This window comes from Balaenoptera physalus, assembly GCF_965194825.1.
Source record: "Balaenoptera physalus genome assembly, chromosome: X".
Taxonomy (NCBI): domain Eukaryota; kingdom Metazoa; phylum Chordata; class Mammalia; order Artiodactyla; family Balaenopteridae; genus Balaenoptera; species Balaenoptera physalus.
Window position 1 is genome coordinate 43,152,185 of NC_138903.1, and position 139,429 is coordinate 43,291,613.

General features: G+C 47.6%; 7 protein-coding genes and 2 long non-coding RNA genes across 44 annotated transcripts in view; 6 read left to right on the forward strand and 3 right to left on the reverse strand.

Annotated features, from left to right (window-relative positions):
* Positions 1–7,435, reverse strand: part of SLC38A5 (solute carrier family 38 member 5) — a 9,200-nt gene extending 1,765 nt beyond the window's left edge. Inside the window, exons 1-13 of one of the 5 annotated variants that reach the window (XM_082446569.1) lie at positions 7,302–7,435; positions 5,816–5,869; positions 5,661–5,736; positions 5,202–5,386; positions 5,038–5,111; positions 4,376–4,468; positions 4,171–4,249; positions 2,382–2,464; positions 2,010–2,068; positions 1,786–1,908; positions 1,495–1,574; positions 730–830; positions 360–475 (exon numbers count right to left, since the gene is read on the reverse strand). In XM_082446569.1, coding sequence (XP_082302695.1) covers positions 360–475; positions 730–830; positions 1,495–1,574; positions 1,786–1,908; positions 2,010–2,068; positions 2,382–2,464; positions 4,171–4,249; positions 4,376–4,468; positions 5,038–5,111; positions 5,202–5,386; positions 5,661–5,736; positions 5,816–5,868 — 1,122 coding nt within the window. In that variant the 5' untranslated portion in view covers position 5,869; positions 7,302–7,435. Of the gene's footprint in view, positions 1–359; positions 476–729; positions 831–1,494; positions 1,575–1,785; positions 1,909–2,009; positions 2,069–2,381; positions 2,465–4,170; positions 4,250–4,375; positions 4,469–5,037; positions 5,112–5,201; positions 5,387–5,660; positions 5,737–5,815; positions 5,870–6,221; positions 6,412–7,301 lie in introns of those variants that run through there. The other 4 variants (XM_082446572.1, XM_082446571.1, XM_082446570.1 and 1 more) reach the window with 4 other exon arrangements.
* A 5,992-nt stretch (positions 7,436–13,427) lies between these two features.
* FTSJ1 (FtsJ RNA 2'-O-methyltransferase 1) lies at positions 13,428–30,189 on the forward strand. Of its 18 annotated transcripts, none has more exons than XR_014258771.1 (16): positions 13,428–13,705; positions 15,250–15,419; positions 15,695–15,764; positions 15,863–15,953; positions 16,301–16,379; positions 17,799–17,851; positions 17,937–17,990; positions 18,077–18,179; positions 18,282–18,365; positions 19,067–19,170; positions 19,260–19,457; positions 19,674–19,715; positions 22,223–22,372; positions 24,615–24,668; positions 29,146–29,301; positions 29,744–30,189. XR_014258771.1 is itself a non-coding variant. In XM_082446587.1 (13 exons), exons 1-12 carry the CDS (start codon positions 13,566–13,568, stop codon positions 19,704–19,706), a joined length of 1,179 nt encoding a protein of 392 aa, XP_082302713.1. In that variant the 5' UTR covers positions 13,429–13,565; the 3' UTR covers positions 19,707–19,715; positions 21,145–22,174. The 18 variants fall into 18 exon arrangements, 10 of the variants coding, with proteins under 10 accessions (XP_082302713.1, XP_082302714.1, XP_082302718.1 ...); XR_014258772.1 differs by having other exon boundaries at positions 29,151–29,301; XR_014258773.1 differs by having other exon boundaries at positions 29,184–29,301; positions 29,744–30,187.
* An 8,367-nt stretch (positions 30,190–38,556) lies between these two features.
* On the reverse strand, positions 38,557–60,326 carry LOC309652645. 2 transcript variants are annotated; one of them, XR_014258843.1, is made up of 3 exons: positions 60,201–60,326; positions 58,384–58,450; positions 38,557–40,701 (listed from the first exon to the last, which is right to left on the reverse strand). It is a non-coding gene; the product is annotated as an uncharacterized lncRNA (long non-coding RNA). The 2 variants fall into 2 exon arrangements; XR_014258844.1 differs by lacking the exon at positions 60,201–60,326 and having other exon boundaries at positions 58,384–58,525.
* PORCN (porcupine O-acyltransferase) lies at positions 48,547–60,900 on the forward strand. 5 transcript variants are annotated; one of them, XR_014258765.1, is made up of 16 exons: positions 48,547–48,708; positions 49,374–49,546; positions 50,799–50,991; positions 51,316–51,359; positions 51,746–51,927; positions 52,009–52,139; positions 52,254–52,271; positions 53,493–53,507; positions 53,607–53,732; positions 53,893–53,993; positions 55,052–55,128; positions 55,222–55,285; positions 55,402–55,487; positions 56,512–56,622; positions 59,598–59,757; positions 60,441–60,900. XR_014258765.1 is itself a non-coding variant. In XM_082446500.1 (15 exons), exons 2-15 carry the CDS (start codon positions 49,411–49,413, stop codon positions 58,631–58,633), a joined length of 1,386 nt encoding a protein of 461 aa, XP_082302626.1. In that variant the 5' UTR covers positions 48,551–48,708; positions 49,374–49,410; the 3' UTR covers positions 58,634–59,586. The 5 variants fall into 5 exon arrangements, 4 of the variants coding, with proteins under 4 accessions (XP_082302626.1, XP_082302627.1, XP_082302628.1 ...); XM_082446500.1 differs by lacking the exons at positions 59,598–59,757; positions 60,441–60,900 and adding an exon at positions 58,532–59,586 and having other exon boundaries at positions 48,551–48,708; XM_082446501.1 differs by lacking the exons at positions 53,493–53,507; positions 59,598–59,757; positions 60,441–60,900 and adding an exon at positions 58,532–59,586 and having other exon boundaries at positions 48,552–48,708.
* Positions 59,918–63,996, forward strand: EBP (EBP cholestenol delta-isomerase). 2 transcript variants are annotated; one of them, XM_082446674.1, is made up of 5 exons: positions 59,918–60,052; positions 60,937–61,300; positions 62,618–62,654; positions 62,780–62,910; positions 63,538–63,996. In XM_082446674.1, exons 2-5 carry the CDS (start codon positions 61,000–61,002, stop codon positions 63,759–63,761), a joined length of 693 nt encoding a protein of 230 aa, XP_082302800.1. In that variant the 5' UTR covers positions 59,918–60,052; positions 60,937–60,999; the 3' UTR covers positions 63,762–63,996. The 2 variants fall into 2 exon arrangements, with proteins under 2 accessions (XP_082302800.1, XP_082302801.1); XM_082446675.1 differs by having other exon boundaries at positions 59,939–60,052; positions 60,989–61,300.
* Positions 63,997–66,907: 2,911 nt separating this feature from the next.
* Positions 66,908–79,637, forward strand: TBC1D25 (TBC1 domain family member 25). Of its 2 annotated transcripts, none has more exons than XM_082446475.1 (6): positions 66,908–67,154; positions 68,750–68,859; positions 69,834–69,988; positions 77,314–77,441; positions 77,582–77,770; positions 78,040–79,637. In XM_082446475.1, the coding sequence occupies exons 1-6, from the start codon at positions 67,038–67,040 to the stop codon at positions 79,399–79,401; spliced, it is 2,061 nt and encodes a 686-aa protein (XP_082302601.1). In that variant the 5' UTR covers positions 66,908–67,037; the 3' UTR covers positions 79,402–79,637. The 2 variants fall into 2 exon arrangements, with proteins under 2 accessions (XP_082302601.1, XP_082302602.1); XM_082446476.1 differs by lacking the exon at positions 66,908–67,154 and adding an exon at positions 67,346–67,622.
* A 6,678-nt stretch (positions 79,638–86,315) lies between these two features.
* Positions 86,316–87,813, reverse strand: LOC309652651. The gene is made up of 2 exons (XR_014258851.1): positions 87,691–87,813; positions 86,316–87,100 (listed from the first exon to the last, which is right to left on the reverse strand). It is a non-coding gene; the product is annotated as an uncharacterized lncRNA (long non-coding RNA).
* RBM3 (RNA binding motif protein 3) lies at positions 87,656–91,278 on the forward strand. Of its 2 annotated transcripts, none has more exons than XM_082446692.1 (7): positions 87,656–87,781; positions 88,387–88,506; positions 88,753–88,859; positions 89,507–89,612; positions 89,701–89,794; positions 90,276–90,361; positions 90,689–91,278. In XM_082446692.1, exons 2-6 carry the CDS (start codon positions 88,404–88,406, stop codon positions 90,334–90,336), a joined length of 471 nt encoding a protein of 156 aa, XP_082302818.1. In that variant the 5' UTR covers positions 87,656–87,781; positions 88,387–88,403; the 3' UTR covers positions 90,337–90,361; positions 90,689–91,278. The 2 variants fall into 2 exon arrangements, with proteins under 2 accessions (XP_082302818.1, XP_082302819.1); XM_082446693.1 differs by having other exon boundaries at positions 90,279–90,361.
* A 10,802-nt stretch (positions 91,279–102,080) lies between these two features.
* Positions 102,081–124,060, forward strand: WDR13 (WD repeat domain 13). 7 transcript variants are annotated; one of them, XM_082446546.1, is made up of 12 exons: positions 102,081–102,237; positions 102,577–102,656; positions 103,332–103,572; positions 104,454–104,563; positions 104,676–104,806; positions 105,416–105,723; positions 106,447–106,627; positions 106,728–106,869; positions 107,785–107,903; positions 108,328–108,508; positions 111,847–112,024; positions 113,258–113,422. In XM_082446546.1, exons 2-12 carry the CDS (start codon positions 102,616–102,618, stop codon positions 113,285–113,287), a joined length of 1,662 nt encoding a protein of 553 aa, XP_082302672.1. In that variant the 5' UTR covers positions 102,081–102,237; positions 102,577–102,615; the 3' UTR covers positions 113,288–113,422. The 7 variants fall into 7 exon arrangements, with proteins under 7 accessions (XP_082302672.1, XP_082302673.1, XP_082302670.1 ...); XM_082446547.1 differs by lacking the exons at positions 111,847–112,024; positions 113,258–113,422 and adding an exon at positions 124,036–124,060; XM_082446544.1 differs by having other exon boundaries at positions 111,847–113,422.
* The last annotated feature ends 15,369 nt before the right edge of the window (positions 124,061–139,429 follow it).

Below are 139,429 nucleotides of genomic sequence, written 5' to 3' on the forward strand. Positions count from 1 at the left end.
TTCTGGCCATCCCTATTTCTCCATCCTGAATGTCTATCTGTGCCTCTTCCCTGTCTGACCATTCCTGCCTCCCTCTTCTGTCTAGCCAGACATCTGCACCTCCTCCCTCCAACTGACTGCCCCTGTCCTCCTGATTCTTTCTGCTCTGCCATCTATGTCCACCTTGTGTCTGACCATCTATTTTTGCCCTCTCTGTCCATTTGACAACTCTGCCTTCCCTGTCTGTCCGTCCCAACCTCCTCTATCCATCCATCCATCCACTCCCATCTCTACTGTCCATCCAAACATTCCTGTCTATGCCCCCTACCCATCCATCCATGTCCCTCCGCTCCATGGGCCCACCCTCGCCCCCAACGCACAGGGAACAGCACAACTGGCACAGTGAGAGTCACCGCAAGCAGCACGGCTAGGCGCACACAGAGGATGAGCAGATCCTGCTGGCTGTACATGTGCAGCATCTCAGCCTCCACGCTGCCTGGGACATGGAACATGGGATACGGGATGTGACTGGAGCACCAGGACCAGTGTCCCAGAAACATATACGTGTGCGCACGCGCACACACACACACACACACAGACGGTGACAAAATCTCCATGTGTGATGCGTAAAGTCCCTTTTGAAACTGATAGGTCTGAGGGCATGGAGGGAAAGTGCTCAGGTTCCTGCCCAGCAGTCTGCCCAGTCCCCACCCCAGCTCCCTACCCAACCCTGGCCCCAGCCTCACTCACTGTAGAAGGTCAGGTAGCCAAAGGTCGCTGTGAGTGCATACATGCAGAACATGGCCCCAATGGACACGTTGGCCACGGCCTGCATTCTGCGCTTGGAGGGCCTGAGGTATAGAGGTCATAGAACTGTCATGCCCAGACCCCTGGACTTGGTCCAGGCCCCTCAAAACCAGCCCCCATCCTCCAGAGTCCCCTCCTCCCAGAGCTGATGTTCAGCTAGTACACACTGGCATGCCCATCTCTGCCTCCCTTGTACTAGCCACGCCTCCCTTCTCTGTCCATCCATCTTACCCCATATGACCATCTTGGCCTATCTCTCCGCCCATCTCTGCCTCTCTCTTCCATTAGACTGTCACAGCCTCTCCATTCTGATCATCCATGCTGTCCCTCTGACTGATCATCCATACATCCCCCTATCATATCATCCCTGCCCTCCCTTTGTCCATCCATATCCCTCTCCATCTGACCATCCCCATCTCCGCATCCCATCCACGTATGCCACCCCTCTATCTCATCTTCTCAGCCTCCCCACTTGTCCATTCATACTTGTACTGGATGTTAAAAGAGTAGAATACTTAAAAGTCCCAATTAGTAAACAGTCACTGCCCTGCGTTTCCCAAGGCCTCCTGGCCACCTCAAACCCCTCCCTTGGCACAATCTAGCCACAATCAAGCTACAGCACAAGGACTGTTGTAGGGCTTATCAGACATTATGACTATCACCCCACCTGCTGCCCCATCACGCATGCCCACTTGCCTGCCCACTCACCGGCAGAGTTCTGTGTAGATGGGCAGCACCTCAGGGTGGCAGACAAAAGCAAAAGCCATAATGGGCACTGTGTAGAACATCTGGGGGAGTGGCCCAAGTACAAGAGATTAGAGACTGCAGGGTTCAATCCTCTCCTCCCCATCCCCCCAGCCCCACCACTGCCCTCCATATCAGACACATGGAAGCCCCCAGTGTCTGATACCTGGCTCCACTCTGAGCAGAGTGCACTGTGTGACAGAACCAGAGGACCTGAGTGCGGTGCAAGGCATAGACATATGCCTGCACACCAACCTGTGAGTCAGCTGTGAACATCTGGGCCTCACAGCTTGTGTTGAGGCTTGGGGGGCTCTTCCTCTCCACTGCTGTCTCATTGTGGCCTATAGCACAGCCAAGCTGGAACTTCTTATAGATGACCTGGGGGAGGGAGGGTGTGGAAGTGAGGTCATGGGGAAGGCTATGTCCCAATGCCCCAAACTCCCTCCACACTTTTTCATGTCCTTCTCCCTCAGACTCACCGAAATGAGGAAAAATAGCATACAGGTCAGAGAGAGACCACTGGTATACCCCAGGTAGCCTGCAAGGGGCAATATATGGAGCCTCAGAAATCAAGGGACCCCCCCCAGAGCAAATATCAACCCCCCAGGCTGGCCTTCAAGGCCCCCTCATCCCAATTTTGCCACACTTTGCACAAACTTCTACTTCTACCTGGACCACCCCCCCCCCACACACACACACACACACTTAGCAAACTCCTATTCATCTGTTAAAACCCCACACCAAACAAGCTCTCCTCTGGTATTCCATAGCCCTTGAAAGTGGAGATTCTTTGAATCTGGCTCCCCTTCTCTAATTCCACCATCCAATGACCAATGCAGGAAGCCTCTTACCCAAGTGTCTCATGAGGGCCAGTGGCAGGATGATTAACACACTGACAATGATGATGAGGAGGTTTCCCTTCAAGAACCAGTCCCTAAGGAGACAGGTAAACATAGTGACTAGCTGCCTATCAAAGAAAACTGTCAGGCAGACGCTCATAGAAGACAGCCGGACAGAGAGGTTTCTGCATGCAGTCAGGAGAGATGGGCTGACCCTTCAGCTGTGAGAAGTCATCCAGGTGGTTACAGAGACAAATGGCACAAAATGATTGACGGAAACAGCCAGACGGATTATCGGACTGTCAGTCACACACAGTCAGAGGGATATAGCTGGAAACACACACACAGCTGGACAAAAGTGTGCCATCAGACCTCAGATGGACATACAAGCAGATGAGCAAACAATACCCCACATCAGCCAGACTCACATAGTCCAACACAAGGTACCAGACACAGAGAGAGTCATGACCCTGGTATGTCTGATAGGTAGAACACCAGTCTGATGATCTGGTAGGCAGGCAACAATGCAGAGTCAGACAAAAAGTCAGAAACACACATGTGTGGTTGTTTGAACAACTCAAGGTTTGTTGAGCACCTGAAAGTGGCTGGGCCGATTTGGCCACACAGTCAAAGATGGAAATAGAGACAGAATCAGCCAGCTGACCACTCAATTGGAACCAAGCTCAAAGAAAGAGCAGGATCTGTACAGAGATTGGAGGGAGGTGCCCAGGCAAGATAGTCTGTTAATACAGAATTGGCTGAACAACTGCTCATTTATTCAAAAGAATTTTATTAAGTGCTTACTATGCTCCAGGTATTCACACATTCTCTTTCTACCTTAGACACACAGTTACACAGACCTAAACTAACAAAGCACCATTGGTCATATATACAGTGGGAGCTAATTATAATAGTTAGACACACCTAGTCACGTAGACTGTCAGCTACCTGGATGGTTTCAGGATCAAACCAAAGATCTAACAGGATACACAGAATCAGCTATCATATACAAACAATTGAAAAGATTCAGCCAGCAGATGGATACAGAATTAAACACACAGTCAGCTGGATACATACTCAGAACAACAGGCAAACATACATGGCTAGAACCATAATACAGAAGGCATATACAGTTGTAGTTGAGGATCACACACAAACAGCCAGAAAGAATTTGCCAGAACGATGGTCACCAAGTTAAACACAGAAAGTTAAACACAAATCACATATACTTAGCTGGCACCACGGTACACTGCACACACACGTGCACATACTCTCTTGGAGTCAGTGACCATACACTTATAGCTAGACAGATTCAGTCAGCCTAATGGACCCAGAATCAAACAGAATCCACTGGACAGAGAAAGTCAGAGTAAGCAAATGTCAAACACACATGGTTGGAGCCACAGTATACAGGACACAGCTGTAGTCAGCTAGCATACAGATGGCCAGAGAACCTGTCAGTATAAGAGTCACAGAATCAAACCCACGGACAGAGTTTAGGTCAACTGGATAGGTACAGCCACACGGTCAACATCAGAGTACACTGCACACACAGAGTCAGCCAGAACAGTCACAAAAATCAACACATGGTCTTACTGGACTCCTACAGCCAGAGCAAGAGTCACACATACTACTGGCATCACAACACACAGGAATCGCAGTCTGAACAAACTGGCCTGCCCAAATGTCTCAAAATGGAAGACCTGGGGGTCAGCTGGACACACAGTTGAAGCTAGTAGCCAGACCTCACGGGCAGAATCAGTGGTCTGTGGGCCAGAGCCAAGGGGTGTTGCACACTCACCCCTCAGGGTCCATGTCCAGGAAAGTGCCGATAACCAGGGGGAGTTCGGATTTGATGATGAACAGGTAACTGGACATGGCTGGTGCAGGTGGGGGGAGGTGTAAGCAGAAGGATCCCTCTCATCTCCCTCCCACCCCAGCCTGGGGAAGCCCACCTCAGCCCACCCTCTTCCCACAAGCTGACCCCCACCTCCCAGAGTCCTCACCCCCAACATTGTGCAGACAGATGACCGCGGCCACCACTACCTTCCCCACAGGCCCCAGCGCCCTCTGTCCCAGCTGTTCATAGGCTCGGATGCCTGGAGGGGAGGGGACCAGAAAGGAACAGGTTGTGGGTCGAGGAGGCCAGGCCAGGGGTGAGTTGGAGGCCAGAGAGTCTGGGAGCTGGGGAGCTGGGGTTTGGGCTAATTGGGCCTCATTGCTGGGAGCTGGAGGTAAGGGCTAAGCAGTTGGGGTTGGAGTCTGGTAGGTGGATCTGTGACCAGGGAGAAGGTTGGGGGCCGGATGTGGGTAGTTGGGGTCTTGGGGCAGGATATGGACTGAGGCATGGCAGGAGTGAAGTCTGAGGGCTGGGGGCTGAGGACCGGCAGTCTCAGGGTTGCGGGGCTGGCTTCCATGGATACGTGTGCTGGAGACTGAGGGGTGGGGGCTAGAAGTGGAGTGGAGTGGTCTGGGGTAGGGGGTCTGGTTTGATGGCCAGACTGAGGGCTGAGGGTTGCGGATTGGGAGCTGGAAATCTGGGAGCCCAGATGAGGTCTGAGGGCCAGGGTGCCCTCTGAGGTCTGGAGCCCAGAGAGCTGAGCGTGGTGTCTGGGGTCCTGGATCCAGGATCTGGGGTCCAAGGTCTAGGTTGAGCTCTGGGTCTCACCTACAACACCAGCACAGGTCAGCAGGAGATGGATGGAGTACGAAGACAGAAGAGCGATGCAGAGCAGCAGGGCCCTGTGGCAGATGGCACTGCTTGGACTTGGCCCCCAGGCCTCCCGCCTGCCCACCACACCCCTCCCCCACCCCAGACTGCCTAGGACTCACAAGAAGAAGAGGACCCCTGTGTGGGCCATGGCATAGGCCAGCCCCAGGATGCCGCTGCCCATGATGGCGTTGCTGAGGTTGAACACTGACATTCCAAACGATGTCTTCCCCTCGAACTGCGGGTAAGGGGCAAGGCCCGGGCACACATGGGGAGGGGGACCAGGGAAGGAGACCAGTGCCGGGGCCTGGGAAAGACTAGGGAAGAAGTGACTGGGGCAGAGGAGAAGCCCAGGAAGGGCCATCAGAGGAAGGAAAAAGATTTGAAGATGAGGAGAGCTGGGAAGGGAAAGGCTAGGTGAGATTTTAGAGGGGAGCAGCTGGAAGTGGAGAGGAACAGGGAAGGGTGGGGCAGCGACCAGAGGCAAAACAGCTGAAGGGAATAACCGGGAAGAGGGAGCAGTAGGGGAGGGGCTGAGCTGGGCAAGGTGCAGCTGGGACAGATCCTGTGGGGTCACTCACATCCATGAACTGGGCTGGCTTCCTCCCAGGAGAAGGACTATGGCTGGGCAGGAAGCCCTCGTGCTCCTGCCTGTAGCTAGAATAGGCAGGGAAATTGAGGCTGATGAGAAGGTAATTCTGATCCCTGACCTCAACCCCTTGGGTCCCCGACTCACTCCACAGCACCCCCAGGGAGGGCTCCGTTCATCTTTGGATCCTGCAGTTCCATCCTGTGGGCAGAGAAATGGGGTGGGGGGCTCAGAGATGGAGCAGGGGGACTTACAAAGTGGGGAGAACTAGATGAAGGGGGTCGGGGGGGTCCGATAGCGACGGACAGATAGATATAGAAACAGAGACACAAAGATGAGGTGAGGGGAACAGGAACAGAGGGATTAGAGAGACAGGGAGATAAGTGGAGATAATTGGAGACAAGAGGGAGAGGCCGACAAAGAAAGAGATGAGAGAGAGAGAGAGAGGGACTCAGGGGAGAGATGCCAACAGTTACTCACTGAGACATGGAGAAAAAGAGGGCAGCAAGAGATAGAGGGGTAGAGACAGAGACAGAAAGAGAGAGATACCGACCCCTCAGCAGATGAGATGGCCATTTGGAGCTGGGATAGCCTCTCCTCCCAGACCCCAGACTCACTCTCTCTTGCTGTCTGTCTCTTCCCTTCCCCGGTCCCCCGCGCACCCCCCTCTTCCCTCCACCCTCACCGCGTGGTCATGCCTCTCACTCCTTACAGGGACACGTGTCCGCCTGACTGCCCCACCCCTCCTAACGCCCCCTACCCCCCTCCTCCCCGCCTGGGCCGCCAGCCTGAGCCCAGAGCTGATGCAACCTGTTGGAGGGGCTGAGGATGGGAGGCGGGCTCAGCGACCCCAGCCCCCCACCCCCTGGACGCGGCAAACTGCTCTCTGCCACAACTCTGAATATTCTCACTAGAGGCCAAAAGCAATTCTCCAAACTGAACCCCCCTCCAGGGATAGAAGTGACCCAGGGACCCTCATTTAATCCCCCTTCTAGGGACTAGAGAGGTATTTTCTGGCACCCTTGTCAAGTCTTAAACACTCCTATTCCAGTAGAAGTCACTTTAGAGACACTTCCAGACTTGAGATCCTTTCTGGGCTTGGGGTGTCTCAGGAACATGGCCAAGCCCTAATTTCCCCTCCTGAAGAGAAGCTGTCTCTGAGACAATCATCAAAAGCCCCCTCCCAGGGCCTGATGTGTTTCCTGGGGTGGGGTGTCTCTGCAATCCCCACGCAAGCCTGGAGCCTCCCTCTTCTGGATGGAGTGTCTCTGAAGAAGCCCCCAGCCCTGAACTCACTTCCTGGGAATGCCGTATCTCAGAAACCCCCATTCAAGGTCCCCATCATAACTAAAACTCCCTCCAGGAAACCCCCTACCCAAGCCCTGAATCCCCTTCCTGGGTCAGGGAAGGCTCTCAAGGAGCCCCACCGTCAGCCATGAGCACCCTCTGGAGCCTCCCACCCACTCCTGAATTCATTTCCTGGGATCAGGGCACCAAAAGGATTCCCCCTCCCATTCAATTCTGTACTAGTGCTAAAAATGCCTCCAGGGAACCCCTGAGCCCTCTCCCAGGACCCCCGTTCGTGCCTCGGGGACTCAGGAGCCCCCCTCGATGGCCAGCACCCCCTCCTCACCTCCCTGCTCCTCTCAGCTCTTGAAGCGGCAGCAACTCAGAACTAGGGCTCTGGGACCCCGCCGGGCGGCAGGGCTCCCGCTCAGCCAGACCCTGCCTTCGCCTGCCCTCTGACCAATCAACTCCGCCGGGCTTGCTCGGCGGCTAATCAGCACTGCCCGGGCCCCATCTGGCAGGCGGATTTTTTTTCCTGTAAAGTTTTAACTTTAATTCAGTTTCCCTCTTCTGGTTCTGGGCAGGGGGAAGTCGTGGGGGGGGTGTGCCTCCCTTCATCTGAACCCACATGGAGGGAAACAGAGGTTTCGGGGGAGGTGAGGGAGATGGGCTGAAAGATCAAGGGAGTAGATCCACTCCTAGAGAGAGGGACAGACAGACAGAACTGACTCAGGGGTCAGACATACAGTGGGATGGGATGGATGGCAGGAGGAGACAGAGATAGGAAGAGAAACAATCCCAAATAGAGACAGGCAGGCAGAAGAAACAGCACAAGGACAGACAACAGGAGGGGACAGAAAGACAGAGTGTGAGGGAGTGGTAGACAGGCAGAGGGGCAGTCAGCGAAGAAAGAGACTCAGAAACGGTGGGCAAGGAGAGGCTCTCGCAAGCTCCTGGATGAATGCAGATGGACAGGTTGACACCGCCAGACACACCCCCAAACAGAGGTTAGGGACAGACACACTGGCTCAAAGGGACAGAGCAAGTGGCTGAGGCAGAGAGACACATGGAGGGGCAGGTGGCAACAGGCAGAGAAAGTCAGATTCAGGCAGAGGAGCAGACAGACCTGGGGACAGCAGTGGGACAGGTGCAGGGAGAGGCACGGCCAGGCCACCAGAGGCTGACCTCAGACAGACAGCCCAGCCGAGAGAGGACCCTAGATCTTGGGGGGGTCCCCAGAGGGAGGCAGGGAGGGCACTTGTAGTTGGGCGGGGAGTGTGGATACACACTGTCTGCAAACTAGGCACACCCTGAAGTCCTGGACCCCAGCCTAGGCATTGGGTGGAGCCTGTCCACACCCTAACGGAGGAGCCCCACTGTCTGTCTGCCTGTCTCTCTTAAATAGGGGTCTGTCAGTTGACTCCATTCGGGCATGTGACAGGCATGTCTGCGTCTCCTGCAGGAAGTCAGGCGGGGTGGACATGGGGTCCAGGCCCAACTCGACTGGGCTGTTTGAGGCCCAGGTGGACAAGAGGCCTCTGTCCCAGCCCCTCCACCCACCTGCCCGCCCCCCACAGGGAGCACAGAATTCCCGGAAAGGCCAGGGGCTGGCTGGGACTTCAAAGCTAGCCTGGAGGCTCCCACCCCACTCGCAGTGGGAGGAGGGTGGGATGGGGCGTTCACTTCCGCACAGCAGGAGAAAGACTCCCGCACACTCAGAGATCGCAGCCCCATCCAGGGGCTTAGAGATGGAGGCAGGCTCGCCATCACCCACAGAGGTACAAACTCGCATGCAGACTCCCAGCCACACACAGAGAATACAGGGTGACCAATACAAACACGCGCAGACGGCACACAGAGATCCCAGGCCATGGGACAGCCACGTATAGCCACACAGAGTGACTTAGTCTTATAAGTATCATCACCCACTGAGCCGCACACAGAGATCACAGACGGATGCGGGGATAGGCTCACACTGCTTTACAGCCACTACAGACTCACAGACATCATCACCCACGGACTCACAGCCACACCAAAGAGAACCAACAGGCAAATCACACACAGACTCACAGCCACACACAGAGCCAGAGCACACAGACAAATATGATTCCACAGAGCCGACAACATCATACACAGGCCCAGCATCTCCCACACACACGATTCCAGGTTCAGATGGCCCTGGAGGCCAACGTCCAGGTTCAGCCTCTATCATGATACCTCTGCGCATGTGAATTTGTGTATGAACTTGTGACCACATACAGCTCTGGTCACAGAGAGAGAGGCACCCGCAGGCAGACACGATTGTACAGACAGAGAAGCCGCAGTTACAGACACATGCACAACTGCATTCAAGCGGACAGGTGCACACAGCCGTGTATACACAGCTATTCACACAAATCAAGTCAGGGAAGACATGCACAGGGAACGCATATATAGGCGCACAAACTGGAAAAACAGGGATGCAGAGCGTACACTTACTATCATTACAAAGAGGAAATGCAGAAAATACACCTAAAGCTGCATGAAGAGGAAACAAGGGAACATACACTGCCACCAAAAGAAATGCCCTTAGGGAGCACACACCTATAGCCACTCACCGAGGAGAGATGCAAACATGGTGCCAGAGAAGAAAGACACACAGACATCGGAGACACACACACAGAGGAGAGACAGATTAACACACTTCTCACCCACGAGCATTACAAAGGAGACACATAAGCACCCAGGGAACACACACACACAGCCCCATGTAGATGAATTGTGCAAGCAGATGGGACCAACACACAGTTGTCAAAAAGGAAACACACGAGTTGGATAGGCAGCGACAGACATAAGACACAACCAGGCAAGTAACATAGTAAGACACACGTGGAACTCACATACGTGTGTTTGTTGCTGGGAGCATGTACAGGTAGCTGAGATACCCTCAGGGTATTCATACACAGGTGCGCGGGCGCAAGCCGGCGGGAGCGCACACACACACACGCACACGCACACACACCACTCCCCCGTCTATCCCGGCCTACTCCGTGATCTCTCGTCTCTCTCCTCTTCCCCCCTGAGAGCCATTAAACATCTGTGCTCCAGGCCAGCCAGGGAAAGAGACACCTGTCAGCAGAGGCCTTGGCCCAAATGACTAAGGGGCGGGGGGACGGGGACTGGCTAGGCAGGTGTCTAGATTTCAAGAAAAGTTTGAAGCGTCCCATCCAAAGAACTAGTGAAACTTCAACAAAAAACAGATGCCCTCACCCACCACCTCCCAGCAGCAGCTTCCTCTGATCATTGTCTTCCCCTCCAAGGGCCAGCCCTGCCCTCCCATGTTGCCCAGCACAAGCCCACCTGGGCACACGGCTGGAGGTCAATGAATGCTACTTATCAAGTGTCATATTATCATCATTATTTTTATTTCTGCCGAGTGAACTCTTCTAGGGGAGGGGCAAACCTTCATCCAGCTCTGCACCCCATAGCTCAGCTAAGTTTCAGGGCATTGGAAATAGCAGGTGTTCCACATATGCTGGTAGGAGGAAAAACAAAGGGAAAGTGAAATCTGGCTGCAGAGGCAGCCTGCTTTAGAAGGAACAGATGTCTTTAAGCTTGACCGAGGCCTTGAGGCCGTGCCAGGGATAAGAACGCTTTGTTCGTTCATCAAAGTAGGGCCCTTTCTCAGGGTCATTTAAGGCTTTTGTTGGTTCATTAAAGCAGACCCTCGTGGGACATTTGGGATTCCTATCGAATCTATTAAAAGTCAGTTTAGGATCTTGTCAGTTCTTCTAAGCAGACCCCTGCTTTTCATTAAAACACTACTCAGCAGTCTTCAGGGGAGGGAGCCACGGAGCAAAGCAGTTAACAGCGCGAGCTTTCCCAGCTCTGCCACTTAGGAGCTGTGCGGCCAGGAGCAAGTTTCGAAACCTCACTGTTTCAGCTTCCCGCAGGGCTTACTACTGCCTAACTCAGGGCCATGGGGAAGATTGAATGAATGAATACAGGTAAAGCACTAAGAACAATGCTTGACATACAGTAATCGCTCAATAACATCTTTGTGAAAGGAATTAATGAACTCTTCTCTGCCAGTGAAGGCATCCCCCCACCGAGCTGGGTTTGGATTCTAATCTCTCCTTTCATGCAGGCTCCCCATGGATAACTCTTCCGTCCCTCAAAGCAGCCCCTGGACTGCAAGGCTTTTTGAGTCACTGTCTGGTCCCCTGCGCCTGGACCACCCCCGTCTTTCCCTCACGTGGTAAGATGCCCTCCGGCACAGGGCTGGCCTGGCAGCTCCCCTCTCCTTGACCTTTTCAGGAGGCTGAGGGGAGGACACCTTTACACTCAGTGGGGTGCTGGGTGGGAGCTGCAGGCGGACACCCCACTTCGGGAAGAGCCTGGGGAGTTCAGAGCCTGGCTCCTGTCCCCCAATCCCCCCAGCCCTGCTGGAGGAAGCAAGTTTCTTTGCAAAAAATTAAACATCCTCTTTGTGAGAGGCAAGAAAACAGGAAGCGTCCCACAGGGTGAACATGGGCCCCCAATGCCTGGCACCCCCTCCTCTCTGTGGAGCAGCGCCTGGTGGCTTGAACCCTTGCTTTCTCACACTTGCTCACCTCTGCAGGGGAGCCATGTTCCCACCGCCCCCCACAATGCCCTTGAACTCCGCTGACAAGCTCTGGCTTCCTCCCTGGCTCTCCAGGGTCTCTGCGAGGCTGTCTACACCTCCTCCCAGGGCCCCACATAAATGCAGAGCACACCACTACGGAAAGAGTGAAGGAACAAAGCAACAAAAGGGTGAATTCAGCAAACATCTATTGAACACCACCTGTGTGCCGGGCCCTACTCTAGGCGCCAGGGAGGCAGCAGTGAACAAAACAACAGAAACCCCTGCCTAGCGAAGCTCACATTTCTAAGGAATGATGAATCTATCGTTCAGTTGTTTGAATACTCGCCAAGCTCATTCCCACTTCAGGGTCTTTGCACTTGGTGTTCCCTCTGCCTGGAATGCTCTTCCTCCAAACATTCCTAGGGTGTGCCCCCCTTCAGGTCTCAGCTCAAATGTCACCTCGTCAGAAAGCCTTCCCTGACCACACTGTCTAAAATAGCAATTCAACGCCTGTTACTCTCCAATCCTTTCACCCTCCTTTATTATCCTTCATAGCTTTTATCACCACCTGACATAACATATTTATATACTTAATAGTATATTTACATTTAGTAGTTACTTTAGTAAGTAGATATATAAAGATACTAGCAGATTTATATATATATATCAGCATATACATTTATATCAGATATGTATATTTTATACATAAACTATACAAAAAAGCATAAATATATATTCTATATTTCCACATAATGACATATTTATATTTATTATATTTATTTGCTAATATATAATTTACATACTAGTAAATATTAGACATCACTATATATTTCTATATCATCACATATGCAGTAAATGGCATATGTTTACACATCTAATATATATATATATATTCTCCTTTGTCTCCTTTTCCTCATCTGTAAACTGGGGAAAACACAGCTATTATTAAAAATGAAATTATGTAAACTTATAATTAACTAAATTAGATTTTAAAAGGTGATAAATACTCAAAACTCATCACTTCTTAATTATTATTTTACTACATTTCATTATTTCTATGCTCCTGAGATCATTCATCCCTAGTTTAATTGTACTGTAGAAATAATACACAATGGTGCACTAGTGCATCTCTTCCAGACTCTGTGTTCCGTGACTACACCTTGGTAAGTTGAAATCTGACAAGATGATAGTATGTAAACCATGGAAACTGGCAAATGTTAGAAATCAGGGCTTCCTCTCCCTCTCCACCTAAAGAGCTGATTGTTAACCATTTACCAGCACACCACTGAGAGCACTCAGAAGAGTGCCTGGCACATGGTAAACGCTATAATAAATGTTTCCATTACTATATTTGCTTGTGCACTGGGTCGAGATGCAGTCTTTTTTTCTAGGTCCGAGTTAAAAGTGTTTGAAGAACACAGAATTACAGACAGTGTGCGGAACTACACCTATTTAATCCTGCCAATGACTCTCTGTGGAGTCTGTACTACTTGTTACCCCATTTTACAGAAGAAGAAACCGCAGTTCTGAGACGGTAACAGTCAGAAGGCGCTATCAATTAGCAGAAGTGGGATTTGAAACTGCAGCCGAGCAGCTTCTGCGCGCTCGCGCACTTAATTAACGCACTCTCCTTCCTCTCAAATTCGCTACGCCAGAGGTAATTGCACTTCGCGGCGCGCGAAAAATAAATACGTGCCGCCGTGCGCGTTGTATCTTGGGAAATGTAGTCCACAGGCTCAAGGAATACTATTGTACAAGAAGGGAGGGGCGGAGAGTACGTCGATTTTCGCCTTGTAACAAAAGAACAAAGTCAGTTCTCGTGCCTCGCGACGTTTCGGCCATGCCTTGCGCGACTTCGGCGGCTTTACTCGCGCCCGTTGCATGCTGGGAACGGCAGTTCGCCCGACCGGCTACGTCGGCGCGAGATGCCGGAACTCACGTGGTACGATCAGGTCGGGTCCCCGCTTCGCGCGAGTCACCGCGTTCCACGATGACAGGCTTTCCACGCTCCGGTCGCCCTTAGGCATGCGCGACAGACATTCGGATCAACTAAGAATACAAACTGAAGCCCTACGACTTCTCACCGGTTTGCGCTCTCGCCGAGGCTCGGGCTGCTTGAGGACCGGCCTCCTTCGTTCCGCTTCTCCCCACTCCGAAAGTTTAAGGTAGGCCCTGGGGCGCGGAGGACTTGGGTCCCGGCCAAGACGGTTGAGGCATGCCTGCGCTGTCCCGCCGGTGAGGGAAGGAGGCAAGTTCGCCCTCGGCGCTGCAGCTGCATAGTCCGGGCAGCTGGCACCAGGTAGGCTCCAGACCCAAGGTTTGTCTGGAGAAGGGGCCCACTCATGTGGGATGGTCTGGGGGTGGGCGGGGGGCGCAGAGGTCCAGATACCGGCGGAGCCGGTCTTGTGGTCCCAGTGGGGACTTGGGCTTTCAGGTAATGATGAGGAGGGACCGGCGGTGTAGCCAGAGGGCTGTTAATGGGTGGGTGTGGAGGTTTGGTGGGCTGCGTGGGTGTAATAGAGGTCTGGTGGGAGTGTTATTGGGGAATCAGTGAGGGCTAAAAGGCGTGTTTTAGTCGATGTGTTCAAGAGGGCCAGTGGGATGTGTTCGTTAATTAATGAGGGGATGGTAGAGTGGGCAACTAGAAGATAATGGGAGGCAGGTAGGAGTGTGATCCTTGAGGGACTGATGGAGGTATGATATTCAACGGGTTAATAAAGAGTGGTGGGGCATAGTGATTGAAAGGATAATGGTGCGGCTGTGGAGGGAATAATAGAGGCCGGTAAAAGTCATGATCAAGGAACTAATGGGAGTAGTGATCAAAGAAGAGAGAATGAGAGGCTGAAGGGGTGTTGTAATCAAAAGATTTTATTGGGTGATGATGGTATGATCATTGAAGAATTAATAGGAGCAGAGTGAGCAAAGAGGGGGTAATAGTAAGCTGTTGGGTGTGATCATCAAGTGATTGTTGGGTGGGGAGAAAGGTGGGCAGTGAGGGGAGAATGTGGAACTGATGTATGATTATCAGGGATTAACATGAATGTGTGGTAGGGAAGGGTTACAGGGGGGCTAGTGGTGTGATCTATGAAGGATCAGTTGGAGGGCCAGGTTAACGGGGACTGATAAATCATAGTAATTGAGAGCTCGATGGGGGACTAATAGGCCATGATTCTCCAGGCATTAATGGGGGGGTGGTGATAAAGATGTAGTAATAAAGGAGTTATTGGGGGCCTAATCTCTTCAGGGGAGAGAGATGAAGGAGGTGGGGAGTGCAGTGAGGTAGTATGAGGATAATGGGGTGAAAGCAAGGGATTAATGGGGGGCTACTAGGGCTGTATGACTCTAGGGGCAATGAGGAGAGCTGGGAAGACAGTGAGATGTTATTGGGGATAAGGTGGGCAGAGAAGGGTTGATAGTGGGGTTTAATATGTGGTGTGTGAGTGTGAGGTGGACAAGGTCAGTAATAGGTCATCTATGAGATAAGGGTTGGGTTTGTGGGCTCTTTGGGGGAGATCTGTGGGGTTAGTGATGGAGCCTGAGAGCTCAGTGGTGGGGTCCTTCAGGCTCAGTGAGGTCATTGGGGTTAGTGACTGGGCTCCAGCCTTCCCACCTGTTGAGTGAGCTGTCACACGGGTCAGATGAGCCCGGTTTAGTTTTTGTGGTTCTCGCTGCCCTGCAGAGGTAGGTGATGGCCCACTTACTGATATAGGGCGGCGTCAGCTTGCTGTTGGCAGGTCCCTGGGCAAACAGTGTGTGAGATGGGACGGACGTCAAAGGACAAGCGGGATGTCTACTACCGCCTAGCCAAGGAGAATGGCTGGCGTGCCCGCAGTGCCTTCAAGCTGCTACAACTTGACGAGGAATTCCAACTCTTCCAAGGTCCCCACTTGGCGGGCGAGTCACTGGGGGATGGGGTGGGCGAAGGGAATAGACAAGTGGGCTAGGTCTACAGAGCTCCCTGTGGTAGGTGGGCTGACTTGGAGGGTCTATGGGGCAGGGGCCAGGCAGGAAGATGGGCAGGTACGCGAAAGGAGCTGGGCATCTAGGCAGCAGATAGATACGAGTGCTGCCCAGGGGAAAGGGGTGAACTTTGCAGGGTCCCAGGTTGGAGAGGTGGGTGCAGCTGACCACTACACCTTCCTGTGTGTGCTCAGGTGTGACGCGGGCAGTTGACCTCTGTGCGGCCCCGGGCAGCTGGAGCCAGGTGCTGAGCCAGAAGATTGGGTGAGTGTGGAGTCCCAGATGGGAGGGTGGGAGGGCAGGTTAGATGGAGGGTGGACCAGGAGTGATAACTGGGCTGACATGGACCGTGTTGTCCACAGGGGCCAGGGGTCCGGCCACGTCGTGGCCGTGGATCTTCAGGCTATGGCTCCACTACCAGGTGTGTTACAGATCCAGGGGGATATCACCCAGGTGAGAGCATGGCTTGGGGTGTTGGGGTGTATCCTTGGCAAAGGCCCCCCCAACCTGGGGGCTACGGCAAGTGGAAGAGAGAAAGAGAAAGACAAACAGACTGAGAAAGACAGACAGAGATACAGTAACCAAGAGAACCCAAGAGAGCGTAACAGCAGAGAAACAGAGCCAGCCTGTCGTCATCACAGAGAGACAGCAAAAAATGATCCCAGAGATGGAGCCTGGTCTTAGGCAAAGCCTGAGAATTTGGCTGACCCAGGGGCTGCGGGCCAGGGCCAAGGGCAGGTGGGGTTAGAGGGCTGTGGAGGGGGTGCCTTGGGGCCACTCATCCTCCCTCTCTTCCATAGCTGTCCACTGCCAAGGAGATCATCCAGCACTTTGAGGGCTGCCCCGCCGACCTAGTGGTGTGCGACGGGGCTCCTGATGGTAAACAGCAGGGATTGGGGGGCCAGGCGGGGGCCCTATGTGTGTCCTTCTCTGTATGTCCCGCCTCTGTTGGCTTCTTTTACTGCCTCTCCTCTCCACTGTCAGCTGTTCCTACATCTAGCAACTTCTCCCTACTTCTGTTTCCTATTCTCTGCCTCTGTCTTCTCCCTCCCCATACTCTACCATTTGGGTTTTGTCCACCCTTTCATCTTCTTATTGCTCACCTCTCTGCAACTGTCCAATTCCATCTTAGTGTTCACTCTTTTTCTTTTTTTTTTTTTTTCAGTCAGTTAGGCATCCATCCATTCAGCACATTTACTGAGCACCTGTTTTGTGTCAGGCACTGTTGTACATGTTGGGAAAATATTTGTGAATAAAATTCTACTAATCTCTGACCTTATAGAGCTGGTGTTCTAGTGGGAGCAGACAGAAGAGAAACAAGTGATTGAGCTATGTAGCCTGTCAAAAGGTGATAGGTACCATGGGGATGTCAATGAAAAGGAGAGGGAAGAGGGGAGTACCTGTAGGAATTTTAAATAAAGCTTGGAAGGCCTCATTGGCTTTAGCACAAAACCCTAAAAGAGTCAAGGGAATGGGCCAGGGGCACGTCTGGAGGAAGAACAATCCAGGTAAAGGAATTGACCTATGCAAAGGCCCTGAGGTAGGAGGGTGCTTGGCATGTGTGAGGAATAGCGAGATCAGTGTGGCTGGATCGGAGTGAGTGAGCAGGAGAGTTGTAGGAGGTGAGAACAGATCCTTGTGTGGATCTTTCTGGGCCACAGTGGTGACTTTGGCTTCTTCACTGAGATGAGAGCGTAGGGAAAACCATGAGAGGGTTGTGAGCAGAGGAGCCGTGCCTGACTTGGGTTGTGACAGGATCCCTCTGGCTGCTGTGAGCAGTGTGAGGGGTGAGACCTGGGGAGGGGAGGCCGCTGCAGTCGTCCAGGTGGAGTTGAGAAGATTTGCTAATGGCTTAAATGTGGGTGTGAGGAGAGAGTGGTGGGTGGGTGTGTGTCAAAGGTAACTCGAAGGTTTTTGGCTTGAACAACTGGAAGGATCAGATGAGATGGGAAAGATGATGGGAGGAGCAGGTTTGGGCAGGAAGATCGGGAGTTTGTTTTTGGATGTATTGAGTCTGAGATGTTCGTTCTGATCTGAGTCTGGAGTTAAGAGGAACAGTCTGGACTGGAGGTAGAAATGATGATAACAGTATTCACGCCTGAGGTTGTTTTGAGAATGAAAATGAGTGCCTAAGGGTTAGGAGCTCAGAGTACGCATCTAGTTGGCAGATAGTATTTGCATGCAGAACCTTAGCAGTAAGAGAGCCTAGGAAATGTTTTTAGCGCTCTAACCTCTGGGAGGTTAGAATGGGAGCATAGCTAGACTGGATGGCCCCCTAACACTATTCTCTTGCTGCAGTAACCGGCCTCCATGATGTTGATGAGTATATGCAGGCCCAGCTCCTCCTAGCCGTGAGTAACCCTGGCTGCCCCTGCCTCGGTTTGGCCCCCTCCTGGCTCTCTCCACCTCACCCTTAGCCATCTGTCCTGCCCATAGGCTCTGAACATTGCTACACATGTCTTGAAGCCAGGGGGCTGCTTTGTGGCCAAGGTAAGGCTCGGGGAACCTGGTAGGGGGTAGAGAGGGGTCTCCAAAGGTCATCTTCATGCCTCCATCTCTGCCTCCCCACCCTGCAGATCTTCCGAGGCCGGGATGTGACACTGATCTACAGTCAGCTGCGTGTCTTCTTCTCCACCGTGCTCTGTGCCAAGCCCAAGAGCAGCCGGAACTCCAGCATTGGTCAGTGGGGTGGAGGGGCCAGGCTGGGGGGTGCGCATCTCAGGGACCCATCCGCACAGGGTGGTGGTGGCAGTCGCCCCTCACTCTACCTTATCCCCACAGAGGCCTTTGCTGTCTGTAAGGGTTATGACCCCCCTGAGGGCTTCCTGCCGGACCTGACCAAACCCCTGCTGGACCACTCTTACGGTGAGAGCCAGAGCCCTGGGCCCCATCCCTGGGGAGAGTCTGTCCACCAATGGAATTTATGTTCCAGGAGGGCCCTCAGCCCCACCCCCTGGTGGAAACTCTGCCCCTTAGGGGAATTCTGTCCCAAAAGGATCCTCAGCCCCACCCTCTGGAAATTCCACCCCTGTATGGATATTTTGTTCCAGGAGGATCTTTAGCCCAGTGGCCTAGTGGTAACTCTTGGACCTGGTGAAAATTCTGTCTTAGGAGGATCCTGAGTCCTACCCCAAGGGAGACTCCACTTGCTTGCGGAGATTCTAGACTAAGAAGACTCAGTCACGCCTCAGGTGGAAACCCCACCCCTGTGTGGGAATTTCATCCTGTGAGGGCCTTCAGACTGGCCCCTAGAGGGAAAAAGCACAGAGCGGCTCTTGTGGCAGGCACACTTGAGTGAGACAAAGTCCAGACAGTATATGGCAGGTGGGCATAAGTGCAATCGGAGAAAAGTGGGTTGGGGGGGTGGTGTGTTTTAGAACAGGTGATCATGGAGGGCTTCCCTGAGGAAGTGATCTGAACCAAATGAAGGATTTCTGATAAAGGAGGGCAAGAGTAGCTGGTGGATACGTTGGGGAGGCCTCGGTACCCATCCTGGGTGCAGCCTGAGTCACGACTGGTCCCAGACACCCCAGCCCTGTCCTGCCTCATCTCTCCCTGCTTGTCAGATCCAGATTTCAACCAATTAGATGGTCCCACCCGCATCATTGTACCATTTGTGACCTGTGGGGACCTGAGCGCCTATGATTCGGACCGCAGTTACCCACTGGATGTAAGCGCCCAGCCAACAGTGGGTGGATGGGGGGTGCTGTCCTAGGTTCCCAGGTCCTCACCACCCCCTGCCGACATGTGTCCCTGCAGCTAGAGGACGGCTCAGAATACAAGTATACTCCGCCCACACAGCCCCCCATCTCACCACCGTACCAGGAGGCCTGCACCTTGAAGAAGAAGGGGCGGCTGGCCAAGGAGATCCGCCCCCAGGACTGCCCCATCAGCACAGTGGACACGTTGCCCCAGTCCCTGGCCGCCCCACAGCGCCACACCCTGCTGGCCTCTGAGGTCTGGAAACATGGGCCCAGAGCCCTTAATGCCCTTTCTCTGTGCCCACAGTGACCCCCTCCTCTTGTGCCTCCTTCTGCCCCAAATCACATGGTTTCTGGGACAAACTTCTCTTCCCTGCCTCCCAATAGCTATAAAAATCAATGGGTAAAACCAAGTACAGTGAACGGAGAAGCTTAGCCAAGTATCTGAGTCCCTTCTTTTTTTCTTGGGTAGGTGGAAGACAGTGAAATGAACCGTTCGCCTTAAGATGTTAAGGTAAATTTGCCTTTTTGTCTAAGAATTTGAGTAAATGGCACCTTTAAGAAAAAACTGAGTAAAATTTCACCTTTGAAATTTTTACATCAACTGGTAAGATTTCAGTCAGCAAACCTTTACTAAAACACCTGATCTTATGTGCCAGGAACTGCTTTAAGGATTTTACATATTGAGGCACTCGGTAAACATTTATTGAGAACATGCTGTGTGCTGGGCATTGTTCTAGGTTTGAAGATAGAGCGGGGAACAACACAGGCAAATATCCTGGCCCTCAGAGCTTCTAGTTTGGGAAAGAGGTGATAAGCAATAACACAGTCTAAATGCAGGAGTTTCCACCCACACATACACAAACTATTTATCTTGATCTCTCTATATATGTACACACACACACACATAAAATGCAAAAGTAATATGGGATATGAAGAAATTTTTAAAGCAGGGTAAAGAGATCAAGAATTCTAGGGGGTGGCAGTTTGCAGTTTTTAAAAAGGTTATCATGGAAGGTCTCACTGAGGTAATGTTTGAGCAGAGACCTGAAGAAGATGAAGGAGGGAATCGTGTGTTTATCTAGGGGAAGAGCATTCCAGGGAGAGGAAATAGCAAATACAAAGGCCCTGAGGTGGAACCCTGCCTGGTATGTGAGGGAGCAGTGAGGAGCCAGTTTGCCTGGAACAGTCTGGGCTAAACCTATCAGTGCTGGAGGGCTTCTCATCCTCAGGATACCACATCAGAGGACATCCCTGTCTGGCAATGGCTTTGCAGGTTATTCAGACCAAGTCTTCCATTAAAATAAGAAGTAAAAAAGACATCTTTTTAAAAATGAAATGGCAAATCACAATGGGAAGAGATATTTATAATCCCTATATATAGTATCCTTGATATTTAAAAAACTGCTATAAATCAGTAAGGAAAAGAAAATATGAGAATGGCCAGTAAGCACATGAAAAGCTGCTCATCAGGGAAATGCAGGCTAGAACTAAAAAGATTGACAATACTAAGCGTCTGGAAGGATGTGCAGCAATTGGAACTCTTGAAGACACCCATGGCAGCATATAATGGTGTAGCCACTGGAAAATTGTGAGGCATTATCTGCTAAAGCTGCATGTGTGCCAGTTCCACTCCTAAGAAGTGAGTACTAGAATGTTGCTAGCCAGCACTATTTGTAGTACCCCCAGACTAGATACAGCCCAAATATCCATCAGCTGTAGAATGGATCGTTAAGTCCTGGTTTATTCGCAGTGGAGAGCTAGCTACACGTCAAAGAGAATGAACGTTATATGTTTTATGCATTTTTCTGTGTGTTATGGTTCACAATGAAAGTAAAGGGAAAAACTTCAAAAAAATGTTAGTAGCTGAGCAAACAATGATTATAGTAGAAGACAGTGGGGAAACATTTTGGTTTAAAACTTCCTTTTACTTTGACCTTTAGTTAGCTGGCAATCTGATAAGGACTCGGAAGCTGTTTGCTGTCAGGAAAACCAGAACTTGAGTTGATGAACTTGTTTTCAAATATCTCATCAACCGGTCCTGAACATACAAGCTCCGAGTGGGAACCTGCAGCAACCACCAGGAACACAGCGAGGAAAGAAACATCACGGAATGTCCGTCTGCACTGCAGAGGGGATTCTTGAGTGGGGTCTTGCCTCTTCTCTAAATCTTTCCAGCCGTGTCCTGATTATGTCCAGAATTTACCCTGAGAGCGGGGGTTCTTAACCTGGGTAGAAGTCAGGGTTATGTGTGGATTTGATGGAGGGAAACATTACATCTTTATTTTCACTAATATAAGTGAAATTTTAGCTATACTCCCGGATCTGAATGCTGGCATCAAATCACAATAGTAAAAGCAGTGCCTGCAACTTCCACCAATACAGATCACAGTTACTTTTTTATGTTATGTTACAGTCGTTGCAGGCATCTTAAAATATTGTTCACATTGGTCACTACTTTGAATAAGATCTTAAAATTTGATGAATTAATAAAAAAAGTTCATATAGCATCCCAATGTTGTTTCATTTTAACATGGTAACTATTTTTCTAGTTTTATTGAAATATAATTGATATAATGTGTAAGTTGGAAGTGTACAACATAATGATTTGATATATGTGTATATTGCAAGATGACTACCGTGGGTTTAATTAACATCTATCACCTCACATAGTTACAGTTTTTTTTTCTTGTGATGGGAAGTTTTAAGATTTGCTCTCTTAGCAACTTTCAAATATACAATATAATATTGATAAGTATAGTCACTATGCTGTATATTACATCCCCAGAACTTATTTATAACTAGAAGTGTTGTACCTTTTGACCACCTTCACCCATTTTTAGATTCCACATATAAGTGAGATCACACAGTATTTGTGTTTCTCTGACTAATTTCATTTAGCATAATACCCTCAAGGTCTGTCCATGTAGTCACAAATGGTGGGTTTCCTTTTTTTATGGCTGAATAATATTCTATCATATGCATATACCGCATTTTCTTTATTCATTCATCTGTCAACAGATCCCTAGGTTGTTTCCACATCTTCGCTATTGTGGATAATACTGCAATGAACATTGGGGTGCAGATAGCTCTTTGAGGCAGTGATTCCATCTCCTTTGGATATATACCCAGAAGTATATATTTGGGATACGGGGAATACTGGATCATATGGTAGTTCTATTTAATTTTTTGAGGAACCTCCATGCTGTTTATTTAGTTTCCATAATCCTGTGTATCTGAGTGTATGTGTGTGTGTGTGTGTGTGTGTGTGTATGCACATGCACACGCATGCTTTCAAAAATACTCTATGAAGGGGTCCACAGACTTGATCAGATCAGATGCCAAAGGGTTCCCCAGACAAATTTTTTTTTTTTTTTAGCTGTGCTGCGTGGCTTGTGGGATCTCAGTTCCCCGATCAGGGATTGAACCCAGACCACGGCAGTGAAAGCCCAGAATCCTAACCACTAGGCCACCAGGGAACTCCCCAGAACAAATTTTTTACGTTAAGAACCCCTCTCTTAAAGGAATATCAGAAAGTCTGCCATGACTGCAGTCCTGAATTTCTATATTTTAGCAAACAGGAGCTGACAAACACCAGCTACATGGGCAGACCCGGTTTCCGCATCTTACTCGCTTATCTTTAGAAAATCACTGTTCTTTGTCCACACACCATCCATTGACCTCAGGACTACTGACATCCCAGTCCGTGACCCCAGGTGTTTCTGTACCTGACTTTGAGACCCTGGGAGTGTCCATACTGAGTCTAACCCCAGGGGGCCCACACCACAGCTTGTTAACCCAGGAGTCTTATCACCCACGTCAGTATGACCACAGGAATGTCCACACCCCAGTCTGTGTGACTCCAGGAATGTAAAACAGAAGTATCCACACAAAAGGTGGTGTGTCCACACCCATCACCATGTAAATTCAGCAGTGTCCACACTAGAGTCAGTGACGCCCCAGGAGTGTGGACAGCCCAGTTTGTATAATCCCAGGAGTATCCACGTCTCAATTCCCAGGAGCGTAAACACACCAGCCTTTGGGACCCTGTGGGCATACTCACCTCGGGCTGTGTGTCCCTGGTGTCCACCCCCATCTGTGTAACGTCAGAAGTATACACCGAAAGTCTCTCTGACAGAGCAGTGTCTAATTCCCAGTCTGTGCAAGCCAGTGGAGTCCACACCCCCAAGTGTGTGGCCGAGGAGGGTCCCACCCGGCCTAGGCCTGCTCTCTGAGCTCGGGAGTGCCCACTCTCCACCTGTGTGGCCCTAGTCTTGCGACTCCAGGAGTGTGCACGCCCCTCAGTGTGACCCCAGAATTTTCCACGCCAAAGTCAGTTTGTAACCAGAGGTACATCCGTCCCAGCCCGTGTGTCCCCAGTGGGGTACTTACTTTAGTCTGAGTGACTCCTGGAGTGTTTCCACCCCAGTCTGTGATGACAGGAATGTTTATTCTCCAGTCTTTGTGACCCCAGGCTTTCCGCAACACAGCCTGTGTTACCCCCAAAGTGTACACGCCCTGGTCAGATGACTGCAGGTTTGTCAATTGCTAAGACTGTGTAACAACAATGGGTGTCCATTCCCCTATCGCTGTAACCCCCAGGGTTACCACACCTCAGTCATTGTCACCCCCCAAGGGTGTCTGCAGTGTAGTCTGTGTCACCACAGGAGGGTATACACTCCAGTCTGTGTGACACCTGGAGTATTCAAAATATAGTCTGTGTGACCCCATAAGCGTGCATATCCCAAAGCTTCTGACCGCAGTGTTGTAAAAACTCCAGTCTATTTGACCACAGGGGTGCCCACTGCAAAGTATGTCAGTCAGCAGCAGTGCCCACGTCCCAGTCTGGGTGACCTCACCAATGGCATATGTCAGGTTTTGTCACCATAGAAATGTCCACCCCCTCTGTCTGACCCCAGGAGTCTCCAGGTGCCAATGTGTGTCCTGAGGGAAGCACACCCCTAGTCTGTGTTGCGAAAGCACTGTTTGTTTACACCCCAGTCTGTCACTGTTGCCTTTCCACCTGCCAGTCAGTGTCCCCTAGGAGTGATCATTCCTCAGCGCTTGAAACACCAGGAGTGTCCACACCCCAGTGTATGTAACCCCAGGAACACCCACAGTCAGCCTGTGTTTCTCCAGAAGGGTCTACACAATAGTCTGCATGACCCCAGGATGATCAACTTTCTGTGTGACCACAGGAGTGGCCACCACCCAGTCCACGCGTCCCTAGGACGGTACACCCTTGGCTGTGTGATCAGTGAAGTCTCTATGCTCTGGGTTCTGTGACCACCAGGGTGTCACTCCCCAGCCTGCAACTCCAGAGCTTTCTACCCTGTGTGGGAGCGAGGAGTGTCCCCACCTCAGTCTCTGTGGCCCCACAGGCTCATTTACTACGTCATCCCTGTCACCCTAGGAGTAGCTGAACTCCGGTCTGCGTGATGCCACAAGCGTCCACATCCCAAACAAGGTGAGCAGAGGGGTGTCTACACTTGAGTGCGTGTGACCACAAACATGTCCTCCCCTTGTCTTTGTGACCCCAGATGGGTCTGGTGGGTTTTACCCTGGCTGTGTCCACATCCCAATGTTTGACTACAGAAACGTCCACAGCCCAGCCTTTGTGACCCCCAGGAGTGTCCACCCCACAGTCAGAGTCCAGAAGTGGCAACGGCTTAGTCTGGGTGACTTTGGGAGGTTCCACAGCACAGTCTGAGTGGCACCGTGAGTGTGCTCATCTCAAACTGTGTGATCACAGAGGTGTCCACACTCCAGTCTCCGTGGCCCAGGAATGTCCACACCTAAGTTCCTGTGACAGAAGCAATGTCCAATCTCGAGTGTATGTGACCCAGTTATTGTCCAGACCCCACAGTTGCTGGCACAGCGTGTCTGTACCCAGTGCCTGTGGCCTCAGGAGGGTGTGCTCCCATCAGGGTGACCACAGGAGTATGAAAGTCCCATGCCTGTGACTGCTGGTGGGTCTACACTCCAGTCTGGGTGACCCAGGGGAGGATACCCCCCATCTGTGTGACCAAAGGAGTCTCCACGCTCCAGTGTCTGTGACCCATTCAGTGTGACTAGAGGAATGCCCACAGCAAATTCGGTGTGATCACACCACTGTCCACCCCCATCTGCCTGTCCTGAGAGGCATCTCTGCTGCGGTTGGTGTGATCCCAGCAGAGGGCATACGGCAAGCAGCATGACTACAGAGGTCTCCTGCTGGATAAACACAGGCTGACTGGGGGTCCTCCTGGTGTTCCATACACTGGGGCGTGGCCACGCCTGCCTGTGATACTCCAGCAGTGTCCACGCCCCAGTCCTTTGACTACAGTGGCTCCCCAGTGTATGTGTCCTCAGTCATGTCGTTGTCCCAGCCTGTGGTCCACACCCCAAAGTTTGTGACTCTGATGGTGCCCGAAGTTGAGCCTGTGTGAGAAGGTACCAGATCATAGTCCATGTGACTCCAGGAGTGTCCACCCACCAATCTGTAGGAATCTAGGAGAACACATCCCAGCCCATGAGACTTCAGGAGTGGCCACGCCCCATCCTGCGTGACCACACACCAGGCTGTGTGACCCCCTAGAGCCTCCACACCCGAGTGTGTGACCCCAGGAGGTCCACATCCCAATCAGTGTGACCTCAGGATTGCTTACACCCAAATCTAGTGACCTCATGAATGTCTACACCGTCATCTGTTTGATCCCAGGAGTGGCCACACCCCAGGCTATGTGACCCTGGGAGGATCCATGCACCAGTCAGTGTGACCCCAGGAGGGGTTACATCTAGAGAAAGAGTAATCCAGACAAAGGGGAAAAGCCTGCGCAAAGGCCCTGAGGCAGGAGCATACCTGGCACATTTGAGGTAGAGTGAGGAGACCAGTGGAGCGGGAGTAGGGTGAGCGAGGCGCGAGTGGCAGGAGGTGAGGTCGGAGAGGTTACGGGGGCCTGGTTCTGTAGGGCCTCTCTGGCCACGGGGAGGACTTTGGCTTTTTCTCTGAGAGAGATCTCAGAGCAGGGGTCTGAGCAGAGCCGTGGGCTGACTTGGGTTGTAAAAGGACCCTCTGGCTGCTGTGAGGACAGACTGGAGTCCTTAAGTCAGACCAGAGATCAGGCTGAGCCATGGAGGGCAGGGGCCCCAGGAGCCAAGACTATAACCACTTGACAGGCCTCCCCAGGGGGCTGTACGTTCTCTCTGGGGCATATGGTAGCCCTCCTCCTGTTCCCCAGAAACACAGGATATATTGGGGAGAAGTCATGGGGATTGAATGAAGATGACCTCACTGTGGGACCTCAGGCCAGCCTTGCCTTTCCCTGGGCCCTGGGTTTCCGCCTTTGGCAGATGAGTATAATAATTCTTGCCCTGCCAATCTCTCCAGCATCTCTACTCACCTATTCTCTCCAACCACACTAGCCTCCTTGATGTTCCTCAAACACACCAAAGCATTATTCCCACTTCAGGGCCTTTGCGCCTGCTGTTTCCCCTCTGCTTGAACACTCGTCCCAAGATATGTACATCGTTCACAGTTACATGGCTTCCCCCTTCGTTTTCTTTTCTCTGCTTAAAGATCATCTCCTTAGGAAGCCTTCCCTGACTATCCAAAATAGCACCTCTGTATCCCTGCATCCTGCTTTGTTTTTCTTCATAGCACTTAGTACATCCTAATAGTATATTATATATCTACTTGTTGAGTCAGCCAGGGCCCTGCAGTGGGGGTGGAGGGACACAAAGCACACACAGGTGGAATTTCGAAGAGACCTGAATGAAGGGACCATTACGGAGGTGCAGAGGGTTCAGGAAACCAGTAAGGTTGCTGAGCTACCCAGGGACTGGTATCAGAGGGGTGCTGCCACCATTCCTAGGCCTGAAGGGGCAGGAAAGGGAACAGTGTTCCCGAAACCCAGGAGAAGCTGGAACCCAGCCCCAGCCAGTGAACACCTGGCTTTCTCTGTCCTTGTGTTGTCCAGTCACCTACCGGGGTCTCTCATTGGCCAACCCAGCTGGAAGCCAGGTGGGGCAGAGCATGGCTGATGAAGTCCACACGGGGACACAGGGCAGGACGGGGAAGGAGGGAGAATGGATTGCCGGGGGTGAGGGGACAAGTAGAATATCCAACATGTTAGTTTAGTGTTTTCCATTGCCTATTGAATAATACTGAGCATGGGAGGTCCCTGAAGACAGGTGTTTGTGCCTGTTGTGTTCTCTTCTGTGTTTTTAGTACCTAGAGCAGTGCATGGCACACTTAATAAATACTTGCTGAAAGTATAAATGAATCAAAATAATAGATATAAATGTATAATGCAAAAGTGAAAGGATGAGCCACAGACTGGGAGAAAATATTTTCAAAATGCATTACCTGACAAAGGACCAGTATCCAGCATATATAAAGAATTCCCACAATTCAATAATAAGAAAACCAACAACCCAATTAAAAAATGGGCAAGAGATTTGAACAGATACTGCACCAAAGAGGAAATACAGATGGCAAATAAACATGTGAGGTCTTTAGAAGGTACGAGACAGCTCTTGGCATGGGTGCCAGGCATGAATGCAATGTGGCTTTTGATGGCTTCTGGTGGACAGTTGTGTACCAAAGGGATGAGAACCGCTGCTGGGGTCTTAAAGCACAAGCTTAATGCTGTATCCATGGGCAAACAGGCACTATGCAGGAAGTTAAGCACTATGTAGGCACTAAGCTGAAAGTTGAAGGGGTGGACTTGAATCCTTGACCTGTCCGGGCCAACTTTTTGATCCTGGGTACACGTTTTTTATCCATGGATGGCTTGCTTGGGGTGCAAATTTTGGAGATCTTTTATATAAAGGTGTCAAGAGAGGTACTGGCTACGACGCAGGGAGCAAGAAGTTTTAAGCAAAGGCAAATGTGTTACCCTGAAGATTTCAAGGTCAGTCAGTCTCTGGTATATATGGGCGTTTATGACAGCAGTCATGCATCTTAACAGTTGACAGGCAGCTGGATGGATGCTCATGGGATAGGAGAGGAAACAACTTTCAATTTTTTTAAAGCCTATTTTACTTATTGGCCATGCTGCACAGCATGTAGGATCTTAGTTCCCCCACCAGGGATTGAACCCGTGCTCCCTGCAGTGGAAGCGCAGAGCCCTAACCACTGGACCACCAGGGAATTCTCCAACTTTGAATTTAAAAAAAAAAAAAAACATGTGACAAGACGCTCAACATCATTAATCATTAGAGAAATGCAAATTAAAACCACAATGAGATATCATTATACACTTATTAGAATGGTGAAACTTAAAAAGACTGACCATACTAAGTGTTGACGAGGCTGAAACTCTCCTATGGTGCTGGTAGGGATGTTAAATGGTTAAGTTACTTTGGAAAACAGTTTGGCAGTTTCTTATAAAGTGAAGCATACACCTACCACACAACCCAGCAATCCCACTCATAGGTATTTATCCAAGAAAATGAAAACTTATGTTTATACAAAAACCTATACACAAATATCCCTAACAGCTTTGTTTGCAATCACCCCAACCTGGAAACAACCCACGTGTCTTTCAACTGCTGGCAAATAAATAAAGAAACTGATACATCCTCACTTACTACTCAGCAATGAAAAGCAAACTACTGATGCATCCAACATAGATGACCCTCAAATGCACTAGGCTAAGTGAAAGGAGCCTGAATAACAAGGCTACATACTGTCCGATTCCACCTATATGGCATTCTGGAAAAAAGCAAAACTGGGGGGATAGCACACAGATCAGTGGTTGCCAGGGAGGGGTTGGGGTGGAGGGAGGGGCTGACTTCAGCGTGGCCACACAAAGAACTATTTTGAAGTGAGAGAACTTCTCTCCTACTAGTGGCAGTTAACCAACTAGTTTTGTTTGTCAAGCCTCAGAGAACTGTATGCTACAAAGGAGACATTTTACTGTATGTAAAATATACCTCAGTAAATATGACTTTTTATTAAGTGCAGTACTTTGCAAGCAGTAAGGAATTCTGTCTACAGGACGGGCTGTGATCGTGCCTGTTGTTACTCCTCCTCTCCATCTGGTTTCTGCACAGACACGTCTCAGGAACGCATCTGAGGAAAAGGAGGAGTCGTAGCCATCCTGCCACAGCTCAAGGTAGCGCTTTGTTTGTTGACTGTTAGGACCTGAATTGTGTCCCCCTACAGATTCATGTGTTGAAGGCCTAACGCTCAATGTGACTGTTTTTGAAGATGGGGGCTTTAAGGAGGTCATAATTAAATGAGGAATGAGGTCATAGGAGTTGGTCCTAATCCAATAGGACTGGGGGGAGTCTTATAAGAAGAGGAAGAGACACCAGCGAGCTCTTTCCATGCATACACGCACAAAGGAAAGGCCATGTGAGGACACAGTGAGAAGGTGGCCATCTGCAAGCCAGGAAGAGATGCCTCACCAGAAACCAACTCGAATGGCACCTTGATCTTGGACTTCCAGCCTCCAGAACTTTGAGGAAATGTGTCTGTTGTTTAAGCCACCCAGTCAGTGGTATTTTGTTATGGCAGCCCTAATACATTGAGCAAACTAATACTTTGCCTCTCAGTTTCAGATCTGACTCCAGGAGACTCATTTTGGCCATGTCTGAGGACAGCGGGCATTCAAGTGAAAGAACGAAAATTCAGCACGGTCTCCCTGTCTAGTTGAACGGGGCTCTGAAGCTCAGAGAGGGGATGTGTAGCCAGAGAAACGCAGGGTGAAATCCACAGCACTCCCACAGATCGGATTCTGGGGGCTGTATCCACAGGACCTCCTCAGCCACACTGCAAGATGAGTAAGAATTGTTGGGGGTAATAAAAAAATTTTTAAAAAAAGAATTGTTTGGGGAGTTTTCAGAACCGCCCTAAGCCTCCTTCTAAAGCCCCACCCAAACCTGGTTCACGCCAGGCTGTTCTCCCACATAACACGTATGCAGTTCAGAGGCACTGGTGCCGTGGTTTGGGAGAGTAGCTGTAATGGTGTCGTCTCAGGCTTGGTGGCAGCCCAAGGTTAGGGACAAATGTCTGAATCTCTCTAGGTGGCAGGGGCTGGGGAAAGCTGGGGTGGATCATAGATCACAGACCGCATCTCACAAGAAGGTTCTGCCAGATGCAGGAGCTGAAAGCAATTACCAGCCAGGCAGAGTTGGTGATTGAAAGCTTCCAAGGGTGATTGGGTGTGCACGCCCACATGGACGTGTGTGTGCACAGTGTGCATTCCAGCACGTGTGAAATTATTTGCATGCGTGCCTGGTGTGCTTATGTCTGTGTGTGCACATTTACAGTGTTCACACGTGCACGCATATGTGGTACATGCATGTGCATTCAGGCTTTGCTGGTTTGGGTGCAGGTGTGTACGTGCATTACACAGGTGCGAGTGTGCACCTGTGGAGATGCTAGGGTGCAGATGAGCCCAGCAGGGACACGGGGGCCTGTACCCTGATCAGGGTGCATGTGAATAGCAATAGTGTACACACACCAGGATGTGCTTATGCAGGAGATTTCGTGTTCAAACCCCTATTACCATGGGCGCAAGCCTGAGTGTTTGTGTCTGTGTGTGTATGGGCATACTCTAGGGTGCACATGCGTGGCTGTGTGTAAGTGCACAGGTACAGAGGAGCCCATTGGCCCAGGCTTGTGTGTGTAGTGTCTGTGCTTGTATACCCCGGGTGCCGGTGCATTTGCCAGTGTGATTGACCAGGTGCACACATGGGGCTGGGCCTGGGTGTCAGTAAGCACGTACCCCTGAGAGCCTGGGCCTGGGCATGTGTGTAGGCATGGCTGGAGTTATTTCCATCGGCCTGGGCCTGGCCGTCTGTGCTCATGTCCCCTGGGGGGGTTCATGAAGGCACATCTGTGTTTGTATGGACTCACAAGTGCCCAGGAGCCTGGACTGTGATGTCTGTGCACGCGTACCCCGGGCACCCATAAATGTGTGTGTACACAGGTGCATATTGGTCCATGGGCCCTGTATAAATGTGCCTGTGTGTGTGTGGATGGGTGCAGGTGTGCCCACAGTCCTGGGCCTCACTGTCTGTGTGTGTATAACTCTGGGGGCCCATGCACATGTGTGTGCATGGTTTCATGTGTGGACATGGGCCTGGGTAAGGGCATGTGTATACGTGTATCCCTAGGGGCCCATGCATGGCATGTGCTCAGGTGTTCAGATGTGCCCATGAGCTTGGATCTTGGTGTCTGTGCACATGTCTCCTTGGGGGCACACTTATGGCATCTGTGTGGGGGACGGGCGTGCTGCTTCCCTTCCACCTACACCCGGCTGGGGATTGTAAGAGAAACCAAGAAATGTGCTTTCTCTAGGAATCCAGGTTTTGGCAGAGGCCGGGGAGTGGAATTCAGGACCATTTTGCTTTTCTCCAACCTTGTTACTTGAGACAAAGCTAGAGCTGGGAAACCGCCCCTTCCTTCATTCAGCCGAGTTGAGCACAGTGGTGGGCTCTGGCACCCTGGAGACGATGTGACCAAACTCCAGACTCCAGGAAAGATGAGCAATGCTTATAAGCCTCCATGATACAAAGCAGAAGTGCCAGCAAGCTGCTCAGATCAGGGAGCAGAGACTCAGGTAAGGCTTCCTAGAGGGTGGGGTAGGAAGGTGCAGGGAAGAGGGCCCAGGGCAAGGGAGGGCCTGGACATGCAGGGACAGGAAAAGGGAGACAGAAGTCAAGGCAAAGGCCTTGACTCAGAAGGCCAAGGCCTAGGAGCAGGAAGGCAGTGTTCATTCGGTCAGGAAGCCGCATCTGGCTCTCTCATCGCTTGTAGGAGACCCAGAGGCCAGGCCTGGGAGGGGCCTAGAGATGGATTAAGGTTGGTAGGTGGGGGAGTTGTTGATCTGTCCCTGGAATGGGCAGCTTACACTTAGGAAGCTGTTTAGGGTTCCCAGGGCCACTGGGGCCCAGGTAAGCCACCATCCTTCCCGGGCCTCAGTATTCTTTGCTGTCAAATGGCTTGCCTGCCTGCAGCCCAGGCCCAGGGAAGCATTTAGCCTGAAAGAGTAGCCCACAGACAGTGAGCGGGCAGAAGAGCGGCTCCCCAGCATTGGGCCACTGTCCTGCTCCTCTGCTACCTTTGAGTCTTCACACCCTTCCTCCTGGGGCAAGGCTCGGAAATGGGCTGAGGGAGCCATGCCCGCTGGCCTGTCGGCAGTGGGGAGGCCAGGCCTGGCGGGCCAGCCACCCTGGGCTAGGAGGGGGCAGCTCCACCGCCAGCCCCAGTCCCCCACCAACTTGCCCAGACAGAGAGGGGGAGGCACAGGGACCCCCAACCCTCCTCCTGGCTCTGTCTGGGCAGGGGGACTGCTGCTCCTGAATTCCAAAGCTGGCCCAAGTGTACAGCAGGTTTGCAGAGAGCAGAGAGGTCTCCCTTCTAGTCTCAGCACCCTAGCCCTTCACCCCAAAAAAGCCCCTCAGGTGTAGTGTCAGGGCCCCCACCTCAACCCCAAGCTGATCGCATTCTTCTAGATCCTTTTAGTAAGGGGGTCACCACTACTGACTGTATAATATTGGGGCAGCAGGCCACCGTGCACAGCTGGGCAGGCTGTGCCCTGACCAGGGACACCCGGCCAAGGAGGCAAGTGGGGACGGAGATGCGGCCTGGGCTCCTCTTGCATCCCTGGGTCCTGGCCTGGGGCCATGTCCGTCAGGAGGAAGGGGCGTCCTTTCCTGAAGTTCACAAACGTCCTAGGTGAGCTAGTGGCGCCCCTCAGCGTCCAGGTCTCAAAAGCAAAGAAGTGAGGAGATAGATGAGTCAGAAAGTGGATATAACCACAGGGGCTGGGCATGCCTCAACCCAGGAAGGCCTCTGAGCTGCAAAAAGTCTCAGCCAATGTCTAGTTCAGTGCTATACATTGTCAGGAAAAACTGTGGGAGGCTTTTAAATGGGCAGAACTATTCCCAGGTGTCGTTCCAATGGAACACTCGTGTGTCTAGGGGACATTTATGGCTTATCTGATCCATAGGGGCAGCACCCTTGTCTCTGGCTGGGCCATTTTGAAACTGTACAGAGACAGGAGTTAACATGTGCAGAACTGAGGAGTCCCGTTATTAAACATGCAAGTGAATTTTGTCCTGTCGAGATACAAGTGCTTTCTACCCTGTAGAAAGGATGACTTCAAATATCCTAGGGCATCAATTGGCAAATTCATCTATATATATCTATTCTGCGGATTCTCCTTTGAGCTGATTGTAACGTCTTAGCAGTTCTCATTACTAAAAGCCCTAAGTAAAATCTTTGACGTGTGTTCACTTTATATGTGTATGAGTCGTGACATTACCATTTTGGAACTTTTTCTTTAACCGCATCTGCCAGGTCATAGTACAGATAAGGTACAGAGGTGAGAGGGGAAGGGTCTTGCGGTCTTGCGTGAAGGGAGCCTCAGGGGCTGGGGTGGGGAGACAGCTGAATCCAGGCCATCCTGGGCTCTGCCCTGCTCCTGGAGGGGGAGGGGCTGTACTTTGCACAGGGTGTGGAAAAGGGGGGCTGTAACACCCCCCAACCCTGAGGATGTGGAATGACCCTCTGGGGTGAGGGCCCCCCCTGTTGGTTCCCACCTTCAGTGCTGTGCCCTGATTCAGATCTAAGGCACAGCCAGCTCCCCATCCCCGTCCTGGACAGTGCCAGTTGTGTTGGGCTTATTCAGGACACACAGGTGCTGAAATGCCCCCTTGCCATCCTGGGCTGCTGGGCTGGTGACACCAGTGGGAAGGGCTTTATTCTCAGGCAGGTTGTTTCAACAGCTGAGTCTCAGCTGCCTTATCGATGAAATGCAGGTAATTATGGTTCCTGCCTTACAGTGGTGCGGAGCAGATTAACCGAGATAATGGATGAGAAGCTCTTTAAATAGTCCAGCACAGAGCAAGGACTAAATAAATGTCAGCTGCCAGTCATTAGGTCTGTTTGCAGAACTTCCAATGGCAAACATCTTAGAAAGGATGCTTGGGACCCCTTCCAGATGCTGGCCTAGCAGGGCCCAGCTTCTCCATCCTGGGCTAAGACACCTAGCAAGTGCTCCCTGGGTGATGGATCAGTGAGTCAGATCCCTGGCCAGCGAGGATGTGTCTGGCTCACTCTCTCTGGAACCCCTGTGGCTACCACCCAGGGGATCCTGGGGCCCAGAGGACAAAGCGGGGAGGAGCACAAGGAAAGATGAATTCCCATCAGGTGACTGTGGGGCTCCCTGGGGGAAGTCACCTCTTGGGGCCTTGGTTTCTCCATCTGCACAATGGGCACGTTGGAGTTGGGAATTGGCTGCTGAGGACCTTTGCAGCCACCTCTTAGGGAGGAACAGATGGTCTCCAAGAGCATAACAGCTGGAAACTGAAGCTCCCCCCCACCCCAGGCCCTGCTTTCAGAGATAAAGCACTGCAGACCAGAAGGGGAAAGGCACGCCCTTCCACAATAAGGAAGCTGCTCAGCAGGCTGAGAGGCAGAGTCGGCCAAGAGCCCAAGTGCCCAGGTGCGCAAGGCTAATGTAGAGGAGATTTTGGTCCTTAGGTCACTCCTGAGGCCTGCCTGGGGAACTTGCAGGGGCTGAGGGATGGACTCAGTAAACCTCATCTCTCTCAGCCACCAGAAATTCTGCCTCTCGTGACAGGTATTTTATACTAAAATGTCAATGTCTTCCAGAAGCGGTGAACATGTTTGTGGCAGAGGCTATCTGAAGAAGGTAAAGCCTCACTGGAAACGATTTAATCTAATGGTGGAATTTAGGGCAGTGTGGCAATAGGAAGGAGAGGTCTCTGGGGAGACTTCCAAGTACACAGTGAATCTAGAGGCCCCAAGGCAGCCCAGGAGGAAAGGGAAATCTCTTTCCTATCTTAGGTCTCCATGCAAGGCAGATGGCCCTCCCAGGCACTTCTGTTCCCTTCCTCTGAGGGCTCTGTCTGTCCAGCTGTCAACCTGTCACGTCAGTTCTGCTCCAAAGCTGTTGAGTAGATGTGTATTCATCAAGCATCAATTTCTAACACTGAGGAAGGAGCTTCCTAAAGAGGGAGGTCTGTTCTTCTGGATGATTACAGGTAAGTTCTGTGTGGGAGGGTCAGACGGGAGGCTCCAGGAAGCAGATAGGGCAGGTCAAAACATTAGAACAGTCATCACCCGCTTTTCCACCCACCCACTCACCCATCACCCAACCACTCACCTAGCCTTGCACCCATTCATCCACCCATCAGTGACCCACCTACCCACCTATTCATTCATCCACTCATCCATCCACCCATCCATCCACTCACACACCTACCCAACCATACACCCCCAACCCACATAACTGGAGACCGTTATGGATCCAGCCCATACCATGCACTGGGAGCACAGAGATGAATCATGTCCACCCCCTGACCCTGGGAAGCCAGGGGTGACATTTGAGCAAAAGAGCCAGCACCCAGAGAGTGTAGCCAGAGACCTTTGGGTGGCCAGCCCACTCTTGCTCCAGGCCCCAAGGAGCCATGTGTGTCAAATCCAGCCTGCAATTCAAAGAAACAAAAAGACTCCAAATCTCAGGATGCCTTTGTGGGAACTGTCTCTGAGATGGACGGACAGGTGGACGACGGATGGATGCATAGACGACTGGTTGGTGTGCAGATGCAATCGTGAACTATGGTTCATGCCACGTGCTCTGGGGACATGTGTGAGGGACCCAGCATGGTTGGGGGCATTAGGCATGTGCATCCCAACGTACCCGGCTCTGCAGAGCTGGGGGGCTTGCAGGATGCACGGCCGTATCTCCAAGGGAAGAGGAGGGAGGGGAGCGCTGGGCAGCTGTGCTGGTGAGCATCTCTAACCAGGAAGTGGAGGCCACTCCTAGCTGGGGCTCTAAGAATTTCCTCGACGGAAGCAGCTTCTGAAATCTCCTGACTGTAACTGAATTTTTATCTAAGAAACCATCCGAGGCCCCTTGTCAGGAGCATTGGGCTCTGTTGGCTCTGTGGGACGGCGTTGTCTTTCACAGGGACCAAGAGCCAGGAGGACAGTGGAGGATGTGCCATAGGGATGACATCCCTGGCAGGGGATGGGGCTCGGTGTCTGAACAAACCCCCGTGCTGCAGCCTTCCAGGTGTCAGGCCCAGTTAGGAAAAGCCCACAGCTTTAACAACTCGACATGAGGTCGGTGCAGTCAGATCTTGGGGCACCAGAGGGACCCAGGGTAAGGGACAGTGTACCAGGGGGCCCTGGGGAGCCAGGAGCTATGGAGAGGCCCAAGCAGGCTCTGGAAGGAACAGGAGCAGCAGCCTGCAGGTGGGGTGGGGCAGGAAGCTGAGGGCAATAGGACTGACTGCAGGGTGAGCATCAGTGTCCCCCCAGGTCCAGAGAGTCTTCTTGGCAGCCCCATTCCAAGCGTGCTCCAGGCAGGCAGAGGCCAGCAGCACCTCCCCTCCTTCACCCACATTAGTCAGCTGCTTGACGGAGTCCTGTAGTCAGCCCTCCCTGGACATCCCCTGGAAGCCCAGCCCAGCGCAGCCCAGCACAGGCACTGGGGGCCCCAGACAGAGCAGATGTGCAGGCCCTGCCTAGTGGGGAGACAGGAGCTTCTGTGTGGCAAGGCTTATGAAGGGAGGGTCAGCCCAGGGTGTGGGAGTGCCAGAGACAGGAGGCGGGAAAGGTTTCCCCCACCTCGCAGGTGATAGCAAGCTGGATCTTGAAGGGAAATCAGGAGAGCTCAAGGGTGAGAAGCAGAGGAAGGGCATTCCAGGCAGAGGGCATGGCGTGGGCAAAGGCAGGGAGGTATGAGAAGGGAAGCAGAGAGATGGGAATAAGGCATGCTCCTGGTGACAGGGTCTGTGAGGGACCAGGCTCTGCGACCCAGAGCAGCTGGACCAGGGAAGATGAAACCCTTTGGGTCGGCCACCATGGTTTCCAGTTCCCACCCAGCTACCAACTCTGGGGGGGACTTTGAGGAAGTCACTTAATCTGTCTAGACCTCACTTTTTCCATCTATTTAATGACATTACTGATGCTCTAGGCACAAAGCCATTTAATTAAGAGCCTGTGGACCAGAGGTTTCAAGGAGCCCTTGAATTTTCAGCGAACTCTGTAAGTGCTGTCAAAGCCCTCCAGCCAAAGACCCCCAGGAATACGCCTGTGCTAGAACAAGTTGGGTTGACTGCTCGTTGCAACAAGAGACAGCTCACACTGTGGGGAACCGTGGGGTGTCTTAGTAAGAGGGTGCTAGAGAGGATTTCTTCTAGGATTTGGGCTGGTGTTAGGTGATTTGGGGGAGGGTTTAAGGAAGCAGGGCTTTGCTCTGGATTGGAAGTGGAGTGATTCTGTGATTGCGTATCAGTAAATCTTATCTAGAAAGAGGGAAGATTAAAGTGAGGCTAAAGTTGTAATTGGTAAAGAAGCAGCATATTAGCCAGGTTAGGGGACCACTTACTTGGTCATTTTTGTGGCTCGGACAATCCTCACGCTCTGTCTGTGTTCAGACGTGATTATGGAGTGGTCTTGTTTTTGTCTTGATCTATGGCAGCTGCAGAGTGGCCTTGTCTGAGGCTGATGTGCTATAAAACTGTTCACATTCAACGGGAGGACACCAAGTTCTGTTTGTGAGTTGGACGCCAGCTCCTGGATATGGGGCCTGCTTTTCTCTTTCTCAGTGTGCTCCTAAGGAGAGGGCTTTAATCAGATTTTCTGGGAGATCTGGGATCTCACAAAGAAACAAATGCTTAATTTCTAAAATCGCCTAGAGCCCAGACAGGCTTTGAATCGCCTGTCCAAGATGGCCCCTCATGTGGCTTATCACATGTGACCTCAGTTGCTGCCTCCGGGAAATGAGCGGCTCTTATAGCAGCATCAGGTTTGTGGGGGAGGGTGCAGCCACCCGCAGAGGCTCCGACAATGTTGGTGAAATTAAATCACTCTGTTAAAACCAGTCTTTGTGAAATTAAATCCCTCAATCTTAAAACCAACATGGACCATTGAATGGCAGCAAGAAAGACTGTTTGGTTTCTCTTGTGAATAGCAGCTTTTCTTCTTCGTGCTCTTAAAAATGTCCTTTTTACAACTCCAATGCCGGGGAATATGACATCTAACAAAAATGCATACGTGTTTCTCTTTTGCCCCAGCAATCCCACTTCCAGCGATTGGCCCTAAAGATACACCTCCGACAATGTGAAAATACATATGCACAAGGTTATTCACTGCAGCATGATTGATAATTGCAAAATATTGGCAATAATGTCAGTTCCGATACATAGACAGGGGTCGAATAAATGGTGGTACGGTCACGCAAGGGAGTCCTATGCAGCTGTAAAAAGATCGAGGAAGAAAGCTATGGGTGGATGAGGAGTGATTTCCAGGACATACTGTTAAGTGGAAAAAAGCCAAGTGCATAAAAGGGTATGCAACCCTTCGTGTAATAAACAAGATGATATAAGAAAACATATGTATATTTGCTTACCTTTACAAAAAAGAAACATATGAAGGCTAAACCAGCACATACTGAGATTGGTTGCCTAGAGGGCTGGGTGAGGGCCAGCTAGAAGAAATGGGACAGAGAAGTGACACTTCTTGTTGTCACAACAAAATACTTGTTGATAAAGTTCTGACTTTTGAAACCATGTTAATGTTTCACATACTTAAAAAAATAAATGAAGTTAATAAGGATGGGGTAAAATCCTGAAATGGAATACAGACAGAAACAAATGAACCTTAATCATATTTCAAACACAGCTTCACTGAAGGCAACCAGGAAGAACTAACTCAAGTAACTTTTTTTTTTAATATCTTGAACTGTCCTTTTCAAGGTTAAAGAACCCAGAACATGCCATCGTTTTCACAGCTGTACTAAAACACATTTCCCAGGTGGTTGATGCTTTAGAATGTATATGTGTATTCTCCTTTATTTCTGATAGTATCTGAAAGAATCACTTATTTTGTACTGGATCCCATTTATACAGTTCAAGGGTAAAGTTGATATGAAAAAATTAACTTACTATAAAGGAAAACTCTCTGAGTGAAGTTCATCCAGTGCTTTTGAAGAACCCTTAAGACTGCAAAGGACTGAAGTGCCTAATAAAATTATGTCTCTATTCTTTGCTCCAGTTAGTTTTAATTATTTTGCTTTGTTTGAAAGTTAACATTGCTGGAGTGATATTTGGCCGAAAAGGAGACAAGGAAGAATCAGTTAAGAACACACAGGTATTATTCTGACTGTAGATGGTAGCAGCAGGCTTCCATGACCATAAACTTGGGAAGTATTTCTGGGAATTACAAAATGAGCGTTCAGTGGGACATCATATTTTGATCATCTGGGCAGAAGAGTGGGAGTTTCTTCAGAGAGTTGTGGTCGTCTTAGTACCTTGTAGTGAATTTGGTATAAAGCCGGGATCCTAGGCACAGGCCTGGGGATGTGATGGTCCATCGGTGTCAGCTCAGGGCTCTTGGTGGAGGCTTCGTCCTTTCCCATGTTTGTTGTATTACACTGGCAAGGAGTTGTTTTAACTAGTCTTCTTCCCTTTTCAGTATATTTCTATTTGTAAATTTTATTCAGGGGTGATTTCATAGCACAGGTTTGGAAATATCCACTTTCACTTTGGTTTTCAGTGATTTCGCTGTCCTTGCCCCATTGCATGTTCGAGGACTTATCCCCGAACTGGCAGCACACCCTTTTCCTGTGTGTTTCATCATAACTGTGATTAAGGGCTAGTCCTCAGCACGCAGACGTTTTACATTCAAATGCCAGTTTAGGATTCCACATTTTCAAGTATACACTTGCAGTCAGCCGTGAGAACGACGTCAGTTTTCCATTCTACACTGAGAGCTCAGCAGAATTTGCCATTCGGTCATTTCCTGTAGCACAAGCCATTGTGCCAATCTGGGTGTGAAAAAGGCATGTGCTCCAAATCCTTTTCTTAGGACAAAGCCGCAGAGGCATACCACCGACTAGATTCTCCTGTTACAGCTCTTAATCCAGCGAACGCTGTGTCGGGCTCACCTTCCACGGGTTGGGTTGGAGCCCACCTGTGGCTTGTCGGTGGGACTGCATTTAGAGCTGTTGCTGAGGGTTCATTTCCATGGACTGTAAGACAAAAAGATAAGGAAAGAGGTACATTTTCTACTCCCTTCTTACCCATCTTTGATCTTTGTAAATCCCAAGGCATTTTTACATTCTTCAATGCTGCTTTTAGAGCCGCTTTCGTTGTTGTTGTTTAATACTATATTCCCACTGCAGCCAGTTAAGGACATGTAACTAAGTGATGGAGAAGCAAAATGAAATTCCAGACCAAGCTTTTCCATTTACCATGAAATTGGTTAAAAAAACAAAATGGTGCTGATTTCTCACATACCATCTGGGCCACATCACTCCAAGGAGACTGTCTGTGTCCCTCCCAGCATGTCTCTTTCGCGTGGGACACCCACATTCCCACACACCTTCCGAGTCATCCTGTTGCTGTCTTAACATTTGTCCCATGGTCTTCCCACCTTTTCTTCAACACAGTCAGTTCATATAAGGTTGTGTTATGTTGTCATTTATCTTCAGTTTTCTTACTTTCTAGGAACTTCCTGTAGAAAAGCCCTCCAAACAAAACAAACCTTAATTGACTAAATAAAGATAATGCATGCTCGACTTAGGATAAGCACTACGGCAAAGCATACGCAATCTACCAAGCTTGCAAGACCAGTTGAAGCTGACTCAGAAACCCGAACACACAGCTGATTGCCAGCGGGCTTCTTGTTGCCCTGGTTAGAGTCAAGCATCTGCTTCTTTGCCGGCGCCCAACACACGTGCTGGGCTCGCAGGTGATTGAGATGCACATAGGAGGGCGCTATAGGACGGGCTAGCTGACCTGGCTCCTCTTCACGGGACTGGTAACTCAGACCTGAGCGTGGCCCTGGCTTTTGGCACAGAGCAGAGAAAGGAATGAATTGAACCTAATCTTGCAAAGCAAGTTTGCTGTTTTATCAATAGTTTGTTGTAGATTTCAGGGATGACGGATTCTGATGCACTCGTTTTATAATGTTTTGGTCACACCAGCTCTTGATGCCTTTCCTTTAAATGAATTGTAGACGGAGGCATTTAGCTTCTTTCTTAGCCTGTTTTTTGTTGTTGTTGTTTGTTTGTTTGTTGTTTTTTATCACAAGCCGATTGCCAGCATAATGGAGAGGAAACCAGATTGGATATGGACTCTTTTTTATGCCTCTTCCAGTGTCATGTTTATATATCCAAATGGACATTATCCTCTCAGATTATTATCTGGCACTAATTTATAACTGTTACATTATCAGAGACGATAGCAATATATCAGTGCCCGGGATACATCACAGGCCTGTATAGATGTATGTCTACACCTAAGGGTAAATGAATTTACTTATCAGGTTTTACACATCAGTCTCTAATAGAGATTTTAAAAACCCAACGAATTGGCCTATATCTGAGTATACAAGTATCATTTCTCCATGCATTATTATATGCCTTCCCTCTAATTAATGACTGAGTTGGTGGAAAATGGCTGTTTTATTCGTGGTTTTTTTGTTGTTGTTGTTCTCAACTTTAAAAGTAATCTACCTCTTAAAATTTGTAGTTTAATACTTGTTTGGTGAATTTGTGCCACTTTAACCCTTTCACTATCATTCCCATTTTGTTACATTTCTGTTATGGGGAATTTATGTTGAAATATTGTATAAAGCGTTTGTAGCAGTTTAAAAATAAAATATTTAAAATGATTTAAATTGTTTTGGACGCTTCAATTGTGTTATACATGATTTACATTTTACATTTTGTTTGAGTTGTTAATCTGGAGAGTGTTCTTGTATTGAAGTTTGCTGTTCGTAATTTTATTGTTTCTTGTTGGAGAGTGATATAAAAGACTATTCTGATGAAAACATTAAAATTTACAAATTGACATACAAAAGGGGTTGTCCGTTGATTTTAACCAATGTAGCCTTGAGAGAGAGAGAGAGGTTAATTATAGACAGACAAGTTAAGAGTGGTGTTTGCTATTTTTCCCCTTCCAGCATGAAATAAATCATTTGAGCTTGTCAGATGTACAGAAAGTTTTCTTATGCTGTTGCTAGCAAGCACTTAATGACAGGGGGGAATTCAAATGATGCATTTTATATCATTGCAACCAATAAAAAACTTTCTAAAAGCTGTGAAAAAAAAAGTCCTACCAGAGATTGAACCCGTGCCCCCTGCAGTGGAAGCACAGAGTCCTAACCACTGGACCTCCAGGGAAGTCCCAAACTGAAGTAACTTTTGAACAAGGTATCCATCAGGCTACAGACAAAATGGACTGTAACAAATACCTCTAGTTGGTAGACTTCTCTTCCACAGTGAATCAGGTTAGTGAATCTGAAACTACTGAATGTGTACTTTAGGACTGAGCAAATAAGTAAAATTCTTGTGGCTAATGAGAATCAGGTTTCTCACTGTTGGAGAAGGGAGTTACAAACAGAAAGGGAAACAGAGAAAGGCTCAGATGAACACTCTGGTGTTGGATTGGTATTGTACAGTAGATGTCAGTAGGAACTCATGGATTTTAATGTATAAGTAGAAAGATAGATGTGTGTATGGATTTACATACATATGTGTATATGGATTCACAACATATACGCATCCATATTATATCCTAACTCTGTCCACGGAGAGGGCCCAGAATCAGCAACACTACAGAAGCAATGAGCACTTCTAGTGCCCAGATCTTGGTGTCCTAAGTGCCATTATCCACTCAAAGAAAACGAAGCTTCTTTGGAGAAATGTCTGAGTCCAGGGCCAGGATTGGGAAAGTACAAGATGAGCCTGAAACATCTTGATGTGATCTAAAGGAAAGATGTGCTTTAAAAAATGATGGAGACATGCCAAAAGGACACAGGAGCCAGCTCGAAGAGACTCCCACTGGCCAAAACTAGAACAATTTGAGCATTAAAATAAATAATCACAGTTCTTTTAAGCAAATGGTGTTGGGAAAACTGGATATCCACATGCAAAAGAATGAAGTTGGGTCATATCATATACAAAAATTAACTCACAATGGATCAAACATATAAATGGTAGACCTAAAACTATAAAACTCTTGGAAGAAAACAGAGGGGAAGCTTCATGATATTGGATTTAGTAATAATTTCTTGGATATGACACCAAAAGCACAGGCAACAAAAGAAAAAAATAGGTAAGTCGGCTATGTCAAAATTAAGAACTTCTGTGCATCAAAGGACACAATCAACAGAGTGAAAAGGCAATCCATGGAATGGGAAAGAATATTTACAAATCATATATCTGATAAGGGGCTAATATCCAGAACATACAAAGAACCCCTACAACTCAACAACAACAACAACCATTTTCAAATGAGCAAAGGACTTGAATAGACATTCCTCCAAAGAATATATATAAATGAGGCCAATAACCACATGAAAAGATTATAATCATCACTAATCATTAGGGAAATACAAGTCAAAACCACAGTGAGGGGCTTCCCTGGTGGCGCAGTGGTTAAGAATCCGCCTGCCAAGGCAGGGGACACGGGTTCGAGCTCTGGTCCGGGAAGATCCCACATGTCGCGGAGCAACTAAGCCCGTGCGCCACAGCTACTGAGCCCGCGTGCCACAACTACTGAAGCCCTTGTGCCTAGAGCCGGTGCTCTGCAACAAGAGAAGCCACCGCAACAAGAAGCCCATGCACCGCAACAAAGAGTAGCCCCCGCTCGCCGCAATTAAAGAAAGCCCATGCGCAGCAAAGACCCAATGCAGCCAAAACTAAAATAAACAAATAAATTTATAATTAAAAAAAAACAAACCACAGTGAGATACCACCTCATACCCATTAGGGTGGCTACTATAAAAATAAATAAATAAATAAAATAACAAAAAATAACAAGGGTTGGTTAGGATAACCTTCTTGGAACTCCTGTGCACTGTTGGTTGGAACGTGAAATGCTGCAGTCATTGCAGAAAACAATATGGTGGTTCCTCAGAAAACTAAGAATAGAATTACCATATGATACAGCAATTCCATTTCTGGACATATAACCAAAAGAATTCAAAGCAGGGTCTCAGAGAGGCATCTGTACACCTGTGTTCATAGTAGCATTATTCATAATAGCCAAAAGGTGGAAGCAACCCAAGTGTTCACCAATGGATGAATGGATAAACAAAATGTAGCATATACATATAATGGAATATTATTCAGTCTTAAAAAAGAAGGAGATTCTGACACATGCTACAATATGGATGAACCTTGAGGACATTATGCTAAGTGAAATAAGCCAGTCACAAAAGGGCGAATACTGTATGATTCCATTTACATGAGGTACTTAGAGTAGCCAAATTCATAGAAACAGAAAGTAAAATGGTGGTTGCCAGGGGTTGGGAGACGAGGGAAGGGGAGTTGATGTTTAACAGGTATGGAGTTTAAGTTTGGAAAGATGAAAAAAGTTCTGGAGATGGATGGTGGTGTTGATTGCACAACAATGTGAATATATTTAATGCCACTGAACTGTGCACTTAAAAATGGTTAAGATGGACTTCCCTGGTGGTGCAGTGGTTAAGAATCTGCCTGCCAACGCAGGGGACATGGGTTCGAGCCCTGGTCCGGGAAGATTCCACATGCTGAGGAGCAACTAAGCCCGTGTGCCACAACTACTGAGCCTGTGCTCTAGAGCCCACGAGCCACAACTACTGAGCCCGCATGCCACAACTACTGAAGCCCGTGCGCCTAGAGCCCATGCTCCACAACAAGAGAAGCCACTGCAATGAGAAGCCCGTGCACCGCAACAAACAGTAGCCCCCAATCGCCGCAAAAAAAGAAAGCCCGTGCGCAGTAACGAAGACACAATGCAGCCAAAAATAAATAAATAAATAAATGTATATTTTTTTAATGGTTAAGATGCTAAACTTTATGTTATGTGTATTTTATCACAGTTTAAAAAATTATGTTCAGTGAAAGAAACAAGACACAAAAGATTTGTGATTGTATGATTTCATTTATATGAAATGTCCAGAATAAGCAAATCCAGAATGAGATTAGTGGTTGCCTAGGGCTGTCAGGGACGGAGAGGGAGTGAATGCTAACAGTCACAGGGTTTCTTTTTGGGGTGATCGAAATATCCTAAAATTAGATTGTGCTGATTTTTGCACAAGCCTATAAATACACTAACTACCATTGCCTTGTACAACTAACTTGGGTGAATTTTATGGTATGTAAATTATATCTCAATTAAGCTACTTTTATAACTACATAAAGAGAGTAACTGGGACTTCCCTGGTGGCGCAGTGGTTAAGAATCCACCTGCCAATACAGGGGACACGGGTTCGAGCCCTGGTCCGGGAAGATCCCACATACCATGGAGCAGCTAAGCCCGCGCGCCACAACTACTGAAGCCCCTGCACCTAGAGCCCGTGCTCCACAACAAGAGAAGCCACGCAATGAAGACTAGCCCCCGCTCGCCGCAACTAGAGAAAGCCCACGCACAGCAACGAAGACCCAACGCAGCCAAAAATAAATTAATAAATTAATTTTAAAAAGATAGTAACTGATTTTAACCTGTAAATTATGAGTCCCACACTGATACAAATAAACAAATGAATAAATAAATACATGGGGAAGAAGAGAAAGCTCTTTCTCACAGTAGAATCCCAGCTATACATGTAAAAGAAAATCATCATATGGCCACCATCATAGTAGTAATTGCTTCAGGAAAGAATCACCAATGGATGCTAAACTGGTGAGTGGAAGTTTGACGAAAAATAGGAAAGATACATAATCTCAAAGTATGTCCCTACAAGATACTTATTAATTACAAAGGGGAAAGAGTACATTTCGGTGGAGAAACCTGGAAAACACCACCTTAATCGAATGATCAAAGCTAATACCAACAATTTGGAATTAACCAATGCTTTGTGCTTCCGGATACACTGAGGAGAACACAGCGTCACTTCTGTGGAATTCCTGCCCAAAATGCATAATCCAAATCTAATCTTGAGGAAACATCAGATAAACCCAAATTTAAGGACATTCTTCCAAAGCACTGACCTGTGCTCTTTGAAAACATCAAGATCGTGAAAGTTAATGGAAGATGGAGACATTGTTCCAGATTGAAAGAGATCAAAAAGACCTGATAAAGGAATGCAGCTCGTGACCTAGGATTTCCTTTTCCTAGGAAATAAAAGGACAGTATTGGCACACCCACTAGGATGGCTAGAATCAAAGAGTCAGATAACAAAGTGTTTGTGAAGACGTGGAGAAATTGGAACCCTCATACTCTGCTGGTAGGAACGTAAGAAAATGTCCTTGTTCTTAGAAATTTTATACTGAAGTATTTAATTGAAAGGGCATCACACCTGCAACTATGATCAAATACTTTAGAAAAAATTATAGATAGATAGATAGACAGATAGACAGATAGATAGAGATATACTGAGAGAAAAAGAGAGACAAAATGAGAGAGAGAAAACATTCTGAGGCTTGGCAATTTTTTTTTTGTCAATCTAATAAGCAAAGAATGGGATCTCTTTGTCTTAATTTTCATCTTTAATTACAGGGAGGCCATTTAAAATGTCCTAGAAACTATAACCCAGAATGACTACAAAGGCTATAAAGTCTGACAGATATTTATGGAGTGCCCACTCTCTACTAAGCTCCAGCAGTAAAAATATGAAACATCACACCTAGTAGATATGAAATCATATCTGTTGTTTTAATTTTGCATTTCCCTGATAAAGAGATTGAGTTATCTTTTCATATATTATACATATGGGCCATTTCAAGTGACTTCTGCCGTGAATTACCTATTCATGTCTACAGTCCATTTTCTATTCTATTGTTTGTCCTTTTCTTATTGATTTGTAGATGCCCTTTATATGTCCTAGAATCTAGAGACTAGTTCTTTGTCACACACATCAAAAGACTAGATGGAAACAATCAAGTCTGTGAAGCTCAGGGTACGCATAGTGAGGATCTTCCAGTTTTAAATGCCAGGTCTTGCAACCAAAGGAAATATTTCTTGCTTGTGCTGTGGGTCATTGTTGACTCGATTTGAGTATGTTTGAAAACTGAGGAAAAAATTAGAATGAAGTCTAAGTCATAAAATTTATGGCCTGTATTCTGCTGTTAAGGAAAGGAATGAACATTTGTGCATCTGGCCTATGTAATTATCCATTACAGTTGACCACTGAACAACTGGGGGGGGGGTTTCAATCCGTTTATAATTCATAGCCGGCCCTCCATACCCACAGTTTCTCCACATCCCAGGAATCAACCAAACAAGGACTGTGTGGTACCGTAGTATTTACTATTGAAAAATATGCACCTATCAGTGGATTGCACAGTTCAAACCTGCATTGTTCAAGAGTCAACTGTTAAATATTTTTCATTTGTAATATATGCATATTCATTTATGAGTTAAAACTCCATTTAACTTCATGTTAACATTTTTTTAAAGAGAGGAGACATGCATTTCTCTTCAATTGCCACTGGTATTTCCAAGCAAAGAACTGCTAATCCCACTCTTTTGTTTAACAGAAAGGGACACTGAAGCCCGGGGAGTGGGCATGGCTTGCCCAGCTCCATACAGGCAGGCATTAATCTGATTAGAACCTGTTTTCCTTAGCTCCTCAGGTCAGGGTGGGGTCCAGCTTGACCTTGGCTTCCTTCTCCCTTCCACTTGATAGCTAAGTAAGTATGCAGTCCGTGCCCAATAAATGCTCCTTTGGAAAAAGGCCCTTCATCAGCCTAGGGACAGAGCGGAGTGTCCAGACACTGCAGGGTAGGGTAGGCAGACAGCAAGTGCTGCATAAATCCTCAGAGTTGGTGCAGATAGGGCCCAATACAAACCATTGTTGGGGACGCTGTAAGTGCTTTATAAATGCTCCCAATCGGTGCTCCGTACTAGCCTCCGGAAGGAGTCCCTAAGGGAAAGCACAGACGCCTAATTCTTGCTCCTAGGTGACAGTCAGTACTGGTGTTTCTAGCCGGTCCCTGGTGCTGGAGAGGGTTGGAAATTCCCATAGTTCCTTCACAGGATGGGAAAGGAGAGACCTCGGTTTATTTTCCCATCTGTGAAAAGGGGGCACAACAGTGACACGAAGACGTGCGCGGGTGGGCAGTTTCGGGGGCGAGGCCGATGGCTGGGGAAACGGACTTTCTTTCCTCCCTCCCCCATCTTTCCCATCTCGGCTTCCAAGGATTAGGAATTTGGCGTTTGGACAGTTTGTTCTTGGACGGCCAGAAGACCTCCCGACGCGACCCTTCAGGGACTGGCACATCAAGAGGTCGGAAAGGTGCGAGATCCAACGTTCCACGCGCCGACGTCCTCCCGCGCCCGGCTCCTCTCAACCTCCCGCTCCTCCTTCCCTCAATCCTCCCGCTCCCCTCCTCCTCCGTCCCCGCCCCGCTCCTGTCCTCTTATTGGCCGAGCGGGCCGGCCGGGCCTCCCCGGGATTTAAAGGGCCCGCTCTCCGCGCCGCCCTGGGAGCCGCAGCTGGTCCCGGCCTTGCGGCCTGCGGGGGAGGCTGCCCGGAGGAGGCGGCGACGGTGGCGGCGGCTGTACGTCCCCGGCCCCCTGGACCGCAGCTTTCTTACTGCCAGGTAGGTCGCCGGTAGTGCACGTGCGGCTCTCCCGCTCGCATCCTGAGCCGGCCTCCCCTTGCGGGTCTGCAGCGCGTGTGCTAGGGCCCCCTCTCCATCACCTTTCCAACTCTCCCTTCTGCTGTGTCCCTTACCACCACCTCCACCTCCCTGCAGCCCCCGGGCCTGGGCAGGGCTTTGTTGGCGGCCGGGAGAGGCCGGGTGGGGGTGGGATGGGGCGCGCGGGGGATACAGGACACCCCCCACATCCGTTCAAGGAGAGATGCACACGGCCCCCAAGTGTCACAGGATCTCCCTCTCTGCCCTCCACACTGAGTGACTCTACCTCGGAAACCAGGGAGCCCCCCAATTTGATATACGGGCCTAGAATGTACACCATTCAAACACTATCGGACCCGAACTGTTCCCAGCATACAAGAAACACAGGTCCTTCATTCACCGCAGGTCATGGGCTGTGTGTGTGCACCCAGAACACCCCCCACACACAGCTGGCGGCTCAATCTGATGTACCTGACACTCACACCCTCCCCCAGCCCCCCAGTACCCTGTCTCTACAAGGGTTGGACAGCCCCAGACTGAAATCTGAGTGCTCAAGTCCATCTCTTGAGCATCGTCTGCCCCGTGGACATCCCAGCTAAGCTCCTTCTATGTCCCCCCTTTGGCAGGTCTATCCATCTGTCCATCCATCCGTGGGGGTCCACAATGGCCACCTTCAGCCGCCAGGAATTTTTCCAGCAGCTGCTGCAGGGCTGTCTCCTGCCTACTGCCCAGCAGGGCCTTGACCAGATCTGGCTGCTCCTTGCCATCTGCCTCGTCTGCCGCCTCCTGTGGAGGCTTGGTAAGTGCCTGCCACACCATGGGCCCCCACTTCAGGCCAAATCACACCTACCACGTTCATCCATACCAAGCCCCACTTTATCCTGCCACATCTTGCTAAGCCAAGCCAGGCTCATACACGTCCAGCCTACCACAGCCCACCAGGCTAAGTGCCATTCTACCACACCACGTCCTACTAACCCAGCCGCCCCATGCTACACCACACCAAGCCACATCCTGCCATGCCAAGCCACATCCTGCCATGCCAAGCCATACCTTTCCGTATCCCTGGGTTCTGGGACTGTTGAAAGCTGAGGTTCTTGGATCTTGGGATCCTGAAATGCCTACATCCCAAGGTTATAAGATTCTGAAATGCTGATGTCACAGGGTTATGGAAAGTACCATGTATCCCAAAGTGCCGTGTTACAGAGTTTGGGGATTCTGACAAGTTGAAATTCTCACATTCCAGGCTTCCAAAATGCTGGCATTCTGGATTTCTGGAATCAAGGCATGATAAAGTCTCTGGATTCTAGGATTCTGGAATGTTTCCACAAATCGTGGCAAGCCTATATCCAAACAACAAGATGCCAAGTACCCGAGATTCCTATGGGATGCTGAGAATTTTGGAAATCTGAGATTCAGAAGTTCTATGCTTTCTTTTTTCTTGTTCTTTAATTTTAAATGGATGTTTTATTTTTTCCCCAGGTTTATCATTTTGAAAAGTTTCAAAGTTACTGAAAAGCTAAGTTGAAAGAATAGTACAATGAACACCCATATATGCATCACCCGATTCTCCAACTGTCAACATCTTGCCACATTAGCTCGCCCTATCTACCTATCTACCTATCTTTCCATCCGTCCATCTGCCTATCTCTCTATCTATCATCTTCCTGAATCACTTGAATAACCTGCTGACACTTCATCCCAAATCCTCTTGCGTGTGTCCCCCAAGAACAAAGACATCTTCCCCCCACAGCCATAGCCTCAACCATCACCCCTCAGGAAATTTAATCTTGATGCCATAATATTATTCAATATAAGTTATTCAGATTTCCTCCAGGGTTCCCAAAGTGACCTTTATAGATGTCTCTTTTCTTTAAACCCAAGCCCTGCCACCTCCCCAGCTCCCCAACACCTGCTTTGGGCCCCCTGCAATCCCACCACGTTCCAACCTCTAAGCCTTTCCCTGAGCTACGTCCTCTGCCCAGGCTGCCCTTCTACCAGCCCTGCTCTAATTCCCTTTCTTGTTCTCTCTCTCTTTCTCTCACCCAAAGGGTTGCCATCCTACCTGAAGCATGCAAGCACCGTGGCAGGCGGGTTCTTCAGCCTCTACCACTTCTTCCAGCTGCACATGGTTTGGGTCGTGCTGCTCAGCCTCCTGTGCTACCTCGTGCTGTTCCTCTGCCGACATTCCTCCCATCGCGGCGTCTTCCTCTCCGTCACCATCCTCATCTACCTACTCATGGGGTATGGGTGTATGTCCTCATCCCCACGCTGTCAGCAGAAGGGCGGGGGGATCCCCAGGCCGCCCCTCCTGAGGCTGTCCAGGACAGGGAGGGCGTGGGGTGTTTCTGGAGGGGGTGGAAATCTGGGAGACTTGTTCTTTCCGAAGGCTACACAGAACAGGCTGGACTTGAGCTCCCCCTGGAGGAGGGAGCCCTGGAGAACTATTCCTCCATGAGGTTGTGCAGGGCAGGGAAGGGTATACCCTCTCTGCACCTTGGTTTCCCCCCTTTGTGGTATCTGAGGCCAGGGGAGTCATAGGGCCAAGACCACCACCTTTTTCCTCAGTGAGATGCACATGGTGGACACCGTGACATGGCACAAGATGAGAGGTAGGCAGCCCTGGCCCTCTCCCCTGCCCCAGCCCCTCCAGCCCCACTCCACATCTCCTAACTCCCCCCACCCTGTCTTTCCTTCCCCACTTTTCTCCCTCATCTGCCTAGCCCACTGGACACGCAGCCCTTAGAATCCCCTTACATCTGTGTTTCTCTCTACCATGTCTCTTCCCCATCTGTCTGTCCCATCTCATGTCCATGCCTGACTCTCTTGAGTCAGGACATCTGCCAGTCCTGGGCCTACCTGCTCAACTGCCTGTCTGGCCCCATGCCCACCTCTCCACACTTGCTCTTCTTTCTTACCGCCTCTCACCTGGTGTTCCCCATCCCCCCATGCTGACCTGCTCTCTGCTCATCCACTTGACCATGGGCACCACACCTAGGGGCCCAGATGATTGTGGCCATGAAGGCGGTGTCTCTGGGCTTCGACCTGGACCGGGGTGAGGTGGGTGCAGTGCCCTCGCCCGTGGAGTTCATGGGCTACCTCTACTTCGTGGGCACCATCGTCTTTGGGCCCTGGATATCCTTCCACAGCTACCTACAGGCCGTCCAAGGCCGCCCGCTGGTGAGGTCCTGGGTGGACGGGTGGGCAGGGACCATGGGAAGCCACCATGGGGCAGTGTTCATGGAGCCTTGATCCCCACAGAGCCGCCGATGGCTGCAGAAGGTGGCCCGGAGTCTGGCGCTGGCCCTGCTGTGCCTTGTGCTGTCCACCTGTGTGGGCCCCTACCTCTTCCCGTACTTCATCCCCCTTGATGGTGATCGCCTCCTTCGCAAGTGAGCACAGCCTTCGAGGCCTCTGCCCAGCAGTGAGGGGGTTGGGGAGGGACCTGGGGTCTCCCCAGCTCTGAGTTGTCTCTTAATGCTTCTGTCTGTCTTCTGTTACTACAGCAAGAAACGCAAAGCCAGGTAAATGAGGGCAGGTGCTGAGGGCGAGTGGGGCTGAAAGGGGGTGGGTGCACAGTCTGTGACTGATCGGTTCTGTGAGTCTGAGACTGTCTGACCATCCACCCGGTGACTAGACAGAGACTGAGTGTCTGTGGCTGTGGTTTGACCAAGATTGGCCGTATGACTCCGTGTACAGTGGATACTCCATCACATACTGTGCCTGGCTGTCCGTCTGTTCTGCTATTTCACCACCAGAAGCAAGTTATGTGACTGCCATGGGGAGCCACAAGTATGTGTTGGTTGGTGACACTGATCTGTCTGTGACTCTAGCTAGGGGTTTGTATAGGTTGTTTACCTATCAGCCAGGGACTCCTGTGTGGGACTGGAGTTCTGGCTGTCTGGCTGGGCGGTTGTCCACAATGGGAGTATGTGGCTGTCACTGGATAGGATAAATCTGGCTTGTCTGTAACCCTGGCTGGGAATGGGTCTGACTGTCGCGTGTCGTGCGCATGTCTGTGATGGATTCTGCCTGTGGGTCTGCCTTCTCTGCCTCCTTGGTATTGTCTAGCTGAGGGGCAGAACTGACCATCCACCCCTGGTGTGACTAGGATTTCATCCAGCTATTTGACTGTATGACCTTCTCCCCTACTTATTGGCCGCTGATTGTGTCTGATGCTGAATGAGGCTCTGAAGGGTGGAATGACTTGCCCAGTGTCACCCAACTAAGCAGCCAGGCACTAATCCCAGGCCTGAATCCAGAACCTACGCTTTTTCCAGTGTAAGATGCTGCCTGTCTTTGACCGTGTCTGATTGTACAACTGACAGGATGACTACCTGAGTGCAGAATTGTGTGTGCATGCATAACAGGGTGCTTGATGGTCTCTGTGCCTAACTAAAGGACTTCCGGGTATCTTATGGTCACCGAATCAGGTCAGAGAACTTGGAGTCTGATAGTATGTGTGTCTGGCCATGTGGCTGTGAGGTCAGCCTCTAACAGTCCCTGGGTCTGGATGTCTGGCCACGTGAAGCTGCAGGACCGTGTCATATTATAGGCAGCTCACACATCCATTTGAGCTACCTGAAACTAACTGATGGTGTACGGATGGACAGATGTGTGGGACTATCACAGCGCACCTCTTTTGCCGCTATATTTGTCTGTCTTGTTGATGAACAACTCAGGCCAGCCTCCAGGGCCTCTCTGACTCTCTTTCCTTTCTTCTCTGCTGCCTTCCTGACCCCTAGGGGCACCATGGTAAGGTGAGTCTACAGAGAGGGGCCAGGGATGCTGGCACATGGTGGGGTGTCATGCTGGGGCCTGGGCGTGATGCCTCTCTCTCCCTGGCTCCTTTCCCGCAGGTGGCTGCGAGCCTATGAGAGCGCTGTCTCCTTCCACTTCAGCAACTATTTTGTGGGCTTTCTGTCCGAGGCCACGGCCACGTTGGCGGGGGCTGGCTTCACCGAGGAGAAGGATCACCTGGAATGGTGGGGAGGGCTGGGGAGCCCCATCTCCCACAGGGTGCTGCCTAGAGGAGCTGCAGGGAGGAGGGGGGTGTTCCCGGGGGAGGGAACAGCCAAGAACAAAAGTGTGGCCGTCAGGTGGGTTGAAATCCCAAGTGAGTTTGCGTGTCTCTTTTGCCCATAGGGACCTGACGGTCTCTAAGCCACTGAACGTGGAGCTGCCCCGGTCCATGGTGGAAGTTGTCACAAGCTGGAACCTGCCCATGTCTTATTGGCTAAATAACTGTGAGTCACCAAGTCACCACTCCAAGAGAGTTGGCAGTCCTCAACCCACACCCCTTTCACACATTCATACAACAAGCTGAAGATAGTAGGGACCAAAAAATCTCCCAAATCCCTGCCCTTGTGGAGTTGACATTTTTGTGGGGGTAGCAGTATAATAATAAAAATAAAATACACAATAGTTCAGGTAGTGATAAGTGCTATGGTAAAAAAATAAATAAATAAAGCAGGTAAAGATGATCTGGGAGTGTTAGGAGTGTGTGAGTAGGGGTAGATGCAATTTTAAATACATCATCCAGAGCAAGTCTCACTGAGGAGCTAACATTTGAGCAAAGACCGGAAGAAGGTGAGAGAGCAATCAATGCAAACATGTAGGGGAGGAATTTAACACATGGAAGGAACAGCAAGTGCAAAGGCCCTGAGGCAGGTGCATACCTGGCACATGTGAAAAACAGTGAGGAGACCAGTGTGGTGGGATCAGAGTGAGCGAGGGGACCGGTGGCAGGAGGTGAGGTCGGAGAGGTTACAGGGCCTGGTTCTGTAGGGCCTTTCTGGTCACGGGGAGGACTTTGGCTTTTTCTCTGAGAGAGATCTCAGAGCATGGGTCTGAGCAGAGGAGGTCCATGGGCTGACTTAGGTTGTACCAGGACCCTCTGGCTACTGTGAGGACAGACGGGGAGTGCGGGAGGGCAGAGTGGAAATGGGGAGGAGAGGTCAGATTCTGGATAAACTCTGAAGATAGAACTGACAGGATTTGCTGAGTTTGGTTATGGGCGTCAGGGGGCGGGGAGCAGATCAAGGGTGATAATGAGGCTTTTGTCCTGAGGAACTGGAAGGGTGTAGTTGACACTGGCTGCACTTGGGAAAGACTATAGGAGGAGCAGGTTGGGAGGGAAGATCAGGAGCTAACTTTTAGACAACGTGAAGTTGGAAGCCATTATAAAGAGACTTCATCCTGGGGGCCCCAAGAGGTTGTGGGTATCCTCACCCTGCCCTCTGGCCCTCCAGGAAGGGCAGGGGGGAATCTCAGGAGACTCTTGCCCCACATCTCCCCCCTGCAGATGTTTTCAAGAATGCTCTCCGCCTGGGGACCTTCTCAGCTGTGCTGGTCACCTATGCAGCCAGCGCCCTCCTGCACGTGAGCAGGGCAGAGCGGGACCAGGGTGGTAGCTGGATGGGGGTGGTAGGGCCTCCTCGTCACTCACGTCATTGCCCCCCACCCCCACCCCAGGGCTTCAGCTTCCACCTGGCTGCGGTGCTGCTGTCCCTGGCGTTTATCACTTACGTGGAGCACGGTGAGGGCGGAACCCAGCCCAGTAGATGGGATGGAAGGTTGGCGGCGGGCTGGAACCATGGTCCCCTGAGGCTAACCTGACGCCCTTACCTCTCCCCTGCCCCGCATCTGCCCTAGTCCTCCGAAAGCGCCTGGCTCGGATCCTCAGTGCCTGCATCTTGTCGAAACGGTGCCCACCAGACTGTTCACACCAGCATCGCTTGGTGAGGGTTCAGCCTAGGCAGCCTTGTGTCCAACTCTCCCCCTCAAAAATGACTTCTGTCTCCATCTTATATCTGTCTCAGGGTGCCCAGCTTCCTCTTCCAGTGCCCGAACCACCCCCATAACCTCACCTCTATTCACTGGCATCCATTTATCTAACGAACATTTATCAAGCAACTGCTATATACCCATCTAGCGTTTATTTTCCCCAGTGAACATCTGTTGAGCACCTGCTGGTATCAGGCACTGTTCTAGGTGCTGGAGACACAGTGGTGAACAGAACAGACCAAAGTCCCAGCCCTCTGGGACAAACATTTTAACAGGGGAGACAGTAAATAAAAAATAAGTAAAGTATAATAGTTTGTTAGATTGTGATTAGTGCCAAGGAGAAAATACATAAGAGAAAGAGAAAGGGAAGTATCAGGGGCTGAGTGGTTTCAAGTTTAAATGGGGAGGTGACTTTTGAGTTCTTTAACTGAAGGAGGTGAGGGAGGGAAGCATTCCAGGCAAAGGGAACAACCAGAGTAAAGGCCCTGAGATGGGGGAGGCCCTGGAATATTTGAGGAACAGCGAGGAGGCCGGTATGGCTTGAGCAGAGTGAGTGAGAGGGGGAGAGGTGGGCCCTGTAGGTCACAGTGGGGATTTGCTTTCATTTGAGTCTTTTTTTTTTCTCATTCTTTTTGCAACAAGAAGTATGGAGAATTTCAGATTTGCCTCCCACCCGACAACCAATGTTTATCACCATAAACCCCCAGCTCAAAGCCCCATCCACCATTCTTCCTCCTCTGCCTGAATACTCACATCTCCCCCAACCTGGACGCTCTCATGCTAACAGTACCCTCATCCTTGGATACCCCTTGAGCTCCCATAGGAGGATCAGAACCATCTCTTTCCTACCCTGGGGGTGGGTGCCCTGGACATCCTCATTCCTGTGCCTTGTGCGTTTCCCTGTGTGCCCCTGCCCAAGTGGGGCTGGGGGATGGTGATTAGGTCCAGCTGCCAAGCATATCCATCTGTTCCCCACAGGGCCTGGGGGTGCGAGCCTTAAACCTGCTCTTTGGGGCCCTGGCCATCTTCCACCTGGCCTACCTGGGCTCCCTGTTCGATGTTGATGTGGACGACACCACAGAGGAGCAGGTGAGGTGGGGCCCTGGGCTGGGGGTTACCCAGGGATGTGCTACCTGTTCATGGGAACCATGAGGACAAAGGTGGGGAGGCCAACGCATGGGAACCTTGTGTCATCTGTCTCCAGCTTGTGTAGCCACTGCTCCACCGTCCTTCTGTCCCATTGTCCCTCTGGTTGATTCATACTGTTGGGTCTTTTACTTGGGTGAAGTGTGCAAAATACATTTATTTTACTTATAAGATTTATTTTCTAGAGATGGCGTGCAAAATCCAGGTTTCACTTTTTTAAAAGTTAATTATTTCATCATTTTTATTTAGGTAGAATTCGCAAGATTTCTTTATTTAATTTGTTAAAAAAATAGTTTTACTTACATTGATTGTGCAAATCCTGGATTCTACTTAAAAAGTGTATGTTAAAATGTGTATACTAGTTTTATGCAGGTGGAGTGTGCACATTCCAGGTTTTACTCCTTTTTAAATGAAAAACAATTTCAAAATAATGTTTATTCATATGGCACTAGCAGGATCCCGGTTTAGCTTCTCTTTTAGTTCATTTTTTTTCTTTTTTTTTTTTTGGCCATGCCGGGTGGCTTTCAGGATCTTAGTTCCCCGACCAGGGATTGAACCCTGGCCCCCGCAGTGAAAGCACTGAGTCCTAACCACTGTATGGCCAGGGAATACCCTGAATTAACTATTTAAAGTTTTAATAAAAATAAAACAAAAATTTTATTTAAAAAGAAGCAAAACCCAGATTTTGCACATTCAACCTGAATAAAAAATTTAAAATTGTTTTTAATGACAAAATATAAAATAATATAAAGTTTTATTTTCAATTAAAAATTTAACTAAGGGAATTCCCTGGCTGTCCAGTGGTTAGGACTCGGCGCTTTCACTGCGGGGGCCAGGGTTCAATCCCTGGTCGGGGAACTAAGATCCCTCAAGCCACGTGGCATGACCAAAAAAAAAGTTAATGCATATCACGTGGTTGAAAAACCAAACAGTATTCAAGATATTCAGGGGAAAGTCTTATTCCTGCCGTCTTACCCCCACCCTCTTACAGGTAACCACTTTTATTCATTTTATTAAACTATCCTTCTAAAATTGAAGCATAATAAGCAGATATAAAAATATATTTTAATTCCCTCCCCCCTGCTTTTTACCCTAAAGGTAACATATGAATGACACTGTGCTGCATGTTGCTTTTTTCACATAATTCCTGAAAACCTTCCACATGAAGACATAGAGTGTCCTCGTTCATTTTTTCCATTGTGACACAATGTAGTTTGTCCCTTATTGGTGGACACCCAGGTGATTCCCACTCTTTTCCTATGGTAAGTGGTGCTGCAGCAAGTAATACCCTCACATCCATGTGGATTCACATAGGTGCAGACAGAGCTGTAGGATCTAGTCTTGACAGCAATGGAGAAGTTACCTTTTTGCCCTCCCACCAGCAGTGTGTGATCGTGCTTGATGCCCCGACAACAGAGTGCCTCTCAGACCTCATGGATATGTTTGCCAGTTTGAGTGGAGGAAGATGATGAGTGAGGCTGAGTATCTTTTCGTATATTTAAGAGCCATTTGGGTTTTTTTTTTCCTTTACTGAAAATGGCCTACTCACCTCCTTTGCTAATTTTTGTCTTTTTAAAAAATCAATTTCTAGGAGCTCTTTATATATAAGGGAAAGTACAGGTCAGAGAGTGGGACTGCCTTGTCTTGTTTTTTAAATTTTTGAAAGAGAAGAAAATACAAAAGAAAAAAACTAAATCTGCTTACCTTTCATATGTACCCAATCTCTTCTCTGGGGCCTCACTCAGGGTTGCAGTGGAGTCACAGAAACGTCCTTGAGCAAAGGATAGGTTTTCCTGAGACCTTCTTTGTTCTTGCTGAGTGGGACCGACCATCACCGCTTTCTCTCCCACAGGGCTACGGCATGGCATACACTGTCCACAAATGGTCAGAGCTCAGCTGGGCCAGTCACTGGGTCACTTTTGGATGCTGGATCTTCTACCGTCTCATAGGCTGAGGCACATCTGTGGACCCTCACAACTCTCTCAAGACCCCTTCTCAGGGTGCCAGCTCTGATGGGGGATGAGGGAAGGCCCTCTCTCTAATTATTGACCCTCTCTCCATCCTTGACCCCCCCAACACCCATACACACACACACACACACACACACACACACACCATTTCCATGCCTGTCAATCCCCACCCCACCACAAGGCGGGAAGGGAGTGGTCCCTGCTGGGGCCTAGGGGCGGGGGATGCTTGGGGAAGCAGAGAGGGGGAGATCCAGGGCCTCCCCGCCTTCCTTGTCCCTTTTTATATACAGTTTGTTATTATCAAATAAAAGTAGGAAGTATACAAAAGGCTCACTCTTCACTGCTCAGTGGGGAATAGAAGTGAGTTAGGAAGGGGGCACAGCATGGATAAAGGTTTGGAAGCTAGAAACCATGAAGAGGGAGGTTGTGATTGGTTCATGGTTAATTTATTATCATTCATGATTGGATGATGAGCCTGAGGATAACACTGCTTGATTTGAGTGGGGCCAGGACAGATTGGATACTTGGATGTAGGGGAGGCCTGATACTAATTGGCTGGAAAAACTGAGGGATCCCCATTCGGTTTGGTTGCTCTGACTGGGACAGAGGAGGGAAAGACTGATGAAGAGTTGATGCTTATTGGTCCTTAGGACTGAGGGGTGTGGGTTCTAATTGGATAGGAGGCCTGGGTTGGATCTGGACACTGACTTAGTCTGGGTGCCCACTGGGTTACAGTTATGGAGTTCTGATTGGTTCTTTAGAGTTGGCAGGGGGAGATTGAGGGTCTCCATGCCAATTGGCCAACAAGGCTGAAGGGCCTGGGTTTTGATTGGTTCTTCTGACTTGAAGTCGGGAGAAGTGAAGATGGCCTGAGGGAGAGGCAGAGGCAGCGTGTAGGATTTGATCTGCCTGTTGTATTAACAGCTTCCTTGCCCTTTCGGGGATTAGGATTGAAGGTTGGTCTGGGAAAAGATTTCGTTGCTCTGCCTTTTAAAATGAGGGCAAAGGTGAGAGGACACAACGCAATGCTGATTCAACAGCACAGAAACACCCGATTTCCGATGTGATTGATAAGGGGATAGGAAATTGAAGCCGCGACTCGCTGCAGGTTGACTTCCACCGAAAACGCCCACCAACCTTGGCCCTCCCAGCCTCTTCCACGCCTGACTGGGTCTCAACCAACAGCGAAAATGGTACCAACGCGTGAGGGCGGGGTCGGCGGCACAGAGAATTGCTATTGGTTGGGAGCGGCACTGGCCTCCTTCCCACCCCCTCCATTGGCCAGTTCCGTAAGGCGGAACCTGTGAGGGGTTGGGTTTGAACCAGGGATATTTCGGAGCCAGCGAGCGATCCTAGAGAGACCCCGGAGCCGGTGGGAGAGGCCGCTGCAGCCGCGCTGCTGGGTGAGTGCCCTCCGCCTGGCCTGCCACTCCATCCCTTAGTTCTCAATTGCTAAACGGCCAGCCCTCGGCGCGCGAGACCCTCCCCTCCCCCCCGCGCCGTCCCACCACCCCCGCCACCCCCACGCGCCTGCGCAGGACCCCCGGCTACCGCGCGGTCGTCCGGACGACAGAAGATCCGCCTTCTCATTGGGCAGCTGAACTAGAGGATTCTAGTTCTGATTGGTGGTCTCTGTATTTGACCCTCCTTTTTCTCTTTAGCGCCCCGCGCAAGGCTCCTCTTTGTTGCAGGTTAGCCGCAGGCTGAGCAATTTCGGGATGGGTCAGGCAGTCCCACACACTGAACCTGAGGGTTGTGGTTGTGATTAGTCTTCTCTCTTCTGTCCTGCAGCTTCCAGGACTACGGGGAGGGTAATAGCTTTCCGTTGCATGATGCAAGACAGTGACCCCTGCAAATGGGACCTTACCTGGTCGTTGTGTCTCCCCCAGCCGACTGTGACCCCTGAGGGCGGGGATCAGGTGGCTCCCCCACCAAAGCGTGACCAATGAGGGCTGGGACCTAGTCTGATTCTTGTGTCTGCCCACCAGACTGTGACCAATGAGGGCAGAGACTAGGCCTGGTTCCTATCTTCCCCAGCAAACTGACCAATGAGGGCTGGGACCTGTTCTAGTTCCTGTGTCTACCGCATCCTATGGCTCCCGGAGGGCTGGAACAAGCTTTCAGTCTTTCTGTGGCCTTATAGTCATGTTTTTTAAAACAGTAAATAATTAGATTATTTTAATCGTGTCTGTATTAATTGGTTAATTGAGTCCATTTACATTTCTTGTCATAATAAACTATTTGGATTTGATTTTATGATCTTATTATGTGCTTTCTATTTGTTCAGGTTTTTCCTTTCCTTTTATTCTCCTTTCTACATATCCACACACCTCCATCAGCCTACAAAGACATGACCGCCAATGCCAGCCCCGTGCACCCATACTGGCCGCGGCACCTGAGGCTGGACAACTTTGTGCCTAATGACTGCCCCACCTGGCATCTCCTGGCTGGCCTCTTCTCCATCTCTGGGGTCTTAGTTGTGACCACATGGCTGTTGTCAGGTCATGCTGCGGTCATCCCACTGGGGACTTGGCGGAGACTGTCCCTGTGCTGGTTCGCAGTGTGTGGGTTCATTCACTTGGTGATTGAGGGCTGGTTCAGCCTCTACCACGAGGACCTTCTCGGAGACCAAGCCATTTTGTCTCAACTCTGTGAGTCCTGAGTTCTTCAGTGTGCTGTGGAAGGGAATTTCCTGGGCAGGGATTGGCTTAGATGTTTACCCACCCACCAACTCTTTTCCATTCATTTTAAATAAAATTTTTAAATTTATTTAACTTTTTGTTGCATATATATTCACATGGATCCAAAACTAAACAATTTAAAGAGGTATGCAGTGAAAATCTGCCTTCTATCCACCAGGTTTCCCCAAATAATTGCATATGTTTCTTTTCAGGGTTTTACACATAAATTACACACATAAGCCTCAGTTTGCTCAATTGTAAAAGAGGGATAATAAGTCATATCCAAATATATGTAAGACACTTAGAACAGTGTTTGGCAGATAGTAGATGCCATATAACTTTATTATCATCATCATTTTTATTTTTTCTTTTGTGTAAATGGTAACATGCTATGTACACTTCTGAACTTTGCTTTTTTTAAATGAGGACACTTACAGAACTATTTGACTTTTCCAGTATTGATAGCATTTTCCACCAATATTTTGCTGTTACAAACAACACTCCTTTTTGGCCTCAAGAATAAATCTGCTAGAACATTCTTCTGCAAGTCTCCGTGTGGAGATCTGCTTTCATTTCTCTTGGGTAAATATGGAGGAGTGGAATGGCTGGGTCACATGGTAGATGTGTGTTTACCTTTATGAAAAACTGCCAAACTTTTCAAGAATGGCTGCACCAAAAAAAAAAAAAAAAAAATGGCTGCACCATTTTATATTCCCACCGGCAGTATATGAGAGTTCTAGTTTCCCACATCCTCAATGACACTTGGTATGGTCAGGTGTTTCTTAAATTTTAGTCCTTCCAGTGGATGTGAGTGATATCTCATTATGGTTTTAATTTGCTTTCCCTTAATGACTAACAAAAGTTTGAGTAGCTTTCACGTGTTTACTGACCATTTGGAAATCCTCTTTTGTGAAAAACCTATTCCAGTCTCCTATTTTTACATTGCGTGATCTGTCTTTTTCTTGATTCTCTGCTCACTCTTTCATTTACTCATCTGTTCACCTTCTCTCTCTCTCTCTCGCTGTCACTCACTCATTGGCTACGTCCCTCACTCCATCGTTTACACCTGCCTCATTTTATTCCACAAACATTTATTGAATACCAGACAATCACAGCAACACTTATTGTTCTGTGTCAGGTTTGCACACATTATCTTGTATACATATATTAACCCTAGAGTCCAAACAACTACCCCATTTGACAGATGAGGAAACTGAGGCATGGGGAAGTTAGTCTGAGTTCCTTTTCCTGCTGATATTCTTCATGTATGTCTCTTGTCTTCTTCAGGGAAAGAGTATGCCAAGGGAGACAGCCGATACATCCTGTAAGTGTTTGCCTCTGTCAAGGGAGACCTGTGTTTTGGAGGGGTGGTGAGTCAGGGACCACTAATGGGGTGCCTTGTGGGGAGAGCACAGTGATGCCAGTGCCCCCCAATCCTTTCTCTTGCAGGAATGATACCTTCATGATATGTATGGAGACCGTCACAGCTTGCTTGTGGGGACCACTCAGCCTATGGGTGGTGATCGCCTTTCTCCGCCAGCAGCCCCTCCGCTTTGTCCTACAGCTTGTGGTCTCTGTGGGTGAGGAGAGGGCCCACACTGGGTGCTTGAGGGCTTGATGGGGGAATCCACAGACATGGGGGCATCCCTGCGGGTGGGACCTCTCAGTGTGCCCATCCAGGGCTGAGTCAGACTGAATGACAAACTCCCTGAGGTTCTGGAACAGCCACGCCCCTCTTGGCCTGCATTCTCAAGCGAGGCGGGTTCATTTCTCCTCCCACTCCATCACAAAGTCTCCCATGAAGGTTACGGTTACATGAGGTGGCCCATGATGGTGGGAAGCCCCCGGATCCTCCAGGATCAAGATTCTGAGTTTCCTTCATCTGAGATTCAGTCCTCTTATGTTCTTACTTTGTTAACTTTCTGGAAATGTGAGTTCTCTTTAGTCCTGGAATCCTGAGCTGTCTTGAATGAAAGAATTTTGAGCTTCCTTAAATTCTAGAGATATGAACTCTCCTGAGTTCAGAAAGTCTCAGCTTCTGATTTCTGGAAATCTCACTTTTCTGTTTTCTCAAATCCTCAGCCGTATGATTGCAGAACTCTTATGTCTCTGAATTTGGGAATCCTGAGCTCTGATGACTTGGAAAATGGCTTGGAATTGTTCCCCCTCCTTACAGGATTTCCTTCTTCCCTTTCTATCTCCCACAGGTCAGATATACGGGGATATGCTATATTTCCTGACAGAGCACCGTGAGGGATTCCAGCATGGGGAGCTGGGCCACCCGCTCTACTTCTGGTTTTACTTTGTCTTCTTGAACGCCCTGTGGCTGGTGCTGCCCGGAATCCTCGTGCTTGATTCTATAAAGCAACTTGCTCGTGCCCAGAGCACGCTGGACACCAAAGCCACAAAAGCCAAGGGCAAGCAGAACTAATGAGTGATGAACTGGGCTTGAACACTGGCTATTGAGGAACTCTCCACCTGCCAGAAGATTCCAATCCTTGCTCTCACAGGTTGGAAGGACAAATCGAATTGATCTGTCAAACTCAGGCTGATGGGTGGACAGGGCGAAGAAAGGAGCTGTGTGGAGCTACAAAGGTACAAGAGAACCTTGGAAGTCTGTGATGGGGACAATTTTTTTAAATCAGGAAATAAAGATCTTGACCCTATACTGAGAGATCTTTAATGTCTAACCCCAGAGATGCCCCATGACTGACCCCATAGACCCCTCCAGCACTCATTCCACAGACCACCATTCTCTCAGCCATAGACTGTCATCATCATCATGTAGACCTCGAATCTATGACCTCACAAATCCCCATCACTGACCCCACAGATTCCTCTGATGGCTGATTAGATCCATGAATCACACCTGTCAGCTCTTTTAAGGCGTGATCATCCACCCACACCCTTGGCGTTCTCTCCAGAACACACCTTTCTTTTTGCAATATGGACAGGCTGAGAATTTTCCAAATCCCAGTTCTTCAGTTTACTCAACCTCTTGTCTCCTGATCAGGTACCCCACAACTACCCCATCACTAACTCCATAGACCCCTCATTACTCACTCCAAAGACCCCCATCACTACCCTAACAATCCCATCACTCACACCAGAGACCCCACAAAACTCACTCCACCACCCTCCCATCACTCACACCACATACTCCATCATTAACAACTAAGATACCCATCACTCTCCCCACAGCCTTTCATTTGCTCCATAGACAGACCATCATTCACCTCACAGACCTCTGTCACTCACACCACAGACCCCATCACTCGCCCCAACAGACCTCCCATCACGTACAACTCCAAGACTCACCTCATAGACTCCCTATCATGTGTCACACAAACCCTCTCACTCTCCCCACAAACCCCCTATCATTTACCCCATAGGCCTCTTATCACTCACCATACAGATCCCCTATCACCACCCTATAAACTCCCCATAACTCACCCTGCAGAATCCATCACTTACCTTACATACCCCATCACTCACCCTATAGATCCCCAATTACCCCACAGATCTTCCATCACTTACCCCATATCCTATCACTCAACCCCACAGACCACCTATCATGTACCTACAGATACTCTTCACCCTACAGACCCCCATCACTCATCCTGCACTCTCTGTCATTAACCTCATAGACCTTCAGTCATAAAACAAATGGGTACTTGAGGAATTTTGAGGAGATGACAAAGAATGAATAATAAAACTGCAGATACCTGGAGACTGGCTCCAGGTAACCTGTGCAGAGCAGGACTTCAGTTTAAATCCTGGTTCCGCTCGAGCCTACAGTGTAGCTTTTGAGAAATGCCTCACTGTTAAGGCCAAAGCTGTGCTTCACTTTCTCACCTCAGATCCATCACTTACCTCATGGTTTACTTAAGGCATGCTGGCCTCCGTGCTCTTCCTCAGACACACCAGGCACAGCCCCACCTTCCGTCCATTGCACTGTCTGCTCTCTGTGCCACTTACTATCCCTTTAGTCTAGAGCATGTTTTCCCCTTTCATTCAGTGCTTTCATCTGTAAAATGCTGATAATAATAGTACCTATCTCGTAGGGGTTTTATGCAGATTAAAGGAATTAATATATTTAGACTATCTGGCATACACTTTGTTGAATGGAACAATGAACAAATGAAAGAGAAAGTTCTCCCCAGCACTATGGCAAGGACCTCCTTTTTGAATTCCTTGCTTCTAGTATCTTTCCTTCCAAGGCTCTCTCCACAACTAAGACAGGGACATCTGATCACATCATACCCCCATCTAAGACCTGTGCTCCAGGGCCCGCAGGATAAAACTCCAAGCTCTAGGCTAATGTTTTGCTCATTCCACCCTATGGTAATTTTAATGAGAAATAGACTTTCAAACTCCCTGTTTCCATCAGAAAATCCAGCAGTGCCACAGAAGTGTTTTAGAATTGCTGACTTCTCTAAAAAGGTAACGTTAAGGGTAGCATCCATACAATACTGCAGCAACAGCTGGAGTCCAGGTAACTTACAGGACTCCTTTGTGAGAAATTACATCTGTTAAGGGCAGCCTGTATTTTGTCCAAACCATATAGATGTTATACAGTAAAGTGAGGAGAATGCCTTTTTGCGTTTTGTGGCACATAAAGTTTCTCAAAGGAGTCTAAGCTATGTCCAGTATTCAGCTGATATTTGGTGGACACACACCATTTAATAACAGGACCGATCTCAACGTGTTGTAAGGATTCAATAAAAACAAAGGCAGGGCTTCCCTGGTGGCGCAGTGGTAGAGAGTCTGCCTGCTAATGCAGGGGACACGGGTTCGAGCCCTGGTCCGGGAGGATCCCACATGCTGCAGAGCAACTAGGCCCGTGAGCCACAACTACTGAGCCTGTGCGTCTGGAGCCTGTGCTCCGCAACGGGAGAGCCCGCAACAGTGAGAGGCCCGCGCACCGCGATGAAGAGTGGCCCCCGCTTGCCGCAACTAGAGAAAGCCCTAACACAGAAACGAAGACCCAACACAGCTAAAAATAAAAATAAATAAATAAATTTAAAAAAAAAAGGCAAACTTTAAAAAGCTAGGACCTCCAGAGAGCATACAAATGGCTTTTTTGGGTAAATTACTTATTGAAGTATAACATGCGGGCAGAAACTGCAAAAATCATAAATGTACAGCTCCATGAATTTTCACAACGTGTAAACTATTTTTTAAAAGATTCTGGAAAAAGAATTATTCTTCGGTTCAGCGGATTCATTTTAAGTGAGGAGCACAGGCGTTTGAAATAGATGACATCATCTCTAAGCAGAGACGCGAGGCGACTTGGGGCGGGATGTGGAGCCTTGACGTCGTCGCGCAGCAGCTTCCTTTCCCCGCCCAGTTTTCTCGCCCGAATAAGTCGTCACTTTAACACGCACCTAGGTGAACCCGGAAGCAAACTGCCCAAACAACCAAACCAAGGACAAGGGCGGGGCGGGCCCTCAATAGGCGCCTGCACACTGGCTAAAGTGAGGCAAAATGCCCGGCTTTGGGGGGCGGGGCTCCTGGCAACAGCACACTGTGCGCACGCGCAGAGGCGACCTCCACCCTGTGCCAGGTGGGGGGGTGGGTAGGGTCCCGTGGCGGCCTCTGCGCCTGCGCCCGGGCGCAAGGTGGGGCCGCAGGCGCCCGCATTCTGGGGTGTGCGCAAGGGTAGGGGGCAACAGTCAGCTGTCACCCGGAGGCGGGTGGTGGAGGGATGGCGATGGCCTCTGGATCCTCGGACTTGGCCGGCTCCGGAGCGCCCCCGCCTGGTGGGGGAGCCCAAGCGGCAGCTGAGGAGGAAGAGCGAGAGGTGGTGCGGGTCCGAGTCAAGGTGAGGCTGGCGGCCAGTCGTCCAGCCCGCCCAGAGCTCCCTGGGGAAGGGAAGGCGGTGGCTGTCTTAGGCTGGAGGGCGGGACCTGAGAATTGGGGTGTTACGTGAGGGGCGAGGCTTGAGGGCAGAGTGATGGTGGCGTGAGTGGAGGGTGGGGGAGAGGCTGGACCTGGGAATGCGAGGGCAGGGCATGGGGCGTGAGGACTGCAAATGGAAAGGTAGAGGCCTCTGGAATGGATGGGTGGAGATTGTGGGTAGAGAGGAGGGGCTATAGGGCTGGAGGAGGGGCCTTAATAGTTGAGTGGGGCCTTGAGAAATGAGGGAGACTGTTGCTGTCTGAAAAGGAGCCGCTGACATCAGTCAACATATGTGTTGAGAGCGCACTTTTGTGCAAGTCCCCACCCTGGATGAGCGGACATACTCGTCGGGGAGACAAACAGCTCAATAAATGAGATGCTTCAGACACTGGTAAATGTCATGGGGAAATGACGAAAAAGGTTCGGAACTAGGCAGTTACTTTAGCCAAGGTCGTACAGGGAAATTCCCAGACAGGTACTGAAGGAGCAGAGACCCAAATAAAAAAGAGTCAGGCATGTGCATGTCAGGGGGGAAGAGTGTTCTAGACAGAGGGAACAGCAAGGGCAAAGGCTGGGAGGTGGGGATGAGCTTGGCATGTTCCCTTAGGTTCCCATGTTGCTGGAGCCCAGAGAGCGAGGGGAAGAGTGGTAGGAGGTGAATCGGAGAGGGAAGAGAGGGGCAGATTGTGAAGGGCCTTTGGCGTGTACTCTTGAGTAAGAAAGCTGTTGCAGTGGTTCCAGCAGGCAGTCGGTGATGGTGGCTCAGACTAGGGTGGTGGCACTGGTGGTGATGAGAAGAGGGTAGATTCTGGTGAGAAGTGAACAGATCACTTCAATGTAATAGAGGAAGCTCAAAGGTAGAGGTTTGGGAGTTCAGAAAAGAGAAGATGCCTGAGCTGTGAGTGAGCCAACTGAAGAAAGTGGGAAGGACGTACCAGACTGGGGGATCTGCATAAGCAAAGGCCTGGAGCCTGAATGTGTTCAGAGTAACTTCCAGGAGTTTGGTAGTACCAGAGTGTAAAGTTCAAAAAAGCTGACTGGAGAGAGGCTGGCTGGGGTCCTATAGGTCCATCTGTTGGGGATCCTGGGGTTCCCTTTGAAGAGATTTAAGCAGGGGAGTGTTGTAGATAGATGTGCTAGATTGGTGGCAGCGTGGAGGACTGGTTTAGTGAGGGCCAGACTGGACATGGTGATCCAGGCAACCATCATTGAGGGGATGTAGAAGAAGGATTGGGTGCCTGGACTATTGCAGTAGCCCCCTCACTGGAACACTCCTTTCTCCTTTGTCCCCCGCATACTGTTCATAGAGCAGCCAGAAGGATCCTGTTAAATCCTGAGTCAGACCACATCCCTCCTCTGCTCAGAACCCTCCCAAGCCTCCCCCACCCTCCACTCAGAGCAAAAACAACAGTTCTCCCCATGGCTCAGAACTCCCGCCTTGATCTGGTCCCTGCCACTCACTCCATGTCAGCATGGTGATGTGACCCCTGATGGCCTACCCCTGTCTTCTCTCCCCAGAAATGTGAGAGCTTCTTGCCACCTGAGTTTCGCTCTTTTGCTGTGGACCCCCAGATCACCTCACTCGATGTGTTACAGCACATCCTCATCCGAGCCTTTGACTTGAACGGGTGAGTAACGGGATGCTGGGGAAAACCAGTGGGCCACCCACCTCGACAGCGGTTGTTTGGCATTTTTACTGTTGTTGTTTGGTAAAGGGGGAGGTTGTTTTATTATTATTATTACTATTATTATTATTATTATTATTTATTATTAGTATTAAAATAATCCCACAGTGAACAAACAGCCACATACATATCTTGGAATATTTGGGGAAATCTAGTCATAGGAGTAATATTGCTGAGTTAAACGGTGTATGCTTTTTTAAAATTTCAACAGATGTTTCCAAAATGTTCTCCAGGTAGGTATTACCAATTTACAGTCTCACCAGCAGCACATAAAATTCCTGTTTCCCTCACACCCTACAAACACTGGCTACTAGAAAACATTGGAAAATTTGCCAACCTGATAGATGAAAAGTAGTGTCTCTTGGGGGCAGGTGTGATGATTATTTTGTTGTCGTTGTTATTTTGGACGAATGCACATGGTAACAAACTCAAAGAATATAAAAGTGATGGGTATTTAGGATGTTTCCATGGTTACAATGGTTATCACACAACATACTTCTCTGCATAGTTGCACAGGTGTATCTGAAGAACAAATTCTTAGTTGTTATTTGACTTTTTGTGCATAAACATTTTTTGTTGTGAAAAATAACATACAGATTGCTTTTTTTTTATGCACAAGGCTGCTTTCTTCCCACTTCTATCCCTCAGCTACTCTGTTACCCTCCCTAGAGGGGACCACATTACCAGTTTCCAATGTGCTCTCCAGATACAAGCAGGCGTGTATCTGCTTCTGTTTGTGAAACAAAATAGAAATAAACGATCTGACCTCAGGCTGCCTGAAATCCTTGGCACAGTGCCCAGCACACAGTAGGAAGTTGTTTTCAAAACCATCTATCCTCCTCGGCTTCTTTTGGAAACTGTCCCAGAGGCCTCCAGGGCACTGGGGCACTGAAAGCTGCCATGTCTCCTCTGTCCAGGAAGAAGAATTTTGGTATCAGCTACCTGGGCCGGGATCGGCTGGGGCAGGAAGCTTATCTCTCACTCCTGTCTGACTGGGACCTCAGCACGGCCTTCGCCACCGCTTCCAAACCTTACCTGCAGCTGCGTGTAGATATTCGGCCCACTGAGGATAGTGAGTACCTGGTGCCTCGTGGGCACTGCTCTGGGATGCCCCCCTTTCCCCGTGGATGACTCCACTCCTCACAGTGCACTCCCTCACAGTGGGCTAGGGAGCAAGGAATCCTGGGTCCAAATCCTGGCTTGGCCACTGGCCCTCAATTTCTTTATCTGTAAAGCAGAGATAATGGTATCTTAGGGCCATGATGACGATTAAACAGGGAAATTCATGTAAAATGCCTGGAAAGGTGCATAGCTGCATAGTGAATGCTCAGAAAGTATTAGCTCTAATAACAATAATGATCACATTTATTATAGCATATAATATAGTAATATATAATTGTATAATGCAATATAATAATAGAGCTACAGTATTATATGTTTCAGTTATAATAATATTGTAAATATAACAATGCTGATTATAGTCATGGTAATTGTATTTATTCATTCACTCACCCTGCACTCATATTCATTTGTTTGTTCCTTTTATCTCTCAGCCACTTCCAGTCTTCTCATATTTGTTCCCCTAGTCTTACCTGTACTGGTCCCTGGGAGCCCACAGATAAATTAAGACATGGTCCCCAAAATTTGATTATGGAGCATACATTAGAAAATAATAGTGTGTCAGTGTTAAAGTTCCTGGGTATGGTAACTGTATCATGGTTATTGAAGGAAAATATCCTTGTTCTCGGGAAAAACACAGTTAAGTATTAAGGGGTAAAGCATCATGATATCTGCAAATAATTCAGCAAAAAAATAAATGTATATATATGGAGAGAGCAAGATGAAGCAAATGTGGCAAAAATGTGAACAGTTGGGGGAGCTAGATGAAGGACATATGGATGGTCAATGTATTCATCTTTTAACTTTGTCATAGATTTGAAATTTTTTAAAATAAAAAGTTGTGGAGTGGAAGACACGGTTCCCAGCTTCGGGGAATTCACAGTGCCTATTTGGGGTGACTGAGGCATTTTATTTTACTTTATTTATTTATTTTTAATATTTATTTACTTATTTGGTTGTGCCAGGTCTTAGTTGCGGCTTGCTGGCTCCTTAGTTGCGGCATGCATGTGGGATCTAGTTCCCTGACCAGGAATCGAACCCCAGGTCCCCTGCATTGGGGGCACAGTCTTAACTACTTTGCCACCAGGGAAGTCCCGAGGCATTTTATTGATGTCATAATAACATAAATAGCTAACATGTGTCGAACACTTGGGGCCATTCTGCACACATAATGTTTATTCATTGGATTGTCAAAACAATCCTACAGGGTAGGGACAATCGTTATCCCCATGTTATAAATGGGGAAAATGAGGCTCATAGAGGGGACAGGACTTGTTCTATTCCTACCGTTGTCTTATTTCCCAAGCTCCTGCAAATACACGAGTTTGTTTCTGAATTCCTGATCCCCTTACACTGATCTCTTTGTTCAACCCTAAGCCAATTTTATGTTGTTTTAATCATGTAGCTTTATGATATGTTTTAATGTTTTCCTTTTAAAATTTTTTGTTGAATATTCTCATGCACTTACTATTCTTTTTTTTTAAATTATGTTATTTATTTATTTATGGCTGCGTTGGGTCTTGGTTGCTGTGCACGGGCTTTCTCTGGTTGCGGCAAGTGGGGGCTACTCTTCATTGTGGTGCATGGGCTTCTCATTGTGGTGGCTTCTCTTGTTGCAGAGCATAGGCTCTAGGGTGCGTGGGCTTCAGTAGTTGTGGCACGCAGGCTCAGTAGTTGTAGCGCACGGGCTTAGTTGCTCCACAGCATGTGGAATCTTCCCTGACCAGGGCACGAACCCATGTCCCCTGCACTGGCAGGTGGATTCTTAACCACTGCACCACCAGGGAAGTCCCACTGTTCTTTTCATTTAATAGAATTAGCTTATCATTTCATTAAAATCCTGATGGGAATTTGATTGGAGCTGCTTTTTTTTTTTTTTTTTGGGCTATGCCACGCAGCTTGCAGGATCTTAGTTCCCTGACCAGGAATGGAACCCAGTGAACCTGGGCCCACAGCAGTGAAAGTGCCGAGTCCTAACCACTGGACCGCCAGAGAATTCCCTGGAGTTGCACTTTTTAATCAAACTGTTTTTTTTTTTTTTAGCCACACCACGTGGCTTGCGGGATCTTAGTTCCCCGACCAGGGATTGAACCCAGGCCCTCCACAGTGAAAGCACAGAGTTCTAACCACCGGACCGCCAGGGAATTCCCTAATGAAACTAATCTTTAATTATCCAGTAAATACATTCTCCTTATTATAAATAATGCTGAAGTCTCCTGGAACCACTGTGCCTAATCTTTTTATTTATTTATTTATTTTATTTATTTTATTTTTGGCTGCATTGGGTCTTCGTTGCTGCACGCGGGCTTTTCTCTGGTTGCGACGAGCAGGGGCTACTCTTCATTGCAGTGCGCGGGCTTCTCGTGGTGGCTTCTCTTGTTGGGAGCACGGGCTTCAGTAGTTATGGCACATGGGCTCAGTAGTTGTGGCTCGCGAGCTCTAGAGTGCAGACTCAGTAGTTGTGGCTCACGGGCTTAGTTGCTTCGTGGCATGTGGGATCTTCCTGGACCAGGGCTCAAACCTGTGTCTCCTGCATTGGCAGGCGGATTCTTAACCACTGCACCACCAGGGAAGCCCCCACTGTGCCTAATCTTGTTCCCCTACCCTTTGCCCTGCAGGAGCTACTTTGATCAGTTTGATGTGTAACCTTACAGGTCCTTTATTTATTCACACACACATACACACAGACAAATTAGTCTACATATAGAGATACGTAAGTATATTCATATTTGTATATGTACACAGACGGTATGTGTTTAACATTAATGGTATCATGCTATACATTAATAGGTAAGTAAGTGTCCAATCGATGGAGCTGTTACAAATATTATTAATGGAATTCTTGGGATCGTGTTCATGACTGTGAAAGCAACAGGCATGTTGTGACCACTTAGATGGCCCAGTCCCTCTTTCAGGGAAGAAGTCAGTTTCTGTCACCTCTACAGTTGGAAGATTACCAAGCCTAGACCATCAACCAATCTGTGCATTTGTGATATGAATCCTCTTTCTGTCATATGTATTGCAGATATTTTTTTCCAAGCTTATCTTTTTGTTTTATGGCTTTGTTTATGGTGCTTTCTTAGTCCTATCAAAAACTAAAATTCGTATGCAGTCTTATACATATATCTGTCTTTTTCTTTATGATTTCTGAATTTCTCCTTACTTTGGAACATCCTCCCCATCCACAAGCTTATACAAATATTCTCCTACATTTTCTTCTAATATGCTTATTATTTTCTTTTCTACATATAAATCTCTGTCAGCATTGTGATTAGTAGACCTAGCTTTAAAAAAAAAATTCCAGACAAATAGGTATGTCAGCATCATTTATTAAATAACCACCTTTTCTACACTGATTTGAAATGCCACTTTGGTCATGTACTGAGTTCCCATATGTCCTTGGATTTATTTCTGGTCTTTCTATATTGAATTCCACCAGTTGGCTCTGTTTGTCTCATGCTATGCTAACACCATATTTTTATCACAGTGGTTTTGTGATACATTTTAATAAGGCAAGCATTGCCTTCCTCCCACTATTCTTTTTTTTTGGCTCTCCTTTTTCTTAACTATTCTTAAATGTGAATTCTTTCATATGAACCTTAAAATAATTTTATCCAGCTCCAGGAAAAAACCCATTACATCACTGATTGGCATTGCACAATATATATAATTTAGGATTTGGGAGGTTTGACAATTTTATAATAAGGAGGTGCAGTACGTCTAGTACATATTGTGTAATACTGCAAGAAGGGCCTGGGGCAGCACCCCATAATGAAACTTGCATGTTTCTTCAGGGAAGTGTGTGCATATTCACACTTAGTGGGTTACATAAAGACTAGATATAGGGCTTCCCTGATGGCGCAGTGGTTAAGAATATGCCTGCCAATGCAGGGGACACGGGTTCGAGCCCTGGTTCGGGAAGATCCCACATGCCACGGAGCAACTAAGCCCATGCACCACAACTACTGAGCCTGCACTCTAAAGCCCACGAGCCACAACTACTGAAGCCCACGTGCCACAACTACTGAGCCCGTGCGCCACAACTACTAAAGCCTGCGCACCTAGAGCCCGTGCTCTGCAACAAGAGAAGCCACAGCAGTGAGAGGCCCGCGCACTGCAACGAAGAGTAGCCCCTGCTCACTGCAACTAGAGAAAGCCCGCACAGCAACGAAGACCCAACGCAGCCAAAAATAAATAAATAAATAAAGTAAATTAATTTATTTTAAAAAAAAGACTACATATAGTCACACGTCAGTTCGGATCCGGTTTTGCCACTAGATGAGTTTGGGCTTGTAGAAATCCTTTGTCCATTTTATTAACAGGTTCTTTCTTTCTTTTAAAAGTCAATATAGAATATCTCTCTTTTCCTGTCATGTTTTTGGTCTTTTATTTTTTTTTTTAACCCACTGAGTTGTACACTTTATTTATTTATTTATTTTTTTAATTTGGTTGCACCAGGTCTTAGTTGCGGCTCACGGGCTCCTTAGTTGCAGCATGTGAACTCTTAGTTGCAGCTTGCATGTGGGATCTAGTTTCCTGACCAGGGATCAAACCGGGGCCCCCTGCATTGGGAGCGCCGAGTCTTATCCACTGCGCCACCAGGGAAGTCCCATGTTTTTGGTCTTGAGCGGTGCTTTTTCTGACATTCACATGGCTGCTCTTGCTTTCTGCTTGTGTTTGCCAGGTATACCTTCATGTTTCTTCAATTTTTAACCTTTCTTTGTCGCCTAGTTTTAGTATGTCTCTCACAAAATCTCCATAGCTGGATTTATGCTTTTTTACACAATTGACAGTGAAATCTTTTGACCTCTTTTCCCCTCCAGTCTCCCCCACCCTCCCTAGCCCTTGAAATGGAAGCTTTGGAACACTTCTCATTCTCATTCTCCTCCTGCTCCCTAACCCTTAACTTCTGGGCTTTGCTCAGACAGTAATTTTGTTTCTTTTTCAATTCCAGGCTATCATTATCTTTTCTTTAGAGTCAGTCGCTTATGTTTCAGGAATCCTAACGTAACAATGTCACAAACTCCCAGTCACAGTCTCTTTGTCATTTTATGTTTAACTGTATATATTAAAAACTTGTGGCCTGTCACCATTTACCCTCCCTTTTGCCTTCCCCCACCCACCTTGAGCCCTTGTAGTCATTCAGTATTCATTTCTTAGAGAACTTCTTTGTTCTCCTCCAGTAAGGTGCATGGGTTAGATGTATGCTAATGATCAGAAACTTCAGTCGTGGTGGATACGTACTGGGTTGGCTGGATGTGGGACCCTTGGATCTCAGGCCTCTCTTGTCAGTACTCCGTCGGTGCTGCAAGCCACTGTCTTGCTTCCAGAGTTGTGGAACAGAAGCCCATCGGCAATCTGACCTTCTTTCAGTTGTAAGCAGCCTGTTCTTCGTCTTTGGAAGCTGGCAAGAGTTTGTCTTCATTCTTAGAATGTGGGCATTTCGCCAGCAGGTGAATAGAGTTGGGGGAGCCCGTGGTCTGTGCTGTTCGTTGATGCATCCTATCTGAGACCTGCCGAGCCACTTCTTCATCTCAGGGACAGTTTCCTTCATATCTGGGTAATTCTGTCTCCACCTGACCCCTTTGCTCCTCCTGCATTTCCTAGGGTTTGCATGTCAGGTCTCCTGGACTTGTCCTCCAAGTCTCTCTGCTTTCCTCTCAAATCATCAAGCTTTAGCTCTGTGCCTTGACAGGGGCTCCTCTCTTTGGTCTTTCAGACCATTGGTGTGACCTTCTTCATTTTACCTGTTGAGTAGTGCGACCTTCTTCATTTTATGTGTTTTTCATGTTTTAGAAAGCCCACTCTGGCAGCTGTTGGGAGAGGGTGCAGAGGGGCAAAGGGGAGGCAGGGACTGGTTGGGAGGCAGTTTCAGGTGAGAGGCGTGGTGTGAGCTGAGAGAAGAGGTGGAATTGAAGTGTGTTCTGCATGCAGAAGCTATGGAGCTTGGCGACGGTTTGGCCCTGGGAGTTGAGAGAGTAGGAGGCGGCAAGGACATCTGTCAGGTGTGGGACTTAAGCAACTGAACAGGTAGAGACGCTGTTCACTCACATGAGGAGCAGAGGAGGAGGTTATGTCTAGAGTGGATCTTGGGCTCCCCTTTTGGACCCCTTAGGTTTGCAGTGCCCCATGGGACACCTAAGGAGAGGCAGTGACATCCACTTGTGGCCCAGGGTTTGCTTCCCCCTCAGCTCTGTGGGAGAAAGTACAGTGGACTTCATGGAAATGTTGCTTAGGGGCAGCATTTGCCTGCAAATGACAATGGCTTGACCAAATCCCAGTTGATTTGTTTCGTATAATAGAGTTTGAAAGCCACTGGTCTTTGCTGTTGTCAGCTTAGCAGCTCTGTGGTGCCAGGGCCGATATCTCTCAAGTCTCTCGAACTTACTCAGGTGGCCACTGCTGCTTCAGCCACATGACATTTGAGGTGGGAAGAAAGGATGCAAGGGGGAGTAAAGAAGAGAGAGAAGGGACAGACTTCTGCTGATGTTCCAAGGGCCAGAATTGGATAATATCAAGCATAGCATTGTTTCTTCTGTCTAACATGCATGGCATACCTGTTCCACAAATACTTTTGCTAAAATTCATCTGGGCCCTGGAGTAAGGTAAATGAGATTCACATCCCAGCCCTCCCGTTTCCTTGGCCACTTACTAACTGTTCCAACCTGTTTGTCATGGTCTGCAAAATGAGAATGATAATGGTAGTCTATACCAATTGTGGGAGGAGGGCTAGCAGGAATATAAGATTAAGAGTTTGGGCTCTTGAGCTTTGGGCCTGGCCTTCAAATTTCGGCTCTTTCACCCACTTGCCGGGGGGCCTTGGGCAACTTCTAGTCCTGACTGTGCATGTTTCCACATAGAGTGGCGATAATAACAGTGCCTAACTTAGAGGATGGATGTGAATATTAAATGAGTTAATATCTGCAAAGGGCTCAGAATGCTTCCTGGCACTTAGCCGTATGGAAGTGTTGTCTACTGTTCTTATTGTTTATATTGACGTTAAGCCCTGTCACAGTGCCTGGCACATAGTAAGTGCTTGACAAATATTACTTTATATCATTAAAATACTACTATTAGAGTCTGCCCAGCCATTCTGTGAGACAGTTTCCACAAGTAGATTATTCATGGTTTTATCTTTTACGTGATTGGGATGACATGGGAAGGGAGAGGGGAGTGGCTCATTGCCCTGTGGGTGGCCTGGCTTTGGAGGGAGAGGAACCCGGCCCTGGTCTGGGGTTCTCATCCGCATTCTCATACGGCGTCATTCTGTGTGCCCAGGCCCGCTGCTGGAAGACTGGGACATAATCAGCCCCAAGGATGTCATTGGCTCCGACGTGCTGCTGGCTGAGAAGCGGTCATCGCTGACGACAGCTGCCCTGCCCTTCACACAGTCCATCCTCTCTCAGGTGCTTTCAGGGAGCCCCGGGGCCCAGCTGTGATTGGAGGGCAGGGCATCCCTGGCACCCCCGATTCCGAGCATGCCAGTGGGCACCTGCCCCTGGCCTGCCCAGCTGAGCGGTGGCCTCCCTCCCTCCTTCCTTCACAGGTGGGCCGCACCTTGTCCAAGGTCCAGCAGGTGCTGAGCTGGTCATATGGGGAAGACGTCAAGCCCTTCAAGCCTCCCCTGAGCGATGCGGAGTTTCACACATACCTGAACCACGAGGGCCAGCTCTCCCGCCCCGAGGAGTTGCGCCTGCGGATCTACCATGGTGGCGTTGAGCCCTCCCTGCGAAAGGTGAGCCTTCTTGGTCACTCATTGGATCCATCACAGCAGTCATGAATAGCTCAAGAGACACATGCGGTGGGCCACACTCTCGGGGGATGGCGTGGAAGTATTCCAGCACAGCAGGCTTACCTTCAGGAGGGGCTAGGAGTCAGAGGCAGGAAGGCAGGCTTTTCCAAAGGAGGGCAGAGGCCCAGGGTGGCTGGGTGGTGATGGAGCCACACGAGGGTGTGGCAGCTCATCTGTAGACCCTCAGCCTCATCCCTTTCATCCCTGGCCAGGTGGTGTGGAGGTACCTTCTGAACGTGTACCCAGACGGGCTGACAGGCCGCGAGCGGATGGACTACATGAAACGCAAGAGCCGCGAGTATGAGCAGCTCAAGAGCGAGTGGGCCCAGCGAGCGAGCCCCGAGGACCTGGAGTTCATCCGCAGCACGGTCCTCAAGGACGTGCTGCGTACCGACCGGGCCCACCCCTACTTCGCGGGGCCCGAGGACGGCCCACACCTGCGGGCTCTGCACGACCTGCTCACCACTTACGCCGTTACCCACCCACAGGTGTCCTACTGCCAGGGCATGAGCGACCTGGCCTCGCCCATCCTTGCTGTCATGGACCACGAGGGCCATGCCTTCGTCTGCTTTTGTGGCATCATGAAGCGCCTGGCTGCGAACTTCCACCCTGATGGCCGCGCCATGGCCACCAAGTTCGCTCACCTCAAGCTGCTGCTGCGACACGCCGACCCTGACTTCTACCAGTACTTGCAGGAAGCTGGTGCTGATGACCTCTTCTTCTGTTACCGCTGGCTGCTGCTCGAGCTCAAGCGCGAGTTCGCCTTTGATGACGCTCTCCGCATGCTGGAGGTCACCTGGAGCTCGCTGCCCCCCGACCCTCCCGAGCATGAGGTAGAGCTCGTGGGCCCCCCCAACCTGGTGGCGGACACTGGCTTTGGGGGCCACAGGGGACGGCCCGTGCGGCAGAGGCACATGCTGAGGCCCGCCGGTGGAGGAGGTGGTGCTTTTGAAGATGCTGTTGACCACTTGGCCGCCACCAGCCAGGGGCCTGGTGGCGGGGGGCGTCTCCTGAGACAGGCCAGTCTGGATGACCTCCAGCAACTCAGGGATAACACAGGCCCCAGGAGGGACCTCCTGGTCCAGCTGCCCCACCCAGCTGCCCTCATCAGCTCCAAGTCTCTCTCTGAGCCCTTGCTGAACTCCTCAGACCCACTGCTTTCCTCCTCTTCCCACCCTGATTCCCCATCGTCTTCATCTCCATCATCCACCCAGGACGCCTCTCCCACTGGTGACGTGACTGCAGGATCCCCCTTGATGCCAGAGGTGGGCTCCCCACAAGACCCTGGGAAGTCCCTGCCACCCCCACCCCCACTGGGCCTGCCCCCGCCCCAGGAGTTTGGCCGAGGGAACCCATTCATGCTCTTCCTGTGCCTCGCCATCCTGCTGGAGCACCGCGACCACATCATGCGCAACGGGCTGGATTACAACGAGCTGGCCATGCACTTTGACCGCCTCGTGCGAAAACACCACCTGGGGCGCGTCCTACGCCGGGCCAAGGCTCTCTTCGCTGATTACCTGCAGTCAGAGGTGTGGGACTCAGAGGAGGGGGCCGAGGCCACAGCCCCATCTTGATCAGACTCCCTCCAGCCCACTATCAGCCCCACCAGATATCCGTTCTTTGCCAAGAGGGCCTACACATGAGACCCCACCTCCCTGCCTGCCAGCCCTAGACATGGGGGAGCATAGTGCCCTCTCTCCCCAGGTCTGAGAGTATGGGGCTCTGCTTCAGTACTGCCCCACGGCAGCCACGGCCTCTTTTTTCTGTTTTTGTTGTTTTGTTTTTAACAACTGTACTTTGCACACATGAAGGTCACTGTGGTCTGTGTATTTCTCCGCCTTCTCCCTGGTTTTTGTTGTACATGGAGTCCCCAGGGCCTGTTTACCTGCTGGAGCTGAAACACTTCCCATTTCAGGTGAAGGGCGGCTCCTGCTTCCCCAGTGGCAGGAGAATGGATGCTGAGAAATCAGTTCTAGAAGGTGAGCCCAGGTCGAGGACTGCTTGAGGAGGCCTGAGGCTGTTTTGTGGTACATCTGTCTGCCTGTAAGGGTCTGGATGATGTCTGTGAATGTATGTTTTTAGGACAGGCCCTTGAGTGAGGGATGGGAGAGAGAGTTCCTGATTCAGAAAGGGCAAGATTCATTACAAAGACTGAATTACAAAGTATGGGCTACTTAGAAACACTGGGCCAGCTACCTCTAGCATTCCACACGTCACCATTTCTAGGATCCAGACCCTTCTCTGTGAGTCTTATGCACTAATGCTAGTGGTCCTGGGCAGGGGTCTAAGGTTCCTATTCTTGTCACTTGCTTTGGGGACAGCTTAAGGGACTGTGGCCTTGCCATGCCTCAGGCTGTCAGCACTAAACTGGGTTTCCAGCTCATGGATACCTCTCTTAACCATTTCAACAATAGGAACCATTTATTTGCCTTCTCCGTCCCACTACTGTGGACAAACAAATCAAGCACTGATAAAGCTCAGGCCCTAAAAGGAGTCACCTACCTATGTGGAGGATAATGATCCAAAAAAGTTCATTTTTCCCACTTACCTTCTCAGAAGGCAGATTCTCTCACAGGCCGAGTGCTGTCCCTCCACAGAAGACATGGCAGATGATGGATGAAGTAACTTGGGGTCCTTCAGGTCGTGGCCTCACTGTGCCAGGTTCTGGCCAGAAGTTGCTGCTCTAGGCAATACTGACAGGTGAGGGGCATGAGGGCAGCTATCCTCTCATCTGTCTCTCCCAAAACAATGTCATATAAAGCTGGAGTTAACTCTTAAAAGGCTCCCATCACCCCCCAGTATTGGACAGGAGGCTGACCACTCCTCAGATGAGGGCTCAGTCACCGGAGGCAGGACAAGACCATTCTGTGCCTAGGGTCTCCAAGACTGTGGGTCTAACAAGTGCGGATAAGGGGCTCAGGCACCCTGGCCCCAGGGGCCATCCAAGATATGGGAGAATCTGGCCCTCTGAGGACCTGAAATGTCCCCTTTGTCAGTAACCAGCTGACACCCTCTGGGTGCATTCTGTGATTTATGAGCTTAGATATTTGAGAAGTCAGACAAGTCAATTCTGTGTATGGCAGCTTGGGACCTCTGAAGGCCAGAGGAGTCCTTTCTGTGAACAGGAGGCTCAGATAACCTGAAGGGCAGAAATCTCTATTAGTTTCCGAAGTTACTTGGGACTCCTGGCTCCTGCTAAGATGGCAGACAGCACAAGCCACTAATTCCCTTGCCCAAAAACTACTCTGGAGAAACTACAGAGGGAAACATGAGTTCCAGAAACTAGCACAGCTATGAAGACCTATGAGGAGGTGGAAGGTTATCTTTAACTGACCTGTGTTTTGAGTGGTGGATGGCTGGAGGCAGCAAATACAGGACAGGTTAGAGATTTAAGTTCTGGCTGGTGCCTCTCCCCCATGTTGAGTTGCCTGCCCCCTCACTGCAGAAATCATCCAAACCACTGGTACAGGTGTCTGGTGGGGGGTCTAGTATCAGGGTATCAAGCACCCTGCTGAGGGGAGGAAATGAGCAGCCAGAGGAGTGATTACTCCCCCACTGTCCCCCTCCAGACACCAGGGCTAGTGGTAACACCTGGGAGATGACCCCCCTCTTAGGGTTTAAAGATGAAACCTACCAGCAGAATTGTTGGGTGGTGTGATCATAGATGGGAGTGAGAGCTCTGCGTGTGTGGTGCCTGGGACTCTCCACCCTCTGGCTCATCTCCCCTCACACCCCTTTACTCCTTGGACTCCAGGTGATTAACCAGAGTCAAGTCTGGCCTTCAGCCTTCCCTCAGCACAGTTACCAGCCAGAACAGCTGCTCACGTCAGGGGAATATGAGCTCACTGCCAAAAGAACAAGACACCCGGGCAGTATAATGACCTCCAGTGAAAACTAAACTGGATGTATTAGTTGTCTATTGCTGTATAACAAATCACCCCCAAACTTAGCTTAAAACAACAAATATTTATTTTCTCAGTTTCTGAGGGTCAGGAGTCTGGGAGCAGCTTAGCCATGTGGTTTTGGCTCAGGGTCTCTTCTGAGGTTTCAGTCAAGGTGTCAGCCAGGACTGCAGTCAGCTGAAGGCATGACTTCGCTGAGCGACCCACCGCTAACATGGCCCACTCACAGAGCTGTTGGTAGGAGGCTTCAGTTTTTCACCACATGAGCCTCTCCGTGGGGCTCCAAACAACACGTGGTCCCAGCAGGCAGGCAAGAGACCGTGACCAAGACAGAACTGCAATGTCTATTATAACTTAACCTCAGAAATGGCATACCATCACTTTTGTTGTATTTTCTTGGTCACATAGGCCAACCCTAGTAAAACATGGAGGGGAGCCATGCAGGATGTGAACATCAGGAGGCAGGGATCATTGGGGGCTATATCAGACTGGCTACCACACTGGGTGTCATACAGTATCTGAAGCAGAAGTACTGGGACATACAGATGAAGACTTTTAAATAAGTATAATAAGAGAGAAAATATAAAACAGGAACAAGAAATAGAAAAAGGACTCAAAATAAGGTATGAGTATGATGGTAGAAAAAAAGAAAATACTGTAAATGGAGAAGATGAAATGAGATGTCAGAAGTTATAATAGTAAGTACAAAAAATATTTAGAACACCACCCTCAATGGATTTTGTTTTTTAAAAAAAAGTCCAACTGTACACACACACCCACCCACCCACATGGGATGTTGAAAATGAAAGGATGAAGAAAATATATAGCAGACTAATCAAAGCCCAAAGAAAGCTGGGAGAGACATCCTAATAGCTAACAAAATGAAATTTCAGATAGCAAAACACAAAGAAGGACATATACTCCTTAACAGAATATATGTCTACCATAAACACATATACTCCTAAGGAGACCTGAACAATACATTTTTAAGCTTGATATATAATTTCATATATATGACACACGTTCCTATATAACCCTCCACTTAACAAATGGAGAAGACTCCTTTTATGCTTACACTTAATTACAAAAAATAGACCCTGTTAGGGCACAAAGAAAGCCTCAATGAATTCAAAAGTATAGCTATTAACCATGTTCTCTGACCACAATGCAATAAAATTAGCAATAATGAAAAGCAATAAAAAAAAAAGGCCCCAGGAGTTCCCTGGTGGCCTACTAGTTAGGATTCTGGGCTTTCACTACCATGGTCTGGGATCAATCCCTGGTTGGGGAACTGATATCCCACACAGCACGGCCAAAAAAAAAAAAAAGGTCCCCATTTTTGGAAACTAGCATTACTAAATAACCCCTGGGTAAAGGAAGAAATAAAGGAACTTTAGAAATACTTAGAACTAAACAGTAAAAACACTACATGCAAAATTTCTGGGACACAGCAAAATCAGTTATTAAAAGAAAATGCATAGCTTTAAGTACATTTATCAGGAGAGAAGAAAGGTTGAAAAATAAATGACCTAAGCATTCAAATCAAGAAGTTGGGAAAACAGCAGAGGAACAAACCCATGACTCCATGAGTCATGAAGGAAATATCGTTAAGGAAGGAAATAAGTGCCAAAGAGAATTTTTAAAGTAATGATAAAGAATAGCAAAATGAAAAGCTGGTTCTTTGAAAATATTAATGATAGGCCTCTGCCAAGACTGCTTTAAAAGAATGCAAAATACAGCACAGAAAAAGGGAAATTATAGACACAAAAAGGCTCAATATTGGAAGCTAATACATTCAAAAACCTTGATGAAAGGCTTAAGTTTCTGAAAAAATTAAAATGTGCTCAAACTGATGCAAAAAGAAATTGAGAAATATAATAAGTTTTAAGAAAATTTGAAATGATAGTTAAAGACACTCCATCTCATTGTAACAAAAAGCTTCAGGCCCAGACCCAGATGGTTTTGCAGATGTAGTTCATCAAACTTCCAAGGAACTGCTAATTCCCAAATATACAAATCGTTCCAGAAAATAGGAAAAAAGCAAAAGCTGCCCAACTCATTTTTTGAGGCTAGTATAGTCTTGATTCTAAAACCAGATAAGGAAGATACAAGACAATAAAGTTATAGACCCATTTCACTTATGAATATAGATGCAAAAATTCTAATAAAATATTAGCTACCCGAGTTCAACAGTGTTAGTTTAAAAAAAAAATTACAAGTAGGGCTTATCCCAGGAATTCAAACATAATCCAAATTAGAAAATTAATGCGTGAACTACCACATTAATAAGGAGAAATCATATGATAGTCACAAAGCAGAAAAAAATATTTGATAAAATTCAGCACTTGGGGACTTCCCTGGTGGCACAGTGGTTAAGAATTCGCCTGCTAATGCAGGGGACACGGGTTCGAGCCCTGGTCCGGGAAGATCCCACATGCCGCGGAGCAGCTAAGCCCATGGGCCACAACTACTGAGCCTGCACTCTAGAGCCCGCGAGCCACAACCGCTGAAGCCCGCGGTGCCTAGAGCCCATGCTCCGCAGCAAGAGGAGCCACTGCAACGTAGAGTAGCCCCTGCTTGCTGATAGAGAAAGCCTGCGTGCAGCAATGAAGACTGAACACAGCCAAAAGTAAATAAAATAAATAAATTTAAAAATTCAGCACTTGTTTATGATATTAAAAAAATAACTCAGCAAACAAAATAAGAGTAGAAGAGAACATCTTTGACTTGATAAAGGTTATGTGGCAAAAACAGCAAAAATGCCCAATAGAAAAAAACAAAAACAAATTTTTTTAAAAGAAAACAAAAACAACAAACAAAATGCCTAATAGAGAAAATTTAAACACATTTTCCCTCTAAGATCAGGAATAAGGCAAGGATGTTCCCTCTCAATATTGCTACTTAATATACAGCTGGCCAATGCTGTAAGGAAAGAAAAAGAAATGAGATGTAAGTTTTGGAAGAAACTGATAAAAACCCATTTGTAAATGATATGTCTGACTACCTTAAGGAACTAACAATGACCAGAAAAACTGTTAGGAACACTAAGAGAGTTCGGCAAGGTTTCCAGATCAACCTATAAAAAACATTTCTCTACAATAAGAAAATAAAGTATCTAGGAAAGAATTTAACCAATACAAAAGACTTCTATAAGAAAAGAATTGGGGGCTTCCCTGGTGGCGCAGTGGTTAAGAATCCGCCTGCCAACATGGGACACAGGTTCGAGCCCTGGTCTGGGAAGATCCCACATGCTGCGGAGCAACTAAGCCCGTGCACCACAACTACTGAGCCTGCACTCTAGAGCCCGTGAGCCACAACTACTGAAGCCCGCATGCCACAACTACTGAAGCCTGCGCACCTAGAGCCTGTGCTCTGCAACGAGAAGCCGCCACAGTGAGAAGCCCTCACACCACAACGAAGGGTAGCCCCCACTCGCTGCAACTAGAGAAAGCCTGCACGCAGCAACGAAGACCCAACGCCGCCAAAAAATAAATAAATAAATAAATAAAATCTATTTAAAAAAAATTTTTAACTCTAATAACAAATACTGTAGGTGATCTGAATAAAAGGAGACATCTCATGCTCTTTGCTGGGAAGATTTCGTGATGTATTAGCTATGTATTGGTAACAAATTACACCCAGGCTTAAAACAATAATCATTATCTCAGTTTCAGAGGGTCAGAATTCTGGGAGTGGCTTAGCTGGGTGGTCCTGAACCTGAGTCTCTCATGAGATTGCAGTCAGGATGTGGAAGGGGGCTGCAGTCATCTGAAGGCTTCACTCCACTTCCAAGAAGGCCCACTCACATAGCTGTTAGCAGGAGGCTTCAGTTCCTCCATAGGGCTGCTGCATGAAGTACCAGGTACCGTCCCACAGAGAAAGCAGTCTGTGTGAAAGCAGGAAACCGAAGTGCCTTTTATGACCTAGTTTTGGAAGTGACGTGCTCATTCTGTGCATTACAAGTGAGTCAGAAGTCCAGCCTACCCTCAAGGGCAAGGGAACTAGGCTCCAACTCTTGAAGGGGGCATTATCAAAGAGTTTGTGAACATATCTTAAAACCTCCACAGGTAATATTATTAAGATATTATTTTGCCCCAAATCTATTAATTCAATGCAATCCCAACAAAACTCCCATTAGTTTTTTTGTTTGTTTTTTTTGTTTGTTTTTTGTTTTGGCCACACTGCACAGCTTGTGGGATCTTAGTTCCCCGACCAGGGATCGAACCCGGGCCCCAGGAATGAAAGCACAGAGTATTAACCACTGGACCGCCAGGGAATTCCCACAGATGGAATAAAAACATAATGCTGGTTGAAAAAAAGAGTAAAAAAAACCAAAAACAAATGACACTAATATTTAAATTAAAAGCATACCAAGGGACTTCCCTCGTGGTCCAATGGGTAAGACTCTGCGCTCCCAATGCAGAGGGCCTGGATTCGATCCCTGGTCAGGGAACTAGATCCTGCATGCATGCTGCAACTAAAGAGTTCGCATGCCCCAACCAAGAAGTCTGCATGCTGCAACTAAGATCCTGTATGCCACAACTAAGACCCGGCGCAGCCTAAATAAATACTTTTTTAAAAAAGCATACACAAAAACGCACATTTTATATGAAATCACACCAAGAGATACACATTAAACCCAGTAAAATAGTTAACTGTGGGAGGAAGAGAATGATAGTTGGGCGCAGGAATAAAAGAATAAATAAAATGAGAGGCTTTGCATAGAACAACCATGACGATGTGTCATGAACTGTGAAATATGATCAGAGCTCAGACACTTTGAGAGGTAAATAAGTACCTCTAATTTTTGCATGGGGGCTCAGATTATCAGAGGGCTAAGACTAGCACGTATGTGGACAATGTGAAATCTCTTCACGTCCATCCTGGGCATAGAAGTCTGGATATGGCAAAAGCCAGACAAGTCCATTTTGTGGATGCATACCATACCGTACTCCAAAAGTTAAATCTAGTCTGTATTTGGGGTGCTGACCCTTAGCAGGCTGGACAAGTCCATTCTATGGATGACATATTTAGAGTCTCTGAGGGCAAACTAACCCATTCTTCCTTGATGGGGAGTTCAGAAACGAAAAGTCTGTTAAATCCATTCATTGTAAAGGTAGCTCAGACACTCAGAAGGCTGAACAAGAACAAACTGTGGGGAGTGGGCTCAGACACTCTTTGCTTTGGATAAGTCCATTATGTATTGTGAAAGTCCTTTCTGTGGATCAAGGGTTCAGCAACTCTGAGTGACAGCAAATAATCGTTCTGTTGGATTGGGATTTACTCCTTCTGGAGATTGAAGCATCCTCTTCTGTAGAAGGCACCTCAGGCGGTCCACTGGTAGGGAATTCGAGAAACTGGCTTCAGAAGGCTGTCAGATAAGGATGAGGGCTGAAGTTATAAATGAGAAGGAACGATGCCAGGGAAAAGGGTCCCATAACAGGTGGCTAGATGTTGGGCACAGAGAAGGAAACGTAGGGGTCAGAGTCAGGGACTAACAAACAAAGGGTCTGATGTTAAGGACTGTGAAGGGCGATGACGTCAGGGACAGTGGGGAGATAAAACATCGAGGCCTCGGAAGGTATGAGGTTAGAGGACTAGAAGGTGAAAGAGGTTATCAGAGGACGGTAATTATGTCCTCAGGGACCTAGAGGAAGACGTCAAAACCAATGGGGGAGACGACGTCAAGGATGGTGAGGGTGATGTCCGGGACGGAAATGCGTGTTACAGCGAAAAGGCTCGTGCGTGTAAGGGATGAAGACGGCTGGGGCCTGTGGAGAGACGCTGATGTCCGGGGGCACAAACTACACAAACCTCGCCTCCATTCCCGGAAGCGTGCTGAGCGCATCGATCCCTTTGCATTGCCGTCCCTTCCTCCCACCCCGCCCCCTCACTGGCCTCAGCCAATGAGCGCGCACGCAGGCACGCGTGGCGGACGATCCGTGACGTGACGCTACGTACGCTTTATCAGGAGTCTTCCCGCGCGGCGCCCTTCCCAGTCTCTCGGCTTCTTGGCGGTAGCTGTCTCTTCGGCGTTTTACTTAAATTCCAGGTAAGCAGCGTGTGTTTTGCGGAGCGACCGCTCTTCGCCCCACTGACGTGTGCCACGCCGGGCGAGAGCGAGGTGCGCGAGTGGGGAGAGTACCGGCTTCTGACACGTAGGCTTGGGTTTCTTTGGGGCGGGTGGGTCCCGTGCTCGGAGGTGACACTTTTTGGTTGGTGCGAGGCTGGCGCGCTACATCCGAGTGCGAGGAAAGCCGGGAGGGGCTGGCGGCGTGGCTGGTGGCGGTGACCGCGCGACAGCGGAGACCTGGGTGGGGGTGGGGGTTTTCGTACGTTACCGCCGCCATCTTGTTTTGCGGGTGAGGAGGGAGCGCAAGGGTGTTCTGGGCATGCGCGGCCGCACAAAATGACGGGCGCGGTGGCGGGGGATGTTGTGGGCATGCGCGAAGGCGGCCCCCAAATGGCTTCCTCGCTGAGTTCGCCCCGTAGGTTCCCGCCTGTTTGGCCTTTCTGTGTTTCTCCGTAGTTACTCCTTATTTTGTTCCTTTTGTCTCTTCTGTGTTCTCTTCTCTTCTCTTTATCTTTTCTCATTTCTCCAATCTCTTTCTCCCGTCTACACTGCGTTTTCCACTCTTCTCCATATTCTTCCCACAGGACTTGAATTTACCGCCATGTCCTCTGAAGAAGGGAAGCTCTTCGTGGGAGGGCTCAACTTCAACACTGATGAGCAGGCTCTGGAAGACCACTTCAGCAGCTTCGGACCTATTTCTGAGGGTGAGACATGGACCAGACACGTGATGGGGGCGGTGTGTGGAGGAAAGTCTGGGGCCCATGCGTTTCAGGAAACAGGAAAAAAGGGTCAGGACCCCAGGCCTTTACATTAATGCTCTCCTGCTTTTGTCCCTAGGTCTAAGACTGAGAACTCGATAACTTTCCATTGAGGATTGGTGGGAGGAGGGTCCAACTCGCTTTGCCACTTGTCCTCTTAACTCTCTCCTTTCTCCTCTCTCCCTTTTCCAGTGGTTGTTGTCAAGGACCGGGAGACTCAGCGATCCCGGGGTTTTGGCTTCATCACCTTCACCAATCCAGAGCATGCCTCAGATGCCATGAGAGCCATGAATGGAGAGGTGAGGCCGCCTACCTGCATAGGGGCCCTGCTCCCATCTGTCACTTCGACCATTCTTTCTGTTTTTCCCTCTGTGTCTGCTAGGGGCAGCGCGGCCACCAAGCTCCGCAGTGCCCACTCACAGGAGCGTGACTGCCTTCTGTTCTAGGGGGTGGAGGGCAGCGGCAGACAGAGCCGGGCTGCCTGGGAGGCGACGACTGGTCCTGCATGAGGCCGAGAAGCCACCTGTGGATGGTTGACCTGCTCTGGGCTTAGGTAGTAGAGTCTGCAGACCTGTGGGCCTGGCCCGGAGAGGACCTCGTGAGTCTTCTGGGATGGACTCTGAAGCCTCAAACCAAGAGAGGTGTCTATCTAGCCCTAATAGTCGGGCAGCTTAGAGGAGTGGGGAGGAGAACTCAACCTGAGTTCAGTCAAGATGTAAGTAGTAGCAGGGGGAACACGGTGGATTCAGGTCATTTTGTGGGATTCTGTAGCTCCTGATAAAGCCATTCTGGTCAAAGGAGCTTGTTTTGGAATGTGGCACCCAGAAGCTGGTGCCCAGCAGGAATTTCTGGGCTCTTTTGCCCACCTGCACAGCCCGCTCTTACCTCATCCCTGCTCTGTTTGACCACCAACCCATCCATCCTCCTTGTGTCTCCCCACACCTAGTCTCTGGACGGTCGTCAGATCCGTGTAGACCACGCGGGCAAGTCGGCCCGGGGAACAAGAGGGGGTGCCTTTGGGGCCTATGGGCGTGGTCGCAGCTACTCTAGAGGTAAGTGCAGTGGTAAGTTTGATCATGGGATATGGAGGAGAGTTGCCTGCTGGACAATTGCCATTTGAATATTTTTTATCTGCTGTAGGTGGTGGGGACCAGGGCTATGGAAGTGGCAGGTATGACAGCCGACCTGGAGGATATGGATATGGATATGGAAGGTCCAGAGACTATGGCGGCAGGTGGGTAGCCAAGGGGTTGGGGTACTCTGGTGGTGCTCTTCCCTCTCCCCAAGATCTCAGCTCAGCTGCCTGAGTATTCATACATTTCTTACTGTGGTGCTTCTAGTGTTTGCTTTTACAAATTATAATGAAACTACAAAATAAGTGTGAAACAATAATTTGGGTTAAATATAACAACAAGTTATTAGGTCATATAATTGCAATGTACAGTAGACGGTGACACATGTTTATTGTACTGTTTTGATTAATTGTGTGTACTAATGTTTAATATGGTTTAAAATGCTATACTTAAGTTATACATGATGGGATTATTTGATGTTTACTTCGTATTCATGTTTAATATATCTCATTTTACACGTTAAAGTTTATATTACAGTACATAAAAAATGTGACAGGATTTGTAAGTGTACGTGGTTTTTAGTATTATCAGAAGGTGTATATAAGATGTTCCTGTGATACTACTCTGTATGTTTTTTCCCAGAAGCCAGGGTGGTTATGACCGCTACTCAGGAGGAAATTACAGGGATAATTATGACAACTGAGATGAGGCATGCACACCTAATGTAGGTGAGGCTTCTGTGTTGCCACCGAGCAGACTTCTGTGTACCAGTCCTGTCCCTCTCATTTTTCTCCTGCCTATGCATACCTCAACAAGCCCACCTGACACCATTCCTAGGCCTTGCTCTCAGGTGCCTGTTAAAGGCTAGTCTGCTTTGGCGCGGGGTGGGGGGGTGTCAAACCTGTTTTGTCTGTAATCATCTACTCCTATTGAGCATGAAAGAGGTGGAGGGGTGTCCCTGTTGTCTAGCCTTTCAGCATCCTCATCAACCCTGGGAAGTGAGCATGTTAGCCTATTCCCAACATCACAATTCTCCCCCTTCTTACTGTTCTCAGATACACAAGGAATAAAACTTCTTCTGATCCAGGACCATCCCTCCAAATGGCTGTATTTATAAAGATTTTTGGAGCTGCACTGAAACATCTGTTTTAGTTACATCAATTTTTTTTTTGAGTAGAGCTCCCAAGGTAGCTTGTTAAAGACCTTTCAGAAAGTTCCATGTGTTTTTTTAAATTTTTCTCCCATTTAAAGACAAATTGTGAGACATTTGTGGAGTCTGGATATTTTTTCCTTTTTTACCAGTTTTTTAGTTCGGGCTCTCAGGAATGTTGGTTCTGGCAAAAAATGTTTGGCCAGACTGATTTTTTTAAATAATGTGCATCTAGGAACATTTTAAACACCTGTACACAATGTTTAATCATGATTAGGAAGCAATTTCTGACTGTAACTATAAGAAATGAAGAACATGATTACTTAGAGGTGTTTTTTACTCCAGATCTCTGCCTTGATTATATAGAAGTTTCTTAAAAATATTTGTGTGTCATTTTTTTTTAATACTGGAAGAAAAAAATATTCTGTTGTGTTTCATGTAGCGTTTAGGATGTCTTTCACCGAGTTGATTAAAAAGATGAAATCTGAAAACAAATCGATATTGATAGTGCTTTTTCCTTACTCAAATTAAGGTATAGAGGCTTATTACAAATTAAAAATAGAAGGTCAAGAGGGAGACTGAGAAAAAGATTTAGTTAGGGGGTGGGCAGGGACTGCCGAAAGGGTAGAGACCTTGAGTTCGAAGTTTGGTTGAGTTTGGGATTGGTTTTGGTATACATAAGGCTTGTGGGAAGGGTGGGGAGTCCAGGTGAAATCCCCTCATGGCTGGAATTGGGTTTCCTGAGATGGTCTCTTGGTCCCGTTGTGATCATCTCGGTGTCACCTTTGGAATGACTGCTTGGGTTTGAATCTCCCTGTCTTTGAGCATCAGGTAGGTGCCCTCCTCACAAGATTGTCCTGAGAATGTAGGCTAAATCCTGCCATAAAGAGTGGTGCCAGCTCCTGAAATACTGGGGGTGGGGGCAGGTACAGTAAACTCACCTTGGTGTGAGGGACACAGGAGAATCCTGGTTTGAAAACAGGGTTCTAGGAGCACAGCCTCTGGGTTCTGATTCCTGGATTCAAATCCAGGCTCTGCTGCTTTCCACTTATTTGACCTTCAGTGAGTCATTTAACCTCATGTCTCTCAGCCTCATGGACAATTTACATTTTCTGTTGGGGGGGTCAAGTGCATTTAATAAGCATGTTTATAGCTGTTAAAAACAGTTAGCAAAGGCATCAGCCACAGGCGTTCAGTCTTCCATGGTGGTGTGAGGGTCTGAAGTGGTAAAGTGGTAGTTCCTCAGTTTTAACTCCCTTTAGTCATGGTTCTGGTGCCTGCATTGGAGCCCCATGGGCTCTAACCCTCTTTAGAGTTTCTGATCAGCTATGTCCTTTGCCTCTAACTGGCAGATGCTGAGCCAAGTACCACCAGATTGTAAGTTTCAGGACATCCTAAACTGCCTTATTCACTCATTCATGGGGCAGGTGTTAATGGACTGAATGTGTACTTTTCCCAATGTGATGGTATTAGGAGGTGAGGCCTTTGTGGGGGGTGATTAGAGTTAGATGAGGTCATGAGGGCTCCACCCTCATGATGGGATTAGTGCCCTTATAATAGTCACTAAGAAAGCTTGCTTCAATCTCCTGCTCTCCACCATGTGAGGATACAATGAGAAGTTGGCAGTCTGCAATCTAGAAAGCTCTCCCCCAGGAGAGCTTGGCCATGCTGGCACCCTGATCTAGGACTCCAGCCTCGAGAAGTATGGGAAATTTCTGTTTATAAACCACCCAGTATATGGTGTTGTTAAACGGCAACCAGAGCTGACAGGTTACATGGGTCCCTGTATCGTGAGAGTTCCAGTATTGATGGCCTGTCTCCTGTGCCTCCCAGCTAGTTGGGACAGGCCCCAGGACCATTCCTCCCATCCAGTCATGAATTTGTTTTGCCAGGTGGATGGAGACTTGGGAACTTCAGAGACCTGCCTGGCCCGCTGATCCAGGCCCAGGTAAAGGGACGTTGTGGCTACTCCTTACTGGTTGAGTACTCAGTCTAAGGCGTTCTGTGCTGGGCCTCCAGGGAATTAAGGCTGTGGGATCTGGCAGGAGGACTACTGTTACTCCCTAGGGTGGGGGGCACCTCTGCATCCTACCTCTCAGGAAGTAAAATGTCCGTCTCGCAATGTGGCCTGAGACAGGATCCCATAATCACTAAGTTCCTGCAACAAAATGATCCCCTAAGTGACATCAACAAAAACCATAAATGTCCTTTCAGAAGGTGCTGTGTAGTAATCCAGTCTTGGGAGGCCCAGTGTCTTGTTTACTTGCTCTAAGGAAAGGGGCCTAGAAGACACAGTTTTCTTTGGCACATACTCAGCAATACAATTTCTGGACTTGAGATTCAAAACCCTTATTAAAAGCTTATTAGTTCTCTTCACTTTGACCAGAATCTCACTAGTGTGCATGTTTCCCAAGAACCCACTGAGACCAGAAACACATTCAAAGGTGGTTTGAGAACCTGTGTCCCAAAGCTTGTGAAGACCAGACCCCTGGCCTACAAGTATTTGTATTTTCAATCCCTGGATCTTGCCTACCCCCCACCAAACTTGACACAAACATCTCACAGACACCCCCCCCTACCCATTTTGAGGTCCAAAAGAAATCCCAAGCCCTGCCCCTCTCACCACATGTGGCGGAAGTCACAGACCCTGCTTCCTAGCTTAGTTTTTTTATCTGCCTCAGGTTCAACATGTGCAAAATGGGAATAATAGTGCCACCTCACAGAGCGGTACTGGAGGTGACGTTTAGAACAAGGTAGGTCTGTGATGCTACCCCCACACCTTGCCCTACATTCTGGTTTTGGGGATGTAAACTTTCAAAAAGCTTTTTAAAATAAGTTGCTGTAAATACTTTAGGTATGTAAGAAAGCATATCGGGTAACAGTGGGCAGTGTTCCTTCCACTCCTGCTTTTGGAGACAAAGCATGCCACAGTTCCTGCCCAGCTGCATTCCTCTTCCACCTCTCACCCCTCTCCAGGCTAGCATGATCCCTTATAATTCAAAGTGCACAGAGATCTGCGAAACTAAAAGTCGTTTTATTTCAAATTCAGTGACAAGACCTGAAGCTTTTCATAATCTCTTTTTTCCCACTTAGTGTGAGTATGTATGCAATATACTGCAGAAGTATTAGTGTTAGGTTATGGAGAACTGCCCTAGAGTCTATGGGACATGGGTTTCAACATAACCAGTGAAGGCACAAAGAAACCTAAGCCTTCTAAATTGTTGAAAACAATCTGTGGCATTGTTCTGTGTAAACATTTCTAATATGCTGTTCTAAATTCAATTTTAAGCTTCCTTCAAGTAAAATTCAGAAAGTTTTCTTTACTCTGTCTACTTAATAGTCATTCAAGCACAGAACTTGTGGTCTCCATTTTAAACTTTGACTGCAATCCTTAGTAAGAAGTACATTTTTTAAAATTGGGATACAGTCTACGCATTTGTCTATTTAAGTGGAAGAAAGGTTTAATGAATTAAATGTGCAAAATGCCCTGATGTTTTCTAGTTTGTTATATTTTAATAACAGTTGGCTCCAAACCACTCAAATGCCTATGGAGCCTGCAGTTTAGAAAATGCAGTGTGTTTATAATTGTTGAACCTGGGTGATAAGTACATGGAAGTACATTAAATCAATACTATTGTAAGTTTGAGATTTTCCATAATAAAAAGTTAAAAGAAAACTGTTAGGGGTGTGGTTTGTTAGACCTTTGCGTTGGCATGGGAAGTGGATGGCATGGTCAGCTGTTTTTGGCTGGCTTGCCCCTGTTCCCCAAAGCCTTCTCCATTGTTACAGGCATTTCTATTCCAAGGGCCTCAAGAAACCCTGCAATGCTAGCTTGTATTTCTTGACATCTGACAATATTTTCCAGATGCTGGTCCTAGGGAATTCCCTGGTGGTCCAGTGGTTGGGGCTCTGCACTTCCACTTCAGAGGTCACGGGTTCGATCCCTGGTCGGGGAACTAAGATCCTGCATGCCATGCTGCGTGGCCAAAAAAACAAACAAAACCAGATACAGGTCCTAGAACCCCTTCCTGTCTCTCCTCACCAATCACAGCCCTCAGGACCCCTCTGGCTTCTCCAGGCAGATGGACCATTCCTTTGCCCAGCAACAGAGGTCCTGCCTGCCTTCCTTCAAAACCCAGGACCTCTTAGAAACCTTTCTCCTTAAGGGTAAAATGGGGATCATACCCATTGAATGAGTCAAGACATGGGAAACACCTAGAACAGTGTCTGGTAGTTACGTGTAGTCAATAAATGTTAGCAAGCATTTGTTACGTGTGCCAGATAATAATAGTAGGAACACAGCAACAGATAACAACAAATTTCTTTGCTTAGGGGTCACATATTGGGGTCTACGGATGATAAAGTCATAAATTGGTACGTGATGTAATGATAGGAAGTGACAAGTGTTAAGGAGAATAAAGCAGAGGGAATGAAGAGTGCTGGGGTCTTACACAAGGTGGTTTAGGGAAGGCGACTCAGAGGAGGTGACCTTACAACAGAGACTTGAAATTAGAGGGAGAATGGTAGGGGAATGGTTCCGCCACGGTGCTCTGGCTGCCTAGCACGTCTCATAGGCCATGTAGGCAAGCTGACCTAAGTATTGGCAGAACGCCCTGTGATCCTCGGAACACAGAGCACGAGAGGCTACAAGGCCATTTCTCATTAACATCCTCTCTACCGAGGAGGCTGCCATGAGACGGTTTCTCATCTCCCGAGGTTCTGGTGAGGTATGAGGCTTTCTGTTCCTTCTCTCCCTCAATTTAAGGTTATAGAACTGCTTAGCATGTACTAGCTTCTTGGCAACACAGTATCCTACCATCTGCGCTGCAGTCATCTGGCCCCTTTTTGTTTCTGTGTTACCTTGCACGAGGGACATGAACTGGCATCTGTGGCCCTTCTTGCTTCTGCTATCTATGTAAGTAGCAAACATCTGAATCAAACCAGGGTATGTTTCTTTACCAGCCAAATATCTCAGCCTTGCCTTTCTTTGACATCTGGAAGAGGAGAATTAGAGGCAGAAGAAAAAGCAAGTAAGTGCAAAGGCCCTGAGTTGGGAGCTTGCTTGGTGTGTGTGACGAACAACAAGAAGGTCAGTGCAGCCAGAGTAGAGTGGGCGAGGGGACTAGTGGCAGGAGGTGAGGTCGGAGAGGTGACGGGGCCTGGTTCTGTAGGGCCTCTCTGGCCATGGGGAGGACTTTGGCTTTTTCTCTGAGAGAGATGGAGCAGGGGTCTGAGCAGAGGAGGGCCATGGGCTGACTTGGGTTGTAACAGGACCCTCTGGCAACTGTGAGGACAGACTTGGGGAGGGGGCAAGGGCGGAAGCAGTGAGGAGGCCACCACAGTAGTCCAGGCCAGCAGTGGTGGTGGCAGCAGTGGATGTGGAGAGGAGAGGTTGGATTCTGGATACGTTCTGAAGGTAGAACCGACAGGATTTGCTGACAGATCAAAAACAAAGGGGGTGGGATGAGAGAAAGAAATTGTTATGAATCCACACTGGAGAACCTCACACAAAGTAACTTGGGAATTGGTGTTAAATAGTGTAGTGGTTAAGAGCAAGGATTCTGGAGCCAGGTGGCCTGGGTGTAAATCCAACTCCATTGCTTACTGGCTGTGCAGCCTTGGGCAGGTTACTTCATCTTTTTGTCTTCATTTCCTGATCTGTGACATGGGATAATAATAGTACCAAATTCATAGGGTTGTTGTGAGTATTAAAGAAGGTTTTCTATGTAAAATATTTCGAAAAGTGTTTGGCACAAAGTGCTTGTTATCAGTAATATTAGCGTAGGATGAGTAGAAGTGTTTGTTTGCAGGCACAGAAGAGAGTGTTCCAGATCTCAGGAACAATTTGTGCAGTTTGAAAAGGATGTGCAAGAAAGCCAGTGTAACTAGAACATAACCAGATAGAGTAAGAGCAACAGGGGATGAAGTTGGAGAGGAGGCCTAAAGAGGTCGGCTTCTCACAGCAACTGGAAGCTGTTGTAGATTTCAGGGCCGATCTACCAGTGCACAAGGTCAGAAGAGAGACAGGAGTGGAAATTGACTTGGGACTTGATGCGGGGATGGGGGGTGCGTGGGGGGACATACAGAGAGGTGAGAGAGGGATAGGGTACTGTTGTCAACACTCCTGGCTAGTTACCAGGGGGTGGTGGTTTCTGGTATCCAGGATAAGAAACAGTCCAGTTCTACTTCCTGCCTGGGTCCAAATGCTAGTTTTAATATTTTCTATGTCTGTGGCCATGGGCAGTAAACCCCTCCAGGGTTCACTTTCCTCATCTTCAAAGTGGGGCTAAATGTTGCACCTACCTCATTAGGGCTGTTGTGACAGTTCTATAAGATGGATATTGTAAGAGCTTGGTAAATGCAGGCGGTCACCAAAACCAGGTGAAACGTACCCCAAGAAAGCAAGGATGGCTTAATATTTAAAAAGCAACCAGATGTAGGTCATTGTATTAACAGAAAAAAATGAGACGAATCAAGGGCTGTGCCCATGTAGCTATATCACCTGAGACTGAGGTACCAAACCCAGGGTTCAGTCTTGCTCAGGCCCTCAGTCTGGCCCTGAATCACTCACTGGGTAAATGGAGTTGAGATCTTAAGAGTAGAGTGGGGCTTCCCTGGTGGCGCAGTGGTTAAGAATCTGCCTGCCAATGCAGGGGACACGGGTTCAAGACCTGGTCTGGGAAGATCCCACATGCCGCGGAGCAACTAAGCCCGTGTGCCACAACTGCTGAGCCTGTGCTCTAGAGCCCGTGAGCCACAACTACTGAGCCTGTGTCCCACAATTACTGAAGCCCACGCACCTAGAGCCTGTGCTTCGCAACAAGGGAAGCCACTGCAATGAGAAGTCCGCGCACCGCAGCGAAAAGTAGCCCCTGCTCCCTGCACTAGAGAAAGCCCTGTGCAGCAACAAAGACCCAATGCAGCCAAAAATAAATTAAAAAAAAAAAAAAGAGTAGAGTGACTCCAGTTCTAGCCCTGTGGAGTGATTTCTCTTCTGAATCAGTCACTTCCTGGCCTCACTGGCCTTATCCACACATCCATTGTCCAGAGCTTTGTGTATTTGGCTCCTTTTCATTCAGGTTCCAGCTTAAATTTTTGTTTTATTAAAAAATTTTTTAGGGCTTCCCTGGTGGCGCAGTGGTTGAGAGTCTGCCTGCCAATGCAGGGGACACGGGTTCGAGGCCTGGTCTGGGAGGATCCCACATGCCGCGGCGCAACTACGCCCGTGAGCCACAACTACTGAGCCTGCGCGTCTGGAGTCTGTGCTCCACAACAAGAGAGGCCGCGATAGTGAGAGGCCCGCGCACCGCGATGAAGAGTGGCCCCTGCTTGCTGCAACTAGAGAAATCCCTCGCACAGAAACGAAGACCCAACACAGCCATAAGTAAATAAATAATTAATTTAAAAAATTTTTTTTATTTTATTGAAGTGTAGTTGATTTACAGTGTTGTGACCAGCTTAAATTTATCTCTCATCCCTGCCCCCTTCGCCCACTGCTCAGCAATGCTAACCAAACTACTATTTTAATGATAGCACCAATTTTAAAAAGTGATCTTATTTATCACTTATCTTTCTAGCTAAAATGGCAGTTCCATTAGAGTGGGGACCTTTTGTCTGAGTTACTGCTGTTTTTCCAGTGCCTGGCACCTAATAGGGGCTTGATAAATATTTGTCGGAAAGCTGGCTTGCTATTGCATCTTGCTGGAGGCTGCTCAAATGGTCTGTGAGGCTTTTCCCAAGTGTAGGAATCTGGTTTCTGACTCAGACCATGGAGAGTTGTCACCATTAAGACTTTGGGGATTGTGAGAACTTTGGCTTCAGAGGCAAACGTTTTCCTATCAGGAAATGGTCAGATTTAAATTATGATCTTATGTCCCAACCCCCACTTGTCCAATTTGGGAAGAAACCTCAGGGATGAGATAAGTGATTAAGGACTCAGGGTCTACACGCCAGTTACACCTCAGCTCCGTGTGTCCTCCCATTTTGCTCTCTGGCCTTGATTCTCAGCACACCCTTGTCACCCCAAGCCACCTAAGCTTTCCCTCAAATCGTGCTCCTTTTAGTTCCTGAGGATGAGGCCCAACTTCAGGTTTCATTTCAGCCTGTGTTAGTAATGAAAAGCAGACACAGCCAGTGGGGTCCAATGCTCACCTTTGCAGTTATAAACTCTGGAGGCCAAATAGGCAGGAGGCACATGAAGAAAGGAGTCCAAAAAAGCCATGGCCCCTGCCTGTTTCTGCCATCACTTAAGTTACTATTGTGATGTGGCATTATCTTCAAACAGCTCTGGCTTACCTGTCTTTTCTGTCCAAACGTGTTTTTGTTTGTTCATTCAGCTAGGACCCTCAACCATCACTCTTTGACAGTAAAATAACCCCAGACTCTGTTAGAGTGGGTGGGACTTGTGGTCCCCCATGGACTTGAGTTTTTTTAGATGTCGTGATTGTAACCAAGGTCACTCACAACCTCCAGGAGTTGCTTCTGGTGACTTGATACCCCCAGGCCTGAGACCCTTCTTTCCCCACCCACTGACCTGCCATTCATGTACATAAATTCTGCCCCTTTCTCTCCAGGCTCCGAACAAACTGAAAGTGCCTTCTGTTATCAGCTTGTTGTTCAAAACCCATTTTTAATCCAGTAAGAGTGTGTAAATGTTTAAAAACAAAAATTGAAAAAATGCAGAGCGCATAAATGCAAGAGGTGGCTGTGGTCGTTCTCATCCACATTATTCTGCACCAGATTTACCTCTGGCAGATGGATCTGTTATCGGGAAAAGTTTTTAAAACAACTAACAGTAGTCAGCATTTAGTGGATATCTTCTCTGTTCCAGATGCTTGTCTAAGCTTTAAAAATATTAACTAATTTAGTCCTCACACTAAGTCTATGAGTCAGTTTTTTTTCAGATGAGGAGGCTGAGTCACAAAGGGGTTAAGTGACCTGCCCAAGACCACATAGTTGTCAGAGCCTGTGGCAATGACCAGGTTATACTGCCTTCTGAAAAGTACTGTACTACTTCCTGGAATGACAGCAAATGTTCTTGCAACAGGTGTCATTCTGAACACTTTCTCTGCATTAATAGCTAATTCATATTTATAACAACCCTGTCATTAGTATCTTATATATAATATCTTATATATAGACTTATAGGAATGAGGTTTTTAAAATAATTTTTGAAATTTTAACATGAATATTGTAAAAACAACAAGAAGAAAAAATCAATTCTGGCAGTGAGACAGTAGATCTCCTTTGTATCGCTGACTCTCCTGTGATTTCTTCCCACCACGTTTCTTTGTTTTGTTTGTTTGTTTTTTGGCTGCACCGGGTCTTAGTTGCGGCACGTGGGATCTTTTAGTTGTGGCATGTGGGCTCTTAGTTGTAGCATGCGGGATCTAGTTCCCTGACCAGGGATCGAACCCGGGCCCTCTGCATTGGGAGTGTGGAGTCTTAACCACTGGACCACCAGGGAAGTCCCCCCACCACGTTTCTTTGGAAGCTGAATGGTGGGGTGAAGGGGTGGGGTTCTGTCCTGGGAGGGTCACGGTGAATGGGAAAGGCATTGATTGTATCATCCTTTATGGCAAAAAAAAAAAAAGAACTTGGAAATACAGTTGTTCATCGGTGTCTGTGGCCGATGGGTTTTAGGACCTGCCATGGATACCAAAATCCACAGATGCTCAAATCCCATAATTGGTCCTCCATATCCACGGTTATGCATATGCGGATTCAACCAACCACAGATGGTGTAATACTGTAATATTTATTGAAAAAAATCTGTGTGTAAGTGGACCCGCAGAGTTCAAACCTGTGTTGTTCAAGGGCCAGCTGTAAACCCAATGCTGGTCACAAATAGGGGTCCAGTTCAACAAAATGTCACCCTTGAACTTCCTGGGCTTCAGGTTTCCTCATCTGTAAAATGGGGATAGTAATGGACCCACAACATTCAGTTATTAGGATTAAGTGGATAATACATGTAAATCACCTTAAACAGTATCCAGCACATTGTCCAATAAATGTTAGTGGTTACACGTTTGTGCAAAGTTTATTTAGCAATCATGAAACAAAAGGGTGTTCAATATCCTGAAAAGACCACCCATAGCTTAGTTACATGGACAAGGGAGGTTGCTGCATCAGTACAGTACAGTGTAGTCTATTTTTGTTAGAATACAAAGGGCAATACGTTTTTGGCTGTGTCTCATTTAAGGTTGCTTTAAAAAATACTGTTCAGGTTACTGTATTATAAAAATAGTGTGGGGACTTCCCTGGTGGTGCAGTGGTTAAGAATCCGCCTGCCAATGCAGGGGACACGGGTTTGAGCCCTGGTCCGGGAAGATCCGACATGCTGCGGAGCGACTAAGCCCGTGTGCCACAACTACTGTGCCTGCGCTCTAGAGCCCGCGAGCCACAACTACTGAGCCCACGTGCCACAGCTGCTGCAGCCCACATGCCTAGAGCCTGTGCTCTGCAACAAAGAGAAGCCACCGCAATGAGAAGCCCGCTCGCGGCAACTAGAGAAAAGCCCACTCACGGCAACGAAGACCCAACGCAGCCAAAAAAATAAATAAATAAATTTATTTTAAAAATAAGTTTTTAAAAATAGTGTGAAAATAACACTATTTTTATAACACATACAATAATCTGAACAATAATGAGAATTGTGTCAAAGTCAAGATCCGAAAGGAAGCTACTAAACATTGTGTTCCAACTTTGTACATTGTATATCCTGATCACCTTAAGGTGAATAGAGATGCAGCTTCTTGTTGGAGTTGAAATAAGGATGATTTCAGATAGCCTCCTGGGATCCAAACCCCAAAGCTTGTTGTACCTATTTATATCTTCTGCCTTCAGAGACTCACGCCCAGACCAAGCTCCTTGGGAGTATCCAAGCCGCCCACCCCAACACAGACACACAGAAAGGACTCTTCTTACTCTGGGCGTGTCTGAAGGCCCATCAGTCACCTAGGAACTGGATAATTTTCTGGGGGCCTCTGCATGTGTGATTATTTTTTATTCTGCACTTCAAATCTTGCTTGGCCAAGATTGTGCTGCTAAAAAGCAGCTTACACCGCTCTTTCAAAAAAAGTCCTTTCGTTTCTTTTTTTTTTGTTTTTCAAAGTCATATTTCTGATTTTCAGTGAGTGATTCGCATACTCGCCCCTGTCCCTGTGGTCCCTGGACATTGTTCTTGTGTACACAAAAAAATGCCATTAGGGACTGAGGCTGGAGAGAACTTAAAAGGGCGGAGCCTCCATCCTTGTGCCAGAAGCTACTGTCCCTTAATGCGCCTGCGTGGTTCTCCCACGCCCTGGGAAGGATTCCTATCGATTTGTTCTGCGCTCGGCAGTTCTTCCTGGCAGCAGGCGGCCATCTTGCTGGAGCTTGAGAGAGACAGGAGAGAAGGGTGACACTGGTTTCAGGGCCGCCCCGGGAGCCCAAGAGCGGGAGGCAGCCCCGGAGGTGGTCCCTGATCCCGGGTCCTGCTCTTGGACCCGAGAAGGGAAGGCGGGGGCGGTGGGGGCAAGATGGGTGGAGAATGCCAACAAGGATTGCTAGGCGGCGGGAGGAGGGGCGTTGCTATGGTGACCGGGGAGGGGCGGGGCCAGGTCGGCTGTGAATCATCCGGGCGCTGCCCGGGAAGGGCAGGACTGGGGTGGTGACCATGCTAACAGCCGGGTGGGATTTCGTGACATCCTGGACTGGAGGGAGTCGGTGTCTATGGCAACGATCGCCTGGCGGAAGGGGCGGATCTAGATCTCTTCACTTGAGACGCTGACATTCCAGGCCCTTGTCCTGCAGGCTCCCGCGGGCGGACGCGCCGGAAGAGGAGGCCGGGGAATGGCCGCGGTGTGGCAGCAGGTCTTAGCAGTAGACGCGAGGTGAGGCGTGGGGTCGAAGCTCGCGGGAGCGGAAGTTACTGTGGTGCATGCGCAATGGCGATAAGTGAGGCTGGGCGGAGAACTTGCCTTACGCGGCTGAGTGGGCTTGCTGGGGGTGAGCATGCGCAGTAGCAGGGTGTGGGGCTTGCCCTTAGGGAATGACTGGCAAGCGAGGGTCGTTAAACAGCATGCTAGGATAATGCAGTCACATGTGGGCATGCGCAGAGTCTGTGGTATTGGAGCCTTTGTTGGGGGTGGGTGATAGAGCCCATGCTGGTGACATCCTGTTCCCCACTTTTGCCCCCGGACTTCTCTTACCATCACTTCCCCGGTCTGACCCAATCGCCATACTGACCCCCACCATTGCCCCACAGTAACCCCCGTCACCATGTCAGATTGGCCCCTATTATTGTCTACACTGACTCAGTCACCCCATACCAATTCCAGCAGAACTGCAGACTGCCTCCATTGTGCCCACACTGCCCTCATTGCCATGCCCATTATTACTGTGGACACACCCTTATCACAACACCAGAGAGACCCCCATCACCACTGCTGATCACTTGCCATCCTGACCTATCACTGCCACACACTTCATTCTCCTTCCCTATCCCCTGAGCTGATTGATTCCCTCTGTCCTGTGCCTGCTGCCCGCCTTGCCTCCTGCCATTGCAGGTACAATGCGTACCGCACACCAACGTTTCCACAGTTTCGGACACAATATATCCGACGGCGCAGCCAGCTACTGCGGGAGAATGCCAAGGCTGGGCACCCTCCAGCATTGCGTCGGCAGTACCTGAGGCTGCGTGGGCAGCTGCTGGGCCAGCGCTACGGGCCCCTCTCTGAGCCAGGAAGTGCTCGTGCCTATAGCAACAGCATCGTCCGCAGCAGCCGCACTACCCTTGACCGCATGGAGGTGAGCTCCTCCCCACGCCACCTGCCTCCATATATATTCACTCAACAGACTTGTCGAGCACCTGCTCTGTTCCAGGCACTGTTCCTGGCTCTTAGGATGAGCAGAGGGCAAAAAGAGATAATGTATGAGATAAATCAACAGACAATAAGATAAATAGGTTGATAAACAGGCAATAAACAAGATAAGTAGGTCAATAAACGTAGCAAACCAGGTAAACAAGTGAATAACTACCATGGCTTGTAGTGAGGAGTGCTAACATGGAAAAATAAAGCTGACTTTGGGAATGAAACAGGACAGGTGTTGGGGACAGAGAGAAGCTATTTTTAATGGGGATGCTCAGGGAAGGCGTCTCTGAGGAGGTGACAATTGAGCTGAGACTTGAATGAGGCAAGAGACAAAGCTGAGTGGTTTTCTGGGGGAAAAGTGTTCATTCTTTGTTCAAAGAGCATTTGTTAAGTATTTGCTGAGAGGGGCAAGGGTGAGACCAGGGGAACTAGTGCAGAGGCCACCACAGTAGTCCAGGTGACGGTGGTGGCAGTGGAAGGGGTGAGAAGGGGTCTGGTTCCAGCATGCGGGATCTCAGTTGCCCGACCAGGGATCGAACCTGCACCCTCTGCAGTGGAAGTGCAGAGTCTTAACCACTGGGCCACCAGGGAAGTCCCATGGTTCTGGGTATATTTTGAAGACTCTAGATCTCATAGGTTCTTGAGGGCTGTTTGCAAGGTGTGCCTACCCTGACTCTCTGCAGTGGAAGCGCAGAGTCTTAACCACTGGATCACCAGGGAAGTCCCGTGGTTCTGGGTATATTTTGAAAACTCTAAATCCCATAGGTTCTTGAGGGCTGTTTGCAAGGTGTGCCTACCCTGACCCTCTGTTTGCAGGACTTCGAGGATGACCCTCGGGCCCTGGGGGCCCGTGGGCACCGCCGCTCTGTCAGCCGAGGCTCCTACCAGCTGCAGGCACAAATGAACCGTGCCGTCTATGAGGACAGGTATGCACCAGGGGCAGCTGAAGGTTTGTGAGGAGGAGAGGAGCCACGGGGCAATGGCAGGCCAAACGCTAGTACCTCCCTCCTCTCACCCCTCACTCCTGTTGGGACCTAGGCCCCCTGGCAGCGTGGTGCCCACGTCAGCGGCAGAAGCAAGTCGAGCCATGGCCGGGGACACATCGCTGAGCGAGAACTACGCCTTTGCGGGCATGTACCATGTTTTTGACCAGCACGTGGATGAGGCAGGTGAGCCAGTGGATGGTGGGTCCCGTCACCACGCATTTGCCCAAACAACTGGGTGACAACCACCCAGTGCATCCTTTTTTGGAATGCAGAGTCTCAGGCCCACCTCTGAGGGAGGAATTGCTATTCATCATACCTTTTGCAAAACCTAAAAGCCCTCTGCAAAGTGATCTGCAAAGTCTTGGTTACTTTGTCTACCGTAAAGGGGCTCAGCAGCTTAAAAGAGCACTTTGCAGAAGGCTTCTGGGGTCATGAGTCGCTTGAACGAGCTTAAAACCTTTGCTGCGGAGAAATCCCCTTGCAAAGGGCAGAGTGGGTTTTGCAAACTGCCAAGACCTTGGTAACTGTAAAGCGCTGACTGAGATGTAGAAGGCTTTTCGCATTGCAGAAGTCATTTGCAATCCATAAAGTACCTGCCAAGATTTAGGGAGCTTTGGGCAGAGGGCCTTCTGGGGTTCCAACTCTCTTTCTCAGCCAAGGAAAGGCCCTTTGCTGAGGCCACTGTGCCTGGTGCAGTGGGTCCCGGCCCTTGGCTCACACGTCAGAACCTTCTGTAAATGAAAGCATTCGGTGAGCGTGGCAGCTCTCACAAATGGCTCCTTGGCCTTGCAGTCCCCAGGGTGCGCTTCGCCAATGACGACCGGCACCGCCTGGCCTGCTGCTCGCTTGATGGCAGCATTTCGCTGTGCCAGCTGGTGCCCGCCCCGCCCACCGTGCTCCGAGTGCTGCGGGGCCACACCCGCGGGGTCTCCGACTTCGCCTGGTCCCTCTCCAATGACATCCTCGTGTCCACCTCGCTTGATGCCACCATGCGCATCTGGGCCTCTGAGGACGGCCGCTGCATCCGGGAGATCCCTGACCCCGACAGCGCTGAACTGCTCTGCTGCACCTTCCAGCCGGTCAACAACAACCTCACTGTGGTCAGGCTCCAGAGCACCCCCTTGCCGAGGGCGGGATGCCGGGCCAGGAGGGCTGTCGCAGGGAGTCGGGATAAGGGGGTCCCCTCTAGTCCATCGCCTCTGTCCTCCTCTGGCCAGACTCAGAGGGAAATGGGGCAGAACTGGGGACGTGGTTCTTGGTCTGGGATGGCCTCACTGTGGTAGACTCCGGGGATGGGGGGCGGTCTGGGGGTAGGGTCACGGTCCCATCAGGAGTAGTCCTACTGTTTTCCAACTGCAGGGGCTGCTGGTTGGGGAGCAGGATTACTAGTCGGAAACCTTGTTTCATCTCCGTGGCAGCGTCACGGTGGTCCGACCCGGATAGAGAGTCAGAGGGCAGGGGAAGGAAATGAAAAGTCTGGCCTGGTCCTGAGCGGGGAGTAGGGGGAGCTGGCCCAGTGAGCCCGTGCTCTGGGATCCTTTCAGCTGTAGCAGCAGCCGCCGCCCTAGTATAGTCAAGGCTCCAGGAAGGACCAGGCAGGCCCCTTTAGTTCTGGGAGCAGCTGTCTCTTCTGGTCAGATTGCAAGAGGGACTGGCTGGGGAGGATTACCGGCCTGAGTCACCTTCCAGTCTGCCGGCCCACCCTCACTGTGATGAGAGTCCAGTAGGGATCAGCCAGTCCCATCGACAGCAGCCCCGCTGTGGTCAGATTCAAGGAGGGACTGGCTGGGAGCAGGGTGATGGTGTGCAGGTCTCACCCACAGGTGGGGAATGCCAAGCACAACGTGCACGTCATGAACATCTCCACGGGCAAGAAAGTGAAGGGTGGCTCCAGCAAGCTGACAGGCCGTGTCCTCGCTCTGTCCTTTGATGCCCCTGGCCGGCTGCTCTGGGCGGGTGATGACCGTGGCAGTGTTTTCTCCTTCCTCTTCGACATGGCCACAGGTAGGCAGACACTAGGCCTGCATCCGGCTGCTCACACTCTCACCCTTCTGGTGCATAGCCCCAGCCCTCACCGCTGCCTCCCCTCCCTCTGCTGCCACAGGGAAGCTGACCAAAGCCAAGCGTCTGGTGGTGCATGAGGGCAGCCCCGTGACCAGCATCTCCGCCCGCTCCTGGGTCAGCCGCGAGGCCCGGGACCCCTCGCTGCTCATCAATGCTTGCCTCAACAAGCTGCTGCTCTACAGGTGGGTCTCCTCTCTGGGCCGCCTGGAGGTGGGGGGCCTGCCGCCTCTGTCAGACTGGTACGAGAGCCCTGTCTCCCCAGCAGACTAAGCCATGGAGCTTAACTTCATTGAGGGGGGAGGTCCGATCTCCTAATAATAGTAATAATGTGATAATGGTGACATCAATAGGAGCAGTAATGCAATAGGAGCAGTAATAGTAATAGCAGTAGCTACCATGTGTGTAGCAGTTGCTGGGCTAGGCCCTGTTCAAAGTACCTTATACATATCCCCTCATTTAATCCTCACAGCAACCCTGTGAGGTGGGTGCTGTAATCATGTCCATTTTACAGATGAGCAAACTGAGCCATAAAATAGACTAGAGTCCCCTTAGAGCAGTGGCCTGCTTTCCCTTCCTTCCTTTCTTTTTTTGTTTTTGTTTTTTTTTTGAAGCTGGGAGTTTTACTATCCCCACTCACTTATATCTGTCATCTAAATGCAGTTCTCAGCCTGCGCTGCACGCTGGAATGCTTTTCTCACCAAACTGCCTGTGGAAATGCCCCAGGCTCCCTGCAGTAGCTCGGGTTCATTCCTTTGAATGGCCATGTGGTATTCCACGGTGCAGGGGTGCTGTAGTTTGGTCAGTCATTCCCTCTCTTTGTGCCCATCCTAAATCAGGATCTCTTAGGGACCCTTAGGAAAAGAAACTAGTGAATTAAACAACAGAGGCTCCCCATTTGTATCAACAGATACAGTTTCCAAACTGTCACTAACTCATACACCAGCCCGTGCTTTATAGGTTTATGCAGTCGTCTCAAAACTGGATTTCATGAACCTTGAAAAGACCTCAGGTGCAGGGGTGGGGACACAGACTGGCCCACCGTTCGTCCCCCTCTGGGGCTGAGGCTGCCCCCTGACCCACTCTCTTCCTCCTCTCAGGGTGGTGGACAACGAGGGGACCCTGCAGCTGAAGAGAAGCTTCCCCATTGAGCAGAGCTCGCACCCCGTGCGCAGCATTTTCTGCCCCCTCATGTCCTTCCGCCAGGGGGCCTGTGTGGGTGAGTCCCAGGGGGTCAGGGTGTCTGGATGGCCAGGGAGGGGCAGGGACCAGGGCTGGTGCTGATCTGGCTCAGCTATCACGACATCCTAATGCCCTGACTTCCTGGGCCTCGAGAACTCTCCCGCCCCAGCAACCTCACACTTTGAACACAGACCCCCAAACAGCCCAGAAACCTCACAGCCTAAGACACAGACCCCTCCCCGCCGCCAACAAAGAGCTCAGAGACCTCACACTCTGGACGCAGAGCCAAAACAGCTAGATGACCTTGCATCTAGGGTTGGTCCACCCCAGAGCCCCCAGCCCCGTGACCTCACACCTTGGACATAAATCCCTCAACACCTCAGACGCCTCAGAGACTTCACACGCAGGGCACCCCGCTGCCTCCTGCAGCACCTCCTGATGGTCTTCTCTCATCTGGGCAGTGACGGGTAGCGAGGACATGTGCGTGCATTTCTTTGACGTGGAGCGGGCAGCCAAGGCCGCCGTCAACAAGCTGCAGGGCCACAGCGCGCCCGTGCTGGATGTCAGCTTCAACTGCGATGAGAGCCTGCTGGCTTCCAGCGATGCTAGCGGCATGGTCATCGTCTGGAGGCGGGAGCAGAAGTAGGAGACTTCCAGCCTTGCCCCTGTCCACCTTCCCACCCGGCCCCAGCCTTGTGTTTGTAAATAAAGTTCCTGTGGTTGTGCCGATGGCTGGCTCCCAGGTCTTCTGGGGGTGGGATGGGGGAGAGGGCAGCTCTAGGACCCAAGATGGGATGGGGTTCACCTCCTCATTCATGCCTTCATGCATTGATTCATTGATGGATTCATTCAGCAACCGTTTATGAACGTCTGCCATGTCAGAGGCACCACTTCAAGTGTTTTATACAGTCACGCTTTGGACAGACATTGTGGAGCACCTACTGTGTGCCGGGACCTGTTCTAGGCACTGAGGGTACAAGCTGTGACTTAAACTGACAGGAATGGCTGCCCTCGTGGGGCTTACATTCTAGTGGAGGCAGGCAGATAATAGACAAAAATGTATAACAGGTCAGCTAAAGCTGAGTGTTGTGAGGAAAAAGGGCAGGGGATAGAGTGCAGGAGTGAGGGGAGGGTTAGGCTCTTTTTGGTGTCATGATCAGGGAAGATGTTCCTGACAGTGTGAAATTTATTTTTCTTTAATTTTTATTTTATATTGGAGTATTACATTAGGTCCTTGTTGATTGTCTTTTTTATGTATAGAAGTGTATATATGTTAATCCCAAACTCCTAATTTATCCCTCCCTCCCACCTTTCCCCTTTGGTAACCATATGCTTGTTTTCTAAGTCTGTGAGTCTGTTTCTGTTTTGTAAATAAGTTCATTTGTATCATTGTTTTAGATTCCTCATATAAGTGATATCATATGATATTTGTCTGTCTGACTTACTTCACTTAGTACGGTAATCTCTAGGTCCATCCATGTTGCTGCAAATGGCATTATTTCATTCTTTTTTTATGGCTGAGTAATATTCCATTGTATATATGTACCACATCCTCTTTATCCATTCATCTGTCAGTGGACATTTAAGTTGCTTCCGTGTCTTGGCTATTGTAAATAGTGCTGCAGTGAACATTGGGGGTGCATGTATCTTTTCAAATTATGGTTTTTTTCTCTGGATATATGCCCAGGAATGGGATTGCTGGATCATATGGGGTTTTTTTTTGTTTTTTGGGTTTTTTTTAACATGTTTATCAGAGTATAATTGCTTTACAATGGTGTGTTAGTTTCTGCTTTATAACAAAGTGAATCAGCTATACATATACATATATCCCCATATCCCCTCCCTCTTGAACCTCCCTCCCACCCTCCCTATCCCACCCCTCTAGGTCATCATAAAGCATCAAGCTGATCTCCCTGTGCTATGCGGCTGCTTCCCACTAGCTATCTCTTTTACATTTGGTAGTGTGTATATGTCAATGCTACTCTCTCACTTCATCCCAGCTTACCCTTCCCCCTCCCCGTGTCCTCAAGTCCATTCCCTAGTTCTGCATCTTTATTCCTGTCCTGCCCCTAGGTTCATCAGAACAACTTTTTTTTTTAGATTCCATATGTATGTGTTAGCATACGGTATTTATTTTTCTTTTTCTGACTTACTTCACTCTGTATGACAGACTCTAGGTCCATCCACCTCACTACAGATAATTCAGTTTCGTTTCTTTTTATGGCTGAATAATATTCCATTGTATATATGTGCCACATCTTTATCTATTCATCTGTCGATGGACACTTAGGTTGCTTCCATGTCCTGGTGATTCTAAATAGTGCTGCAATGAACACTGTGGTACATGACTCTTTTTGAATTATGGTTTTCTCAGGGTATATGCCCAGTAGTGGGATTGCTGAGTCGTATGGTAGTTCTATTTTTAGTTTTTTAAGGAACCTCCATACTGTTCTCCATAGTGGCTGTATCAATTTACATTCCCACCAACAGTGCAAGAGGGTTCCCTTTTCTCCACACCCTCTCCAGCATTTATTGTTTGTAGATTTTTTGATGATGGCCATTCTGACTGGTGTGAGGTAATACCTCATGGTAGTTTTGATTTGCATTTCTCTAATAATTAGCAATGATCAGCATCTTTTCATGTGCTTTTTTGCCATCTGTATGTCTTCCTTGGAGAAATGTCTATTTAGATCTTCTGCCCATTTTTTGATTGGGTTGTTTGTTCATTCGTTCGTTTGTTTTGGCCGCACCACATGGTGTGCGGGATCTCAGTTCCCTGACCAGGGATTGAACCCATGCCCCCTGCAGTGGAAGCATGGAGTCTTAACTGCTGGACCACCAGGGAAGCTCCAAGGGTTGTTTGTTTTTTGATATTGAGCTGTGTGAGCTGTTTGTATATTTTGCAGATGAATCCTTTGTCCGTCGCATCGTTTGCAAATATTTTCTCCCATTCTGTGGGTTGTCTTTTTGTTTTGTTTATGGTTTCCTTTGCTGTGCCAAAGCTTTTAAGTTTAATTAGTCCCATTTGTTTATTTTTGTTTTTATTTTCATTACTCTAGGAGGTGAAACCAAAAAGATATTGCTGCGATTTATGTCAAAGAGTGTTCTGCACATGTTTTCCTCTAAGAGTTTTATAGTATCCGGTCTCACATTTAGGTCCTTAATCCGTTTTGAGTTTATTTTTGTGTATGGTGTTAAAGAATGTTCTTATTTCATTCTTTTACAGGTAGCTGTCCAGTTTTCCCAGCACCACTTATTGAAGAGACTCTCTTTTCTCCATTGTATATTCTTGCCTCCTTTGTTGTAGATTAATTGATCATAGGTGCGTGGGTTTATTTCTGGGCTTTCTGTCTTGTTCCACTGATCTGTATTTCTGTTTTTGTGCCAGTACCATACTGTTTTGATTACTGTAGCTTTGTAGTGTAGACTGAAGTCAGGGAGCCTAATTCCTCCAGCTCCGTTTTTCTTTCTCAAGATTCTTTGGCTATTTGCGGTCTCTGACAGTGTGAAATTTAAACAAAGACCTGAATGAAGTGAGAGAGCCATAGTGTGTGAGGGAGAAGAATATCATAGGTAGAGAAAAGGCAGTTCAGAGGCACCAAGGCTGGAGTGTGCCAGGAGGACCATTGTAGAGGCCAGTGTGGCTAGATTAAGGTTTGGTAAGAGATGAGGTTGGACAGGCCCAATCCTGGAGGGCTTTGGGGGCCACAGTGAGGACTTGAGCATTTTTGCTGAGTGAGGCATGAGTCACCAGAACATTTTGAGCAGAGTAGGGACATGATCTCACTTGGCTGTGAGAGGATCCTTGTGGGCACTGTGAAGAGAACAGACTGAGATGGGGGAGCTTGAGCAGGGGGATCAGTCAGGAGACCCTGCAGTAGTTGAGGTGAGCAGTGATGGGGACTTGCACCAGGGTGGTGGCAGCGGAGGGGCTGAGGTAGGGAATGTTGGCTTCTACCACAGGGGTTTCATCCTATTAGTCTGCAGGACTCCGCTGGCTCCTCAGGGAGGCTGAGGCTCCCAGGCTCCCCCAACCCCCGGGCCAGCCACACCCTGGGCCCCACACCTGTCGGTGCGTTGGTTGTTTTCCGCAAGCAGGGAGCAGAGGTGTTGAGAGCGCCAAGGCGGTGCAGAGCAACTATGGACCCTGAGGCTGAGGTAGTGGCTCCTGTTGTGGGAGGAAAGGGATGGGGGATCTCTCTCCACCCCAGAGAAACTCCAGACCACCCCTAGCTCCTCCCATGCCCACCCAGGGCCCAAATTCAAGGCCTGGAACAGTTCAGGGAACACAGAGTAATGTTCAGTATTTGAGAGGAGCCCTGAGTGAGGACAGAAAGCTTGGGGTGTAGACAGGGAGATAGATAACCCAAATCCCTTGTCAATGACCTGAGTCACCAGGAAATGTCAAAGTTCCAGGGTATCAAAGAGCCTCTTGCTCCAACTGCTCCCTTCCCTCCAGCTCCATAGGCTGCCGCATCCAGATGTATCAATGGGAAGTGTAGCTACCGTCTTGAGACCTCAGGGTCAATCCACAGAGTCACAGAGACCCTGACCTGACCCAACATTGTTGAGCTGCTGACCTAACACCAGCAGTCTTGTTGAGGGAGGAAAATAACCTCTTGTTCATTCAAGCCACTGTTATTGGACAGTGCGGTTACTTGTAGCCAGAAGCATTTCTATCTGGTACTTCCATCTGACAGACCTTAAGGTAAATGGTGATGAGATGGTGGTGATAGTCCAGAGAGCTGGACTGTTCACAGACTCAGTGATTTGCTAGGAGGATTCTCAGTCTCCTCATATGGTTGTATACATGGCTATGATTTTTACACCAAAAAGATACAGAGCACAGTTAGCAAAGGGAAATGGCGCATGGGGTGAGGTCCAGGGGAAACAGGCACAAGCCTCCAAGGGTCATCTTCCAGTGAAGCCTCACAGGACACCCTTAATTCCCTCAGTTGTGACAACACATGTGAAACACTGTGAACCAGGGAAGCTTGTTAGAGACTCTGCCCATGGTTTCTGTTGGGGGTTGGTCATGTAAGCACCCTCTGCCTGGCACATACCCAACTCCCAGACTCCCTGAAGGAAAGCAGGTGTTTAGCATAAACCACAGTGCTTGGACGAACAGTTCAGGCACAGTGGGTCACTCTTATCAATTAGAGAGTGGTGGGAATCTTCCTGGAATCTAAATTTCCAGATGCCAGCCAAGGGCCCCCCTTGAAGCAGGCCTTTCCAAAGACAGCAATTCAGGCCTGCCGTTAACTCTTTTCTGCACAGTATGGCGCACCAAAAAGATGCAGATCACAAGATAATTTGGGGGAGCCTCATTTTTCTCTAATACTTTCTTCTTTTCTTCACATTTTTCATGTCTTCATTGCATCTGGATTCAAGATGGCTGATCACAGATGTTGTTATACATGATTTGGGGGACTTCCTCCTTGCGAAATTTTGAGGTAACAGAGTTGACCTTCTGCTTTAAATTCATCATCATGATTTTCTTGACTTACAACCTAAGGGGAAATAAATAAAGAGCAAATAATAAAAAAATAAACTTACTGGTCAGACTTGGACCTCTGTTAACTTGTCCGTCATCACTGTGCCTCTGATTTAACATCAGATCTGGAACTCTTAACCACTCCACCATCAATACCCCTTTGGTCTTATCTAGAACTGAAATTCTGCTGACTATTCTTTGGTCCAACCTTGAATGCGGGCCTCTAGTTAATATCCCACTATCACTGGCTTTCTGCTCTGACTGGGCCTTTTTAAATTAATTTATTTATTTAATTTTATTTTATTTATTTTTGGCTGTGTTGGGTCTTCGTTGCTGCATGTGGGCTCTCTATAGTTGCGGTGAGTGGGGGCTACTCTTGTTGCGGAGCACGGGCTCTAAGCACGCCTGCTTCAGTAATTGTGGCTTGCGGGCTCTAGAGCGCAGGCTCAGTAGTTGTGGCACATGGGCTCAGTTGCTCCACGGCATGTGGGATCTTCCCGGACCAGGGCTCGAACCCGTGTCCCCTGCATTGGCAGGCAGATTCTTAACCACTGCACCACCAGGGAAGTCCCAACCGGGCCTTTTTGAACTCTAGAATCATCAAGACATTTCTGGTCTGACCTCAAATTCGGGCTCTGTTAGCTTTTACTCCTTCAAGACCCCCTTTGATCTGAAGTTTCACATGGGTATCTCTTAACTAATCCAACATGATAGGCTTCTCATTCAACCAAAACCCAGAGCTTTTTCAGTTATTCCACTGCTGGTGCCCTTCTGCCCTGACCTCTATAAACTGTTCCACCATCATCAGCCCTCTGGTCTGACTGGGAGTGGAGACTTCTGTTAACTATTCTAAGATCAAGGCCCTCCAATCTGATTTTTATTTTAACAGCTTTATTGGAGTATAATTGCTTTACAGTGGTGTGTTAGTTTCTGCTTTGTAACAAAGTGAATCAGCTCTACATATACATATATCCCCATATCTCCTCCCTCTTGCATCTCCCTCCCACCCTCCCTATCCCACCCCTCTAGGTGGTCACAAAGCACTGAGCTGATCTCCCTGTGCTATGCGGCTGCTTCCCACTAGCTAGCTATTTTACATTTGGTAGTATACATAAGTCCATGCCACTCTCTCACTTTGTCCCAGCTTACCCTTCCCCCTCCCTGTGTCCTCAAGTCCATTCTCTACGTCTGCGTCTTTATTCCTGTCCTGCCCCTAGGTTCTTCAGAACCTTTTTTTTTTTTTTAAGATTCCATATATATGTGTTAGCATATGGTATTTCTTTTTCTCTTTCTGACTTACTTCACTCTGTATGACAGACTCTAAGTCCATCCACCTCACTGCAAATAACTCAGTTTTGTTTCTTTTTATGGCTGAGTAATATTCCATTGTATATATGTGCCACATCTTCTTTATCCATTCATCTGTCAGTGGACACTTAGGTTGCTTCCATGTCCTGGCTATTGTAAATAGAGCTACAGTGAACATTGTGGTACATGACTCTTTTTGAATTATGGTTTTCTCAGGGTATATGCCCAGTAGTGGGATTGCTGGGTCGTATGGTAGTTCTATTTTTAGATTTTAAGGAACCTCCATACTGTTCTCCATAGTGTCTGTATCAATTTACATTCCCACCAACAGTGCAAGCGGGTCCCCTTTTCTCCACACCCTCTCTAGCATTTGTTGTATGTAGATTTTTTTTTAAATCTTAAATTTTATTGAAAAAGTAGAGAACAGTAGTATGTTTATTTAATAATTATTTTGGACTTATTCTTATCTTTTTTTTTTAACATCTTCATTGGAGTATAATTGCTTTACAATTGTGTGTTAGTTTCTGCTTTATAACAAAGTGAATCAGTTATACATATACATATGTTCCCATATCTCTTCCCTCTTGCGTCTCCCTCCCTCCCACCCTCCCTATCCCACCCCTCTAGGTGGTCACAAACCACCGAGCTGATCTCCCTGTGCTATGCGGCTGCTTCCCACTAGCTATCTATTTTATGTTTGGTAGTGTATATATGTCCATGCCACTCTCTCATTTTGTCACAGCTTACCCTTCCCCCTCCCCATATCCTCAAGTCCATTCTCTAGTAGGTCTGTGTCTTTATTCCTGTCTTACCCCTAGGTTCTTCATAACCTTTTTTTTTTCTTAGATTCCATATATATGTGTTAGCATACTCTATTTGTTTTTCTCTTTCTGACTTACTTCGCTCTGTATGACAGACTCTAGGTCCATCCACCTCACTACAAATAACTCAATTTTGTTTCTTTTTATGGCTGAGTAATATTCCATTGTATATATGTGCCACATCTTCTTTATCCATTCATCTGTCAGTGGACACTTAGGTTGCTTCCATGTCCTGGCTATTGTAAATAGAGCTGCAGTGAACATTGTGGTACATGACTCTTGTTGAATTATGGTTTTCTCAGGTTATATGCCTAGTAGTGGGATTGCTGGGTCGTATGGTAGTTCTATTTGTAGTTTATTAAGGAACCTCCATACTGTTCTCCATAGTGGCTGTATCAATTTACATTCCCACCAACAGTGCAAGAGGGTCCCCTTTTCTCCACACCCTCTCCAGCATTTATTGTTTGTAAAGTTTTTGATGATGGCCATTCTGACCAGTGTGAGATGATACCTCATTATAGTTTTGATTTGCATTTCTCTAATGGTTAGTGATGTTGAGCATTCTTTCATGTGTTTGTTGGCAATCTGTATATCTTCTTTGGAGGAATGTCTATTTAGGTCTTCTGCCCATTTTTGGATTGGGTTTTTTTTTCCCCCCCTCTGGGTTGTTTGTTTTTTTGATATTGAGCTACGTGAGCTGCTTGTAAATTTTGGAGATTAATCCTTTGTCAGTTGCTTCATTTGCAAATATTTTCTCCCATTCTGAGGGTTGTCTTTTCATCTTGTTTATGGTTTCCTTTGCTGTGCAAAAGCTTTTAAGTTTCATTAGGTCCCATTTGTTTATTTTTGTTTTTATTTCCATTTCTCTAGGGGGTGGATCAAAAAGGATCTTGCTGTGATTTATGTCATAGAGTGTTCTACCTATGTTTTCATCTAAGAGTTTGATAGTGTCTGGCCTTACATTTAGGTCTTTAATCCATTTTGAGTTTATTTTTGTGTATGCTGCTAGGGAGTGTTCTAATTTCATTCTTTTCCATGTAGCTGTCCAGTTTTCCCAGCACCACTTATTGAAGAGGCTTTCTTTTCTCCATTGTATATTCTTGCCTCCTTTATCAAAGATAAGGTGACCATATGTGCGTGGGTTTATCTCTGGGCTTTCTGTCCTGTTCCATTGATCTGTATTTCTGTTTTTGTGCCAGTACCATAGTGTCTTGATTACTGTAGCTTTGTAGTATAGTCTGAAGTCAGGGAGCCTCCGATCTGATTTTGAACTATTCCAAGATGCCAGTCTCTCTGGTTTGACCTCCTCTATTAATAATTCCACCATCAGTGCCCTTCTGGTCTGCCATAAAAACAAGGTCTCTGTTAAGTGTCCTCCCGTCACTGCTCCTTTGGCATGACCTTGAACCCAGGCCTTCATTTCATATTCTAATTGAAAGGCCCCTCTAGTCTCAAATCAAACCCAGACCTCTTATTAATTCTTCATCCAAGACTCCTACACTGTTGTACCTAGGCTTCTTTTTAACTATTCAACCTTCAATCCTTTCTGATCTGACTTTGAACCCAGGCCATTTTAACTCTTAAGCCACAGTGCTCCATTGGTCTGACCTCAGACCTAGTCCACTATTAACTGCTGCAACATCAATGTCCTGCTGGTCTATTCTCAAACCAGGGTCTCTTTTATTGTCATTCCACCTTCAATGTCATCCTGCTTCCTTATCAAAGGTCTTCCACTATCCTTGCTCTCTCATCTGTCTGATGTTTACTCTTCCAAATTCAATGATCTACTGGTCTAATTATCCAACACAGCCATTTAAATCCCTCCACTCCAGGCCTATCCTCAAACCTCTGTTAAATATACCACCATTAACTCCCCCGTGATTTGGCCTCAAACCTGATCCTCTGATAACTGTTCTGTTACCAGTAGCCTGTGAGTCTGTCATTGAACTTGTACAGTTATTTCTTTCAACATCAGTGCTCCTGGAATCTGAACTCAAACCCTGGGCTCTGTTAACTATTCTAGAATCTGTTCCTCTCTTGACCTAGCTCAAACCCAGATATTTATTCAATTGTCTCCATCTCTGTTTCTCTGGTCTGACCCTAAACCAGGGCCTCTGTTAACTCTTAATGCCCCTCTAGTCTGAGTTCAATCATTTGCTAAGTATTCTAACATCAACATCTCTCTGTCTAGATAATCAAACAGAACGATTGTTAACTAATTAAAGAAATCCCGGCCCCTCTTACATAACCCCAAATTTGGGTCTCTTTATTCCACCATCAGTGATTTTCTCGTCTGTTATTGAACCCTGTGTGTAAACTCTTCTACCATCAATGCTCCCCTTATCTGATTTTGAACCACAGTCCCTGTTAATTCTTCCACTGTCAGTTCCCCTCTGGCAGTGTTGCCTTCCACTGGGGCCTCTGATAAGGCTAGCACTGTTATTGCCCCTCTGGCCTGACCTTAAACAAGGTTAGTAATTTCACCATCAGTACTCTTTTAGAGCACGGACCCTAGCATGTAACTAGTCCATTATCCATGCCCTATCTTCTGACCTTGAACTTGGACCATTGTTAAGTCTTTCACCATCTGTGCCCCTTTGGTTAAGACTTCAAACCTGGGCTTATGGAAAATACTCTGGCATTAATGGCCTTCTTGTCTAAATTCAAATATAGGGGATGAAAACTACTGAACTTATAAGGACTTCAAAGTGGTCACTACTGGTGAAATACAGATTACAGTCAGATATAATGGGGTGGGAGATAGCAATGTGGACCAAACTGTTCACAGAGATAAATGTAGATTCTAGTGGAGTCACAGGCTGGAACACAGACACTCCCATGATCCATACCTGACTCTGTGTGAGCCAAGGAGTCTCCACGACCTAGTCTGCATGACCACATGTGTCCAAACTCCAGTCTGTATGACCCCCAAAGTGTCTACACCCCAATCTGTGTGACTGCAGGAGGTCCCTACCCTAGTACATATGTATGCAAGAGTGTCCACATTCTAGTCTTTGTGACATGAGGCATGTCGACACCCTAGTCTGTATGACTCCAGAAGTGTTCATACCACAGTCTGTGTTACACCAGGAGTGTCTATACCCAGTCTGTTTGACCTGTTTTCAAAGTGCTCTGCACATGACTCATGGGACTCCACATCCCTGTCTGTTACCCTAAGTGTTCAGACACTTGTCTTATGACCATAGGAGTGTTCACACTCCATTCACAAGGGAGAGAAGAAATGAATAGATATTCTTTCATTTCTGCTGCGGATAATTAGATAAATGTAGATTCAACTAAGTTTTTTTTTAAAAAACTTAATGATAATCAAGTTGAATTAAAGACAGGAAAGAGAACTTTCAAATCACTTGAAAAAGAATGAAAAATGATTCCATAACAAAAGGTAGACCACTAAGGAAATACCAAGAAGGCATTAAAAATACCGAAAACGGGCTTCCCTGGTGGCGCAGTGGTTGAGAATCTGCCTGCTAATGCAGGGGACACGGGTTCGAGCCCTGGTCTGGGAAGATCCCACATGCCGCAGAGCAACTGGGCCCGTGAGCCACAACTACTGAGCCTGCGAGTCTGGAGCCTGTGCTCCGCAACGGGAGAGGCCACGACAGTGAGAGGCCCGCTCACCGCGATGAGGAGTGGCCCCCGCTTGCCGCAAGTAGAGGAAGCCCTCGCACAGAAACGAAGACCCAACACAGCCAAAATAAATAAATAATAATTAAAGGTGCTAATAATTAAAAAAAAAAAGACTTTAGCTCATATCAATTTCATTCAAAAATCTCCCACTAAATTTAAAATAAAAATACCGAAAACATAAAACAACACAGAATTTCACTTTCTGACAATAAACATTAATGGATTAAAGTCCATACATTAAGTGACAAGGGCATGCAGGTTGAGTAAAAATTCAAAAATCAACCAAATAATGTCTAAATCAAAATGATTCAGGAAGATTGCTTTAAACAATGAGTAAAACTGTATGAGAAAAGTAAAGGCAGAGAAAACAGTAGTTGCAATATAAATTCAAGATAAAATTAAGGAAAAAAGCATTAAGCAGTTAAAAAGGACCCTTTTTATTGATCCAGGGCATGATCAACATTGAAAATATAACAGTCATGAATTTCTATAGTCCATATAACAGAGACCAGACCTTTAGCTAAAGAAATAGAAGACAGCCAATTGAATCCTTGCCAACTTATCCATATGGTTGGATCAAGTTGAGCAGTCTTCACACCAGACATTAAAAATATGAAATAGGCTTATAAATTAGGTTTAGTGGAAAATGCAGCAAAATAGAGGAAGTGGTCTACTTGTTTTCCTATCCTGGACTCAAAGAGGGATACTCTCATGGCCTTGGGTGTTCTCTCTTGCAGTGAATATGAGTGGCCACAGGTACAATGTTTAACGTACCTATTAGATCTTGACAACCCTAGGTCCGTGTTTTTTAAAAAAATTGTTTTTTAGGGACTTCCCTGGCGGTCCAGTGGTTAGGACTCCACGCTTCCACTGCAGGGGCACGGGTTCATCCCTGGTCAGGGAACTAAGATCCCGCATGCCGTGCAGCACAGCTGAAAAATTTTTTTAAAAATTTAAATTGAGGTATACTTGACGTACTATATTATATTAGTTTCAGGTGTAAATATAATAAAATATAATGATTTGATATTTGTATAAATTGTGAAATGATCACCACAATAGGTCTTGTTAACATTCATCACCATATATAGTTACAGTTTTTTTTTTCTTGTGATGAGAACTTTTAAGATTTGCTTTCAGGGGACTTCCCTGGTGGTCCAGTGGCTAAGACTGCACTCCCAATGCAGGGGGCCTGGGTTTGATCCCTGGTCAGGGAACTAGATCCAACATGCTGCAACTAAGACCTGGCACAGCCAAATAAATATTTTTAAAGAAAGATTTACTTTCAAATATGCAATACAGAATTATTAACAGTATTACTATAATATTACAGTATTATTATAGTTGCCACGCTGTACATTAAATCCCCATGACTTATTTATTTTATAACTGGAAGTTTGTACCTTTTGACTCCCTTCACCCATTTCACACTCCCGCCACCATACCTCTGGCAACCACCAATCTGCTCTCTGCATCTATGAGCGTCCACCTCCCACAAGGTCCATTTTCAGGTGCTTATTCAAAAGAAGAAGTCACTGATGGTCAAATTCTACCTCACAGCCTCGTCTGACTAAAAAAGATGTGCACTGCTCTATTACTGAACCACAAGAAACCCTCAAGTTATAAAAACAAAAAACAGGGACTTCCCTGGTGGCGCAGTGGTCTGCTCATCAGAGCGCCCCCTGTTGGGAGGAAATGCTGGGCTTCGCATCTCAGCCTCGCTGGGTCACCAGATGTGGGCTGGCCCGGGCAGGGCTTGACCTCAGGGAGGTGGCTCTCAGCAGCGGAGGCCCACCCTGCCAAGCTGACAGCTGTTGCCAGCGCTTCCTTGAAAGAGGGTCTGGGTGGTGCACATCCGCATCTACCACTGCCAGGAGAGGCCTGAGGAGAGGGGCTGGGAAAGAAATGGCTGGCCACTGGGTGAGCAACTGGGGACCGAGTTTTTTAATCCATGGTCCTGAGCCAGTCACCTCGCCACTCTGTGCCTCAGTTTCCTCCAGACCCAGTTGAGAGTTGGGGAGTCAGTTCATTCATTCTTCTGACATATATTGCCTGAGCCTCTACAGTGTGCCAGGCACAGTGCCAGGATTTAACAGGGAACAAAACAGGTAAAACCTCTGCCCTCAGGAAACCAGCATTCCCAGCGACCCCTAAAATCCATCCAGTGGTGCAGCCTCAGAGCAGAGGTCACCTCTGGCCTTGCTTTTGATGATTGTGACACACAGTGCCGTGGCCTCAATGCATATCTGGACAGATGACTGGCTGACTCGGAAGCTGAGGAAATGATCAGTGGGATCCATGTGATAACAGCAAGGAGGGAGCCACTGTGGCTTCTTGAGCAGGACAGCAAAGAGATAAGTGTGAGTTTTAGAAGGGCTATTCCAGCAGCAGTCAATAACAAAAGTGCAGGAAGAAGAAAATTTTACTTCATGTCACCCTGCTCCTTGCAGGGGGTCAAATAAAGAAAAATAGATAGCCGAGGCCAGGCCACACTGCCTGCCCAGCTGTGTGTTAAATGTTTTCGGCTTTTTGTAACCAAGTTATTGCCCATCGATGGCAGCAATGATTGGGGATTTGCCTTTATGATCTGACCACAGGGTATCTGGTTTGTTAGTCTGTACCTTTTGCAGCTAGCCCCTCCAGGGCCTCTCTCCTCCATGTGGCCCTCACAGGATAGCCTGGACTTCTTTATATATTGGCTGGGCTCCAGTTGAGGGAGGGGAAAAAGAGAGCGAGAGAGAGCACCAGCAAGTGAGAGAGAGTGCACCTAAGACAGAAGCTGCAGTCTTTTTATAAACTAACCTGAGGTGATGTTCCATCATTTCTGCCTTATTCTATTTGTTAGAAGTGACTCTGTAAATCCAGGCCACACTCAAGGGGAAGAGATGACACAAGGGCATGAGCACCAGGAGGCGGGGGTCATTGGGGACCATCTTAGAGGCTGCCTCTAAGGTGTGTGGGGCTTCCCTGGTGGCGAAGTGGTTAGGAATCTGACTGCCAGTGCAGGGGACACGGGTTTGATCCCTGATCCGGAAAGATCCCACCTGCCAAGGAGCAACTAAGCCCGTGTGCCACAACTACTGAGCCTGCGCTCTAGAGCCCTCGAGCCACAACTACTGAGCCCGCGTGCCACAATTACTGAAGCCCGTGTGCCTAGAGCCCGTGCTCCGCAACAAGAGAAGCCACCGCAATGAGAAGCCCGCGCACTGCAACGAAGAGTAGCCCCCGCTCGCCGCAACTAGAGAAAAGCCTGCGTGCAGCAACGAACACCCAACCCAGCCAAAAATAAATAAATAAACAAACAAATAAATAAATATACATTTTAAAAATAAAATAAATTAAAAACATAAGGTGTGTGGGACCACAGACAAATATTTTTTGCAAGGCCTCTGTCTATATGAATAATTTGAATAAAAATGTAGTAAAATCATGGATCCATATGAAGTATTATGATTTATTGATGAAGATTTAGAAAAAAGTATAGAGAAGAGGTATTTATGTATTCGTTTATTGTCCAGTCAATACACCTGAATAATCCCTGTGTGTCCAGGCTCCATCTCTTCCTCTTAGGTCCAGGAACCATCTCCTTATGTTCTTTATTGTCAAATATGCCTAAAAAGGAAAAACAACCATTTTTCACCTCCCATGTAGGGAAAAACCAAGTTTTCCACCTCCTTTTGTGTTTCTCTTTCCAATGTGTCTCCTTTACTACTCACACAGAACACTCGCAACACCTCTGACACCAGATGTGTGGGGTTTTTTCCCCACACCAAGCAATTCTCTGTGACATCAGCTGGGTGTCCTACAATTGAACTCAGTTCTAACACTGTCTACCTGTAGAGCACATCAGATCCCACAGGTTAAGGGCTCAGGCCCACAAGACTGCCCCTCACCCCACTTCAGATGCCAGCTGCAAGTAGTAGGTCCCCAGGTTACCCACAAGTTCTGTCTGATTTGGTTGAAACTTGGAGGTTCCCACAACCTCCTCTTCAGGTTAATTTGCTAGAGCAACTCACAGAACTCAGGGAAATACTTCCATTTACCAATTTATTAAAGGACATGATAAAGGATGCAGATGAACAGCCAGATGAAGAGATACATAGGGTGAAGTCTGGGAGGGTCCCTAGTGCAGGAGCTTCTGTCCCTGTGGAGTTGGGGTGCATCACCCTCCTGGTGTGTGGATGTGTTCACCCACCCAGAAGCTCCTGGAGCTCCATGCTATTGGGATTTTATGGAGGCTTCCTCACGTAGGCATGATTGATCGTTAACTCCATTTCCAACCCTCTCCCCTCTCTGGAGGATGGGGAAAACTCCAAGTTTCTAATCATGGCTTGGTCTTTCTGGTGACCATCCAGGAGCCCACCCAGAGCCACCTCAGTAAAATAAAGGATGCTGCTATTGCTCTTATCACGTATGAATTTACAAGGGTTTCAGGAGCTCTGTGTCAGGAATCGGGGCAGAAACAATATATATTTTCTATTATCTCACAGTGCCATTCCTGGCTAATTTCATCTTCCACCACAAGAAGGTAGCAACGCCATTATTACTCACAATGCCATGGCTCTTTAGAACCTGTTTGTACTGGAAAAATATAGATCTCTTGCCTCCGCAGTTCCCTAATACCATTTATTTAATGCTGGTTACATCTTACTTGGGACATTGCATCATCCATTGGCCTGCCCATAAATACTGGCTTCCAGTGACTCCTCGTACAGAAGTTACTGTGTTTTGTTGATAGGAACCACAAAAGCAAGCCTTACACAGAGGATGTGGGGAAATGTGAATAATACTTCATTTTCTGGTCATGTTAAATTTTCTGTTTGGAATTTTATAGCATAAAGGTAGAACAAGATAACTTCTAACCACGTCTTCTCCTGAACTCTTTGAACAATAATCAGTGCATCCTAGAATGAGATCTATTGCAAGCTTGACTGCGCCCCTGCCTTCCACTCACCACCACCAGGGGGGAGGAAAGAAAGGTGCCCATGGCAGAAGTCCCAATTGTACAAAGAATGTCCATTCTTCATCTGGCATGGCTTGAGACCGACCTGGGGAGCATGACGTCACCACATTGATGAGCCAAGAGACCCCATTGGAGTTGTGGAGCAATGGTCTTGAAAGTCCCAGCAGGAAGTGGACATGGCCCAGAGGACTGCTTGACACCTGGTGCAGAGCTTGTGGAGGGAATGACGGCCCTGGGTGCCATACAAGGTAAAGGCACCTGCCACCACCTCTTCACCTTTAGGTGCCCTAGACTGGAGGTAGTCCCACAGTTGGAATAGTCATGGTGAGAGCTGATACACATGCAACTCAAGCCCAACGGCTGGCACTGAATGTTCAGGCCTAGAGCCTTGAACTTGGCCTATAAAAAACATGAGTGAGAGTCAGTCAAAATCAGGCTGTTGCCACCATTCTGATGCCCCAGTCTCATAAGATCTTATGAAAGAAATGCCACACCAGTCAGCAGGAGCGATCTACTTGCCAGCCCCACGCCCCAGCCCAGAAGTGGCCACAGAGCTCTGGGACAGCCCTATAGGTATAAGTACCAGAGCTCATCAGGGCATCTGTCTGACCCTATACATAGGGTAAAGGGTAAGAGAGAGCACCTTCAAAAAGGAAAAATAGGGATCAGGGCCCATGTGGGTCCTGGTCCAGACCAGGACCTCACTCAAATGGTACTTCTGCCCCGGCCAGTCCCAGCCACCAGACAGGGTTTTAAGCCACCTTGAGGAAGCCACTCCAAAGCATGGGGGCCCCTGCATCTCAGGGCCCGGAGCAGGGATCCTACTTGCACTGCCTGTGGCTTATGTACAAGATATACTAGGTTCCATATCATCTTTCATCAGAAAATTATTAAAGAAAGCTTGTAATATGTTAATGTGGTGGGTTTAGAATATGTCCATGAATTCTTCGACACTCTTCCATTCCAGAGAATTCCCCTCCCCTTGAGAGTATGCTAGACTTAGTATAGTCTAAGTATAGTATAGTGAGTATGCTCACTTCTAATGAATGGAATTTGGTGAAATGTACAGTATGTAATTTCCTAGACTGGCTCATAAAAGGCACTGGAGCTTCCTGCCTGTTCTCTCTCTTGGATCACCTGTCTGTGGGAAGCCAGATGCCATGTTGTGAGGCTGTATCAAGCGACCATATGGAGGGGTCCATGTGATTAGGAACTGAGGCTTCCTGCCAACAGCCTTGTAAGTAAGCTTGGAAGCAGACCTTTCTGTCCAAATGAGACTTCAGATGAGACCACAGCCCCAACTACCATCCTGACCGCAAACTTGTGAGAGAACTGGAGCCAGAACTATCCAGCTAAGGCACTCCTGGACTCCTGCCCCTCTGAAAATGTTCGAGATAATTAATGTTTGTGGTTTTAAGCCACTACGTTTTGGGGATAATTTGTTACACAGCAAAAGATAGCTAGTACAAATACTATTGGTTAAATTTGTTCAATAGAACTTTATAAATTCAGTTCAAGGGTGGGGTGAAGTGGAGAAAACAGACGGGGGATATATTTAGCTTTCCAAAATGGAAAGATCTTCATGTTTAAGTTTGTCAGCAGCTACAATTTGTATATTAGAAGTTGTGCTAATTACAGATGTGTGTCATTTTAAAAGCCCCCAAAAGAGCTACTGAATAATTCTTATTAACCATGAGTTACTGGATATATTTTAAAATATGAAACTGCATTCTAAAACTATAATTAAAACTTGCAAAGAATTTATACTTGTTTTCCTTCCAGGTAGTCTGGATAAGTGTTTGTCTATGTTTTTGTGCAGAGTTTGCTTTCCACTGACACACTTAATTAAAGACTCAGCAGAGCTCTTACACAGCGTGACAGAGATGGTGGCGCCATGGGATGTCAGGAAGCAGGGTTTCTGAGTCAGTGATTGGAGGAGAAGCCACCTGCCCATTAGAAATACCCATTTTAGACTTTACTACTTCCTGGAATCACCTACCAGGGCTAAGATGAGGCAAACAAAGTGTCTAGAGTGTAAAATTTAAGGAGACATGTCAACTGATGAATGGATAAACAAAATGTGGTCTATCCCTATGATGGAATAGTATTCAGCCATGAAAAGGAATGAAGTACTGATACCTGCTACAACGTGGATGAATTTCAAAAACATCACTTGATATGGGGAACCAGAGGTTACCAGGGGACCCCAGGAGCAGCTGGAAAATGAAGACAACATGGAGAAGGCAAAGCTGAGGAATGCCGGGATTCTGAGTCTTGTTGGTATTATCTGAGCCCCTGGATCCAGCCTTGTCCAAAGTCAAACTACACCTGAACTTCCCAGTTGTATGCTGTGGGTCAGGAATTCAGACAGAGCACCTCAGTGACGATGGCTTATCTCTGCTCCTCCTTGTCTGGGGCCTCAGCTGGGAGACTTGAAGGCCAGGGGCTGGATCGTCTGAAGGCTCCCTCGCTCACACGCATGGCAGTTGATGCTGGTTGCAGCCTGGGCCTCTCCATGTGATTGGTTTGGGCTTCCTCACAGCATGGTGGCTGGCTTCCAAGGCCAAGCCCTGTGAGAGAGAGGCAGGTGGAAGTTGTATCACCTTTCATGACCAGTTTTGGAAGTTACATAGTGTCACTTCCAACATCTCCTATTCATTGAGGCAGTCACAAGGTCCTGCCCAAGTTCAGAGGGAGAAGATAAAAGGTTCTGCTTCTTGATGGATAGCGACAAGGTTCTGGAAAGGCATATGGGGCCAGAAATATTGCTGTGACCATTTTTGGAAATTATAATCTACCACTAACTAAATAAGACACTGGGCAAGTTGCTTCACCTCACTAGGCCTCAGTTTCCTCATCAATTAAATGGGGATAATAATAGTGTCTATGGTGGAAGGAGAGAATCACATGAGATAATGCATATAAAGTACATAGCCTAGTGCCTGCAATATGGCAAGTGCTCAGGGAAAATTAGAAATTATTGTCGGAATTCCCTGGCGGTCAAGTGGTTAGGACTCCATGCTTCCACTGCAGGGGGCATGGGTTCAATCCCTGGTCAAGGAACTAAGATCCTGCATGCTGCATAGTGTGGCAAAAAAAATTATTGTCAATAATCATTAGCATTGATCAATGAGGCATCTTGAGCCAAAACAAGGTGTTGTGGGTTGAATTGTATCCGCCCCCCAAAATATATTCAAGTCTTAACCCCTGGTACCTGTGAATGTGACCTTATTTGGAAATTAGATCTTTGCAGGTGTAATTAAGATGTAAGTTAAGGGACTTCCCCAGTGGCACAGTGGTTAAGAATCCACCTGCCAATGCAGGGGACACGGGTTCGAGCCCAGGTCTGGGAAGATCCCACATGTTGCAGAGCAACTAAGCCCGTGTGCCACAACTACTGAGCCTGCGCCCGCCAGCCACAATTACTGAGGCCCGTGTGCCTACAGCCCATGTGCCTAGAGTCTGTGCTCCGCAACAAGAGAAACCACCGCAATGAGAAGCCCACTCACCGCAACGACGAGTAGCCCCCGCTCGCCCCAACTAGAGAAAGCCCGTGTGCAGCAATGAAGACCCAACGCAGCTGAAAATAAATTAATTTTTTTTTAAAAAATGTAAGTTAAGATGAGGTCATACTAGATTAAGGTAGATCCTGATTCCAATCACTGGTTCCTGATGAGAAGAGGCACAGAGATACATACACAGGGAGAATGCCATGTGACGATGGAGGCAGGAATTAGAGTGATGTGTCTGCAAGCTATGGACCGCCAAGGATTGCAGGCAACCCACCAGAAGCTGGAAGAGGCAAGAAAGGACCCTCCTCTGGAGCCTTCAGAGGGAACATGGCCCTGCCACCAGCACCTTGATTTCAGACTTGTAACTTCCAGAGCCATCAAAAATTTGGGGGTTTTTTGTTGTTGTTGTTTTTTGCCACGCCGCGCAGCGCCCTTTGTGGGATCTTAGTTCCCCGACCAGGGATTGAACCTGGGCCCTCCAGCAGTGAAGGCGCGGAGTCCTAACCACTGGACCACCAGGGAATTCCCAAAATGTCTGTTGTTTTAAGCTCCCCCCGCCAAAAGACTCAGCAGACACTGGCACCCTACTCTTTTCCTGGCACTGGGAATACAGTGATGACTAAGGTAAGGACTCTGTCTCCGAGGGGCTGGCAGCAATACAAGCAGTAAAGCAATGAATGGGGGGGCTCTGAGAATGATGGCATGCTACTATGGACAAGAGGCTCTGTGTCGGGGGTCCCTAAGTTTGATGATTTACTCTGAAGCCTCACAGGACTCTGTGTAGTCGTATTCACGGCTATGATTTATTACAGTGAAAGGACACAAAGCACAGTCAGCATAGGGAAAAGGCACACAGGGTGAAGCGGGGAGGGAACCAGGAACAAGCTTCTAAGACTCGCCTCCTGGTGGAGTCCCACAGGACACGCTTAATTCCTCCAGCAATGAACGGTGACAACGCATCTGAAATGCTGTCTACAGGGAAGCTCACCGGGGTTAGAGTACAAGATTTTTCTCAGGGGCCAGTCACGTAGGCACCCTCTGGTTAACATGTACCAAAATGCCAGACCCCCAGGAGGAAAGCAGTTGTTCAGCATAAGCCACAGGGTTTGTACAACCATTTAGGCACAGTCAGCCACTTGTCATTTAGAAAGTGCTGGGAACTCTCCCCAAAACTGAGTTCCCAGATGTCAGCTGTATTAGTCAGCTGCCATACAAGTTACTGCAGACTGGGTGGCTTAAACAGCAGAAATTTATTTTCTCACAGTTCTGGAAGGTAGAAGTCCAAGATCAAGGTGCCACCAGGGTTGGTTTCTAGTGAGGACTCTCTTCCTGGCTTGTAGACAACCGCCTTCTCGCTATGTCCTCACATGGCCTTTCCTCTGTGCGTGCACCGAGAGAGCGAGATCTCTAGGGTCTCTTCCTCTTCATCTAAAGACACCAGGCCTATTGGATCAGGACCCTGCACTTATGACCTCATTTAATCTTGATTACCTCCTTAAAGGCCCCATTTCCAAATACATTCACTTTGGAGGTAGGGCTTCAACATATGAATCTGGGGTGGAGACACAATGAAGTCTGTTACACTAACCAAGGGCCAACTTTGCAAGCAGGCCTTTCTAAGGACAGCAGTCTCAGGCCTCCTATGTTAACTCTTTCCAGCACAGGCTCCAAACCCAATTCCAGAAGCCTTGAAATGGCTGACAGTCACATTGTTCCCTGGGAGGAAGGGGGCTCCATTTGGTGCTTGTGGTCCAGGTTACAATGGTCCCTTCCCTGTGTGTTGAGAACCTTCTTGCTACCTTGGCCACAGCTGACAAAACCAGAAGTGGATGTGTGAGCAGAAGGCATCCCTACAGGTTAAAGGACAGAGTGTGTCTTTTTTTTTTTTTAAATAGATATGCTTGTTGCTTATCTATTTTTTAAATTAATTAATTAATTGTTTTTTGGCTGTGTTGGGTCTTCGTTGCTGCGCGCAGGCTTTCTCTAGTTGCAGCGAGCGGGGGCTACTCTTCGTTGCGGTGCGCAGGCTTCTCATTGCGGTGGCTTCTCTTGTTGCGGAGCACTGGCTCTAGGTGCATGGGCTTCAGTAGTTGTGGCACGCAGGCTCAGTAGTTGTGGCGCACGGGCTTAGTTGCTCTGCGGCATGTGAGATCTTCCTGGACCAGGGCTCAAACCCGTGTCCCCTGCGTTGGCAGGCGGATTCTTAACCACTGCACCACCAGGGAAGTCCCCAGAGTGTGTCTTTTATTTGGCGGGGAGTCATTGAAGGGTTTTAAGCAACACAACAGCTAACACTGCTGATTGAGAGAAGCTTCATTTCTCACAAGTAGCTGAAACATGAATTTCCTACATGTGCAATTAACTATGAAATGGCTCAGGGCAAGTTGAGAACCTCTGACTGTCTTTACTAGACCCCTACGAGTAAAACATAATTCCACGTACATACAAAATGCAGCACCACACGAATTTGTGTCAGTCTTTACTAGAAAAAGAAAAGCTGAACATGGATTGAACTGCTACTTCCTTAACAGTAAGTAGGTGTCATGGATTTGGGAAATGACTCATAAGTGTTGACATGACTCAGGATTGTATGAAACTAGGCCATGTAAAACTTTATTAAGTCCATTTCACACAAGCTGTATGTATACAAGTTATATAAACGGAATATATGCTAAGAGTGTATTCAAAGCTAGCTCTGAATTAAGGGCACTGTGCTTATAAAAGGCATAATTCCACTAATCAAATTTTATTTTTACTTTATATTAGGGTACATTAGAAACTTACACAGAAGTCTAGAGAACAGCAAAATGAGCATTCTGCACCATCACCCAGCTGCAACCTTTATAAACCATGGCCAACCTTATTTCATCTATATTCCACCCACTATGTACCCTTCAGATTATTTTGAAGCAAATCTCAGATATCATATTATTTTATCTAGAATATGTCAGTATGTGTGTCTGAAAGATAAGGACTCTTTAGAAAATCTAACCTCAGTACCATTTCCTCATCTAAAAAAAATTTAAAAATCCTAAATAGTGTCAAACATCCACTCAGCCTTCATATTACCCTGATTTTTTGTATATATTCAGGATGACTTCATATGGATGCTTCACACCCCCATAATTAGGCACATACTGTTGGTTGTGTCTCTTTTTGTGATGTCATCAGTCATTGATGGGTGATGCCTGGGTCTATTTATTCACAAGGGGGTGACAAAATGGAATGTTCTGATTCTCTCATTCCTTCTTCATTTATTAGCCCAAATACATCTATAAAGGGAACTTCCCCTTGCCAATTCTTTGCCTTGTATAAGAAAACCAGGATAAATGCTTGATTCTTTCCCTGTATTTACCAGTTTCCAATATAAAGAGTTGTTTCCCAGGACTTCCCTGGCGGTCCACTGGTTGAGACTCCGCCCTTCCACTTCAAGGGGTGTGGGTTTGATCCATGCCCGCATGCGTGAGCGGTGCGGCCAATAAAATAAAATTTTTTTAAAAAAGAGTTGTTTCCCAAGGTGACCAATAAGCTATTTTTATTTGTATCATCATGAATTTGTGGATTTGAAACAGGTTTAGGGACTTCTCTGGAGGTTCAGTTATTGAGACTCCAGGCTCCCACTGCAGGGGGCGCGGTTAGATCCCTGGTCCTATCCTGGTCTGGGAACTAAGATCCCGCCAGCCGCCAGGTGCGCCCTCCAAAAAAAAAAAATAAACAAACAGGTTTATATTTCATGTATTTCAACCCATTACAATTACAACCTTGTTGACGCTCAAATCGTCCCATCTACAAATCAGTGGGATCATCTTCAATTTGTCTTCTGAATCAATCACTCATGACTTCTGGTTTTTCTGTTCCAACAAAGCTTTCCTTTCTGGTATTGTAGCCTCATTTTGTTTGCCCACATGGCTTGAGGTTTTGTTAAATTTTCCTCTTGATGGCAATGTTGCTCCAGAAATGCCAAGATGCCCTCAATCCCTCACCTCATCTGCATCTACACTGTTTCTTCGCCCGCCTTTCACGTCTGAAAAAAACGCCTCCGAGCCAGATGGCTGCTGGAAAGGAAGTTGCTTGCTGCAGGGTTTGCGGGAAACCTGCTCACTGCCGCAGAACTTGCCTTTCTTTCTCCTTTGAATATGAAATAAATCTGAGGTCTAAACTGCAAAGTCTCATCAGATATCACTTCTAGAATTCCGTTTCTACTCGATCTAGGCTTTGTAAATCCGCACTAGTTAACCCCACATTAGATCCCCGCAATTTTCCCAAGTTGTCAAGAAATGCTGGAGGCTAAAGGCCTGGAGGAGGGCGTCCCTAGCCACCAAGCCCTGAGGTCCCGGGCCTCACACACCCGCCAGGCTCTGGGTGTCCTCCTCTGTTTGTGGACCCAGACGGGAGGCCGGTAGTTCTCAAAGCGATGATGCAGCCGCATACTGCGGACGTGTTAGAAATGTAAATCCTCGGACCCCACCCCAGACCCACTGAAGGGGAAAACTGGGGATGAGGCCCTGCAGCCTAGGTTTCAACGAGCCCTCCAGCAGATTCTGTGAACCAGTGCACTAGGCCAGGTGTGCTAAGTGGGAAATAACTATTTGGGGCAAGTCCTCAAAAGCCCGGTCAGAGGGTCCCCATCAATTGATCGGTGTGCACCATACAATGGTCACACAGAGGACGCGCGCATGCGCTCTAGGGGAGGGATACAGTTTTGTCTTGTGGTTTTATCACTTATATTGGAACGGGAGCCCTTTCCCACCCCATTAAATAGCCTTCCTTTGCTTCCTATTTCTTTTACTTTCATTCCAGAAATAATGTTTTCTTTTATCATTAGAAAGGTCATCCACGCTGCTTGCAAGTTTTTCAGAAAAGAAGGAACTACGTTGTAGTAGAAATAAATGACAAACATAAACCCAACATCCTAAGAATAGTTTCTCATTTCTGTACTTTACATGTTTATATATTTCTAAATTTCAGCGTTTGTATTTACATAAATATATTTTTCTAAAATTGGGTTCGCTTGTACATATTATTATATTTTGGATCATACTTTTTCACTTCTGTATGTATTGTTATATAATATGCAGTTTTCCAGTAATGATAACTTCTGAATGCGTATTTTACAATTTTAAAATTAAAATGTAATACTTGATTATAGTGAAAATTTTTAAATATAGAAACATAAAATAAATATTTCAAATCTCAACCTAACTTTCTAGAAATATATCCAACATTACCAGCTTGATTTGCATAATTTCAGACTATATCTATTTGTATACAATCATTCAATTATATCTAATATATATGAGCATGGATACAAATGCCCAGGGTTCATCAGGCCAATCCATATAATATTCATCTTGTAAGATACATCTAATTGTATATGTAAACATATTTATAAACAACACATTACACATTTTTATACAATTAAGATCATATCACATATAGTGTTTCGTGCTCTCAATTCATCATTTACCCTCATGTCATAACAATGTCCCATATAGTTATTCTCAAAGTGCCTGCTATTTCTTTATTTTTTTATAGGTTAAAAAAAAAACCTAGCGTTTATTCTAATTGGAATGTCAACACATTCATTTACAAAGTTTAGAAAAATTAGAAATTATAAATGAGAAATCATTTACTTTTAACCCTCGTATAAAATCACACGTTTAAAAGTTCTAGGTGCATTCATTTTCTGCATGAATAATATTTATAGTTCACATAAAAATGGAATGATTTTCTACAGTTTTATATAATATTTCTCCAATCCTCATATTATGATCATTACTCACAAGTTTGTATTCCAAAAATTATCCAAAAAGTAAAGGCCTAAACAGGCTAATCCTATTCCTCAGACCTACTTACTTTTATATTTAATTAGCAGTATAATTTAATTTAATTAGTAGTTTAACTTCTAATTTTAATCTACCCATATATAGCTATAAATATTTTTACAACAAAATGTCAATGTATATGTACATTTGTTTTACTTCTTGGATTGATTTAGGAGTTTTTATTCTTTTTTTTTTTCCTCAGTGGCTTGGAAGTTATATTTTCTATTCCTACCAATGACTAGAGTTAATTAGTATCTCTATTGTCTGCTTTTTAAAAGTCCGAGGAATCACTTTAACCAAAACAGATTCATCAGCATCACTGGACACTCTTCTTCCTCCCATCTCTCCTGTTAATATTTTTGGTAATTTAATGCCTAGCTTGCTATCAAAACTTATCAGAAGTGTAAAGTATATAATTACTGTTATCTTTTTTGATAGTCAATGTTTGTTTATCTATACCAGCATTCTATACCAATTTCTTTGCTCACTTTTGACCCTTGCATCCCACTCCTTCGTTGTGTTATATTCCTGTTAGCTGGAGTACATTCTTTGGTACATTTTTCACCTCAGGTCTGTGGGCATTGATCATCGCATCCTTATTTGTCCAGTCATAACTGTATTTTGTCCTATTCGTTAACTGAGTAGTGGTATAAATCTAGGTTTAAAGCTATTTTTCAAGCTACTACTCCAATCAGTCATATAACAAATATTTATTGAGTGTCCACTAGGTGTCAGGTACTGTTCTAGAGACTGCATACATGAGAGTAAAAACAATGAACAAACAGCTCTTATCTTCACCATTCAATCGAATGAGAAATGAGATATCACTCTGATCCTATTCTCACAAATTTAATCTGTCCTTTTTTCTTTTACCTTTTTAGGATTTTCTTTTGATTTTTACATTTTTGAAGTTTCACTGCTATCTATGAAGCCTGGAGAAAGCCTCATGCTACATGAACTATAAATGGCAGGACTACTGTAGCAGATGGTGGAAGAAGTGGATGTGCTGGAGTGGACAGATGATGTGAAGCTGGAAAACCCCCAGAAAAACCCACAGGATGACTACATCCCCTGGGAGGGCCAGGGGCTCCTCCATTTACCAAAGTGATAAGGAATGCTGTGGTGAGGGGGCCTCAGCTTCACTGAAAGGATGGGTGGGGACGCTCCTCTGTCAGCCATTGCCAGTGGGAGCCAGTCAGGGAAGGAGGTGGATGGGGCGAGGGGTGGGGAAGAGATGGGGTGAACAAGAAGGGCCTTGGGATCAGCCTGGGGTGATCCACCCATCCTTCAAGTTGTCCAACATGAAGGTCCATAACGGGTTCAAGATCAACAGAAACATCTACTCTTCTTCTTGCTCAAAAATAAAATTGTGTTGATTACAAAACTTACAACACACAAATAAAAGGGAAGTAAATGGAAAAATATACAGAAATAAAATCCAAAGGGTTATCTTTAATACATAAAGAATTCTTACAAACAAAAAAAAATTCAAATTTTTTAAATGGGTAAAGGATGACAAATTATTATTTTTTAAACACCACAAGTGGTCAGAATACACATGAAAGGGCTTCCCTGGTGGCGCAGTGGTTAAGAATCCACCTGCCAATGCAGGGGATGAGGGTTCGAGCCCTAGTCCGGGAAGATCCCACATGCCGCCGAGCAACTGGGCCTGTGAGCCACAACTACTGAGCCCGTGTGCCACAACTACTGAAGCCCGCGCGCCTAGAGCCCGTGCTCTGCAACAAGAGAAGCCACGGCAATGAGAAGCCTGTGCACCACAACGAAGAGTAGCCCCTGCCCGCCGCAACTAGAGAAAGCCCGTGCACAGCCATGAGGACCCAACACAGCCAAAAATAAACAAATAAATAAATTTACATATTAAGGAAAATACACATGGAAATATATTCATGATATATGCTGCCTGATAATCAAAGAAGTGTTATTTCTCTGTGATGCCTTCTTTGATTCCCACCCCCTCAAGTGATAATTTCCTTGCTCTGTGCTCTCACAGCGCTGTCAGTGACCTATGTCTTATACAGTGTAGGATATGTCTAAACCTCCGGCTCTCTGACTGATCTGCGTACTCTTCAGAGCAAGGGTTGTGTCTTTTATTTCGTTTTATTTATCATAACACAGAATGGACTTTTATCCTTTTATTGTACAGTTCTAGGAATTTTACCACATATTCACGTGAGCACCACGGCAATCAGGATACAAAACATTTCCATCACCCCAACTATCCCTTTCTAGATACACCCCACCCCCACCTCAACCCTCTGTAAACCACTGATCTCTTCCCATCACTAGAGTTTTGTTTTTTCAAGAATGTCATATAGATGTAATCATAAAGTATGTAATCTTTTCAGACAGGTTTCTTTCGTTCAACATAATGATGTTGAGATTTCTTCAAGTTGTGCTGTGTATGAGTAACATTGACGTAATATTCCATTATATGGATGCACCATGGTTTGTTTATCCATTTATATATTCATGGATATTTGGATTGTTTCCAGCTTTGGGAAATTATGCTCAGAGTTGCTATAAGCATTCATGTACAAGTGTTTGTGTGAATATAAGTCTTAATTTTTCTAGGGTATACTCAGAAGTGAAATTGCTGGGTCACGAGGTAAGTGTATATTTAACTTTATAAGAAACTGCGATCAATTTCCAGAGTGGCTGTGACATTTTGCTTTCCCACCAGCAATGTATGAGTGATCCAGTTTCTCCACATTCTTGCCAGCATTTGGTGTGGTCAATATTATTTATTTTAGTCATTCATTAGAACGTGTGTATCTCAACATGGTGGGTATCTGCATTTCCTTAATTGTAATGAGGTTGAACATCTTTTTATGTGTTTACATTCCACCTTATATCTTCTTCCATGACATATCTATTCAGATCTTCTCCCCATTTTAAAAACTGGGCTTGTTTTCTTATTGTTGGGCTTTAAGAATCCTTTACATACTCTGGATACAAGTTCTTTGTCTGATGTGATGTGCAAATACTTTCTCCTAATCTGTAGCTTCATTCTTTTAACAGTGTCTTTCAAGGATCAAAAGTTTTTAATTTTGGTGAGGTCGAATTTAATCATTTTTCTGTTATGGATCGTGTGTTTGGTGTCATGTTTAAGAACTCTTCCCCTAATTCCTAGTTTAAAAGTTTTTTCCTTTTTTTTTTTTTTTTTTTTTTTTTTTTGCTGCGCTGAGCGGCATGCAGGATCTTAGTTCCCCGAGCAGGAATCGATCGAACCTGCTGCGACCCCTGCAGTGGAAGCACAGAGTCCTAACCACTGGACCGCCAGGGAAGTCCCCCAAAGTTTTCTTTTAAAAGTTTGATAGTTTTATGTTTGACATATAGCTCTATGATCTGCTTTTGTTAATTTTTGTCTAAAGTTTGAGGTTTCCATTGCGATTCATTTTTTGCACATGGATTACTAATTTTTCCAATGCCACTTTTTAAAAAGACTATCGTGCTTCCATTGAATTTCTTTTGCAACTGGGTCAAAAATCAAAGGTCAGTATTTGCGTGAGTCTACTTCTGAACTTTTGCTCCATTGATCTATGTGTCTGTTCCTTTGCCAATACCATACTATCTTGAATACTGTAGTATTACCGAAATTCTTAAAATTGAGTAGGGTGATTCCTCCAACATTATTCTTCCTTTTCAAAATCCTTTTAGCTACTCTAATTCCTTTGTCCTTCCATATAAATTTTAGAATCACTTTGTCTAAATCTACAGAAACTCCTGCTGGGATTTTGATTGGTATTGCATTAAATACTTTGATCAGCTTGGGGGAGCTGACATCTTTCCTGCATTGAGTCTTCCAGTCACTGAACACATTTATTGCGCTCTTGCTGATTTCTTTCATCAACATGTAGTTTACAGCATACAGTTCCTGTATGTGTTTTGTTAGGTTTATAGCTCTTTCGTTTTTGTTGGAACTGTTGTACATTTTGGGGGAGTTTCCAATTGTACATTTCTAGTTTATAGAAGTGTGATTGATGTTTGTTTGTTGACCTCGTATACTTTGACCATGCTTCGCTTAATTATGAGTTCCAGGTGTTTTTTGTTTTGTTTTGTTTTTGTAGATTCCTTGAGATTTTCTACATAGGCAATCTTTTTTTTTAATTAAAAAAATTTTTTATTGAAGTATAGTTGATGTACAATATTATACAAGTTACAGGTGTACAATATAGTGATTACAATTTTTAAAGTTTACACTCCAATTATAGTTATTATAAAATATTGGCTATATTCCCTGTGTTGTGCAAATAAGCTACAATCCTTGTAGCTTATTTTATACATAATAATTTGTACCTCTTAATCCCCTAGCCCTTTATTGCCCTTCCCCCATTCCCTCTCCTCACTGGTAACCATTAGTTTGTTCTCTATATCTGCATATAAAATCTTGTTGTCTGTGAATAAGGACAGATTAATTTCTTCCTTTTCAATCTGTATGCCCTTTCCCTTTTTCTTGCCTAATTGCACTCGTGAAGACTGCCAGTACTATGTCCAGTAGAAGTGGTAAGAGTGAACATCCTTGCCTTCTTCCCAATCTTAGGGTGAAAGCAATCAGTCTTTCACCAGTATGATGTTAGTTGTAGATTTTTTTGTGTGAATGCCCTTATCAGGTTTAGGAAGTTCACTACCATTCCAGTTTGTTGACTTTTTATCATGAAAGGGTGTTGGATTTTGTCAAATGCCTTTTCTGCATCTATTGAGATGATCATGTGGTTTTCTTTGTCCTTTATGTTCTTTTTTTTTTTTTTTGGCTGCACTGGGTCCTAGTTGCAGCTCACAGGATCTTCATTGCAGCATGTAGGATCTTTTCAGTTGCAGCATGCGGGATCTTTAGTTGTGGCATGCGGACTCAGTTGCAGCATGTGGGATCTAGTTTCCTGACCAGGGATCGAACCTGGGCCTCCTGCATTGGGAGTACGGAGTCTTAGCCACTGGACCACCAGGGAAGTCCCAATACACAATTCTTAAAATGATTTATATAATACCCAGTTGAGCCACAAGGGTAATTTCTTTAACTTCATTGGGCCTTGCAAAGTAGGAGTATTTCCTGTTAGCAGTGGAACTGAATGCCAAATGTCCTATGAGAGTCCAGGCCACCACCCATGTGAGCCTTGGTGTGAAGTTACTGGAAGCTTCAGCCCCATCTGGAAGCCCCAGCCAGCCTAATGGTTTGCCTCTGAAGTGAAGGTCTTTGTTTTCCCAAGAAGTTCCTGAATGGTCCATGGTTTCCTCTGATCTGAATGAGAACTTAGAGGGAAGTGAGAGAGCACCTAGCAGTCTCTTCTTTATGCTCCAATTCAGCATCATACTCAAGATCAGATAGGGACTTCCCTGGCGGTCCAGTGGTTAAGAATCCACACTTCCAATGCAGGGTGTGTGGGTTCGATCCCTGGTCGGGGAACTAAGATCCCACATGCCAAAAAAAAAAAAAAAATCAGATAATTTGAAGAAAAATTAATTTGTGCAAAGCATAATCAAGGATAGTTTAGTTAAATTATAGGCTTTATTTCTGCACACTTTGTTGACAAACATAAAATTCATAATTAATGTAAGTGACACCCAGAGGCCTCTAAGTATTTAATGGTTAGAAATCAAATCTATTTGTGGTAGATTGTGGAAATGGCCCTAATTCTCCACTCTTCCCTGTTTCCATGTCCTTGTTCAATGTAACTTCACAGCTCCTCCCATCAAGAAGTGGAGTTTATTTCTTCACCCCTTGAATCTAAGCTGCCTTAGGACTTGCTCTGGCCCATAGGACAGTAGCAAATGTGATGAAAGCAGAGACTTGAGGTATGCTTATATATGCTGCTCTTGGGAGCCCTAAGCCTAGGGTTAGGGTTAGGGTTAGGGTTAGGGTTAGGGTTAAGGGTTAGGGTTAGGGTTAGAGGTTAAGGTTAGGGTTAGTGTTAGGGTTAGGGTTAGGGGTTAGTGTTAGGGTTAGGGTTAGGGACGTGAGCCAGGGCAGTGGAGG

Excerpts from the sequence above, each read along its gene's own strand:
- PORCN (XM_082446500.1), top strand. The coding sequence starts at position 49,411 with ATGGCCACCTTCAGCCGCCAGGAATTTTTCCAGCAGCTGCTGCAGGGC. Across the intron at positions 51,928-52,008 it reads CCGTCCAAGGCCGCCCGCTG|AGCCGCCGATGGCTGCAGAA; the intron begins GTGAGGTCCTGG and ends TGATCCCCACAG. Across the intron at positions 55,129-55,221 it reads CAGCCAGCGCCCTCCTGCAC|GGCTTCAGCTTCCACCTGGC; the intron begins GTGAGCAGGGCA and ends CCCCCACCCCAG.
- RBM3 (XM_082446692.1), top strand. The coding sequence starts at position 88,404 with ATGTCCTCTGAAGAAGGGAAGCTCTTCGTGGGAGGGCTCAACTTCAAC. Across the intron at positions 88,507-88,752 it reads CTTCGGACCTATTTCTGAGG|TGGTTGTTGTCAAGGACCGG; the intron begins GTGAGACATGGA and ends TCCCTTTTCCAG. Across the intron at positions 89,795-90,275 it reads TCCAGAGACTATGGCGGCAG|AAGCCAGGGTGGTTATGACC; the intron begins GTGGGTAGCCAA and ends GTTTTTTCCCAG.
- WDR13 (XM_082446544.1), top strand. The coding sequence starts at position 102,616 with ATGGCCGCGGTGTGGCAGCAGGTCTTAGCAGTAGACGCGAG. Across the intron at positions 103,573-104,453 it reads CTACCCTTGACCGCATGGAG|GACTTCGAGGATGACCCTCG; the intron begins GTGAGCTCCTCC and ends CTCTGTTTGCAG. Across the intron at positions 105,724-106,446 it reads TCAACAACAACCTCACTGTG|GTGGGGAATGCCAAGCACAA; the intron begins GTCAGGCTCCAG and ends TCTCACCCACAG.
- FTSJ1 (XM_082446587.1), top strand. The coding sequence starts at position 13,566 with ATGCGCGACAGACATTCGGATCAACTAAGAATACAAACTGAAGCCCTA. Across the intron at positions 13,706-15,249 it reads CCCCACTCCGAAAGTTTAAG|GGCGGCGTCAGCTTGCTGTT; the intron begins GTAGGCCCTGGG and ends TTACTGATATAG. Across the intron at positions 19,171-19,259 it reads ACCGCAGTTACCCACTGGAT|CTAGAGGACGGCTCAGAATA; the intron begins GTAAGCGCCCAG and ends GTGTCCCTGCAG.
- TBC1D25 (XM_082446475.1), top strand. The coding sequence starts at position 67,038 with ATGGCGATGGCCTCTGGATCCTCGGACTTGGCCGGCTCCGGAGCGCCC. Across the intron at positions 69,989-77,313 it reads TATTCGGCCCACTGAGGATA|GCCCGCTGCTGGAAGACTGG; the intron begins GTGAGTACCTGG and ends CTGTGTGCCCAG. Across the intron at positions 77,771-78,039 it reads TTGAGCCCTCCCTGCGAAAG|GTGGTGTGGAGGTACCTTCT; the intron begins GTGAGCCTTCTT and ends ATCCCTGGCCAG.
- EBP (XM_082446674.1), top strand. The coding sequence starts at position 61,000 with ATGACCGCCAATGCCAGCCCCGTGCACCCATACTGGCCGCGGCACCTG. Across the intron at positions 61,301-62,617 it reads AGCCATTTTGTCTCAACTCT|GGAAAGAGTATGCCAAGGGA; the intron begins GTGAGTCCTGAG and ends TGTCTTCTTCAG. Across the intron at positions 62,655-62,779 it reads GGAGACAGCCGATACATCCT|GAATGATACCTTCATGATAT; the intron begins GTAAGTGTTTGC and ends TTTCTCTTGCAG.